Source organism: Sphaerodactylus townsendi, linkage group LG03 (assembly GCF_021028975.2).
Source record: "Sphaerodactylus townsendi isolate TG3544 linkage group LG03, MPM_Stown_v2.3, whole genome shotgun sequence".
Lineage (NCBI taxonomy): Eukaryota > Metazoa > Chordata > Lepidosauria > Squamata > Sphaerodactylidae > Sphaerodactylus > Sphaerodactylus townsendi.
In genome coordinates, this window is record NC_059427.1 from 164,670,448 (window position 1) to 164,814,626 (window position 144,179).

Genomic DNA, 144,179 nt, shown 5'->3' on the forward strand with positions numbered 1-144,179 from the left:
CAACAGCTAGTCTAGATGCCTAGCATAGTGTATCCTAATTCTAGCAACAGGCTTCTGTGTACTCAGTGAAAACATTATTTACATGCTTCTGAATATGATTGTTCAGAGCAAAACCCATTGGTTCTTGTGACATCCAGTTGCTGTCTAGCACTTGGGGGAAAAAAAGCATATATTCCAGTATGCCAAAGCAGTATTTATGCAGCACAAGTTTATTATTATTCATAAAATATGAAAATCTACACTTGGAAGCCACAGCACTTTAATAGTAAAGGAATCACCCCAATGTGACAGAAACCCCCGCAACGTGAACATATATAGAGCAATTCTAAACAGACTTAGATGCTGAACTCAAAGTATGTAAGAAGCCATAACTCTGTTTAGGATTCCGCTGCTGGTTATTCATTTGACCTTGTCCTCCTCATGTAATTTACACAGGTTTGTGCATCAAACAAGCCATCAGCAATCAGTGGCGTATCTGCCTGGGGATGGGGGGGGGCATCTCTTTCCCTGGGTGCCACTAATCTGGTCACGGGGAGGCAAAATAGGCCCCCCACATGACCAGGAAGACAGCTTCGGGTGCCCTCGGATCCGCCCATGTCATCATTGACGTGGGTGGGGCCAAGGAAGCCCGTGGACACTGCCCCCAAGTCCTGCCTCCGTGCTTATAAAAGCAAAGGAGACAATGACAGAGCCTTGCAGTTGCTTCTGCTCTCCCCAGAGGGGATGGACTGCCGGCTGCCAGCTGGGAGCTGGGAGGGGGGACGAGGCCTGGGTAGCTTGGTGGGGCTCCAGGAGGTTAAGAGCTCGTGTATCTAATCTGGAGGAACGGGTTTGATTCCCAGCTCTGCCGCCTGAGCGGTTGAGGCTGGTCTGGGTAATTCAGATCATCCTGTACACGCCCACACACTCCAGCTGGTTGACCTTTGGCTGGTCACATCTTCTCGGAGCTCCTCTCTAGCCCCACCTACCCTACAGGGGTGTTTGCCAGAGGGGGAAGGCCAGCAGGAGATTGTAAGCCCCTTTGAGTCTCCTGCAGGAGAGAAAGGGGGGATATGGTACCTCCCAGGCCTTTCAAGATATGGTACCTCTGTTTTACCTGCCATTAATTCAGGAAGAAGAAAGCAGGATTAACCAGGAAAAACAGAGGAGAGAACTGAAAAAGCTAAATAGTTGCATAATAAGAACATAAGAACATAAGAACATAAGAACATAAGAACATAAGAACATAAGAACATAAGAACATAAGAACTAGCCTGCTGGATCAGACCAGAGTCCATCTAGTCCAGCATTCTGCTACTCGCAGTGGCCCACCAGGTGCCTTTGGGAGCTCACATGCAGGATGTGAAAGCAATGGCCTTCTGCTGCTGCTGCTCCTGAGCACCTGGTCTGCTAAGGCATTAGCAATCTGAGATCAAGGAGGATCAAGATTGGTAGCCATAGATTGACTTCTCCTCCATAAATCTGTCCAAGCCCTTTTAAGAGCTATCCAGGCTAGTGGCCATCCCACCACCTCCTGTGGCAGCATATTCCAAACACCAATCACATCGTTAGTGAAGAAGTGTTTCCTATGTAGTCCCACTTCTTCCCCAGCATTTTTCAATGAATGCCCCCCTGGTTCTAGTATTGTGAGAAAGAGAGAAAATTCTCTCTGTCAACATTTTCTACCCCATGCATACAATTTTATAGACTCCCAATCCATATCCCCCCCCCTCAGACGCCTCCTCTCCAAACTAAAGAGTCCCAACGCTGCAGCCTCTCCTCATAAGGAAGGTGCTCCAATCTTCAATCATCCTCGTTGCCCAAATCTGCACTTTTCTATCTCTTCTCGATATCCTTTTTGAGATGTGGCTAATTGTATGAACTGAACACAGTACTCCAAGGGTCGCATTCACTGGTTTTGCTATATAAGGGCACATGGACAATCTTGTAGTTTTATTCTCAATTCTCTCCTAATTATCCCCAGCATAGAGTTTGCCTTTTTTTCACCGCTACATGTAATGAGTTGACATTCCCATGGAACTATCAACCAAGACGCCCAAATCCCTTTCCTGGTCTGTGACTGATAAAGCACTGACCCCTGTAAGCGTGCATGTGAAGTTTGGATTTTTTTTAAGTCTCCCACGTGCATCACTTTTACATTTCGCTACATTGAACTGCATTTGCCATTTCTTAGCCCACTCACCTAATTTATCAAGGTCCGCTTGGAGCTCTTCGCATAATCCTTTTGTGGTTCTGTACCACCCTACATAATTTGGTATCATCTGCAAACTTGGCCACCCACACTACTCCAATGCTCTACTTCCAGGTCATTTATGAATAGAAGTTAAAGAGCACTGGTCCCAAAACGGATCCCTTGGGGACACCACTCCCTTAAGATCCCTCCATTGCTTGAGAACTTCCCATTTATACCCACCCTTTGTTTCCCCTGTTCCTCAACCAGTTTTCTTTAATCCATGGGGGACTTACCTCCTGCCCTCTCACGTTCCTAAGTTTTCTCAACCGTCTCTGGTGAGGAACTTTGTCAAAAGCTCTTTAAAATCAAGTAGACAATGTCCACTGGTTCCCCTTATCCCACATGTCTGTTTTACACCCCTCAAAGAACTCTCTAGTAAGTTTGTGAAGACAGGACTTGCCTCTTCACAAAAGCCATGTTGACTTCCTTCTCCTCAGCAGGGCTTGCTTTCTACATGTTTAATAATTTTATCTTTAATGATAGATTCTACTAATTTACTCAGGAACAGGGATGTCAAACTGACTGTGTCTAGAATTCCTCGGTCCCCCCCCCTAAGACCCTTTCTTAAAGATTGGTGTGACATTGGCCATCTTCCAGTCTTCAGGGATGGAGCCTGATTTCAGGGATAAGTTGCATATTAATGTGAGAACATCAGCAATTTCATGCTTGAGCTCTTTAAGAACTCCTTGGATGAATGCAATCTGGAGCTAGGGATTTGGTAGCATTTCTAGTTTATCAATGGCTGCTAGGAACTTCTTCCCTCTTGTCACTACCACTAACTCTTCGCTTAGTTCCCTCCTGGATTCACCTCCTAAGAAGCTTGGTTCAGGTGCAGGAATTTTCCTCACCTCCTCTTGGGTGAAGACAGATGCAAAGAATTCATTCAGCTTCTCTGAATCCAAGTGTATATTTTAGAAAGATTTTGAAAAGAATCCAAATGTATTTTTGGGATAATTTTTGGAAATATTATTATACCTACAGTGTCATGGTCTGTATCCTCCTCATTAAAAGACAGCTTCTCCCTGTGTACGTTTCTGCGTGCATTTTTTCTAGTGCGCTGGCTAGAAGTTTTCCAAATGTGCTTTTGAAAAGTGCTTTTAAATTTGACACAAAGTAACCCCCCCCCCGCCCCAGTCACATAGACTTCAGAGCTAAAACAGACTTGCCAACTCGTGCTGTCAGATGAAGGTCTGTGAAGTGCATAATCCCATCGAACTGCCTGTGAGATCTGCCGCCTCCACTCTAAATCATTCCTGATCAATCTAAACAAACTCTATCCCCTTTCTTCGTTGTGTGTGGCGGCCTCTCTGCTGAGAGAGAGGCTGTCAGACCTACCCACATGTGCAAACAGCTGGGAGAAACGATTGAAGTTGCATCGTATACCCAATTCTCCTCCAACCCAGTAAATTGCTCAGTTTCAACACAAGAGATGAATGTTGATTTCCTCACGATACCAGGAGTGGTCTCTCCCCCAAGGGCCTCCCAGGCCTTTCAAGTAACAATAACAGAAAGGCTTTTATGAACTCCAACAAAACTCCAACAATTTCACAAAGGCTACATGGGCCCAATGTAGAGCAGGCAACTGATGTCCACGTCCCATGTGGTGAAACTAATCTACAGGGGCTTTCCAGAGGTTGTGAATGCAAATTTTCTACATCAACTTATGTAACGGAATGGAACACACAGGAACTGTGGTTAATACCTCTTGTGTATTTAGCTGATATGCTGGAATATTGCTCTGAGAGTAACACCTATTCCAGGTGGCCCCTTCTGAGCCGTATTCAGTATCAGGTTATTGAATTGTCTTTCCACAAAGAGACGATTCTCTATGGAGCTATTGCTGCAAAAGGCAGAGGTATTTGCAGAAGGTTTCCCCCTGCTTTCCTGGTTTCAGCCAATATTTGGGGCTCCACCATAAGGTTTTTCTTTTAAACATTGGGAATTGCTAGATTGCTATGAAGAAGAAGAAGAAGAAGAAGAAGAAGAAGAAGAAGAAGAAGAAGAAGAAGAAGAAGAAGAAGAAGAAGAAGAAGAAGAAGAAGAAGAAGAAGTAGTAGTAGTAGTTTGGATTTATATCCCCCTTATCTCTCCTGCAGGAGACTCAAAGGGGCTCACAATCTCCGTGCCCTTCCCCCCTAACAACAAACACCCTGTGAGGTAGGTGGGGCTGAGAGAGCTCCGAGAAGCTGTGACTAGCCCAAGGTCACCCAGCTGGCGTGTGTGGGAGTGCACAGGCTAATCTGAATTCCCCAGATGACATTGCAATACTCAGTTGCTAAAATTTACCAATTCCCATCTTTATAATTCATAATGAAAATATTTATTTTTTACAGTGAACTCTGGGAACAAGTATCATATTGCAACCAATCAGGTGTTTGGCCGGCCAAGTTGATTAGTAGATCCCTATAACTTCTATGCCTCCCATGGGTACATTAAGGGGAAACATTAAAGGGAAACATTAAGGGGAAACTCTCGCCATCTGAACCAGTCTGTTTTATAAGGATATCTGTTTCATATTTGTATATCCAATTGTGATTTTATTGTTTTTATTATTATTGTTCACTGCCCTGAGCCCCTCAGGGGAGGGAGGTCTAAAAGTTTAATAAACAAACAAACAAACAAACAAATAAATATGTTAGATACATTTTTCTCTGTCAACATCCCTAAGATTTACCTTAACCAACCTGGATGACTGCTGCAGAAGGAAAGGCATCTTCAGATTCACCGTGAACAGCACTGCTTTTGCAAATAGTTTGTATACAAAACCAAGTTCCCAGTGGGCCTCTTCATCTCAACCTCTGATATGTTTTCACTCTTAAGGTGACAAATCAGACGGAGAAAAGAGCAGGCGTGGTGTAGCGGTTAGGAGCAGTAGGCTATAGTCTGGAGAACTGGGTTTGATCCCCCACTCTGACACATGAGCAACGGACTCTTATCTGGTGAACTGGATTTGTTTTCCTACTCCTCCACATGGGCCAGTCACAGTTCTCTCAGAACTCTTTCACTTACCTCACAAAGTATCTGCTATGGAATGAGAAAGGGAAGGAGCTTGTGAGCTGCTTTGAGACGCCTGATGATTGAGAAAAACAGAGTATAAATCCAAACTCTTATCCTCTTCTTGCCATTGTGACTGAAGGGAATGTCCAAGTACAGAAGCAGCACTGAATACCAGTTCTGGGGCCCTTTCCCTACTCACTGTTTGCTGCGCGCTACTCTCCCCAAGTAGTGCGGGGTCCACCTGCACTCCCCACTACAGGGGCGGCTACAACGCAGCCGCCCTGACTCTGCTGCTCTTGCGTCCCCTCAGCGCGGGTCATTCTGGCGCTGCTCAAAATGATGCCTTTTGATGACCCCGCGCAGGGCACGGGGCAGTGGGGAAGCCCTGGGAACACGACCCTTGCACTAAAAAGGTCCTGGACCAGACGAAACGGATGTCATTTTAAAAGTGGGGAAACGGCCTGGGACACAGCAGCAGGGAAGGGTGTGGATTCTGTACCATGTTTCTTGGCCGTCCAGAACAACTGGTCAACCACTGTATGAAACAGGTTGATGTATTAGGTGGACTACTGCCTGATCCCTTCCAACATTCCCCACTCCTCCACATGAGAAATGGACTCTTTTGTGGTGAGCTGGATTTGTTTCCCCACTTGAGTATGCACCTTTCGAGTTTGCACAGGACATTCTGAATGGCAGCTGTTTCTGGCGGCGAAGCAAGGCAAATAAGGAAGTATTTAGAAATGAGGGCTGGCTGGGCGCATGAGTTACTTTTCTGTTATGTAAACAAACATACAATAAAAAAAGGTCAGCCAGGGAGCTGGTAACATTCACTTTTCCCTTATTATAATTGGCAGGGTTACAGATTTTTTTTCTCTCCCAAATGCATTCATATCAGACTTGGGTCTAGCTTTCCAGGCTCACATGAGCCCATAAAATATGCTGGAGAAGAGTTTTCAAAGGCTGATAAAAGTTGCCAAAATGCAGAGAACGGGAGTCTTCAAAGCACGAGTCTTTGTGCTGTGACCAGAGAATTTATGGCTGCAGACCTAAAGTTGCCTATGCTCATTATTTTCACTAGAAGAAGAAGAAGAAGAGTTTGGATTTATATCCCCCCTTTCTCTCCTGCAGGAGACTCAAAGGGGCTGACAATCTCCTTGCCCTTCCCCCCTCACAACAAACACCCTGTGAGGTAGGTGGGGCTGAGAGAGCTCCGAGAAGCTGTGACTAGCCCAAGATCACCCAGCTGGCGTGTGTGGGAGTGCACAGGCTAATCTGAATTCCCCAGATAAGCCTCCACAGCTCTGGCGGCAGAGCGGAGAATCAAACCCGGTTCCTCCAGATTAGATACACGAGCTCTTAACCTCCTACGCCACTGCTGCTCCTCCATTAGCCTTCTTGGTGTAGTGGTTAGAATGTCAAACTAGTAGCTGGAAGACCCCAGTTTGAATTCCTATGCTGCTAAGGAAGCTTGCTAGGGGACGTTGGCCAATCACACAGTCACTACATCATGGGGTCGTTGTGAAGATAACAGTGGTTGATTCCACACAGCAAATGTACCACAGGTATAAGAAACCTGTTTTCCTTTTTCCCTTTCACATGCGTCCATGCAGGCAGCGATGGAAACAATCTGAGTTGCTTTTGCGCCTTTGCACGGAGATGCTTCTCTTTTTAAAAAAATGTCCTGCAACACAGCCCTGCAAAAATGAACCCCACAGCCGTGGAAGGGAGGGAAATAAAGCATCTCCTGCCTGGCCGTTTGCACAGGAGTACCTGCAACCTGGGATTTTTTCAAAAGGATCACTGATTTAGTGACTTTCGAAAATCCTGGGTTGAGGGCAGGCTCGTTTGAGGGGCGGGACCTGCGTGAAGGCCCCCCCCCCCCCGCGGCAAATGGGTTATATAGTGTCCTATACCCATTGTATTTGCCCAGTGCAGACTCAACCAACACAGGCTAAACAGGGCCAGCTAATATAATCAACAACATTGATAGACATTTTGAAAATAATACTACATCAGGCTGCAGGTGGGACACCATGTTCAACTCGACTGTGACTCAACTACAGCCTGGGCTTTTTTGGCCCAGGCTCTGGCCTAATGGAACGCTTTGTCAAATGAGACTAGGGCCCTGCAGGATTTGTCTCAGTTCTGCTCAGCCTGTAAGACAGAGCGGTTACGTCAGGCCTATAGTTGAGGTCAACAATGGGTTTTGGATAGCTTCCCTTTAGTGGCTTCCCTTTCCCTCTTCCCTTCCTTTCTCATCCCTCCCTTCTGTTGAGGGTTTTAGGATAGGGTTGGGAATATCCAAAAGCTCCAACATGATATAATTATGTGCCACATACACAGGCTTTCGTGTGTATCATTCTATGATGTATATTATTAAATATTTTTTATTTTATGACATAAACTACTCTGAGCCTGCTGTGGCAGGGGGTGTGGAGTGACAACATATTACATATTACAAATTTCTCCTGCACAAAGAAAATTGGTAAGTTAGGAAGGACCGTTCAAGTCTAGCTTGTCCCCGTCATGTTTTTTTTTAATGCAGATAGGGGTTGGGGGGAATGGGGAGCATTCAATTAATGTGCCACTATCTTTTGGAGATCTTACTGGAGACCCCTGGCCCCTCAATGATGCGGCTGGCCTCCACTTGGGCCAGGGCCTTTACGGCTTTGGCCCCTGCCTGGTGGAACACTCTCCCTCCAACTGTCCGGGCCCTGCGGGATCTTGGTGATTTCCGCAGGGCCTGCAAGACTGAGTTGTTCCACCAGGCTTTTGGAGAAACCACCGCTGAGTGTGCCCCCCCAGTTTTGGTGTCCCCAATATTATTGGGACTTATGGGTCCTTAATGTCATCAGGACCCACTACCTCTCCCTCCTCCTTTTAGGAGGATTAGGTCTAGGTGGGGTGCCATCTTAGGATATAACAACTGCTCTTTTTATTATAATTATGGAAGTTTGATTATGATGATTTTATGTGGTTTTATGTTGTACACCGCCCAGAGCCCTTCGGGGATGGGGCGGTATATTAAATTAAATAAATAAAATAAAAAACAAAAAATAAAAAAATGAAATCTTTATGGCTGGCCTCTGCAAATTCTGTACTGCTTATTTTATTGATTTTTGCTTCACTGCTAAGAATTTCATTGTTGGGATTTTATCATTCGCTTTAATTGTTTTTTTTAATAAATGGTATTATTTCCTGCTTTCTTGTTGTTATTGCTTTGAGCAAGGTTTTTTTTAGAAAGGGGTAATACAAAGATGTGAAATGTCATCAGGAATACTGAACCAAGTTACATAAATGGGTTTTCCAATTCTCTTGTTCCGGCTGAGTTCTTTTGTCTGTGCAGGCTGTACTGACAGACCTCAGGACCATAAGTAGATGCTGCCCAATCACAGCAAGCCCATGAGAAGGATAACTGTACTGGTCTTTATTCTTTATTCACCTTTAATAGGCATAGATAGATCAAGATTTACACAGACACATTCTGCAGTCTCAAATATAGTTCAGTAGCAAGAAAACAGTCCACATAACTTAATGGTTGACTTCAAAGGATTCAGATCACTTCAGATTTTTTAAAAAAAGAAATAGCCAGAGCAAATGACAGTAAATACCCCTACACAGCAATGTAAAAATACAATCTAATATAAAATGACAGTATAAATAGATCTGTTTAGCAAGTTAAAAGCAAAATAATACAACAATAGGTATCCTACCATGCCTAAATATTAGACAGTGTGTATCAGTTAGAGTGGAGAAGATACCTACCTTTTATAAGAAGTTCTACATTTATTTTATGTATCATGTTTTGATATTTAAAAGATTTGATTCTGTGCCAGATAATAATGAACCAATTTGGTTTAGTGTGCTGGTATAATATATATTTAAAAAAACACACACAGTTAAAAGTAATAAAATAGGAATAAATTAGCACTTTAAAATGGTTGTCAGGTATAGAGCTACCATATGTGTTGTATGAGCATTGTAATCTCCAAGAAGAAAACGTATGGCAACAGTAGGGTTAGAAATTTTCTTCACCACTAATAAAGGGTGGATTAATCTGAGACGCGCATCTGCATTTATTTGGCACTCTAGGAGGACATGGGTAAGAGAGTCAATAGAGCCACAGCGACAGTGTCTTTGTTGTTTTGGAATTTGGTGATCCCTTCCGTTGGTAGAGGCTGAAGGAAAACTATTAAATTGGGCTAACATAAATGCCCAGCGGTGGGAACTGTACTGGTCTGTTATACTGCTTGCAATGGTGCCAGAGCTAGGCAAGAGAAAGACTGTTGGCAATCCCACAGCAGAGAAAGTGAAAGCCTAGTTACTGCAGTCATTTGTCATGTTATTAGCTCAGCTAATGGTTGGCACTTCACTGGCAATAGGCCCTTCCTGGCTCCTTCCTCTTTTGTGTGGCTGCCTACTAATCTTTCCAGGTTTCCCACAATGGCAGGCGACTCCCACCATCGCCCAACACTCATACACAGATTGAAGAGGGCTAAGAAATAAAAGGATTCCGCGATGGTGGGAATAGGTTACAGAATTGGGAGGGTGATATTTACCATTCTAGAAGTGATCAGGTTCGAGGAGAGAGCAAGAGAAATGGCCAGTGTTTTCCACAGAGAATGATGTCAGCCACAAGTAGTAAGTCCAAGTGCAAAGAACTATGGATTTAGGGGCTCTAGATATAGGAAAATGGACCCTCTGGCAATGATAAGATGGTTGATTCCTTGGTGCAATGCGAAGTTCCATTCTAAGTCATGGACAATGCCGTTGGAAACGATTTTATGAGATTCAGCCTGACTTGATGAATGAATGAATGAATGAATGAATGAATGAATGAATGAATGAATGAATGAATGAATGAATGAATGAATGAATGAGCTTTTATTGGCATACAGTTGTAACAAAATATAAAAGGATAAGAATAAAACACACCATAAAATATCATTTACATTTGCTTATATCCAAAAGAAAATTTGCAAGATATTCATTGTATATGTGGACAGGACTCTGGATGCTGTATGATCTACCACTTGTCCTTTTGACCCGTGCCCTTCCTGGTTGGTCAAAGCCAGCAGGGAGGAGCTTCAGAGCCACCTGTTGAAGATAGTTCCCTTGAGCAAGGAATATTCCCTGGTCGGCTTAAAGAGGCAGTGGTCCGCTCGCTCCTGAAAAGACCGCCGTTAGATCCAGGAGATCTGGCCAATTGCTGCCCAGTTTCAAATCTACCATTTCTGGGCAAGGTAATTGAGTGAGCAGTGGCAGATCAGCTCCAGTGGTTCCTGGATGATGCAAACGTATTGGATCCCTTCCAGCCCGGCTTCCATGCTGGTCATGGGACCGAGACAGTGCTGGCCGCCATTGTGGATGATCTCCAGCTATACTTGGATAGAGGTGGTTCGGCGCTGCTGGTGTTGTTAGATCTCACTGCAGCATTCGCTGTGGTAGACCATGACCTTTTGGTCCACCACCTCGCTGGAATTGGGATACGGGGCTCAGCCTTGTGTTGGCTGACCTCATTTCTCCAAGACCGGGGACTGCAGATGGCATCGGGGGATGAGATTTCTGTTGTGTGTGGGGTGCCACAAGGAGCAATACTCTCCCCGATGCTTTTTAACATCTACATACATCCCCTGGCAAGTCTGGTTCGGAGTTTTGGACTGCGGTGCCACCAATATGCAGATGACATCCAGCTCATGTTCACAATGGAGGGTCACCTGACTGCGGCCCCTGATGCTCTCCAGCGTTGTTTAGATGCTGTGGCTGGTTGGTTGAGTGTGAGTCAGCTGAAGTTAAATCCTACAAAGACAGAGGTCCTATGGCTGGGCGAGGCGTTAAAGCTAGCCTCATCCGCCAAGAGCCTTGGGGTGATTCTGGATCCATCGTTATCATTGGTAGCCCAGGTCACCCAGACAGCACAGATGGCCTTTTATCATCGGCAACAGGCACAGCAATTGGCTTGTATATCTCCTGTCCTGATCTGGCCACTGTGATCCATGCCACGGTTACCTCTAGACTGGATTACTGTAACTCGCTGTACACGTGCTTACCTCTGGCCATGATCCGGAAATTGAAACTCGTGCAGAATGCAGCAGCCAGGCTCCTTTCAGGGACAGCAATTAGGGACTGGATTACACCGGTCCTGTACCAACTGCACTGGCTGCCGATCGAGTATTGGGTCATGTTCAAAGTTTTGGTTTTGACCTTTAAAGCCATTGTGGCCTCAGACCTGCATATCTATGGGACCGTCTCTCTCCTTATTGCCCTGCTAGGCCCCTCTGTTCTTCGGAGGCAGACTTGTTGGTGATCCCTGCCCCCAAAGCAATCACTTGTTGGTGATCCCTGGCCCCTACTTGGTGGAACAGGCTCCCAGGAGAGATCAGGGCCCTGTGAGACATACAGAGTTTCCGCAGGGCCTGCAAAATGGACCTGTTCCACCAGGCGTGTGGCCAGCCAGGGTAACATCGGAGATTCACTGCAACTAATATCTGGCCTCACGTGGGCGCAGGGAAGAGAGAGATGGGGAAAAAAGAAAAATTCTGACGCTGTCAACAAAATAGGTTTATAACTTTGTGAGGGCGAAATGTTTTAGTAGTTGGCAGCTGGTTAATGTTTTAATGTATTTATTGATGTGAACCGCCCTGAGCCCCTAGGGGGAGGGTGGTATATAAATGGAAAGAATAAATAAATAAATAAATAAATAAATAAATAAATAAATAAATAAATAAATAAATAAATAAATAAATGGGATCAAGGTTATTTAACAGCTTTGAGATTACAATTGAATTGTCAGAATCAGTGGGATCAGTAATCAGTAAAGAAATATAGTTAGCATATTTTCTCCTAGCTCCTTCAGTCCTAGGACAATGAAGAAGGGAGTGGGCTATTGACTCAATCTGGCCGGATTTACAGGGACAGAGCCTTTGAGCTTTATCAAGTTTGTTAAATCTCCCAGTGAGAAAGGCTGACGGCATAACATTGAATCTGGCGAGAGCTACAGCTCGTCTTTGCGCTGGATTAGTCAGCGTGATCAAATGTTTGGCTGCTTGGCCTTGAATGGGGGGATTGCTAGATTCAAGGGGGAGCAGTTCTATTTGCCAAACTCGTCAGCTTTCCTGACTTGATGAGTTTTGGGCTGTGCTGATGAAGTTAAAACCAACTCAGAAAGCCTGGTGACCCTTAATAGTTGGAGTGGACATTTCTGGGATTAAGTTACCGCTGGGGGAAATGGTGCAGGGCAGTACAGGAGGTTCACTGTTGAGATTAGGGTGTGGACAGTTGCAAGTTCATTGTAGAACCATGTGTGCTTTTTCAAGGCTCCGTTTTCAAGGCTCCGTTGTGGTTCAGCAGATGCAAGTGGCTGTGCCCTCAGGAGAGGCATTGTCTGAAACTCTGCATTCCTAATTCGGGAGGGGGAAGAATAATGGAATGTGTCAGGCAGACCCTGCTGATATCAAACTCTTGCTTAATTCCAGCATCAAGGCTGGCATTCATCTTACCCTTGCTGTGCGAGGCCGGGCTGTACATGATATCAAGAGAGCCAGCGTGGTGTAGTGAGCAGGTGGATTCTACAGGAACCTTTACGGCTTGTGGCCCCGGCCTGGTGGAACACTCTTCCTCCGGCTGTCCGGGCCCTGCGGACCTTAACGAGTTCCGCAGGGCCTGTAAAACGGAGTTGTTCCGCCGGGCTTTTGGAGGGACCAGCCGCTGAAATGGTGCCCCCCAGCTGGCCCTTTCATCTGGGCCTACCATTCAATGTGACTCGCCGCTCTCCCCCCTTCTTTCCCGGGGAGAATTTTAAAAGTGGGGTTGATCGGACGCCTCTATTATTACCATTGTTACTGTCATCGCTGTTTTAAAGGTTTTTAATAATCTATTTATATTTATATTTTATGTTGTACACCACCCAGAGCCCCTCGGGGATGGGGCGGTATAAAAGTTTAAACAATAAATAAATAAATAAATAATCTGGAGAACTGTGTTTGATTCCCCACTCTTCCACTTGAGTGGCACAACCAGATATGTTTCTGCACTCCTATATTCCTGCTGAACTACCTTGGGCTAGTCACAGTTCTCTCAGGACTCTCTCAGCCCCACCTACCTCACAAGGTATCTGTTGTGGGGAGAGGAAGGGAAAGGAGTTTGTAAGCCCCCTTGAGTCTCCTTACAGGAGAAAAATGTGGGGTATAAATCCAAACTATCATTATTAAATTTCACAGCTGCCAGATCTTAAAGGTATTTGCATAGAATGTGTGCAGTTCCTAGAAGTGCTGTTTTCTGCAACATGTGGACTGATGTTCTGTCCAAGTTCAGGCTTTCCAGATGCTTTTCAAGGTTTCTTGGGATTCCTCCTAGAGCACCGACTACTATTGGGATTACTGTTGTTCTTTTTTGCCACAATTGTTCGCCTTCAATTTGTATAATAAAACTGCAAAGATTGTCATGCCCTTATATAAAGCAGTGGTGCGACCGCACTTGGAGTACTGTGTCCAGTTCTGGTCGCCGCATCTCAAAAAGGATATTGAGGAGATAGAAAAAGTGCAGAGAAGGGCAACAAGGATGATTGAGGGACTGGAGCACCTTCCCTATGAGGAGAGGCTGCAGCGTTTGGGACTCTTTAGTTTGGAGAGGAGGCGGCTGAGGGGGGATATGATTGAAGTCTATAAAATTATGCATGGGGTAGAAAATGTTGACAGAGAGAAATTTTTCTCTCTTTCTCACAATACTAGAACCAGGGGGCATTCATTGAAAATGCTGGGGGGAAGAATTAGGACTAATAAAAGGAAACACTTTTTCACGTAACGTGTGATTGGTGTTTGGAATATGCTGCCACAGGAGGTGGTGATGGCCACTAACCTGGATAGCTTTAAAAGGGGCTTGGACAGATTTATGGAGGAGAAGTCGATTTATGGCTACCAATCTTGATCCTCTTTGATCTGAGATTGCAAATGCCTTAACAGACCAGGTGATCGGGAGCAACAGCTGCAGAAGGCCATTGCTTTCACATCCTGCACGTGAGCTCCCAAAGGCACCTGGTGGGCCACTGTGAGTAGCAGAGAGCTGGACTAGATGGACTCTGGTCTGATCCAGCTGGCTTGTTCTTATGTTCTTATGAGGTCCTTCTATTTCGTGATCTTTTCCAGCTCTTTGTCCTCTACCTTGCTGTCAACTGGCACTGCAACATCTATGATCCAAATATGTTTTTTTCTCTACCACTGTTATGTCTGGTGTGGCGATCCACCTCCCCACTGCCTTCCGTGGGCTGTGAATCCGACTCTCCTTCCCTAGCCTGGGTGGTCTCAGTCCCAGTCCCTGCTTTTTCCAGTTGGCCCTGAGGGCCAAAAGTAGTTTAGCCCACAGGTCAGTTGCACCACGTGGGCTGTTCCCGTGCCCCCCTTCATGTCCGTGAGGTAGCTCTGACAGGTCCTTGGGGCCTCCCACCACGCTTTCTCATCCAACCTCTCTCTTGTCTCCCCTCTCCTTCCTCTGGTCGTCGCCCCATTTGTCTCTCTGTCCACTTCCCTATTTGTCTCCCTGCTTGTTTCCCTCTTCGTCTTTCTGTCCGTTTCCCTCCTGAGCATTTTCTTCCCCGTCTCCCTCTTCCTTTCCTCCTTTGGGCTGTCCTGGCAACCCCCTCGCTGCCTCCCGCTTCCCTTCCCCAGTGCTGCCACCCCCCTTCCCTTCTCCTCCTCCCCCTTGAATGCCCTCCCCCTTAAGTGTCCCTGCCCTCTCCCCCACTGCCGTGCTCGCCCACCTCCCCCCAGCTGGCCAGCCCCACCCCAATCAGCTCCGCCCTCCCATTAGATAACAGGTCTTCCTGGTGGCATTAAAATCTCACAACAAAACTATGCATGAGAAATGTGGTATGGAATTTTACAGTCACGGAACTCAGTCAAACCAGTCTTACTAGCGTATTGTTCCATCAGCAGCTATCACAGAGGAAGTTTTTCTGTGATTAAGCTGAAGTAGTCTGAGGATGGGTCCGCAAACACCCTGGAAGTTGATTTTTCTGTTGCTGACAGACCAACATTTCACAGCATACCTTTGTGTGGCACTGACAGGAACGGTGCAGTTGATTGTGGTAGAATGACATATGAGTCTTGGAATGACCATTGTTTGGCTTTGAAGATAGAGGTTTTGTTGTGCATCTGACATGAGAAACTTATTATTTTAAATGGACTCCAGAGCCAATTCAGATCCCTTTTCAAAGTCAATGGGAAACATCACGCTGTTTCAGTAGACGTTGGAGCAGGGCTGGAGGTGAAATAATAGGATCTTTCTGCAGTAATTGGTACCAAATTTTTGCAAGAGGACACATGATAAGAAAAGTTGGAATTTTGTACACATTCCTTTTTTCAGGGTATTAATAATAAATAAGCCTGCCTTGGATAGTTCAGTCTTAGTGCTTGGTTAGTGCTCGGATGAAGACCATCAATGAAGTCTAGGTTGCTACTCCGAGGGACCAGTGAAGTCTAGGTTGCTACTCCGGCAAACCACCTCTGAATGTCTCTTGCTTTGAAAACCCTATGGGGTTGCCACCAGTCTGCTGTAATTTGATGGCAAATGATAATAATAATTGAAAAGAATCATTGCGTCTTATGCATGTCTTAGGCATGTCTTATGCATGGAAGAAAAGTCAACTGAGATTGGCTGTAATGTATTTTCTGTGCTGAGTGGCCATGGTCTGGTAGTTTTTGCTCCTCACATTTCACCTGCTTTGATGGCTGACATCTTCAGAGGCATAATGCCATAAAACCGAACAACTCAAAGAGTCAACATTGGCACACTGACCTGGATTTGTATGTAGACATCATTTGTAACAAACAATTCAAAACAACATTTGTTCAAAGTTATTTTTGTTATTTCACACTTGTAAATTCACTTACACTAATGCTAACCCTATTCTAATATACTATAATGAAAAGATAAAGTGCATAATATATATAAAGTGCCAGTGTCAATAAATCATATCAATATACAATTTCATAATTTCATTCAAGATATAATGACAAAGGTCCATATGAGACTTCAAACTAATGAGTTCCAAAAATTTCTTAATATGTCCATATATTGTATGGTTTCAAAATGGAACTTCACAAATTTTCACCAACTGTATTGACAAACAATTATTCACAAGTCCATATGAGACCACACTGTTCAATTCCAACGGAAGTTTTGCATCTCCATTTTTATGTGATTTCCAAATGGAACTTCACAATAGAGCTGATATCTCCTGTACCTTGAGTCCATTCATGGATGGTACATATAAAAATGAGAATCCTGTATAGAATCGCACCACGCATCTGAATGCGTTTCCGAAGGTATCTTCCTCAGTATACCGATTCTGAATAGCTTGATTTCATCCTGGGGTTAACATTCTTATATAGTGTTGTCTTTCCCCTAGAGATCATCTTCAGAGGGGTGTCATGGTAAAACACAACTGGAAATGTGGTCGCAAGTGCAATTGCAAATGAACTCCACCCGGTCACATGCATCATGCCCCTGGTATTTCTTGCAGGTCTCCCATTTAAATCCTAGCCAGGGTCAAGGCTGTGAATGTATGACTGGCCCAAGATCACCCAGCAAGTTTCCATGGTAGATGGGGGATTGGAAGCTGCATTCCCCAGGTCCCAGCCCAACACTGCTGTGGATACAGAGGTAGACCACCTCTGTTCGTCTCTTGCCCAGAAAATCCTGCAGGGTCACCATCAGTCAGTTCTGACTTGACAACAAAAAAAAAAGTTTTTCAACCTGGATGAAGCTTGCGTAGTAGAGGTGGAGCCAGCTCCTCATTCTCTAATTGTTGCAATCTTGCCTATCAGCTGTTTTGGCAGGGACACAGCAAAGAACTGGATGCTCTTGATCAACCGACGGGAAGCATTTGGGCCTTTTGAAATGTGCTGGGTATGTGCTGTCCCAGCTGTTGGTTCTGGGGGAAAGAACTGTTAGATGTTGTTTAGAATTATGGATCTGCCCAGTAGTGTGTGTGAGTGCAGTTTATAGAAACTTCTCAAGATGCAGCTGGCCTTCACTCGAGCCAGGGCCTTCACGGCTCTGGCGCCGGCCTGGTGGAACACTCTCCCTCCAGCTGTCCGGGCCCTGCTGGACCTTGGGGATTTCCGCAGGGCCTGTAAGACTGAGTTGTTCCACCGGGCCTTTGGAGAGACCGGCCGCTGAGGGTGCCCCTGCTCCCTCCTCTTTACCCCCATGGGCCCTAATACCATCAGGACCCATTATTTCACATTAGGAGGGTTTCGTAAGGGCGCGGGCGATGTTTTAAGATATTACTGTTGTTTTAATTATTTGTATGTTTTTAACTGATGTTTTATCTGTACACTGCCCTGAACCCTTCGGGGATAGGGCGGTATACTAAATTTAATTATCATCATCATCATCATCATCATCATCATCATCATCATCATCAACAACAACAACAACAACAATAATAATAATAAAGAGATAAAATGTAAAAGGCAAAACTTACATTTATTCAAGCATCTCCAGTTCATAGCTTTGTTCCAAGAAAAAGGTAGATAGAAAGAAACCCTAGTCTAAGGAATACTTTCCCTATGAACAAGTGGGCACTCTACCGCACCATCAGGTGTGTGCAAGTGAGAGAGTGCTACAGTGGGAAGGCCCCACTGTGGCAGGCTGCCATTGACCATGCGCTCAGGTCAAAATCTAGGACAGAAGTGAAACCAGCATGGGGAAGAAAGGAAGTTAGTGGGCGGTCTCCTGGCCCAGACAAGGAGGGCAAACAAGAGAGGCAACATCACAGTTAGAGTGCGATACACAGCACCCCCCAGTGTCCAGGCATGCAGAAGTCGCTTATTCCAGCAGGAACATCACATACAGCCAGACGTGGAGTGAGGGGAAACTCCGCCCAGGGTGCACGCCTGAGGCGCCGCCCACCCCGAAACGCCCCAGGAATACCCTGACATGCCCCCTCCATGGCCTGGCCATGCCTCTGTCATGGCTCCACCGGGGCGTTGTGCCCCACCCTGTCCCGTTGACGCTACGCCTCTGCCTACAGCACCCACTTGTGTGTGCATCTTCTATTCCATCTAAGAAAATGCGCGTGGAAGTCTGCTTCAGTATGTTTATCATCTGTGGTGTTTTCCACATGGGCAGCCTTGCACAGTTTCCCTGCAGCTGCCGCTGATGATAAAGCAAAGCAGCAGTGGGGGCTTTGATGTGGCATATTTCCTCAGATTTTCCCTGGCCCAGTCCCCCAGTGCTTTTATTTTCCACATGCTTGCCCAAGAGAGATTATGTAACTAGTTCAAATCAATCTGGTCACCTGCATTTTTTGCCTTCCCCCCTGACTTGTAATAGGCTGTCCTCTATACCAGTGATGGAGAACCTATGGCACGGGTGCCAGAGGTGGCACTCAGAGCCCTCTCTGTGGGCACGCACACACAGAGTTCGTCATGCGGGGGGCGGAAAATCACCCCCCCACACACACACATCTAGGCTGGCCTGGGCCACTGAGCACAATGTGCATGCACTGCAGTGAGTAGGGAGGACTTGGCTGGTGGTCCTGGTGCCTGTGCTCTGGGTGGCTGCTCCCCAGGGAGGGGGAAGTGCAGAGGAGGCAGAGGTGCTAGAGAGGCACAGAGCGGTGCGCGCGGGACTTGCTGGAGAGTACAGCAGGCTCGCCGCTTCTCGAGCAGGTGGGGAGGAGGAAGAGGGAGCCAACCGGCTTTTTCTAAACTAAAACCTCAGCATTCAGGTTAAATTGCTGGGTTGGCACTTTGCGATAAACAAGTGAGGTTTGGGTTGCAATTTGGGCACTCGGTCTCAAAAAGGTTCGCCATCACTGCTCTATACCCTCACTGCTTGGAAGGTTAGGGCTTCCAGCCTCCAGGTGAGATGCCAGCCTCCAGGTGGGATCTCCATCACCCAGAATTACAGCTCATCACCAGACTACTGAGGTCAGTTCCCCTGGAGGAAACGGGTGTTTTGGAGTGTGAATTTTATGGCACTGTACCCCACGGAGGTCTCCGTCCTCCCCATACTCCATTGTCAGATCTCCAGGAATTTCCCAACCTGGAGATGGCAACCCACCCTCTCCCCCCACTTGTAAGGAAGATACAGACCTACAATTGACCATCTATTTCTGCCCTGGGTTTTGTCAACTTTTTGTCATGTGGTAACCAGAGCACCAGCAATTTCAAATCCAGGTCAGGAAGCAATTGATCCAATTGCACAAATTCTTAGGGGAAATGGTCTACTTTTGGCGTAAGTGGCTATGACAGCTGGATGTCTATTTACAAAAATCTTTCAAGAAGCTAACAGTGTGGTGGAGATTTCTGTTCCTCCGAAAGCCTTTCTTCTTGCAAGGTGGATAAAGATAGCCTCTTTCCCAAAATTCAGAATTTGCAAGAGACACCAGAGGGAAGCAATAGCAAGTCACCCCTGAGTCTCACTTCCCTTGCTGAGGTTGCCAGAAGTTGGCTGCAACTAGACGGCATTGTACACACACAACAGTCACCTATCCAACCTGCTTTTGAAAGCCCTGCTGCATAGAGGATTCCACAGAGTTAGGGTCAGTTTATTTATACAATCAAGCATTTATTTTATTAGGACTATATCTTTCTTCATCCTATGAACTGTGGGCGACTTACTGCCATTTCGCCATTTCCACCAAATATAACTTCTTCTCTCCCAAAGGGGTCACAGCATAAGACAATAAAGAAAATGTGGTGTGTGTGTGTGTGTGTGTCTCTGTGTATGACACAAAGACCAATAAAAGCAAAGATGCATCTAGATAAATGAAGAAGAAGAAGAGTTTGGATTTATATCCCCCCTCATCTCCTGCAGGAGACTCAAAGGGGCTTACAATCTCCTTGCCCTTCCCCCCTCACAACAAACACCCTGTGAGGTGGGTGGGGCTGAGAGAGCTCCGAGAAGCTGTGACTAGCCCAAGGTCACCCAGCTGGCGTGTGTGGGAGTGTACAGGCTAACCTGAATTCCCCAGATAAGCCTCCACAGCTCAGGCGGCAGAGCTGGGAATCAAACCCGGTTCCTCCAGATTAGATACATGAGCTCTTAACCTCCTACGCCACTGCTGCTCCTAAATATGAGTCTTTAAAGAGATTGAACCTAAATATGAGTCTTTAAAGAGATTGAACCTAAATATGAGTCTTTAAAGAGATTGTTCTGCAGTATATGTTGTATATCTTATGTAGGATCATACTTTCTCAATTAGTTCCAACATCCTGGCTAGGAAATACAGCATATCCTAATTATTAACATATTATAATATATCCTACCAGACCTTTAGAATACGTTGTACTTGAAGGCGTATTTTTACTGCTGTATGATGCCCTGTTCTCACCAGTGAATATGAAAACAAAGGATGTTCTCCAGTGGAAAGAAGGGAGGCTATAACAGCAGAACACAATCTCTTTGAAGACTGACATGTAAACAGCTGGAGTTCACAGGCTTCACAAAGGAAACTGAAAGGTCAAAATGACTCAGAAGATGCATGGTACCCCATGGAGATGAGCATGGAACTGGGCACAATTTTTCCATTACAAGGCTGAGCAAATTGCCTAGAAGAACTCTTTGCATACCTTATTATTTATAGTAGCACTGTGCAAATAGCATTTACTTGGGAGAAGATGAACAAGTGAGGAATTCTGCCTCTGCTTCCTCCAGTCCTATTCTGCCAGTCTAACTGGGGCGTCATATTGGTACAACCAGTCTTTTCTTAATCATTCAGACCTCCCAACTGAGGCATATCCCCCCCCCCCCACACACACACACACAAGTAAATAGGGTAGGATGTTTGCATTGCTTTTTTAAAAAATCCATTTCTGAGAATGGTAGTGGGGGTAATAGTTACATAGTTCTGGTATAGTGGTTAAGTGGTGTCGTGGTTAAGTGCAGATGAACTCTAATCTGGATAACCAGGTTTGATTCCCTTCTCTCCCCTATGAGCAGCAGACTCTACTTTGGGGAACCAGGTTTGTTTCCCCACTTCCACATGCAAAGCCTAATGGGTGACCTTGGGCTAGTCACAGTTCTCTCCGAACTCTTTTAGCCCCACCTGCTTCACAAGGTGTCTGTTGTGGGAAGAGGAAGAGAAGGAGTTTTCACACCACTTTGAGACTCCTTATGGACCCCTTCCGCACATGCAGAATAATGCACTTTCAATCCACTTTCAATGTACTTTGCAGCTGGATTTTACTGTGCAGAATAGCAAAATCCACTTGCAAACAATTGTGAAAGTGAATTGAAAGTGCATTATTCTGCATGTGCGGAAGGGGCCAAAGTTGAAGAAAAGTGAGGTCTAAATCCAAACTCAGATTCTTCTCCTTCTCCCATTCCTCAACATTGAGCCTGCGGAGAGACTTTGGGCCTGTCACAGTTCTCTCCGAACTCTCTCAGCCCCATCTACCAAACAAGACGTCTGTTGTGGGAATAGGAAGGGAAGGAGATGGTAAGCTTCTTTGAGACTCCTTATGGTTCAGAAAAGCAGGGTATAAATCTAAACTCTTAAACTTTTCTATTTCAGAAAAAAAAATCTTAATATCTTATATACTCGCTTATAAGTCTACTTTTTCAGCACATTTTTTGTGCTGAAAAAGCCACCCCTCGACTTATATGCGAGTGGAGTCCCACTTAATTCTTGTGTGGTGTTCCCCCTCTCCCGTCTTCACTCTCTCCTGTCTTCTTCTCTGCCTCCCCCCTTTCAGCCGCTTTCTCTGCCTCCTCTTCTTCGCTCTCCTCTGTCTTCTTCTCTGCCTTCCCCTTTTCAGCTACTTTCTCTGCCTTCTTGGCGACAGCTGGCCCCTGGCTCTTGGCGGGTGACAGCCAGTCGACCTGGGTGAGCTGGACAAGCTGCGGGATGGAGAGGTCGGTGGCAGAGACCTTGGGATTGGTGAGATGGAGGATCAGTAGCAGAGACTTCCAAATAGCGCCCGACCGTATCTATTTTTACTTTTGAAATTTACCAGTAGCTGTTGCATTTCCCACCCCAGACTTACACTCGAGTCAATAAGTTTTCCCAGTTTTTTGTGGTAAAATTGGGTGCCTCGACTTATATTTGGGTCGACTTGTACACGAGTATATACGGTAAGTCCAGAGAAAAATGATTTGAAAAACTAAACTACTAACATGCCTTTGTGCAGCAGCTAAATGTTAATGCAGCCCACAAGAAGAATAAATATGGTTGCCAACATCCTGGAGGGACCTGGAGTTAAAGAAATGCAGCTGTTGTCTAGACCATAGAGATCAATCCCACTGCATAAAGTGGTGGCTTCGGAGGGCAGACTCTATGGCGTAGGAGTGCACTTTTTTATACCTAGATAGCTATGGACTACAATTCCCATCAGCCCCTGCCAATTGGCCATGCTGGCAGCGGCTGATGGGAATTGCAGTCCATAACATCTGGAGTGCCAAAGGTTCGCCACCACTGCTCTATGGGATCACATTCCCGCTGAGTTCCCTCTATTCTGCTCTCCCATCGCACTACCCCCAATTCCCTGGGAATTTTTCAAGCTGAAGCTAGCAACCCTAATTTTGCCTTCTCCTTCTCCCATTCCTCAACATTGAGCCTGTGGAGAGACTTTGGGCCTGTCACAGTTCTCTCCGAACTCTCTCACCCCCATCTACCAAACAAGAAGTCTGTTGTGGGAATAGGAAGGGAAGGAGATGGTAAGCTGCTTTGAGACTTCGTATGGTTCATCTCTCTTAAACAAAATGAATTGCAGCCACTAATGCTGTATAGGTTTCCATCAGAGAAGCTTCTGTTGTGACTAAAAGTGGCTATAAAAATTTGACCGTTTAATTTAATATTGGACCTTTCTGCACAGATCATCAAAAACATTTCTAAAACATTTTCAACCTTCAAGGGAGGATATTTTGAAAAAAGGTTTCAAATGAAAAGAGTCACTTAAAACATTCTGAGGCTGGAAATAAAAGGCTTTCAGGATGTAAGGGGGGAAACAATGTGGAACTCCGCGGAGGAAACAGTTTATTTTTTTGCTTCAAAACGTTTTAAAAGGTTTTTGCAGAAAGGGCCATAGAGAGAAGCGGGGGCGGGGGGGGGGGCTCAGAGAAAGGTCATTTTCAAACATGTCAATCAACACTAAACACACAAGGTCAAATAGGAATGTTTTACCTCCAGAAGTTATGCAGACTTTCCTGTGTCTTAAAAGGAAGGGGGTTTCTGGAAATGGATAGACATTTTAGTCATACACAGGCAAATTCGTAGCTGCAATGGGGACATCCAGGGCAGCTTGTCCTGGGTGCCGACATTGCAGTCATGCGAGGAGAGGCGGGGCCAGGGGCCTGTTGGGGCGTGTCTGAGGTAGGGCGGGGGCAGGGACAGAAGTGGGATTCAGGGAGTTCCGAAGGTTCTGTAGAACCTGTTGTTAAAATTCAAAATATCACTTTTTAAATACTTAACATATTTTTCATAAATATTAATATTTTAATACTTAAAATAAAAAAGTGATATTAAAAATATTTTTAATACTTTTAAACGGTCACTATTTGAATCCCACCACCATTGGAACCTGTTGTTAAAATGTTTGAATCCCACCACTGGGCAGGGAGGGTACGCATGGACAGTTTATGCCCTGGGCGCAGTTTCCCCTCCCTTCGTCACTATATACAGGATATGATGGTATAATTTAAGAAGACAATCAGTTGGTGTTGAGAATATAATCGGGCAGGAAGTTAGCAGCGCAGTACAGAGGAAAAGAAGACGAGTAGAAGAGTTGGATTTATACCCCCCTTTGTTTCTTGTAAGGCTTACAATCTCCTTTCTCTTCCCCCTCACAACAAACACCCATTCCAGCCCCGGGTTTTCCATAATTGAAGAAAAAATGGCCTCTATTGGACTGTCAGTGGATTCACTTTGCCCTTTGTCCTATTCAGAAGCTTATAGGAAATTAAAAGGTCAACTATTGGATAGAGAGTTCTCTACCCTAATCACCGCAGCCAAGAAAACGTGCTCTCCCCTGTATTTTCTCCTCCCATTTGAACGGGCCACTTGGCACACTACCTGTATTGCTTAATAAACTGGTGGTTCAAAGGAGAGCCATAATGCTCGCCAGGTTTAATGTTATGCCTTCTGCCTTGTTACATGGCAGATTTAATAAGCAAGAAAGGGCTAAAAGATTGTGTCCATGTAACGATGGCTCAGTTGAATCTCTGGCCCACCAATTACTGCACTGTCTCAGATTCAAGGAAATCAGGTCCAAGTATGTGAATCTTACTCCTTTACATTTACCCCATCTCCCCGATTTAATTAGATTACACTACTTGTTGGACAATCCTGATCCTTCTCTCTGTGTGATAGTGGCAGACTTTCTCCTGGAAATTACTAAATGCCAGTAGATTTCCTTCGACCTAACATTTATTTCCTGTATTGGATATGCTTTTTAATCCGTTTTTTAATTGTTGTTGTACTGTTGTCTATGACAATAAAGGCTTGCTTCTAAAAGAGATAGGTGGGGCTGAGGGAGCTCAGAAGAACTGTGACTAGCCCAAGGTCACCCAGCTGGCGTGTGTTGGAGTGCACAGGCTAATCTAGTTCCCCAGATAAGCCTCATCCTTCCTGGAGCCAGTGCACCCCTGCATCTTCATAAGTCCCCATTCCACAGGCGCATTGGTGGAGGGACTACTTGTGTAGCTGGCGGGGCTGCAGGGCACCCGGCCCAGAAGCTTCTGCTTGTTCCCAGGCCTGCTGGGGCAGAAAGCTGTGCGACTGTGCCTGGGGGCATTCCAGGGTTGAGTCAGGGGGTGGAGCAGCAGTGGCGTAGGAGGTTCAGAGCTCGTGTATCTAATCTGGAGGAACTGGGTTTGATTCCCAGCTCTGCCGCCTGAGCTGTGGAGGCTTATCTGGGGAATTCAGATTAACCTGTACACTCCCACACACGCCGGCTGGGTGACCTTGGGCTAGTCACAGCTTCTCGGAGCTCTCTCAGCCCCACCCACCTCACAGGGTGTTTGTTATGAGGGGGGAAGGGCAAGGAGATTGTAAGCCCCTTTGAGTCTCCTGCAGGAGATGAGGGGGGATATAAATCCAAACTCTTCTTCTTCTTCTTAGTCAGTTTTTACTGCCCTAGTCCCTGCACACACAGGCATATCTCTGCCTCTCGATACGGGGGAATTTTCGAAGTGTTTTTCTTTTTTAAATTGTGGGACTTCTCGAACCCAGGAAAGTCCTTTAGAGGGGGCAGAACGGCATTGGAACCGTGCTGTCCCCACCTTCCCAACAGCTCTGGATTGGGCTGCCAATAGAAAAACCTCTAAGGATAAAAAGGCCCAAATTGGGTTGCTAACTCTAGGTCAGGAAACTTCTGAAGATTTGAAGGTGAAGTCTGAGGAGGGCAGATTTTGAGGAGGGGAGGGAATTTAGTAGGGCTTAATAGTGATGCTATAGAGTCTGCCCTCCAAAGAAGAAGAGTTTGGATTTATATCCCCCCTTTCTCTCCTGCAGGAGACTCAAAGGGGCTGACAATCTCCTTGCCCTTCCCCCCTCACAACAAACACCCTGTGAGGTAGGTGGGGCTGAGAGAGCTCCGAGAAGCTGTGACTAGCCCAAGGTCACCCAGCTGGCATGTGTGGGAGTGTACAGGCTAATCTGAATTCCCCAGATAAGCCTCCACAGCTCAGGCGGCAGAGCTGGGAATCAAACCCGGTTCCTCCAGATTAGATACACGAGCTCTTAACCTCCTACGCCACTGCTGCTCCTCTGCTCCTCAAAGCAGCCATGATCTCCAGAGGAATTGGTCTCTGCAGTTTGGAGATCAGTTGCAATTCTGGGCAATTTCCAGGCCCCACCTGGATGCGGAAAACCCCTAGGTCAGCGGTAGGGAACCTGCGGCTCTCCAGATGTTCAGGAACTACAATTCCCATCAGCCCCTACCAGCATGGCCAATTGGCCATGCTGACAGAGGCTGATGGGAATTGTAGTTCCTGAACATCTGGAGAGCCGCAGGTTCCCTACCCCTGCCCTAGGTTAAAACTTTTTAGGGTTTTCCAGGTAGCAACATTTGCAAGATCACCATTCAAAGGTGACTAAAAATATCTGGATTTCCTTTCTTGTTCATGAAGATACTTCCAAGCAGTGAATTCCTCAATATTTATGATCTGCACATCAAAGATGCCTAGCACTGGTGTGTCTGGGGCAAAGATGCAGTTTATTAATTTGATTTGATTTATGTAACACCCTTCCTCATATTGGCTCGGGGTGCCATTTGACATCGTAAACGTCGAACACAATAAATACTATAAAATCCCATAAAATGGTATTTCAGTGATAAGTAACACAATTTTTACATATTACTTTTAAAAAATACAGTCCAATCATGTGTGGCGCTATGTGTAACATAAAGAAATATCAGATCATTACGAAAAGGACTCATACTCAAACAAGGAGAATAGTTGTTGTTGGATGTTGGATGCTATGGTGTGTTTCCTTTGACACATTTGTCATAGGTTCACCATCACTGGTGTACAGAATCCCTGACAATGTTTATCCAGTTGCTGCTTGTAGACTTCCAAATCCAAATCCAAATCCAAAACCTTTATTAGGCATAAAACCGGAGTGTGCCATGAATTCCAAATACAATAAAAAGATCATTATTGCACAACTTGCAGTACACAGAGTAAAAATGTAGCAACAGCTTCAGAGATTTCAGCATTAGAGTTATTTAGAAGCTTAGCCATTTTTATCTTATCAGAAAGGAGCATAAATCCTGTTGGTAATACAGTTCTCAAATCAGTTCTGATGTTGTAGACTTCCAATGAGGGGGAGCTCACAACCTCCCTAAGCCCATTCCACAGTATTTTTTTTCTAATATCCAGCTGCTAAGTCATTCGCTGTCCGAGGGTGGATCTCTTTTGTGCAAGGCCTTTTACCAACAATACACACTACTCAATTGCTGGGGTAATAAATTGGCTATAGCCATTTTATTGAGCAGAAGCGTGAGGCTAAGCATGGGTCTGGATCTGGTCATACAGGTACGTGCTACAGCTCAGCAGGGCGGGTGCCCCGTCCTGAGCTTCATTCCACTGTGGGGCTCTGCCTGGCGGACGCTCTTGGTGTCCCAGTTCGGCAGGGGAGGTCACCTCTTGCCGCTGTTGCCGTTCCCGAGGGGAAGGCCTAGCTCCTTAGCTCCCTTCCCCTTGCAGAGACATACCCCTGCGCCAAACCGCCAAGAACTAAGCTATGACAAAATAAGCATGCATTAACATAGAAAATAGGGAGAGGCAGGTGGTCAAATCGTCAGCCGGCGAGCACATGACCCAAACAAAGGAGGTCAAACCGTTTTAAAGTCTCGGCTCGCCCCTCCTTTCTTCCAGTGACGCTAGCCCTTTCCAAGCATGGCTCCCCTTCCCCTTCCGCCCCTACCAGAGTGGCATCACCTGGCCTCGCTTTCCCCCACCCCCTGCAGCAACCACACCCCGTGGTGATTCACAGGCATCTTTGTCCTGCTGCCAACAGGGGCAGCTCCCTGTCCGGTGTCAGCTTTTCAAATACTGTCTAACTGATAACCTTTCAAATACTTACAGAGAGCAATGATGCCCCCCCCCCACTCATCTTCCTTTTCTCCTGACTGAATGAGCCCAAATTCCTCAGCTTTTCCTCATTGCTCTCCTCTGCACTCGCTCCATTCTGTCCACATCTGTTTTACATGAGACCTCCAGGATTCACACAGCACTCCAGATGTGACTTGAGTGATGCGGTGTACAGCAGGATTATTGACGTCTTGCAATCTGAATGTTACGCCTCTATTGATATACCCAATCCAATCCAATCCAAAAACCTTTATTAGGCATAAACCAGAAGTACCATACATTCCAAATACAAAAACAGGATCATTGTTACATATCATGTAGAACATGGATTAAAAATGTAGCAACTGCTTCAGAAATGTCTACATTAGGGCTGTTCAATAGCTTAGACATTTTTTGTTTGTCTGAGAGAAACATAAATTCTAGAGGTAGTAAAGCTCCCAGATCGGTTCTAATATCATTATACCTCGAACAGTAAAGCAGGATATGAGGGATTGAGTCCATAGCGTTGGGACAGTACCGACAGCAACGCTCACTTTGTGGGATGTTAAGGAAACAACCTTGAAGATAGACAGAGGGGAATGAGTTGCACCTTGCTCTTGTCATGACCCCTCTGCACTTATAATTAACAAGCTGTTCTAAGTATACAGCAGGGCTAGATTTCGGGGGTGTGATCCCAAAGTATAGAGGGGAACAGGAGCTTTGTGCAGCACTCAGGAGAGATTGGTATTCCTGGTCGTACAGTCTGATCTTTAGATGATGGTAAATTTCCGTGGCGGGAAGCATATTATTATTATTATTATTATTATTATTATTATTATTATTATTATTATTATTATTATTATTATTATTATTATTATTATTATTATTATTATTATTATTATTATCTATATTTATAAACCGCCCTCCCCCGAAGGGCTCAGGGCGGCGAACAAACAAATAGATAGAGCACAAATAAAATCAAATTTTATATGAAGAGACTCCCATGAGAAACCCAAGGAGAAGATTTTTTTTTCAATATGGAGCCACCACTTAGAAAGCTGAAGCTCCCTCATTTCTAGCAAAGATATACCCCAAGACCTCATTAATCTTTCTCCTTAGTGCACCATCCTGGCTGCTCATATTTAGCTTACAGTCCACCCATACCTCAAGGTCTTATTCGCACACATTGTTACCCAGAAGTGTATCCCCCATCCAGTATGCGTGCTTCTCTTTTTTGTTCCCCACAGGTAGAACTCAGCACTTACCTTGTTGAATTGCAACTTGTTCACATCTGCCTACTTTTCAAGTATGTTCAGATGTCATTGGATTCTATCTCTATCTTTTGAAGGGTTTGCTACTCCTCCCAGTTTGGTGCCATCTGCAAATTTAACGAGTAGTCCCTCCACTTACTCATCCAGGTTATTTATAAAAAATATTGAAAAGTACTGAGCCCAGAACTAAGCCCCATGGCACCCCACTAGACATCTCTATCTAATATTCCTCGTATTTGGTTCTCCAACTAGTTCCATATCCACAGTCCTCCAGTTTACCCATCAGAACATCATGGGGAATCTGTCAAAAGCTTTCCTGAAATCCAGGTGAACAACATCAATGATGCTCCCATGAGGTCTGGTAGGACCTGTTGGGGACAAATCCATGATGAATTTCCAAGATTACCATGTTTTCCTTCAGATGCTTGTAGATCAGTGGTTCTCAACCTTCCTAATGCAGCGACCCTTTAATACAGTTCCTCATGTTGTGGTGACCCCCAACCCTAACATTTATCCATTTTACAGGTGAACACTGATGCAGAGAGTTTTAGGCGATTCCTGTGAAAGGGTCGTCCGACCCCCAAAGGGGTCACGACCAGCAGGTTGAGAACCACTGTTGTAGATTGACCCCTTTAAAATTTGCTCCAAACAGATGTCACACCGATTGGCCTGTAGTTTCCTGCATCATCACTCCTCCCTTTTTGAAGGTTAGGATAACATTCAACTTCCTCCAGTCTTATGACACAGCTCCTGTCCTCTGAGGGGTCTGGAAGATGATGGTCAAAGCTTCTGCAAGCTCTCTTTGAGCACTCTCAGGTGCATACCATCTGGCTCAGGTATTTGTACTTACCTAGTGCAGCCAGGTGCCTTTTAACAGCCTCTCTGTCTATGTCAACCAGCAGCCCAGACACCATGTCTTGCCTATTACCATTTCTAGGTCTGTTCTCTTCTTCAGGGGAAAAACTGAAGCAAAATAGTCATCAAGCCATTCTGCTATCTCTCTGTCCTCTGCCCGGGTTTCTCCATTTTCACCCAACAGTGGGCCTATAGCCTCTTTTACCTTGCATCTACTTCCCACATAACTGAAAAAGCTTATCTTGTTGAAGCAAACCTCTCTGGTCTCCCCTGAGCTCTCGGATGGCTGACCTACAGTGTCTAGCAACCAGTGGCATACTGACAGAAAATGGTGCCTGGGGAAAGAACTGAGTTTTCTTTCCCCCACCCCCACCCCAGGTGGCCCGTGGGGCAAGGAGGCTGAGGCTGGCAAAAGCCAGGAGCCTGTGGGACTCACTTTCTCAACTTGCTTTGCCACCCAGCAGGGCCACCCAGAAGACATGCAGATGGGGCAGTGGCGGGGTTGGCCCAGCGGCATTCTCGGGGCAGCCAACTGGGCATGCTATCCACAGGGGGTGGGCCCTTCTTTCCCCAGAGAGCACCAGCTACGCAGGACCCAGGGGGAAGGAGGAGGAGTGTGAGGGCAATTTTCCGCCCCCACGTGACTAAATGGATTCCACCCAGGGACATTTGTCCCCATATGTTCCCCTGGGCACTACACCCCTGCTAGCAACTCTCAGACACTCTTCTTTAGAAGTATGTCCTTCCCTCCATTTTTTTGAATATTTCCTTTATCTTTCCTAGTTCATCACAGAGTTGTCTGTTCATCCACACTGGGTGGGAAAGAGATACCCTACCATGTTTCTGCCTTGTTGGAATAGTGATGAGTTTGCAAGAATGCAAGGAGCAGCAGTGGCGTAGGAGGTTAAGAGCTCATGTATCTAATCTGGAGGAACCGGGTTTGATTCCCAGCTCTGCCACCTGAACTATGGAGGCTTATCTGGGGAATTCAGATTAGCCTGTACACTCCCACACATGCCAGCTGGATGACCTTGGGCTAGTCACAGCTTCTCGGAGCTCTCTCAGCCCCACCCACCTCACAGGGTGTTTGTTGTGAGGGGGGAAGGGCAAGGAGATTGTAAGCCCGTTTGAGTCTCCTGCAGGAGAGAAAGGGGGGATATAAATCAAACTCTTCTCTCTTCTTCTTCTTCTTCTTCTTCTTCTTCTTCTTCTTCTTCTTCTTCTTCTTCTTCTTCTTCTTCTTCTTCTTCTTCTTCTTCTTCTTCTTCTTCTTCTTCTTCTTCTTCTTCTTCTTCTTCTTCTTCTTCTTCTTCTTCTTCTTCTGGGAGAGCCCACACAGATTCAATCCCAGGCCACCAAAATTAGCAGGCACTGAGGGAAAGACTGTTCTCTGCCTCACATTCCAATGCCTGAGACACAACCAAGTGGGCCATTGATTACAAGATAGCTTCATGTACCAAATGCGTCATACTTTGTGCAAGAAGTTGGAATGAACCAACCCAGGATAAGTAACGCCTGATCAGGCGTCACAAGCTGCAGTATGAAAACAAGAAATTTAATCTCAGAAGTTTCATGCTGGTTGAGATACTCCCCCCCCCCTTTTGCTTTGACTTTCAAGGAGCGTTGCTCATGAGGCACAAGGTATTTAGGACAAACATTTCCCAGGGTAATGATGCGTAAGGTGTGAACAAGAAGACTGGTAGATGCTAAGCCAATTAGAAAAGGTAAAAGTGGTTTAGGCCAACAGACAAACCGAGGAAAAAGCAAGCAAACAATTCTGGTTTGGCGAGAATTTCTCCGCGATAAGCCCGAGGGAATTTCCAGGACAGGGACTGCAGAATCGAGACCTCCTTAGTAGATGGACTAAAAGCAGACGGATGATGGCTGGCTTGCAAACAGTTTCCTTTCAGCCGCAGTCCCAGCATGCCATTCCAACATACTCTGGCTCCCTTCCATCAGGCCCGGAAATAAAGGTTCTTTTTTTGGTAGCATGCTTTGCATTTCCAAACACTAGACGGACATCTCTGTATTTGTCTGGGGAAGTGGCGCTGCTCTCCTCTCGCTCTCCGAAACACAGAGTGAGAGAGGACAATCCTAGGAACGCTTTCCTAAGCCCCATTTAAGAGACCTGTGTAGGATTCTGAATTGGCTTACTTAGGATTGCTCTCCAATGGATACTTGAGTGCTGTTGGTCCTGAATACTTATTGATTTTAAACAAGTGGTTTGCTAATGAGGATGATTGAGGGACTGGAGCACCTTCCTTATGAGGAGAGGCTGCAGCGTTTAGGACTCTTTGGAGAGGAGACGTCTGAGGGGGGATATGATCGAAGTCTATCAAATTATGCATGGGGTAGAAAATGTTGACAGAGAGAAATTTTTCTCTCTTTCTCACAATACTAGAACCAGGGGGCATCCATTGAAAATGCTGGGGGGAAGGGAAGAATTAGGACTAATGAAAGGAAACACTTCTTCACGCAACGTGTGATTGGTGTTTGGAATATGCTGCCACAGGAGGTGGTGATGGCCACTAACCTGGATAGCTTTAAAAGGGGCTTGGACAGATTTATGGAGAAGTCGATTTATGGCTACCAATCTTGATCCTCTTTGATCTGAGATTGCAAATGCCTTAACAGTCCAGGTGCTCAGGAGCAACAGCCGCAGAAGGCCCTTGCTTTCACATCCTGCATGTGAGCTCCCAGTGGCACCTGGTGGGCCACTGCGAGTAGCAGAGAGCTGGACTAGATGGACTCTGGTCTGATCCAGCTGGCTTGTTCTCATGTTATTATGTTCTTATGTTCCCCTCTTCTGACTGACTCAGCATCTACAGCCTCCTTATTGGTCGACCAAAAGATGATATGTTTTGTTAAAAATGTTTGGTATTTGCAAGTGTCTGTCACAACCAGTCATGAAAGGGTTAACACCTGTTTGTATGCAAACAGGATGCCGAGGTGATTTTGTAATGACTATATCTATTGATTAGCTATTGTTATGCCCTCTGCCCTATTAAAGGGTATAGTAACCTAGAAAAATCTGCAAGGTTATGCAGCTGCAAATCCAATGTGGTTGAAACTCTGGCCCGCCAACTTCTGCACTGCACCAGATTTGTTAAAATCAGATCCAAATATATCAATTTATATCCTCTTTTCCAATCTGGGCTGCCAGATCTGATTAGGTTATCTTTATTGTTGAACGACTCTGACCCTGGTTTTTGTGAAGAGATATGGAGTATGGAGATTTCTGAGAATATCTAATAGTATGTATCTGTTATGGTCCTTTTGGGACTTTTTTTGCTTTTATTACCGATGTATTCATTTTGCTTTCTGATTATGCCAATAAAGGCTAACGTATGTATACACTTCCCTTTCTCAACCACGAGGAGGAGTCTATTGGTCAATCAGATAGCCGGTAGTGTTAGTGAGCATGTTAGTGAGCACATACATCATAAGTTATACAGATAACTTGTTTTCTTTGTTCTAGCAGAATAGAACAGAATGGACTAGAGAAAGCACTAAGATATATAGTGCTTTAAAAACCTAATTGGCCCTTGAGCGCTTGGATTTTTCAAGGGCCAAGAGTTACACGTTTTTGGGACAATGAACAAAAAAATCGCCCTATGCCTGTGGCCTTGGTGGGTGGTTCCAGTGGAGGAGTAGGATCCAGGAGACGCAGTGTTTGAATCTCTGCTCCGCCATGGAGGTTCTCTAAGTGACCTTGACTGAGTCATTCCCGCTCTCAGCCTATCTTACCTCACAGGGTCATGGATGTGAGTCTAGAAGGGAGGGGGGGGGGAAACAATGTTGTCAACATCTAAATCAATAATAGGATGTACAGGTGGTCAGGGAATGCTACTGAGTTTTGGAAACGCCTTGTTTTGATGTGAAAATCCTGATTTCTGTCATGGGTTCCCTCTCTCTGCTTGGGACAAGTTGGCCTTTGTCTTTTGCCAGATAAACCATGGTAGTGAAATTCGACATTACTGTTAAAATTGATGCCAAGTTTTGCTTTAGTTGTATAAATATGACATAAAAGTCACACCGGAAATCCCAGTGAAGAAACTGAGCACAATGAAAAGGCAAAGGTCAGATTGCTGCCTCCTTGCTCAGCATTACTGGCCGGAGCACGTGCACCAGTATCAAGATGGAGGCATATCAAAAAGACATGCTCTCCCTTTTAACTAGAAGCTGTAATGTTGCTCTTTTGCCAATAGATGGTGCTGTGTTCAGAAGCAGACTGCCAACTGTGTACCTACTGTTATTCTACCTTGCTCTTAGCAATAAAGTTGCTCTTCTGTTCAGTGGTGTACCTAAGCAAACTGGCGCCCTGGCCAAAACCTGAGTTTGATGCCCCCCCATTGCTGGAGCAGCCTGGTCGTGGCACTCACGCTTCCTGGACAGCCCCAGCAGCCCAAGTTCACTGGAGGTGGAGCTCCCCATCCTCCTGCTCTGCCTCTGATGGCTCATGGGCCACCGTACAGACTGGTTGGGGCTCAGCCAGAGTAGACGGGGCTTAGAAATCAGGCACCCCCATATCACTACAAATTTCTGCACCTTGGACAACTGCCCACTTTGCCCAATGGGCAGTACGCCACTGCTTCTGTTAAGTATCCAGTTTGGCCAAGATACTAATAGGGAATAAGATGACATTCAGAAGAACACATCTGAAAGCATTTTGGAACAAGGTTCACAAAGTACAATTTTAAACAAAGTATGGTATTGTATTTTTTTGTTTGGGGGCAGAAGGGTTTGCTGTGAAGTCACAGCTGAAATGCCAAATCTATAGGTTCATAAAGAAGGAGAAGAGTTTGGATTTAAACCCACCTTTGTCTCCTGTAAGGAGTCTCAAAATGGCTTTCAGAGCGGCTTTCAAACTCCTTCCCTTCCTCTCCCCACAACAGACACCCTGTGAAGTCAGTGGGGCTGAGAGAGTTCTGAGAGCTGTGATTAGCCCAAAGTCATCCAGCAGGCTTCATGTGTAAGAGTAGGGAAACAAACCTGGTTCACCCGATTAGAGTTTGCCGCTCATGTGGGGGAGTGGGGAATCAAACTTGGTTCTTCAGATCAGAGTCCACTGCTCTTAACAACTATGGCTCCTACCTTTAATATGACACAAGCATTGAATTTAGGAATCTTCTGAAATTCTCTCAGTTTTAACTACAGATTAGGGCTCCCACTCAGGTGTTCAACTTAGGAATGCTTGGCCATTAGAACATCTCACATACCCCACATTTTCCTCGAACACACAGAAATGTCGTATATGAATGGGATGAACATGTACATTTTATGTTTTGTATTTTATAGATAGAATTTATATGTAAATGTAGCCACAGGTTTTAACAACATAGCATAAAACCAAATCAATAAAAGAGATACAGTAAAATAAAAACATACAATAAGACAAAACAAATACATACATACATAAGCCTTTATTGGCATAATCAGAAGCAGATACATAAATAGATAATAAAAGCAGAAGGTCCCGCAAGGACCATATCAAATACGTGCTACTGAGAGCTCTCAGCTATCTCCGTAATAAAATTAGTGACCTCTTCACAAAAACCAGGGTCCGGGTTATTCAACAATAGAGATAACCTAGTCAGATCAGGCAGCCCAGATTGAAAGAAAGAATATAGAGTGGTATATTTAGATGTGATTTTATCGAATTTGGTGCAGTGCAAGAGTTGGTGGGCCAGGGTTTTGACCACATTAGACTTGCAGCTGCATAGCCTTGCATAATTATCTAGGTTATTGTACCTACCCTTTAGTAGGGCAGAGGGCATAACGTTAAATTGTGCAATGGTAAGGGCTCTCCTTGCACGTGGGTTTGTTAGGGCATAGAGGTAATAGAGAAGAAAACGAAAGGTGAGGGGGAGAAAAGGAAAGCACATATACTGGATGGGCTACCTCCCGAAAAACACTCGCCCCAAACAAGGAAGTACAACAAACTAATTTATAGCGTAAAGATCGTAAATAAGATGTGCTGGAGAAGCGTTCAGCGTTCTTCTAGCAGTTTGGAAAGGGCTTGACTTCTCCAGCATGTCTTATTTACAATCTTCTTCTGGCGGTTGGTAAGCGACTGGCTCCCACATGTCTTGCCTACGTGATTTATCTACACCATCACAAACTGACTATTGAAGTATTGTTGAAGGCTTTCACGGCCGGAATCACTTGGGTGCTGTGTGGTTTCCGGGCTGTATGGCCGTGTTCTAGCAGCCGGGTTATTCAACAATAGAGATAACCGTCAGGAGAGAATGCTGCTAGAACACGGCCATACAGCCCGGAAACCACACAGCACCCAAGTGACTATTGAAGTGTTGCTTCTACTCATGAATGGTCTCCCATCTGTGGGATTTATGAATGAACTTGATTCCAACTGTATAAGAATGTGTTTACAATACTATTAATGTATTTAGACTTGTTATTCATGCTATAAATTAGTTTGTTGTACTTCCCTGTTTTGGGCGAGTGTTTTTTCTGGAGGTAGCCCATCCAGTATATGTGCTTTCCATAGAGGTAATAGGCCATACAGCTCTGCTCAAATGGGATTGAGAATTGTGTTGGAGAGCAGGTTCGTTTAGCTGCCATATGTAAATTTACAAATTCCAGATCTAAAAGCCGATCTCTAATCCTATTGTACGCTTCTGAACAGGACATTAAGTAGAGTGATTCAATAGGCAAGCCAATGGATATGATCTTTCTCTCGATTAGAGAGAACCAAGGGTTAGCCAAACTGATCCAAACAGTGAACCATGTTCTGAATGTTCCCCAGTCTAAGTTTTTTCCACCAAGATAAAACACAATAATAGTTCCATAGACAAAAAAAAGTAGTGGCAGATCTATATTTGAGGGTTGGCAAGCAAAAATGTTTTCCTTATTTAATTGATAAATGCATGAAAGCGACAACCCTATATGTAATCACTGGGTTTACATCTGTCAAAAGAAAACAGATGTGATCCTCATTGTCCTCTAAAACCTGGGGAAATAGTCTAGATGAGGGGTCTGCAACCCGCGGCTCCGGAGCTGCATGCGGCTCTTTCAGCCTTATACTGCTGCTCTGCGTGGCCTGGAGGTCGGAGGGTAGCATGGGCGTGTCCCTCCAGGAAAAGTGAGTGGAGGGACCAAACTGGAGGCGGCACCGTGCGGAGCTGCCTCTCCAGCTCAGTAGATCTTTGGGGCTGAGGAAAACAGGTCCAAATGGCTCTTTGGGTGGTAAAGGTTGCTGACCCCTGGTCTAGATCTAGTACTGACATATAATGGACAATAGAAAAAGTAATGGGCAAGAACTCACATGGGCGGAAACGAAGATCAGGAGAGATTTTACTGTATTTGCCCTGAATATAAGCCAAGGAGAGCATCATGACTGAATGTATAGTTATAGACTTTGGTTGAACTTAGCCAGAAATATTAAGCACAGTGGCGTAACTAGGGGGGATAAGGGGCTGAAGCCCCGGGTGCTACTTCGTGGGCTAGCATTGCAGGGTCACGCCCCCTTGCAACTGCACCCCAGTCCTGAACTCCGTGGGAAATTCAGCCAGGGCATAGTTGGGGGGGGGGCACAGTGCCCAGGATGAGCCCCAGGTGTCATCTTCTAAAGCTACACCCTGATTAAGCACCATTATTAAGAAAGGACTATAAAACAAAAAGAACCAATCCAACTGCATTTTTCAGTATGAACATTGACCCACTTATCCTTCCCCCTTTAAAGACACGAAGCTTCTCTGTTGTTTTTGTTGTTCCCTTGGGTATTTTTGCTCGCTGGTCCAGCATTCCTATTAGGTTGTGCTCTTGGGGGCCATGTGCCTGATTGTAAACTGTCTGCGTTTAAAAGAACAAAGGGATGCCTTTAGAGTCGAAGAGAACGCAACTCCCTTGTGCTTCCCAGGCAGAGAGAGTTTCTGCAACCTGGCTGGCTGGGATGTTATTTTTAATAGCTGTGCATCCCACCCACAGGCTTCTGTGGATCCAGGAGCTGATGAGCTCTGACGCCTTGCGAGCTTCCAAACTTATTCATGTTCAGGAATGGGAGGGTCAGGGCCATTGACACACACCAGTATCCTGCTGCCTATTATTTCCTGCCAATTCTGGCAGCTTCCCAGACCTTAACATGACAGGTGGATGGAGTTCACAAGGAAATCATGTCATGGGCCAGTTTTCCAGGAAAGCTGTTAATTCAATTCACAAAGTTAGCAATGGAGGCAGAAAGGGAACGTGGCTGAGGTTTGGACACTCATGGCTGCCTTGGGGGCGGGGGGGGGGGACAAGAAAGCACTTTCTATTATTTACTGCTTATGTAGTACCTTTACTATGCCAAATAGGCTGCCTAAGTCTTGAGAGGATGGGCAGATCTGTGGTTTTAAAATACCCTGTCTACGGGAAACATTAGGGGAAGAGCTTTAATTTGAAGGAAAAGATGGGTGGGACTGGAAGTGGAGGGACCAGTGTGGAAGTGGGCTTATATTGAGGCCGCAATGTTTTTTTTTTCCAACCAGCTGGCCTCCCAAACCACCCGCCCCATCCTCCCTTCCTTTGTTGTGGTCTAAATTAGCATGGAGGGGGATGGATTTTCAGACCATACAGAATTAAATTTTAATCTGGCAATGTGAATCAAATTGAACATAAACTGGCACCATGGGACTTTTAAGAATTGCCCCATGGGGGGTGGGGAAGTGCTTCAGGGAGCAATGCGACCTTGCACCGGCTTGTTTATCCTCTCTGGGGTGCTTATTTTGGCAGAGGAGACAGACATGACAATCACCTGCCTCTCAGCCCCACTGCTGCGAAACCTGGCCAGGGCCACAGCGGGGCTGTGCTGGCTTCCCGATTGGACACCAGTTTGGGGGAGTGGGTGGGTTGGGCATTCTCAGGGGTGGAGCTGATGTTAGTTGACTCCACCAAGCATTTAGGGCTAGGAATGTGAGGCCCTGACCCTCAGACTTATGCCACACTTTCAGTGGCGTACCTAGGCAAACTGGATCCCTGGGCAAAACCTGAGTTTGATGCCCCCCCCCGGGGAAGCCACCCTCCCCCACCGTGACCAAACAATTTTTTTCCCACCAGGTCGTTTCAAAGTCACCATCACATTATAGAACATGCCCCAACTCACAAATCTGAACACAGCAGAAATATTTTTGAAAACATTTTCAAAATGCTTTCAAAATGTTTTATTACTGCCATGAAAACATTTTATGGTGTTGTATCCAGTCCCCTCAATTGGGGGAAACAGCATCACTTTCAATGTTTTTTAAACTGGGGACCCCAGATTCTCCCTTTAAGGTGGATTTGAAAGGAGAATCTAGGCTCCCTAGTTTAAACAAGTGATGCTGGAATCCACCCCCTAACAGCATTATTTTCAATGGTGTTTAAACTAGGGAGCCCAGATTCTCCTTTTAAATCCACCTTAAAGGGAGAATCTGGGGTCCCCAGTTTAAACAACATTGAAAGTGATGCTGTTTTGGGGTGGATTATCTCCCACTCTGAAACAGCATCACTTTCAATGTTTAAACTGGGGACCTCAGATTCTCCCTTTAAATCCATGCTGAAAAGGGTGGATTTAATAATAATAATAATAACAACAACAACAACAACAACAACAACAACAACAACAACAACCTTTATTAGGCATTGAGAGAATAAAAGAAAGAAAGAAAACAAGCATTGGCAGGAAGGGGGTGGATTTAAAAGGAAAATCTGGGGAAATGCCTGCTGTCAGGGGGTGCCTGCTGTCAGGGGTGCAATTATTAAGATAGCAGCACCAAAATTTCCCAGTATCTTCATGAGACCCTACTGATGTAACCACCCAGGTTTGGTGAAGTTTGGTTCAGGGGGTCCAAAGTTATCGACCCTCAAAAGTGTAGCCCCCATGTCCTATTGGCTCCCATTGGAAACAATGGGGGATGGGGGCACTCCCTTTGGGAGTCCATAACTTTGGACTTCCTGGACCAAACCTCACCAAACCTGGTTGATATCATCAGGAGAATCTCCCAAAACATCCCTGAAATTTTGGTGCTGCTAGCCTAAAAACTGCACCCTCTGCAGGCCAAAAACGGAAAACCACTGAAAATATTTAAAATCCCACAGACGAACCTGCAGTTTTTGCGCCCCCCCCCCCCACAAGGCGGCGCCCTTTGCCCAATGGGAAGAACGCCTCTGCACACTTTGGGTGGCAAAAGTCTTGTAAGCAGGGTTTGTTTGTTTTCAGTTTTTGCACCCTGTGCTACCAGAAAGCACTCTTCGGTCAATTCCCCACTGGCAGAATCATTCTGGGATAGCCCCTGCAGTTGTCCCCACGGCTCCGGTCTCAAACTCATGTCTGTTCCAGCTCTGCCCCTTCTTCCCATTATTTTTTAAAAACCACCAGGGAGGTACACCTTTTTCTGTTGTTCTAGGACAAACACAGGATGAACCCAGTATCGTGGGGAATCCTAACCCACTGTGAGTCTCCTGTTTGTGCCGTCAGCCAATCATGGCTAAGTGTCTTGGGCACGCGCAGAACGGCGAGCAGAAATGCGCCTATTAAAAAAATTCTTCTTGAATACTAAGCCACGACCATACAACTAATAGGCGCACGTTTATGCACTGTTTCTAGCCATGTAGAGCACTGCTTTGTGATCATGTAGCTACGTAGCCATTATGTAAAAACAAAACAAAAAAGGAACGCCGGTTCACATTCCTGCCCTAAAGCAACAGCCAATCGGGAACGAGGAGCAGAAGATGCACTGAGGTGAATTCTGCCCTCTGATCACGGTTCCAACACGAGACCTTGGCTGCCGTGGGGAGTGACAGACGGGATCAACTAGGTACTGTAATTTACGATCCCAGTTTAATCCCAGAATGATTCCACCAGTGGGTGGTGGGGCAGCGCCGCATCCCACCACTGAGGTTTTTGGATGGGGGATGATTTTACTGATTTGATTGTTACTTCGTTTAAAACTGTTGTTTTAGAGATCTTTCTACTATTATAAATTTTATTTGATGTTTTCTTGATATTGTTAGCTACCGTGAGCCTGGCCCCTGAGCTGGAAAAGGCCGGGGTGTCAAGCCAAATAACATTTTGAAAAATGGAATGTGAGGCATTGTGGCTCATGGTACATGTCTCTGTCTAATCTACTAAAGAGGTTTTGCAAAGTTTTTGTAGAGCTTCAAAAATTTGGAAGCCCCGCTTGACCAGAGGGAACAGTGAGGGAAAACAGAAGTGTTTATATTCCCAGAATAACAACTTCTAACTCACTTTTTGTATATTGCTAGGGACTGTAGCTAACTTTATAGTTTAACCTCCTCTTGTAGAGTGTTAGGGAGTGTAGGTGGGATAAGTGTAGTAACGACTCCTTGGAGTCGTTAGGTAGAATCTCTAGGTTGTCTTTCTTTTGCAGCAGTTTTACTTTAGCATGGAGTAGTCTTTGCATTATTGTTAATGCTTTAGTTTAAGAACATAAGGACATAAGAACGAGCCTGCTGGATCAGACCAGATTCCATCTAGTCCAGCACTCTGCTACTCGCAGTGGCTCACCAGGTGCCTTTGGGAGCTCACATGCAGGATGTGAAAGCAATGACCTGCTGCTGCTGCTGCTGTCAAACTCAGAGTGGGTTCAAAACCAATTCAGCCATAAATTTTATTGTTCCTCCAATTATCATTGGTGAAAAAAGGGTATATGCTTTAACAATCAGGAGGCCAATTTAGGACAGCAGAAAGCCTATGCACAAATCTTCCCTCAGCTCACCGGGTGACGGAGTCATTCACATTCGCTCTTCCTCGCAGGGTCGTTGTGAGGATAAAGGAATGGAGAACTGTGTAGGCTGCCCTCTGTTCCTTGGAGGGATGTGTGTGTGTGTGTGAGAGAGAGTGAAAAGTAATAGAGAGATCACCACACACTTGCTACCATCACTCCTTGGCAGAAACTCGCAATACAAAAATCTGATTCATTGCTAATTAACCAGGTATATAAATAAATGAGCTGGAGACAGATCATAATTTTTAAGAGAGCTAAATTGCGGTAACAGATTGTGTCCTATAGTATACTTGTATCTTTTGTCCCCCAGTTGTCTCCGGTTTTACAGCTTTTGAATGGGGCATTAGTGGGCTGTATGTCTACTAATCTCCAAATAAAATTCAGGTGACTGGTATTTTTGTTGCCATATGATCCTTACGATACCATGTAGTCAGGTTGTTGCACTCAACAAAATTCCATTAAAGGGGGGGGGATCCCAGGTTTACAGTTCCCACAATGGTGAAACCCACAAAATGTTGCTGATTCAGTCAGTGACCTGTGCACTGTGTCCAACTGATGTTAACCTGCCTCCTCATTTGGAACAGGGGAGACCTTTCTTTTAATCCACCTGTTCAATTATTTATCACTGCTACGTGTCCCGTTAATTGTTGCTCTGCCCCGAGGCTTTATATTGTAAGAGGACACCCCCTAGTATTTTTAATGACCTTAAGCAAAGTGATTGACATAAGATACCCATGTCAGATGTTCTGGTGACGCAACATGTTCCCCCCGTAGCAGGAAAACTTCCTGCCGTGATTAAGTCCGAGCTATGAACAGTGCTAAAATGTGTGGTCAGCTTTCCTCTGATGCAAGCAATTTTATTATAGCGTCTGGTAACGCTGGCGTGTAGCAACACAAATACGGAGTCTAAACATCCCCTCCCGTACGTATAGCCTGCTCTATTTAAATCGCAGCTTGTACTTTAGAAGGCCAGAAACCCAACCATGGGTGGTCAGCGTGCACATGTTTCATGTCAGCTGGAACTAGAGGAATATTCGTGCAGCAACTAACTTTTGTGCGAACTTTCGAGAATGAGATATTAATTTGGAATATTTAAGAAATAGCCCCAGTAATAAATTCTGCCATTCCCTTGATCCAGTGGGAGCTACTGTTATCCATGCTACACTTTTAAAACTGAAATCCTATGCACATATATCTAGGAGCAAGCCCAAGTGAACATAATGAGGCTCACTTCTGATAAAACATGCACAGGATCAAGCAACAAATTTGGCAGTTTAAAATAAAAATTAGTCACATTTAACAATATATTATTATTATTATTATTATTATTATTATTATTATTATTATTATTATTATTATTATTATTATTATTATTATTATAGTTTGGATTTATATCCCCCCTTTCTCTCCTGCAGGAGACTCAAAGGGGCTTACAATCTCCTTGCCCTTCCCCCCTCACAACAAACACCCTGTGAGGTAGGTGGGGCTGAGAGAGCTCAGAAGAGCTGTGAATAGCCCAAGGTCACCCAGCTGGCGTGTTTGGGAGTGCGCAGGCTAATCTGAATGCCCCAGATAAGCCTCCACAGCTCAGGCGGCAGAGCGGGGAATCAAACCCGGTTCCTCCAGATTAGATACATGAGCTCTTAACCTCCTGCGCCATAATAATAATATTGTAATAATATATTAATAATATATAATAATATATTATAATAATATATAATAATATATATAATAATAATAATATTATTTGTACATAACACAGCACGAGTGTCTGGAATTCATCTCTGAATATCAAGTCCTTCCCAAGGACCTAGGATATTAGAGGTATTTGCGTAGAATTATTATTATTATTTATTAAACTTATAACAGCATAAATTATGACAGCATGAATCCAAGTCCTTAAAATGAGATGATTAAAGACTAATTTTATAGCTCCGCAAATTCTTTTGACCTACTTTTCTGTAATGCTAAGGTTCAAATTGAAGACTCGGCCTTTGACTTGGGTGGATCCTGCACAGCACAATTACAACATCTTTAGAATACTATAAGAAGCATTTTGGGGAAGAACACAGCTGTCTTCCCCAAAACAAGTTCAGACTGTTATATTCCTCTCAATTCAGGTTTTTCAAAAATTGTTAACTAGAGTGAACACAAAGCAGGCCGGAAATGTTTTATTTCTCCTGCACAAACCTTTATTTCTCCTGCACAAACCTTTATTTCTCCTGCACAAACCTTTATTTCTCCTGCACAAACCGTTTTGGCCAGTCGCACTGGCCATTTTGTGTGCTGCAGCAGATTCTCTGCGAGGATTCCCCACGGAGCTTTCCTCCGCTTGCAACTCATCCATTTGCTGTTTCACTGTAAAAAGCAGATGACTAAAGTCTGTTTAGCCCAGTGATCCTGTGCATGTGTCGCGTTTCCTTTTTTTTTTGAGTTGTTGTGAGGGGGATCTGTGCAAAGCTACAGCCGCATAGAGAAGCTGCAATATGTGCATATTTGTGCCAATGAAGCTTCGCAGACCTCCCCCTCAAAACAAAAACAATTAAAAGACAGGCGCACGGGATCGCTAGGCTGAACAAACTTTATCCATCTACTTTTGACAATGAAATACCACACTGATGAGCTGCAAGTAGAGGAAACCTCTGTGGGAAATCTTCACAGACAGAGTCTGCCGCCGCACACAAAATGGCGGGTGCCACTGTGCAGCTGACAAGAGCTTCATGTAGCAGGTGGGGGAAAAAAAAGATCCATTTTGACTGGCAACGTTTCTGCTGTGGGCACACCAAATGCCAAAACAGATCTTTTTATAATGTCCTAAAGATGTGATATTTATGCTGTGTGGACTCCACCTTGGCCTTCTTGTCAAATCTCAGCTGAGATTGGGTGAGTTGTGGTTATTGCAACTCGGAGGTGATCAAATTAACATTCTGTGCATGCTCCCTTTAAAAACGTTTGTTATCGTTACGGCCTTTGGTTCCTCCTGCATGGAACTCAAAGTGGCATACACAAGATTTCCAGTGAGATTTGCAAGTGGGCGTTGTCCCAGGACATGCTACTCTGATCTGGACCCAGCAAGCTCTCTGAAATTGCACCAAGACTTTCATACATGCGTGCAGGAATATAGCAGGAGTTTCTGATGTCCGTTCTTATACATCCTGGGAAAACTTGCCGTGGGGAGAGGTATCTCCATGCTAAGCAAGAGGGGAAGGTACACACAAAAGTGAAAATGAACCCACAGGCTAACAATGAAGACTTCAAAAAATTAGTTCTCCCACTGGAGTAGCAATTTACTTTTAAGTAACCGAAATAAATTTATAATTTTACAATTTATAATTTTGTAATTCCTTGTAACAAGCCTTTATTTTGTTTCTTTTCAGAACAGCCGTGAAGTTTAACGAGGCCAGTTGGTTAATTATCTAGAATCTGGTTAGCTGTTATATTTACATTGAGATTACTTTGCCGTGCCGTTCTACCTTTTGTTTATATATATTACTCCAATGGGAGAATGAAAACAATTTTCCAAAACATTTGGTTACTGTTTGTAAAATTATAAATTTATTTTGGTTACTTACAAGTAAATTGCTACTCCAGTGGGAGAACTAATTTTTTGAAGTCTTCATTGTTAGCCAGTGGGGAGAGGTATGGCATGCACCAAGCTACGCCTGTAAAACACATTTCTTGCCAACGGTTCCTGAGTTTTTCCTCTGGCCAGCCTTGCTTGTCTTGGTGGGCACGGTTCCAGTTTGGGGTGAGAAACTTGCCTTTGGATTTAACATGCAGATAAGACTATGCTTAGGAAGAGGAGACAATCTTTATTTTTAGGGAAGGAGCCGCAGCTCATAGGAGAACATATGCCTTGCACGGTGAACGCCAATCCTTGTTATTTCCAATTAAAAGAAGCTCAGGGGGCCAAGCTGGGAAAGGTTTTTGCAGGAGGCCTTGGAGATTGGCTGTCAGGCTGTGCTGAGCTAGTTGATCGTACTCAGTACAAACAACTCCATATCTCTGTAAAAAGCAGCCCTCAACCAGGGGCCAGGTATTTTGGGCCCTGGCCCCAACCTGGTGGAATACCATGTCTAGAGCAGAGGTCTGTAACCTGCAGCTCTGGAGATACATACAGCTGTTTTGCTGCTCTACAGTGGCTCTCTACCCAAGCAGGCAGCGCGCCAGGCAGAGCAACAAAGGAGGTATGACCTGACCTGGCGGCTGGTGGTGGATTGCCTGCAGAGGGCATGGGGCTGCAGAGGAAGAACCACCCAAGAGATGTAGCGATTGCTCAGCTGCTTGGCAGTGTCTCTTGGGGTGCTGTGGGCTGCAGCCATGTCAGCAGGTAGTCCTTCTGCTGCCTCGCTTCACTGTGGTTCCGAGTAGCGACATGGCGTCTCCCCAGCACTTTCACCATCTGAGTCAGTTCCGTTGGCCATCAACTCCTCTTTGCACTCTGCTTCTCTTTGCGCCCACAAGTCAGGCTGAAGTTCCAGGGAGGAGGAAGGCACCCGGTCCAGGTTTCCTCTACCTCTCCTGGTGTCACGCCCGTTCGACCCTCCTTTCTGAGAAGGGTCCAGTGCGATCCCAATGAACCCAGGCTTCCTGGAGAGCACGCAGCTTCACCAGAACAGTAAATGAGGCTGCCTGGGCCAAGGGAAAGATGGCCAGGGAGACAGAAGATAGGAGACCTCAGCAGCCAAAGCTGTTGTGGAGAACAAGGAGGAAAGGGAGGCATCTGCCAGGCAGTGAGACTGATTGGCACCGGAATGTTCCATGGAGTTCTACGGATTGATAATCTTGTTGAGGCAGCAACTGTATAGGGCAGTGGTGGCGAACCTATGGCACTCCAGATGCTCATGGACTACAATTCCCATCAGCCCCTGCCAGCATGGCCAATGGGCCATGGGCTGATGGGAATTGTAGCCCATGAACATCTGGAGTGCCATAGGTTCACCACCACTGGTATAGTGAAAGGACTGGATTTGAGGTGTAAAAGTGACCAGAGCTTGAGGACAGCATGAAAGCGTTTATCCTTTGGCGTGGCATTTATCTCTTTTCCTCTTGCCTTTTCAAGGCATGTAGGTAAATGAGAATGGTAATATGCACAAAAGGCCTTATTGGATCAGGTCAAGGTCCATCTACATCTAGGAATCCCACACTGGTGAGGTTAAAGGTCCTTGCAACCTTCCTGTGGTCGTTGATTCTCAGAGGTGCCTCTGAACTTGGAAGCTCTGTTTAGCTGACATAGCTAATAGCATACCTCTCCATGAGCTTGATCAGCTCCCTTTTAAAGAAATATGTGCTGATGACAATCAGTGTGTTTTGTGTCAGTGAATTCGTTTATTATGTGCTGTATTAAAAAAAGTCATTACCAACACTATTGTAACTGTACTGCTTGCCAGTCATTCTGTTATTATGACCCATTCATCAATGCAACAAAACATGGTAGTATCGTAATGAAAATGCAAAGTTAAACTACCAAAATTAATAAACAGTCCACTTCAAATTATAGCCAGGTGTGATAAAACATATCAATTAATGCTCAATAAGATCTAATGGTAAGGTTGATAGGTTAATTTAGACTTACTGTGCTGTCTTACCTTCATTGTAAGGCACAAATATGTTTTGCGGCTCCAGACAGTTTTGTTTCGGGGGGGGGGGGGGGAGAAATGGCACTTTTGATAGGAAAGGTTGCTGGTCTAGTGAGATCCAGGCCTTGTGGGATCTAATGCAGTTTTGCAGGGCCTGTAAGTTGGAGCTGATTCACCAGGCATACAGTTGAGGCAGCTCTGGTTTTCCGTCAGCTTGGTCTCCCCCCACCCCCAAATTTTCTTCCCTCCTGTTTAGTAACTATTGTTATATATTTACACTATCGGACATAGAATGAGTTTTAAATTGGTTTTATGTGTTTGTGAGTCTGGTGGGATCCACCCTGTGGCGTATTTGCCTAGGGACAGGGGGTACCCTCCATCCCCAAGGGCCACTGATCTGGTCATGTGGGGGGCGCAAAGGCCCCAGCACAGAGCCTTCAAATTGCTTCAGTCCTCCCCAGAGGATCTGCATCAGCATACAGCTGTACATTTCGTAACAACTCTGCGCTCAGTCCTCTCCAGCTGCTTTAGTTTCAGATAAGGATGGCAGGGGTGGGGTGTGTGTGTGGGGGGGAAATTAGGTTTTATAGAGCTCTAGCAGCACAGATTTGTTTATTTTAAAAGGATGCTGACATTTTAAAACTACTTCTTTTTAATATCAAAACCACCCCCAAAGTGCTAAATCAGCCTATGGTACAGTTGAATATTACTCTTTGAAAAGTACCACCAATAAACATCACAGGAAATAAGGGAGAGCTGAGCTGATATCTACAAACTGGCTAATGCAGCCGTCGCTCTCTCAAGAACTTACGTCAATCAAAGCCATATATGAGCTCGTTGTCGATTGAAAAGTAACGTGATAACCCCACTTGGTTGATTGGAATTACTCTGAAGCCAATTTCCAGCACCTCAGGTGAGGTCAGGTGAGATCTCATTCTAGACATTCTATTTCAATGTTGTCCACATTTTTCCTTATTGGCTGTGGTGGGTTTTCGGGCCGTGTGGCCAGGTCTGTTAGTTTTTGCTCCGAAAATTTCACCTGCATCTATGGAGGCGAAACTTTAGGAGCAAAAAGTACCAGACCACAGCCACACAGTCCGGAAAACCCACCCAAGCCTGTTGATTCCAGCCAGGAAAGTCTTCAACTAAACATTTTTCCTATTCTTTGAAAGACATACAAAGGGATGGGGGGAAGAAAAGGTAGAGAGCGAGGGGGTTGAGGCAAGTTCCAGGGCTGCTTTTCCTATGGATGGTAAGGAGACCATTCAAATAGTTAATACACATGCCCCAAAGGTCCACAGTCCCTATTTTCTGTTTCCTGCCCCCAGAAAGCCCCTACCATAATCTACTGTTAATATTTTTGTGTGAATTTCTAGAGCTGTCATTCAGGATTCAGCTCTCAACGGCGTCTCTAGCTGCTAAAATTTCAAGTTGTTGATTGGATACCTCTTGTCTCTAATGATACTGTTCAATCAATGCCTGTACAGGTACACCAAGCAGGGCAGCAGTGGTGTAGCACCAACAAGGCCGGGTAGGGCGTGAAAGCCCAGGCGGAGCAGCGGAGTGGGCATGGCCAGGCCATGGAGGAGGCGTGGTGGGGCATTCCGGGGGTGTTCCAGGGTGGGGGTGGACAGCACTGCAGCAGGGAGGCAGGACATGCATGCGCCATGGGCGCAGTTCCCCTTCACTTTGCCTCTGCAGGGCAGAGCCTGCCTTTTTGCACTCTGGAGTATTATTATTTTTAAAAATAATGCATCACAGTGCAATTATGTTTTCCCTGTTGTCAAAAGAACCACTGGATTTGTTTCAGTCCTCTTAGCCACTGGAGGACCATCCACTGCAATATAAATAAGATGCGCTCAGAAGAACATAACCAAGGATAGGTATTGGGGTGATGAACTGGAGGTTACGAGGGAGTCCCTGTTTTGATCTGTGAAACACTAGAGGGTCAACAGTGCATGCAGTATGGAAAACAGCTATTTTTATAAGAAAAGCCCTAATCAAGAACTATACACATTTGTGGATAACAACACCCTGCCCCTACTGCCACCCCAAAAACCCATCTTTGAGTCATTTTTCCTAGGAAAAAGTAGCTTTGGGAAAGGAACGTGATACTGGAAAGGGGCTCAACCCTTTATTTATCTGCCATTGCTCTGCTCCAAATCCTCTCCCCCAAACTGGCCCTTTCGGCACAGCCAAAATAAGGAAATAAAATTGCCTCCAAGGAGTTCCGCACAGTTTTCCCCAAAAAATGTTTTCAAAACACTTTATATTGGATCCTCTAAACTAACGATATTATTCCTAAAATGTTTTGAAAACATTTCCCTCTTGCCTGTGCGGAGAAACAGAAAACGTTTTATTTCTCCCACACAAATGTGAAGGTCCACACCGCCCTTTGACTCCGCTACTTTCATTTCTCTGGCTGTCCGCAGTTTTCTGCTGCTCCAGAGATTTTTATGGTGATCCATTGTTTTCTGAAGCTTTCAATGGATGTTTTCTCATCTGGCCTTGCACCTGCCCACCATTTCTGTCATTGCTCTACACTAATAAATTCATTATTGTCTGCTGATTACACGAGCGTGCCATTTTTCCTTTTTAGAATTTTTTGTATTGTGGATTTGATGCTTCATAGATTTTTTGCTGGCCTAATGGCCGTAATAAAACTGAACTGAACTGATGCTTCATAGATTTGATGTCACAGTCAGCAAGGCTTTAGAAATTGAGCCTTTGTAGAATCGAAGCCACACATGCGTGGTTTTTATTTTTAAAGAATCATTTTCACCTGAAACTTTTTATTTTTATGGCCTATGTGGACAAAACCTCTGAAAACCATTCTTTTTTAAAATGTCTGGAAATGGCCATTGTTTATCCTTAAGAACTATCATCATTTAGATTCCATTATATGTATATGTACAAATGTATGTAATACATACATAATATGTATGTATTATATGTATACACCGGTAAACATACAAGCCTATATTGGCTCAAATTGTCTGCTAAAATCCCATTACCTTTCTCCTGTGGGCTGACATTTTTTAATACATTGCCTAACATAATTCTTCACTATAGGCTGTTTCTGAATATTGGCTCTCCTATTTGAAAACTTGGCCTCTCCCACGATGAAACTTAGCAGGCAGATTTTTTCCCCTAGGGCAGTGGTGGCGAACCTTTGGCACTCCAGATGTTTTGAACTACAATTCCCATCAGCCCCTGCCAGCATGGCCTATTGTAGTCCATAACATCTGGAGTGCCAAAGGTTCGCCACCACGGTCCTAGGGCATGAAAACATTAACACTGGATCATCATAATTTAAATTGGAGCGATAAACAAAGGGAACCGGCTGAAAAGAAAACCATCTCTTGTGAGCTTTGAGATTAATTGGTCAAAGAGAGAGAGAGAGAGAGAGAGAGAGATCAGCTATTCCAAACTTTTAAGAAGGCCTTTAAACTCATATCATTAAAATTTCAATTCAGCGACGGATAAAAATGTCCGGCAACCAGACTGCAAATAAATAGACGTGTCCATTTAATAATCCATCCTTTCCTTCATCCCTTCTGTATGGAGTTTTTAATTTTTTTTTCTTTAAGCAAACAGACTTCTCTGATTTGCCACAAGAACGGTTTGGCTCTCTCGCCTCTTTGCCTTCTTGCTTCTCTGCCTGATTTTCCAGCACAGTGCGCTTGAAGCCAGCAAAAGAAGTCCCGAAGACAAGACAACCAATCCAAGCACGGAGATGATGGACCCGTGAGAGTTGAAGCTGTATGCCACGGCTGTGACCACCACTCCAGCAATGAGGATCACTACGCCAAAAGGGACTGTGCAGCGGTAACAGGAGAGTTCGTTTCCCCCCGTTGCGGCTGTGAGTTGGCATTCATTCACTAGAGGGACAGCGGTTACTCGGCAATCGTTGTTGTTGCTCTTCTCCACTGTAGCACATTGAGGACATTTAGAACCTCCCAAGATCTCCTTGATGGGCTGGTCAGCCATCTTGCAGCTATGAATTCACCTCTGCAAAGTCAACGCTTCAGCTAAACCAGATTTTGCTGAAAAGGCCTCAACTGTGGAAAAAAAATGCATTTAACAGATGGGAATGGAAATGTAGATCAACAAATAATCTCACAATTACAGGAGAAACAGATTCAACTGAAAAGGGCAAAACTGGCACTGGGGTACAACACTGGCCCCTTCTGAACAAATCTACAAAAATATTTCTGAAATGTTTTCAACCTTCCCCCCAGCACTTTACAACGATTTATGTCTACACTCACCCCCTCCAAGTGATTCCTGGCTGCCATTTTGTTATTTTTGCCTTTTATTTTGGGTTTGTTGTGTGGAATCGCGGCTTCAGTGCTCCACAACAGGGTGCTACACTCCCTCTTTCAAAAATCCCCCCCCCCCCCAACTGAACAAACTCTGCTCAAATGCTCAAAAATGCTCCAAAAACAGGCGAGGGGAAAGGGGTGACCTCACAAAATGGCGCTGAGGAGGAAGTGACGGGAAGACAGGGAGGCATGAGAAATGTCTTAAAGGGACCGCACAGGCAAATGAAGCCATTTTGAAACGTTTCAGCCAGAGAATTTCTTTAAAAGGGGATTCATTTAAAATGTTTTGAGGCTCCCAATAAAACATTTTGGGATAAAAACAATGCAGAACTCCACAGGGGAAATGTTGTGTTTCCTGATTGCTGAGTCTCTAGACCGCGGTCCGACTGGATTTTGTAATTAATTCGTGGAATGATTACTGAAACATTTTCAAGCATCTGCCTTCAGTTGACAGAACACTGCATATATCTGAACCTTTGAAGTATCTACAAGATCGGATTTTTATCTGGATTCCCGACTCAGCTCAGCTCAGTGTTTCCATTTGATTTATGCAAAATTGTATTTGAGCTCCTGCTTATCTCAGTATTATCAGCATTTTCATTCAATTTATGTAAAATTGTACTCAAACTCCTTTTGGATTCTCTGTGGCATTTCTTGAGCAATACTGACATCTTGTAAGGGTCATATTGTCATTGTACATAGAGTGAATATATCCATATTAGAGAAGCTATTGTATTTGATTATTGGATGATTTACTGAGTACTTGATGCCCATGAGACTTTCGGTGTAAATTCTTTTTTCTTTGTATTCTTGTGTGATATCCCCAATCCCTTCAAGGCAGGACTAGGAATGTATTCCACCAACATAGCCCCCTTCTGTTCCCTACTTCCCTAGTAAACTGCAGAGCTTGTCCATGAGGGTGGGGCATGCATTAAGTAAATCTCATTGATCCAGTCTCAGTAACGTTGGCCATGAGGCCGTGAGGAGAGACCTACTAGGAAAATAATTTACCTAAAGCAAGTGGACCCAATTATAAGGGAAATATAAAACCCAAGAAGAAGAAGGAGGAGGAGAGGAAGAGGAAGAAGAAGAGTTGGATTTATATTCCCCCCTTTCTCTCCTGTAAGGAGACTCAAAGGAGCTGACAATCTCCTTTCCCTTCCCCCCTCAGTGTGGGCTGAGAGAGCCCTGAAGAACTGTGACTAGTCCATGGTCACACAGCTGGCATGTGTGGGAGTGCACAGGCCAATCTGAATTTCCCAGATAAGCCTCCACAGTTCAAGCAGCAGAGCGGGCAATCAAACCCGGTTCCTCCAGATTAGAGTGCACCTGCTCTTAATCACTATGCCACTGCTGCTCTGTAGTAGAAGTAGAAAAAGAAAAAGAAGGAGTAGTAGAAGTAGAAGTAGTAGTAGTAGTAAGTAGTAGTAATAGTAGTAGATGAAGAAGAAGACCCAATGAATGCACAGAGGCTGACAATAGGAGTGTACACTAAGATATACTTAAGACACAAGTAAACGGGAAATTAGCTGTTTGGGGTTCATCTTGGGGATATCTGAAATGATTATACACTCCCAAATTCCAGGAATTAAAACAATTTATAACCTGGAATTTCAGGAGTGTTTTGGGTTTCTGGCACCAAGAACCCAGAGGGGGAGAGAAAAAGCTGGTCCATCAAAGAGCTGTTTGGTGGCATCTCCCTCTCTTTAAATATTAAAAGGGCCATTACTTCCTATGAGAAGTAGGCCTGGCCTTGGTACTATCCATAGGAAATAATTGTTCCATTATTTTGTATGGGCAGTAAACCTTCCCAGCCAGATCTAGCAAATCAGCTGTTAGTGGCTGTTTCCAATTCCTTTATAGTTTAAAAAGTCATAATTTTATATGTAGGCAGACCAGGAGCCTGAGATCAGAGACCTTTTCCCTTGGAAAATAATGGCTCTTTAAAATGTAAAGGGAGGGAGATGCTGCCAAACAGCTGTTTGGTGAGATCAACTTCCTCTATCTTTCCCTTCCTCCCTGTTCTTGCTGTCTCTGAGGAGAAGGATAATAAAGACAGCATTTGTTGAAATGGTCCTATATATTCCGGACCCCCCCCTCCCCGCAAAATACCTGAAAGAAACCCTAAAACCGTAAGGAAAATAACAAAAAATAGGGACAGCAAAAAGCATTCCCCGAATCCAGATTCAAAATCAATCCAAACTTTTTGGTGTGCACGCCCCTAATTTAGAGTAAACCAAAGGATGCGATCTCACTCTTTGTTCTAAGCATTGTTTTGCACAGGAATTCAGCCACCTGCATAGCACCTGAGTCTTCCCCAAAGAGAACTTCACTTTTACTCCACCAGCTCCCACTTTCAGTTTTGACAGTTTGGTGCCTCACATCATAACAAACAAACCAAAAAATTGGTGTAAGGTTTTGAAGTCTTACACTCAGTTCAAGGCCCATGTCTTCAAAGAGATTGCAGGCCGTGATGTCAGGTATCAACTTATATACGACAACAAGGATACAACCACCCTTCAGGGAGCCTTCTTGCATCTTAAGTGGTTTTTTCCAGTGGAGGGAAAGTCTCTTAAGTTGGAAGATGGCCCCATTAAGCTATAGGAAGGCTTTAAATATTTTTCAGTGGAGTGGTAGAATAGAGTGGTAGAATCCGCCCCGGTATGTATACTTCAAGGCTTCCAGCAATAACACGGTAGAAACAGCAGTATCGTTTGTGCATGTGTAGTGTACTACAGGAGCCAAATGGGTCTCATTTATGCATGGTGAGACTTCCTCTCCTCCTTAATCACTCGTGGTGGTGGTAGTGGTGGTGGTGGTGGTGGTAGTGGTGGTGGAGGAGGAGGAGGAGGACGAGGAGGACGAGGAGGAGGAGGAACGGGACATAGGGGCATTCACAGATGAAGAAGAAGAGAAGAAGAGTTTGGATTTATATCCCCCCTTTCTCTCCTGTAGGAGACTCAAAGGGTTTACAATCTCCTTGCCCTTCCCCCCTCACAACAAACACCCTGTGAGGGCTGGGTGTAGGTGGGGCTGAGAGAGCTCCGAGAAGCTGTGACTAGCCCAAGGTCACCCAGCTGGCGTGTGTGGGAGTGTACAGGCTAATCCGATTTCCCCCAGATAAGCCTCCACAGCTCAGGCGGCAGAGCAGGGAATCAAACCCGGTTCCTCCAGATTAGATACACGAACTCTTAACCTCCTACGCCACTGTCAAGATGTCAAGCTTTTAAAAGAACAGGACGTTTCTCTGGGCTGCTGTCTAGTACACCTATTTTGAGAGCTGGGCCAGGGGAAAGGAAAGAAATCTTTTTCCATGGCACCAAAATTAAAACAGCAAAACATAATTTAACTTACATCACAGTGGCATCGCCCCCGAAATGGACACCAGTGATACACAGTGCCTAGCATTAGACTGTCCAAGCACAACCTACAGACCTGGAAAGACATAGGGGAATCATAAACTGGTTGCATCGAGGGGGAAAGATTCAAATGTACTGCAATGATGCAGCTCTTATGTTTTGTATTATTATTAGATTTAATATCCCACTCTTCCTGCTGGAGCGAGCTCAGAGAGGCTAACACCACAAACAAAATTACAAATGATAAAACTCGTATATGAAGATGCTAAAACTGTTCGGGCCCTGCGGGACCTTGGGGAATTCCGCAGGGCCTGTAAAACCAAGCTGTTCCACTGGGCTTTTTGGGAGGCTGGCCGCTGAATCCGCCCCCTCTGTTGCCCTATGTACCATCTGCTTACTTGAACATCAGCCGGTCCCCTCCTGGGGTATAATACCAGACGTCGTCTATTTAGTATATTATGGATGGGTTATTACTGCTACTGTTTTTATTGTATTGTATTTATTGTTTTAATTGGGATTATCCGATTTGTGTTCTTCTTAATGACATTGTATTGGTTGTCATGTTTGTACACCGCCCTGAGCCCTTCGGGGGTAGGGCGGTTTACCAAATCGAATATATAAATACATAAAAATAAATAAAATAAAACAAAACAATTCATGGGTAGGTTAATTCACCTCTCTTATTTAAAGATGAAAAGAAAGGGGGGTGGTAAAAGGGAGGCGAAGCAGCTTTGGGGAAGGGGGAAATGCCCCCATTATACCCTGTTTCCCTGAATATAAGACATCTCCGGAAAATAAGACATAGTAGAGGTTTTGCTAAAGTGTGAAATATAAGGCATCCCCAAAAAGTAAGACATAGCAAAGTTTTTGTTTGGCAGCATGTCCGACCAACAGAACACAGAAAAATAAGACATCCCCTGAAAATAAGACATAGCGCATCTTTAGGAGCAAAAATTAATATAAGACACTGTCTTATTTTCGGGGAAACACGGTACTGTATATACTCATGTATAAGTTGAATTTTTCAGCACATTTTTAATGCTGAAAAAGCTCCCCTCGACTTATATGCAGGTCATTAAAAAATTTTTTGTTCTTTTTTCTTTGCCGGCCAGCAGGGGGTGCAGTTTTTATGCTAGCAACACCAAAATTTCAGGGTACCCTCAGAAGACACTCCTGATGATACCAGCCAAGTTTGGTCAAGTTTGGTTCTGGGGGTCCAAAGTTATGGACCCCCAAAGGAGGTGCCCCCATTCCCCATTGTTTTCAATGGGAGCTATTAGTAGATGAGGCTACCCTTTTGAGGGTCCATAACTTGGGATTCCTTCTGAACCAAACTTCACCAAACCTGGCTGGTCTCACTAAGAGAGTCTCATTAAGATACCAACCAGGTTTGGTCCAGAAGTTTGGGTCAGGGGATCCAAAGTTATTGACCCCCCTGCAGCAGCTCCCATTGCCAATGGAAGCTTACAGTAGATTTTCCATTTCTGACAATATCCCTCTTAAAATCTAAGTTATTACATTTGGACATTAGCTATGATGATGTATTGAGGAATCCAGTTTTGAAGGATTTTGACTCCTGTAGTTTTAGCTTATTGCCGGTTGAGCTTGGTTTTTGTACTTTTTAAAGTTACTTCGTTGAGGACCATATTATTCTTGTTGACCCCTCTCTTTCCAATTCTTACATAGCCAGTTTACTGTTTTTTTCTTTGAAATAAATATTCAAAAACATTTAACCTACTGATGCCCTAACTACGGGTAATTTTATTGGTATCTATTTTTATTTTTGAAATTTACCAGCAGCTGCTGCATTTCCCACCCTCGACTTATACGCGAGTCAATAAGTTTTCCCAGTTTTTTGTGGTAAAATTAAGTGCCTCGACTTATATGCGGGTCGACTTATACACAAGTATATACGGTAGTTGTGGGGGCATTGCCTCCCCCTTCCCCAAAGACTCTCTCCCAGCAGGATCCAGCCCACTGAATCCCCAGGGCAGATTATTGGGCTTCCTGCGGACTCCCCTCCCCAGGAGGAAGGGGGGTCTGAAATCTACCATCACTGTCAAAATCAGCTTTTGGGCCTTTTTGAAAAGTTACAACATAGCAACTCTGTGATCAATTTTAGAGTGCAGAATGGAGTAAAACTCTTTGGAACGGGATGAAAGGAAAGAAACAAAATGTCTTAATTGTCTAGGCATTTAACCACTGTTCCTAAAAAGACTTGGATGCAGCTTCGATACTTAGACGTGCTAACGGAAAACTGTAAAAAAAGGTTGAGAAAAGCAGAAGGAATAATTTAAAATGAAAAATATGCACAATAAATCTTTGTTACACTGTTACAAGAAATAATGTTAAAAACAACGTTAAACACTTAACATCGTAGTATTTTGGTAGGAATGTGGATCAAAAGATTGCTTCTGATCACAAAAAGTCAGCGTGAATTTCTGAAAAACAAGTCATGCCAGACTAATCATCTTCCTTTTTTTGATAGAGTTACAAGCGTGGTAGTTGAAGGGAATGCTGTGGATGTAGCATGCCTTGATTTTAGTAAAGCTTTTGACAAGGAGCCACATAATATTCTTGCAAACTAATGAAATGTGGACTAGACAACGCTAGTAATTATATGGATTTGTAATTGGTTGACTGACCAAACTCAAAGGGTGCTCATCAATGGCTCATCTTCATCCTGGAGAGAAGTGACTAGTGGAGTGCCACAGGGTTCTGTCCTGGGCCCAGTGCTATTCAATATTTTTATCAATGACTTGGATGATGCAATAGAGGACATGCTAATCAAATTTGTAGATGACACCAAATTAGGAGGGGTAGCTAATACCCCAGAGGACAGAGTTAAAATTCATGTTGGTGAGGGAGCAAACTTGTTTTCTGTTGCTCCAGAGACTAGGACCAACGGGTTCAAGGTGAAGGAAAAGAGATTCCACCTAAACATCAGGAAAAACTTCCTGACAGTAAGGGCTGTTTGACAGTGGAATGCACGACCTCGGAGTGTGGTGGAGTCTCCTTCTCTGGAGGTATTTAAAGAGAGGCTGGATGGCCATCTGTCAGGAGTGCTTTTATTGTGTGTTCCTGCATTGCAGGGGGTTGGACTGGATGGCCTTTGGGGTCTCTTCCAACTCTATGGCCGTTTCTGCACGGCCCATTTATGACGGCCTGGGGGCGCCAAAAAAGGCGCCCCCAGGCCGCCGTTCGCACAGGCGCCGCTGCTGCAACGCAGCAGCGGCGACCTGACTCTTCTTCCTTCCTCTGCGGGCTCAAGCCGTTTCTAAACAACAACCCTTTAAAGGGTTGTTGTTGGGGAGGGAGCGTCTTCCCCGCGCGCGCGGTGTGAACAGTGTCACCGGGAAGACGCTGTCTCTCGTTTCCGCCCCACTTATGGTAGTCCTCCTCGTGGCCAGCGGGGCGTCGCAATCAACACACCGTCCTCCCACCTCCAGGGGTCGGAGGGCAGCGTGGGCATGGGCTGCGACATTCCGCAGGCTTAATGCAGGAGGACACCGTGAGTGGGGCTGGAAGGCGCAGATGCGGCTCCGCGCGGAGCCGCCTGCCAGCCTCCCCTTCGCCTGCGCACACGCTTTGCGCGCTGAGCAATTTCCCGCCCCCACGCCGGCAGAACTTCTGCCGGGCGCGGGGAGCGCTTCCTACCGCAGCAGTGCAGAAACGGCCTATGCGATTTGCAGTATGATTCTAACTGACACACAGCACCTGATAGGTCTCCTTTAGAGGTCAAAATACACAGGCACACAAACAGTACTTATTGTACAACATAAAATGGTACAAAACAACAAAGGCTCATTCCGCACATGCAGAATAATGCATTTTCAAACTGCTTTCAGTGCTCTTTGAAGCTGTGTGGAATAGCAAAATCCACTTTCAAACAGTTGTAAAAGTGGTTTGAAAACGCATTATTTTGCGTGTGTGGAAGGGGCCAAAGAATCTAAGAGAAAAGTTGATTATAAATCGCCAGTCAAATATAGGTTATATAATTACTGCAAGAGAGTCATATAAATTTATTTAGAAGTTCATTTAGAATGGCGGTAATCATTAGGATTAATGATTAATTAATGATTAATTAATCACCCTTTAGGATGGTGATGACCAGATACAAAGTGTGTGCCAGTGCAAATCAAGAAGAGTGGCTTATTATATAAATGGGGTTTTGATTTCCAATTTGTTTTTTTGCATGTTTTAACAAGCACTTCAAATTTTGCTGACCAGGAACATTAAAAACCGGCAGGAGGGAGTAGATTCCTAAAGCAGGCATCATATAGTGTTTGGGAAGGAAGGAAAATATTGTTTTTCGGGTGGAAGAAAGTTCCTGTAAGCTAATGATCCACTGGGATTGCACTACTGCTATTTGCTACTATGATTAATGTACCAATAATAAAAAGAGACTTTGGTGATGTCAAACTCTGGACTTCCCAACTGAATTATCATTTTGCAGTGTGGGGGCATAGTGTAAATAGGGACATCTGCGTCTTCATAGTGCTCCCGCTCTATTTGCCTTGGATCAATTACTCCAAACATGGGGGCACAATTTGTGACCAGTTTACTACTTCCTGCAAATGTAGATTAATTGTGGTTGCAATGGCAACACCCCTGTTTCCATTCCAAGACAGACATCGACTTTAAAACATTCTTTTGAAGCGCGTTATTATGTCGCTTCCTCTGAGTAGCCTGCACTGTTTTTATCCCCCTTTGGTTCGCAAAACGTTTTATTTGCAGCGTCAAAATGTTTTAAGTGAATGCCCTTTCAAATGATTCTTTAGTTGAAATGTTCTCAAAATGGCTTCGTTTGCATGTGCAGTCCCTTGAAGACGTTTCCCACGCCTCTCTGCCTTCCCTGCACTTCCTCATTGACACCATTCTCTCTGCTCACTCCTCGCCTCTTGCCTGTTTTTCCTACAGGTTTTTCCCAGTTTTCCTACAGGATTTGTTATTTTGGGAGGGCTAATCATTGAAGGATGGACGATAGAAGGCACAGAGAGTCATAGCCCAAACCTGGGAAGCATGGAAGCAATTGTTCAGGCAACACAATAAAAAAAAAAAAAAGGGGAGAAATCACAAAATGGCAGCCAGAAATCATTTGGAGGGGGCGAGTGTGGACATACGTTGGGGTAAAGGGGGGATTGAATACGGTTTTAAAAACATTTTCAGGGATTTGTGCAGAAAGGCCCAAAAGTTTACCTCATAAACGTTGTGACATGATGTCACTTCATAGACTAATAATGACCCACTGCTTTACCTTAAACTTACAGCACAGCAGATGTCCCCGTGAGATGGAAACCCTTGGCTAGTACCAGCAGTCCCCATGAGGAATGGGATAGCTTTATGGGCTGCGGTTCAAGGTTCAACCTCAGAATTCCCAGCATCGACATAACGTCACTCGGCTGCAACAACTGAAGTTGAGGACTGGGCTCTGTGCACGCTTCGTGTAATGCAGACGCTCGTATGGAAATGCCACCGTTTAGCGGGACAAACAAAATGCGTTTAGGACGAGGATATGAAATATTTGTTATGATTTGAGTATCGAGATCGGTGCTGGGGTAAAGACGTCACTTCATCGAAGCACCCCGAATGCTAGTCAGTAAAGAAATACCCGTTACACAATCTCCCAGCATTCAACATACATTCTATTCAAAATACTATTTATATTATCAATAAAATGAATGAAAAACTGATTACATTTACACATGCACACACACACACACACAAAGAGTGGATATGAAATCCAGGAAGTTTTTTGCTCTGCAAAGCATCTGATATGGATGGGTTTTTTTTTTATGAAGCTGCCAGACTCCATATCCTTTCTGCATGCTCGAGTCTCTCTTCAGCCTTTGTTCTGGCCTGATGCATAATAAACAGCACATCATAGTCTAAATCAACAGATGTCACCAGTTTGTAGGGAATATGTGTCAAGTAAGCAAGACCAAATTTATGATTTCCAAAGGCACAGCGGCACTGCAACACAGCTGGAACTATACTGATCAAGCGTTCTTTTTGAGAAATCTCGTGCACGGTGGCTGCAAATATTCACACTGATTACAGATGTCTTGAAAATCTGTGACAAATGCTTGTAAGGAATGTCACAGGAGGTTACTTGTTTGCACACTTCCCTCTAGCTCAGGGGTGGGCCATTATTTTTTCCATGGGGCTGCATAAGACGTACCGTAGCGCCATTGTGGGAGGGCCAGGCGAAAAGGCAGGGATGCGAGGCGCTTTTGAAAGCCCCGCACATTGCAGCCAAGGCAACCAGCTTCTGCGGGGCTTTCAAAGGCGCCTTCGCTCCCCTGCGCGGCAGGGGGGTTAGTTAGGGTCGTCCGGCGGTCCGGATGTGGGTCTGGGCGCGGGTCAGATATAACGCTTCCAGGCCCACTTTAGCTGCATTTCAGCAGGTTTAGAACTGCTAACTGGCTCCTTCCAATCTTTGCTCTAACCTTGAAAAGCCTTTGGGTGATTCAAATTCCTTGAGCTGATCTTTCTCTTGGTAGATCAATTTCTGTCTCTTGTGGACACACGGAAACACAAACAAGTTCTCACCTATTACACAGGATAAGTCAACTGTGTCAATTATAGGTTTGGGGTTGGTTGTTGTTTTTTTAAAAGACCGTTCTCTTTTTAAAATGAAATCGCATTTCATATGCTTTCCAAACTATATTTTCAAATTGCATTTAGTTTCAAAATTCTGCACAGAAATCTTACCTTTATACGTAAAAATCCGATCAGAACATTATTTCGGTGATACAGCTGTGCAGCTGTATAATAACTGACCTTTTCCCGGGAATTACAGGTGCTGCCGTGAAGTTGCTAGAATATTGGGGAATTCGCTTGAAGTGATCTGGGTTTGAATCACGATTTAGGTCAGGGGTCTGCAACCTGCGGCTCTCCAGATGTTCATGGACTACAAATCCCATCATGGCAGGGGCTGATGGGATTTGTAGTCCACAAACATCTGGAGAGCTGCAGGTTGCAGATCCCTGCTTTAGGCCATACAGTTTATGAGCCAGTAAGCCTCTCACAGCACGAACTTTTCTCATAGGACTATGGGGGGGGGGGGAATAATTTCACCCATGTATACCCCCTTAGCTCTGAGAGGAGATATAATTTTAATGAATGCCCTTGCTTCTATGTTCCAAGAGCTTTTGTAAGCAGCCTCACTATGTTATTGGTTTCTATAGATAGCAACTATACTTAGAGGAAAACAATTACCATGTAATAGAACATGAGTACCCTCAGGAAGATCTTCTTTTTTAAATAGTATGCCAGTTTTTTCGCCAGTTATTCATGGAAGCACACATTGACAGAGAGAATTCAAAGCAGCAGCACAGATGAAAACACCAGATTACTATAGCGGGAAATAAAAGTGACATAATGGCTTTTTCTGCACAAACTTTTAAAAACATTTTGAGGCAGGAACTAAAACATTTCCTCCATGGAGTCCTGCATTGTTTTGACCCCCCCCAAAAAAAAACCCCCGTTTTATTTCCAGCCTCAAAACATTTTAAATGAATCCCCTTTCATTTCTAATACTTTAACAGAAAAAAAGAACAGGTGGAAAGCATTCAAAGGTGAACGAATTGCCACAGAGGCTAAAGAGTTCTTTCTCTTTTCCTTCTGTGATTCGATGCAGCTGCTTCTCCCTGCCCCGCCCCACCCCACCCCGCCCCGCCCCACTAAACAGCCTTGGTCATGAGTAACCATTTACAGCATGAGTGGCCTAGTTATACAGCACAGGTGCCACACGTTCCTGACATTCCTGGCTCAGAACTGGATGACCTGACCAGGCAGCATATACAAACACACTCCCTATCTTTCCAGAGTAGTATCTCTACCTCTTCAGCTCAGTCTGTTAGAGGCCAGTGGCGTAGCGCCAACAGGGTGGGGTGCACAATGCCCTGGGGGCGTGCCTGTGCAGGGGCATGGCAGGGGCATTCTGGGGTGGGCATGGGCGTGGGGTGCACACGTGCCCTGGACGCAGTTCCCCCTCACTTTGCCCCTGTTAGAGGCACAAATCAGTGCTGGGGGTAGGTGAGGGTACTCCTACTGTTAAGGCAGTAGGAGTGACATTTTATAGGGTTACAGAAGCAGCTAAAAAGTGGTTTTAGGTCAGATCAGTGGTAAATCTAGTCCCAACATGCTGTTTTCCATTCTGGTCTAATTAAGGTCTTGTCCCCAAGAAAACTGGTCCCGACCTTCCGTTTCCTCTTCATTTCTTGTTTTTTTTCCTTCTCTTTCTCCTTTTCCCCATTCCCCCTCTTCCATTTTGTGAGGTAGGTGGGGCTGAGAGAGTTCTGAGAGAAGTGTGACTAGGCCAAGATCACCCTGCAAGCTTCATGTGTAGGAGAAAGAAAACAAATCCAGTTCACCAGATAAAAGTCCGTCACTCATGTGGAAGAGTGGGGAATCCAACCTGGTTCTTCAGATTAGAGTTCACTTGTCTTAACCACTACATCATGCTGCCTCCCCAGATAATGGTTTGCCCACAGCCACCTAACACTATGGCCAAAATTGGAACCTGGGTCTTCCAAACTCACACTTGTGGTAACTGCACTAATCTGGCCATTTATATTTAAGTGTATTTGCTTATGAGCTGGGTGATGTGCATGTAAAGTTTCTCAATGACTGATATTGTGCAATCTCTCCTCCCACTTATTGCTGGTGGCAAGAGCTGTCAAGTCACAACCGATTTATGGTAACTCCATAGCGTTTTCAAGGCAAGAGATGAATAGAGGTGATTTGCTGTCATGCCCCCACAGAGCCTTTGGTTATTTCCCTTTTAAAATTTAGTTCAGCACAGTCAGTAGCGTTTTGCTGCCTGTTGCGTCTTCCTTTGGTACTTTTGCTAGTCCTCGCCCCTTTAAGACTTTTCCCAGTAGGCAATTTCCTCTCCTTACCCAGCATCCCCTGTTTTTAGTTAGTCAGTCAGTCTCATTGAGCGGCTAAGGGTAGTTAGTCCCTTTATCAGTCGCGGACGTCTATATCTTTATATGGTGGTCCAAAGAGAAAGTTCACGGGTCCATATGGTGATCCAAAGAGGAGTCCATAGGGCCCCTGACTCGCGAGAGAGCGCAAAGCCGGCCCCTTATCAGCATCCAGAGTGCAGATCTCAAGATCAACAGGAGCCGTGAGGAAGCAGTGAGACAGTGCCCAACTGAAAGAAACCAGCATGACACAGTCTACAGCTCCTATCATCAGCAGACAAGCAAGTAACCCCTTAGAGCCGGGGAGGAGTTAGAGGCTTGTCTTTCTCTATAAACAAGCCACACAACTGCTATGAATTGGCTTGTGTCTCGACCTTTCTGTCCAAGCCGAGAACAGGGCACCTCCAACTGAGTCACTTGGGGGGGGGGGGGGGGGGGGTAGCAGAACACAAGCCATTGCCTAACCTTGTACAGCCTTCCTCGTTGAAACACTGGACTTCTTTGGTGGTCTCCCATCCAAGTACCAACCTGCTTAACTTACAAGACCTGATTTGATTGGGGTAGTCTGGGTCATCCGGGCCAGAACTCCCAGTCATTACATTATTATTTTTTTCCATTTTCAGAAATCTGCAGGGTTAGAGTGGAGTGCATATTTCGCTTTGCTCATCATTTTGAGCACCTTCTACCTCCTAGCCGATGTCAGAATTAGCTAGAGTTGCTAATTCCCAATCCAGAGACTCTGCTACCCACTCCAAAAGCATCAAAACAAAAAACAGAGAAGGCAGCTATACTGGCTCCCAAACTCATGCCTCCTTGGGGATACTTTGCTTGCACAGGGATAAGCCCAGTTCCCTTTAGGATTTCACAGTAATAAATGACACAAGTTAATGGGCTAACATCCCAATCCAGAGTGTGCTTGAAAGCGGTTTAGGAGGAGGAGTAGCCTTTAAACTGGCAGCGAGGCTCCCAAAGCGCCACCTACCCCAGCAGAGGGGTAAATCTGCCAGCGGGCGGTCGCTCCAGCCTCCCGGTATGCCAACACAATGCAGAGTGCCACGTCAGCATCCCTGTACCCCCCACTGGCTCTGCCGGCATCGCGGGGGCATTCTAGAGGCGTGGTTAGGGGTGGAGCCAACATGACTCAACTTTCACCCTGGCACTGCCTCCCATGATGTCCTTATGGGTGGTAGAAGTCCATCCAGTCCAGTGGAGGGCTTTTCAGCAGTGGGGAGCCTTTTTTTGTTTCTTGCCTCCCTGTGCTGCTGAAAAGTTCTTTGGAGAAGCAGAGTGGAGCTGCAGCGGTGCCATTCCTGGCCACCCCTTGACTCAAGGTGCCCATCAATCAATTCAAAACCTTGTGACTGATGATGAATCAGCTTGCAATATTATTTTTATTATTATTATTATTATTATTATTATTATTATTATTATTATTATTATTATTATTATGCCACAACATAACACAGCACAAGTGTTCTGGAATTCATCCTCTGAATATCGGAAACCTTTTCCTAAGGACCTAGGATATTAGAGGTAGGTCATGCAGGAATGCGTGAAGCCCTTCCTAGGAAGTGCTGCTTTCTGCAGCATGTGGACCACGTTCTGTCCAAGCTTAGGCTTTCCAGATGTATTTTCAAGATTTCATTAATTCCTCGTAGAGCAATCACTACTAGTGGGATTACTGCTGTTCTTTTTTTGGCCACAATCGTTCAACTTCAATTCTGGTATTGTCCTTGTATTTTGTGATCTTTTTTTCCAGCTCTTTGTCCTCTCCACTCCTAAAACCCGCACAGCAACATCTATGATTCAAACATGTTTTTTCTCTACCACGTTATGTCCAGTGCCGTGCGCCAGAAAGTCTGTCCGTCTGTATTCTAAAGTCCCCAGAGCTATTTTTGCCTGTTCATTCTTTCTGTGGTCTTCTCTGGCTTGTGCTCGTACCAGGTCTTGCTACAGGGCAGGCCGTACTTTTTGCTAAGGTTCCAGTGCACCATTGCTGCTAGCCTATTTTTTTACAACAGCAGATGATGTGCTCCACGGCCACCACAATCTCTTGCAGCAGAAAACGGCAGACCTTTGGGTCATTGCAGTATTCTTCTTCTACTACATTATCATTATTATCATTATTATCATTATTATCATTATTATTCCGCCCAACCGCTGAAGGGCTCTGAGCAGCGAACAACAAGGCCAAAAAGGCAACACACAATATATATTGATAAAATATGCTGCGTTTTAATTGGGGTGGGATTATTTTATTTTATATAGAGCCAATTTAATTAATATCTAATGGATTTTAGTTTTTGGTTTATGTGCTCTATTTCTGTTTTGTTGTTCACCGCCCTGAGCCCTTCGGGGGAGGGCGGTATATAAGTTCAACCAATAAATAAATAAATAAACATATAAAACATTAAAATGGTTTAAAACACAGTAGCAGCAACACAGAGAAATTATTGGCAGTGCCTGATCCCAGCTCAGAAGCTGGGAGACTTGGCAGCTCAGGAAACTTGGAAGAAGGCCGAGAATGGTACAGATGAAATCAGAGGGGGGCGTCACGGGGGACGGCAAATTCATGGCCAGCCTCCCCAAAGGGCCGGTGGAACAATAAAAAAATAAGTAATTACAGAACTCACGGAAGTCAGATACCATCACAGTAGAGATATTTTCATTTGTTTCCACACATAAGAATTTCACCGAGTACCGCAGCGCTTCGTGTTATTGGCTGTCTGCTAAGGGAGCATTGTTCATATGGCCATCTGTGCTGATCTTAAGCGGGCCTTCAAAGCAGTTATACCACGTCTCAGGTAGCAGGATATTACCTGCAGGGCGCTCATTGAGGTGCAGTGGTTAAGAGGCCTGGCGAAGCGCTTCCGCATTAGTTTATAGTCCCTAACCAAACACGGTGGAATTATCATTCACTTTTATGCGGCTGCCTTTGTCGTAAAACCATTATTTAGCATAGCACTTTGCGCCACAGAGCATTTATATTCATTGAACAACTATCATCGATTACCAAGCAACGAACAGGGCAATAAAGGCACAAGGCACCAGGCGGAGCATTCTCCGCAACAAAGAAGTTCGAGCATAAAAGCGATGGATTTTCTGGGCTGTATGGCCGTGTTCCAGCAGCATTCTCTCCTGACGTTTCGTCTGCATCTGTGGCTGGCATCTTCAGAAGATCCTCTGAAGATGCCAGCCACAGATGCAGGCGGAACGTCAGGAGAGAATGCTGCTAGAACACGGCCATACAGCTCGGAAACCACACAGCACCCAAGTGATTCCGGCCGTGAAAGCCTTCAACAATACAAGGTCCAGCATGTTGAGTTCTGTGGTGGGGGAATCTATTAACATATTTTTGTGAGACAGTACAGAGGAGTATAATTCTGCTTAGGACTTCAGTGCAAGGTAAGAAATTCAGACTCGAACAATTAGTCACCCTCCACACATAAATCCACCTACCATGTATGTAGGAACTCCATCTTGGCTTGGCTTGAAGAGCAAAGGTGTGTGTTGACGTTCTGCTCCAAAAATCTCCACTTCCCCCCAACCAAGTCAGCTGACTTCCAAAACAACACTGTCAAAATTTCTTTTGTGTTTTTTCCCTTTAAAAGCCAGACAGTGAACTCAAAAGTGACCTAGAGAGGGGAAAAAAATGTGGATGAAATCAAACTGTATCACAGTGAAATTTTACCAGCTACAGGAACACAAAATAATGACGAGATGGCTGTTCCACATCAGCAGCCAATGGTGGAGGAACACCATTGGCAGAACACACAACCATGTTCTAGAATGCAGGATCTCCCAAATTCTGATGGTTGGGGATTTTCCTTGACAAACTAAATATTCTTCTGCTGAAATATAAATAGCCAGGTACTATACTGAAGACAGACAGGTCTTCCCTTTTTCCAATATATCCCAGATGTTCAACAGGTTACTTATTCCAGTCCAACAGAAGTTCAAGAACATCCCTAATTCATACCAACTTCTCTGCTGGTCCTATCCTTATTTCACACCACTTATTTGCTGGGGACATTCTTTCCGCCTTGCAAATCTGGCTCTGAGGTGCTTCAAACCAGAGAGAAAACGGGAAATGAAAGTCATTTGTCCACACATCTCCACAGCATTTAAAAGAAGAAGAAGAAGAGTTTGGATTTATATCCCCCCTTTCTCTCCTGTAGGACACTCAAAGGGGCTTACAATCTCCTTGCCCTTCCCCCCTCACAACCAGGGGCGTAACGAGGTAGCCCTGGGCAAACTGTAGCCCTGGGCAAAACCTGAGTTGGATGCCGCCCCCCCCCATGGGCGGCCACTCCACCACGACCAATTTTTTTTTGCACCAGGACATTGGTGCCTGCAGGGGGTGCATTTTTAGACATATCAGCACGTACCACATCAGGAGACTCAGTCTGCATGCTACTACCCAAGTTTGGTGAGGTTTGGTTCAAGGAGTCCAAAGTTATGGACTCCCAAAGGAGGTGCCCCATCCCCCATTGTTTCCAATGGGAGCTAATAGGAGATGGGGCTACAGTTTTGAGGGTCCATAACTTTGGCCCCCCTGAACCAAACTTTCGCACCAAACCTGGGTGGTATTATCAGGGCAGCCCCCTGATAGGACTCTAGGCAAAAAGCTTGAGACTCAGTCTTCAGAAATGTGCCTCTGCAACCCCCATTTATTAAAATGCAAAACACTCAATGCAGAACAAAGATTCTTGGGCAAAATTCTAGGATGTTCCTGCTGGGGGTGCATTTTTTGATGTACCGGGACCAAAATTGTGGGTATCATCTGGAAACATGTTCCCCGCCAAGTTTGGTGTAGTTATTTAGGGGGTCCAAAGTTATGGACCTCTTCAAAGGGGGTGCCCCATCCCCCATTCTTTTGTTAGTAGAGATGGGGGCTACAGTGTTGAGGGTCCATAACTTTTGGCTCCCTCAAGTGAACTCAAACTGGGTACTCAAACTTTGGCATGCAGGCAGGTGTCATCATGATAACTCCAGATGATACCCTGAAATTATGGTGCCGTATATGTCCAAAAATGCACCCCCTGTAGGAACATCCTAGAAATTTGCCCAAGAATCCTTGTTCTGCATTGAGCTTTCTGCATTGCTGTCCAAGGGGTTGGTAGGCTGGGGGGGGGGGCACATTTCTCATGAAGGAAACAGCAATTCCCAAAACCTCAGGGTCTCATCAGGAGATCGCCCTGGATGTGATACCCCCCCAGGTTTGGTGGTGGTGGTGTGCAGCAGTTTGGTTCTAGGGGGGCCAAAGTGCTGGACCCTTAAAACTGTAGCCTCCCCTATCTCCTATTAGCTCCTATTGGAAATAATGGGGGATGGGGCACCCCTTTGGGAGAGTCCATAACTTTGGACTCCCTGAACCAAGCCTCACCAAACTTGGGGGGTAGCATAAGGACTGTCCCCTGATGATACGCTGAAATTTTGGTGCTGCTAGCCTAAAAACTGCGCCCCCTGCAGGCCACAAATGGAAAACCACTAAAATACCCCAAAACGAACCCAGCATTTTGATGCCCCCCACAAGGTGATGCCCTGGGCAGCTGCCCACCTTACCCAATGGGCATTACGCCAGTGCTCACAACAAACACCCTGTGAGGTAGGTGGGGCTGAGAGAGTCCGAGAAGCTGTGACTAGCCCAAGGTCACCCAGCTGGTGTGTATGGGAGTGCACAGGCTAATCTGAATTCCCCAGATAAGCCTCCACAGCTCAGGCGGCAGAGCGGAGAATCAAACCCGGTTCCTCCAGATTAGATACACGAGCTCTTAACCTCCTACGCCACTGTTGCATCCTCTTCCTTGTGTGAAGTACACTTATGGGATAAGAACATAAGAAAGAGCCTGCTGGATCAGACCAGAGTCCATCTAGTCCAGAACTCTGCTACTCGCAGTGGCCCACCAGGTGCCTTTGGGAGCTCACGTGCAAGATCTGAAAGCAATGGCCTTCTACTGCTGCTGGAACTTGCACGTTGCCTCTAGAGAACTAAACCACAACATCACCCACTATGAACATTCTTCTAAAGTTGGGACCTTTCGGTTCTCAGTACTCACTTATTGGTGGAACATGTTTAGCAGAAGGCTGTTTCCATGTGACACACTAAGCCCCCCTCCTCACATGCAGAATGGTGCACTTTCAATCCACTTTGCAGCTGGATTTTACTGTGCAGAACAGCAAAATCCACTTGCAAACAGCTGTGAAAGTGGACTGAAAGTGCATTATTCTGCATGCGCGGAAGGGGCCGAAGAGGGACAGGATTGCTTGAACACCTGCATTGAAAGGAGTGCAAACACGGAGCAACACTTTCTAGGATACATTCAAGCAAGGAAGTGCCAAAGCAGTTGGCAACAGGAGCAACAGATGTGAAGCTGCCAGGTTAACCAGCAAAAAATCAGTTAATAAGCTTACTCGATAATATTAGGGTCATTTCAACACTGCAACGAGGGGCTTTATCAAGGAAGAGAAGAAACACATCCAACTATTCAAGTGGAGAGAGGCCTGTATTGAACTTAGGTCATGCTGATTCTGTTTTGTGCTATTTAGAAGAAGAAAAGAGTTTGGATTTCTACTCCGTTTTGCTCTCCTGTAAGGAGTCTCAAAGCAGCTTACAAACTCCTTCCCCTTCCTCTCCCCACAACAGACACCTTGTCAGGTAGGTGAGGCTGAGAGAGTTCTGTGACTGCCCGACAGTCACCCTGCAGAAATGTAGATGGGGAAACAAATCTGGTTTACCAGATAAGAGTCCGCTGCTCATGGGTAGGAGTGGGGAATCAAACCTGAATCTCCAGATTAGAGTCGGCAACTCTAAACCGATACACCACTCTGGCTCACTGTTTACTCATCATCACAGTAATAGACATCACTGAAAGCAACAGGCTCCACAGTGGCATTTTAAAATGTTTATCTGTTCTTCCTTTGCTCATTGTCTTTCACAAAACTACAAACTTGGATTGACCATGGCAGATTTCTAGCACAGTGGTTGGTCCATTTTGAAGGAATCTCATTAGAGAAGTGGTTCTCAACCTGTGGGTCGCGACCCCTTTGGGGGGCCAAATGACCCTTTCACAGGGGTCGCCTAAGACCACTGGAAAACGGTCTTTTTCTATTTTATATATACCAATTTTATGGTTGGAGGTCACCACAACACAAGGAACTGTATTAAAGGGTCGCAGCATTAGGAAGGTTGAGAACCACTGCATTAGAGCTTTTTGTCCTGACTCCGAAGTTTGCCACAGATGTGTAACCCTCAGTGCAATTAATCTTTGATTGGGGCAGGATAGCTAAGTGGTTAGATCTTCAGTGCCTACATCAAGCTTCCCTATTCAGTCAAAAAGAAACTTTGCATGTTCCATGTCATTGGACCATGTACATGGGATTCTGGAATGAGACACAGGACTCCAGAGCAAGAGGATACAACCTCCTTATCTCAGGCTCATTCCGCACATGCAGAATTTCAAACTGCTTTCAGTGCTCTTTGAAGCTGTGCGGAATGGCAAAATCCACTTGCAAACAGTTGTGAAAATGGTTTGAAAACGCATTATTTTGCGTGTGCGGAAGGGGCCTCAGATAACTAGAGCACTTGCACAGTAGAACAGACACCTTCATTCACTAGAGTTGCCTTGGTAGGAAAAAAAAAACCCTGCCAGTATTGTATGCAGTATGATGTCATTTCCAGGGGAAGCCTGCAAGTGGCATCACTTGGCTCTAGGAATCGCTAGAAACTATGTTTTGCCATAGAGTTTCCAGCTATTCCTAAAGTGACATGACTTCATTTCCACTTTTTCCTGGAAGTGGTGTCATGATGCCTACACTGCCACTGTTCCCTTATGTCCCTGCCTCCCAAGCTCCGACCAGTTGCCAGGTTGATGATCCCATATATTTATACGTAAATGTTTATGATCGTGGCATTGGTCATTAAACCTGAACAACAGATACAGCAGCATGGCAGATGCATTAAATAGACAACAACACAAATAAACTCCACATGGGTCTGTTTAAGGACAACTTGGAACCTGCAGTTGATTCAGAACGCCGTGGCCCAGCTATTATTGGACACAAAGAGGAATCTGCATATCACTGTGTTTCTGCAAACACTTTGTTGGTTACCGATCCGTTTCCAGGTTCAATTCAAGGTGCTGCTTATCACGTACAAAGTCTTTCAAGATGTTGGGCCCACAAACATGCAAGAACTGCCTCTCCTGCTATGTTCCGCTGTGACAGTCCCACTTATCTGAGCAACTTTCCTTGACGGGGCCACCCTACAAATAAGACTGGCAATTGTCCATTCATGCACATTCTCTGGCACTCTCTGGGCTTTTCTGTGCAATTCATTTGAAACATTTTGAGGCGAGAAATAAAATGTTTCCTCTATAGATTTCTGCATTGTTTTTACCCCACAGACATTTTATTTCCAGCCTCAAAAAGTTTTCAGTGAATTCCTTTTGAAAACGATTCTCCGGCTGAAATATTGTGAAGACGCCTTCCGTTGCTGTGCGATCTATTGACTAAATTTCCCACGCTTCTCTGCTTCCCTAAACTTCCTCCTCAATGCCGTTTTCTGAGCTCACCTGGTTTCCTTTTGCCCATTTATTTGCAGCGCTTCTCTGCTTGTTCTTTTATTTGGGGGTACAGCAATCTTTGAAGCATCAAGTATATGAGGAATATAGACTGCAGCATGAGGCGGTAAAGTATTGCAGCATCAATTCAATACAGAATTTTTAAAAAGAGGGGAAAATCCCATATTGGCTGCAAGGAATCATTTCAAGGGGTGAGTGCAAACAAAATGGGGTGGGGGGACTGAAAAAATTTCACAAACGTTTTAGGAGACTTGTGGGGAAACAGCCTCTCTTCACCTAACAGGCCAGCTACATTCCAAATTCCACTAGGAAGATTGAAATACTTAAATGTTGTTTCAAATTCAGTCATGGATTTTACCTTCCCTCCATCTCTAAGGCAAAAAGAAGGATTTACCCAAACCTAAAATGTATTCAGCAGATTTGTCTCTTACCCTTCTTCCAAAAAGCTCGTTTTAAGGCCCCACTGCAACCATGGCAGTGAGGATAGCTTGAGAAATGTTCAGTTGTCCTAGGACAGTGATGGTTAACCTTTTCGAGACCAAGTGTCCAAATTGCAACCCAAAACCCACTTATTTATCGCAAAGTGCCAACACGGCAATTTAACTTGAATACTGAGGTTTTAGTTTAGAAAAAATGGTTGGCTCCGAGGCACGCGTTACTCGGGAGTAAGCTTGGTGAGGCAACTGTGCAATGCTTCAAATGGATGAATCACGACCCTAAGAGGGTTTACTCAGAAGAAAGTTCCATTGCCAGCAACCGAGCTTACTCCCAGGTAAAGGATTGTGCCCAGGCCAGCCTAATGTAAGTCTCAGCGCGTGGGGTGATTTTCCATTGCCTCCACATGATCGTTAACTCTGTGCACCTCGCGCTATAGCCGCACCGCTGTCCTAGGACAGCCAGTGAAATTTATAACTGAGCAGGAATCTGAACCCAGGTCTTCCCAGTGCAGTTCCAACACTGACTAACACTGATTCGCTTTATGAGTTGCAACTCCATGATATTGCAAAAAAAACCAAACACATATTTCCCCATGACTTATGTCTGATGGGAAAGATGTTTGAGGGACAGGATCAATGGGAAGATGCTTTGACCTTCACTCACTGATGCTGACCTGCAAAAAGAAGACAAAGAGTTTGGATTTATACCCTGCTTTTCTCAACCATAAGGAGTCTCAAAGCACTCTCTGGGCCTTTCCCCACTCTCCCCTATACCCCCTATGCTGCGCGCTGCTCTCAGCGCGCGGCATCCCTGGTGCACGCCCTGGCGCCCCACGACCTCACGCTCTGCGCGGGGTCATCAAAAGGCACCCTTTGCAAGAGCGCCAGGGATGCCACGCGCTGAGGGGGCGCGACAGCACAGCGGCGGGGCAGCTGCACTGTCGCCGCCCCCTCTCGTGGGGAGAACCGGGGGACCCCGCACTACTCTCCTCAAGTGGCGCAGGGCTTAAGGTAAGTGGGGAAAGGCCCACAAACTCCTTCCCTTCCTCTCCCCTTGGGAGGTACGTGGGCCTGAGAGAGTTCTGGGAGAACTGACTAACCCAAGGTCCCCTAGCAGGCTTCATTCATGAAACCAATTCACTTCACCAGATAAGAGTCCTCCACTCATGTGGAGGAATGGGAAATCAAACCTGGTTCTCCGGATTAGAGTCCGCTGCTCTTAACCACTGTACCGTGCTGGCTCTACCTCCACCCTGTTTTTCTCTGCAGTCAAATGTGACTGCGGGAAAACTAGTTTTCCTAAAATGGTACACAGGGCCTTTGCAACGCGAAATCCATGTATTATGTAAAACACTGTTTATGCTGCTTCTCTTTGGAACTTGCCAGAGGCAGCTTACTAAACCATTAAAAGTGATGAATTAATCACATTTAAAGTGATGCATTAAAACCCAACATTAAAAGGCCAGTCGGAACATAAAACTACCCAATCCGGAAGGGAGGGAGCTCTGCAGTGGCTAGGGGTTGTGCAGGGGAGGCGGTACTACACCACCTCCCAATGGAGCTCTGGGTGGCGCAGCGAGCAGCGGGAATGCCCCCCCCCCACTGCTACACAGAAAAAGAGACTTATGCCACGCGTTTTTGTGCTGTAAGTTACAGGGCTGTGCTGGGGACGTTTGCAAGCTGAAAGTCCAGTGGAAGCCAATGACTCCAGCCCCGGGAGTGGCCTCCTCACAGTTCAGGCTAAAAACTGCCTGAGGAACTATACTTCCCAGGTGACTTTGTGAGCCCCAAGGTCTCCTGGGAACTGTAGTTCCTCAGGCCGTGTTTTGAGCCTGAACTGTAAATAGGCCACTTTTTTCAGCCTGAAAAAGTACTAGAAAAGAAAAGTAACTAAGGTAAATGTGGGAAGGGGCGGGGAGGGTGCCACGGGGGGGCTGCGCGGGGGGACTGCGGGAGGTTGCAAGGAAAAGTGGGAGGGCCCTGGGGCATTTTTCCGCCCCAGAAGTGCGCCCAGTGCATAACACACCCCCGCCCCTTGCCACTCTGCCACTGGAACCTCCTTTGTATACTAGAAATTGGTCTCAAGGCACATGAAGGGCTTAAAAAGAAGCAGGTTATTTGCCATTTTGACTGGGTCGTATTTTTCCCAGGTGCTCAGCAACACATCTCAATCTGTGAAAAGGGCCTTCTGAGCTGTCTTCAGATCGGGCGCCTGTTTTTAAACAACTTCTGTTGTTTTAATTTTTAACTTATATTATTGTTAGTAACTGCTGCTTAAGTTTTAATGGGTTTAAGTTTGTGTTGTATTGATTTGCTATCCTAGTGTACAGCTACATTGTGAGCCGCCTCGAGCCCTTCGGGGGTGAGGCGGCCTATAAATTTAACAAATAAATAAATAAGGGTGCTTTTATGGCTGTGGTTTCAAATCTCCACATCAAGTGAATGCATCACTTCATGGATCTGACCAAGAAGTCTCGGGCTGACACAAACGTGTGCCTTGCGATGTTGGTCAGGCTTTTGACGTTGCTTTGATTGGACTAACAAGGTTGCCCTGCGGAATCAGAAAGACACGCACTGCTGATCACATCCAGAGTCTCCCCCCCCCTCCCTACATAAGGAGCATTTCAATTTGAAGTGTAATTCAACACACTTCAAGATTTCAAGCAACCTCTGTAGATCAGCAGTGGGTGGGTGGGGCAGCAACTTCCAGAATCGCTTGAGTCTCACTCCTTTAAAAAAAAGGGGGGGGAGAGAAATTAAACCCTAGTAATACTAATAATCAAGAAGAACAAGAAATAATGACCAATCTGCAGTGAAAAAGCCTCGCTGGGTGTAAACTCTGTTTGCCATTACAACAATGTAGTCTTATGTAAGTTACTCAGAAATATGTCCTACTGTGTTCAGGGGGCTTGCGTTCAAGAAAGCGTGCCAAGATCGCCGCTTCCGTCATATGGTTTGAGTTTGCGTAGAAGGCAGGGGGGAACTTGCCTGCCCATTCATCTGAATTATTAGAATTGCAAAATAGAGGCTTGTTTCTTTTACAGGAAAAAAAAGGCACAATGCCAGAAATAGCCCCTCCTCGCTATCATGCCCTCTCTTGGGCTGCCCTCCTGTTTTTCTCTGGAGTCGCTTCTAATATTTGGATGTCAGGCATCAATCTGTGAAAAGAGTGGATGGAGCCAGTTTTACATTGACGGACAATGGGGTGGCTTTATGGGGGTCCCCACTCCAAATAAAATACACCATCCCAAAGTTCAGCTCCTTTGCCAACTTCTCCTCACCTTCAAAAAGGAATTGTTTTTTTAAAAAAATAAAACCTGTCAAAGCTATAGAAACTCAGGACAGAGACCCAGATATTTATGCCTAATAAAGGTTTACTGTACTGTAAAGACCCAGATGGCAGAAATGTAAAATTTGAGGTTAGTAAGATAAAACTGATACACATCAATTGCACAGAGTTCTACAAAGAGGTCAGTTCAAGAATGAAGATTACACTGACGATTTAAGTGAGGTTTTCTCATCCATTATGCTGGAGAGGAGAGGACTCTATTTCTAGTCAAGGCTTCTACGCTTTCTGAGCTCCAAGTTAAAAAATCACCATGAATAGTTAGTGACTGGATTTCCAGCTTGACCATACTACTACTGAAGACTTCTCTTTGCAAACGCCTCTTTCAACCACACTCTAGAGAACTGCACATTAACAATAAAATAATGTGAGTCGAAAAAACACATGCTTTTTTTAGGAGACCCCCCCCCCTACAGAAATAGTAGCATTTTCCATGGTGCTATTACAGCATGGTGCTATTACAGCATGGATTATAGCACACACTGAAAGGGGGAGATTTCTGGTGCTTTCCTACTGCAAAGCAAAACAGCATGATTCTCGGTTGCTCACGTTGCTCTAGAGAAACCTGGAAGAAAAAAATTCCCCCTTTTGAAAGTTTCGATGGCGATCAATACTGCTCTCCCGCCCGGGGCATATCTCCAACTCTCCACCCCCAGCTGCTAAAAGCTGGAGCAAAAAGACTTCTTTCTGTAGGAAAAAAAGTTGCAAGCGCTCCTTTGCACCCCCGAGTTCAGCCGCCGCGCGCTCCTTACCTCCGCCCGGCCGGACTGGAACTGAGCAGCTCCTAACCCAGCGCTCAAAGAAGAGGGGGAAGGCAAGGGACTGTGGATAAAGTGCTGAGCCGGAGTTGAACCAAAAAAAAAAAATAGAGGCAAGGGACCGGAGACAATGTCACAAGATTTAAAGAAAAGCTCTGGGAGGGAATCGCTCCTCAGCGGAAATGATCTGCTCCACGTTGCCTGAGCTTAATCTTGGGAAAGCAGACTTTCGCTTGCCAGGAATGTATCCAGTGCAAATCCAGAACAGTCACTCCAGTCTCGGTCAGTGTTCTGGATTGCATGGCTAGGACTTGGGACATTTGGCAAGATACCTGCCCAGATGGAGGCCTTCCAGATCTCTCTTCTGGAAATAACTTTATGGGGAAATGCATCCCCTTGTACCCCTTGAAAAACAGTTTTTCTCGACTCTGGTGAGAGATCCAGCACATACTTGGAAGGATTTAGGTCAGCCGTTCAGGGTATTGATCAATGGATCAATCAATCTAGCAATCTGTGTGTTGTGGGTTTTCCACGCTGTGTAGTTTTTGCTCTTAACATTTCACCCGCATCTATGGCAGGTGTTTTCAGAGACATGTCACGGTGAGGTGTGTTGATGCCACGGAGAGAAATGCACCTTATTGTGGCATGCCTCTGAAGATGCCAGCTATAGATAGAGGAAAACATTAAAAGGAACAATTGCTAGATGTGTTGGTGCCACAGAGAGAAACACATCTTGTCATGACATGCCTGTGAAGATGCTAGCCACAGATGTGTGCAAAACATTAGGAGCAAAAACTACCAGACCATGGCCACACAGCCCAGAAATCCACAACAGCCAGATGATTCTGGCCACGAATGCCTTTGACAATACACTATCTAGCTATCTTCATAGTAAATGTTTTAATTTTCTCCTTCTGCCTCATTAAACATCTAATCTGATGAGGAGTTCTGTAGAACTCAAAAGCTTACACATTGTTTTGTGTCACTTTTGTTAGTATAAATAAAGAGTATTACATGGACTTGGGTTTCAGCTTTGTCTTCAGGTCAATATACCCCGTATATACTCGCGTATAAGTCGACCCGCATATAAGTCGAGGCACCTAATTTTATCACAAAAAATTGGGAAAACTTATTGATTCGTGTATAAGTCGAGGGTGGGAAATGCAGCAGCTGCTGGTAAATTTCAAAAATAAAAATAGATGCCAATAAAATTACATCAATTGAGGCATCAGTAGGTTAAATGTTTTTGAATATTTATTTCAAAGAAAAACAGTAAACTGGCTCTGTAAGTGGAAAAGAGGGTCAACAAGAACAATATGGTATCAACAATAACTTTAAAAGTACAAAAACCTTAGCTCAACCAGCAACCAAGCTAAAACACAAGAGTTAAAATCCTCCAAAACTGGATTCCTCATCATCATCTGTATGTCCAAATGTAACCCAACTTAGATTTTAAGAGGGATATTATCAGAAATGGAAAATCTACTATTAGCTTCCATTGTAAACAATGGGGGATGGGGCATCCCCTTTGGGGGTCAATAACTTTGGATCCTGACCCAAACTTCACCAAACCTGGCTGGTATCATAAAAAGACTCTCCTGATGAGACCAGCCAAGTTTGGTGAAGTTTGGTTCTGAGGGTCCAAAGTTATGGACCCTCAAAAGGGTAGCCCCATCTACTAATAGCTCCCATTGAAAACAATGGGGAATGGGGAGACTTCATTTTAAATCCATAACGTTAATCCTCTCTTGAACCAAACTTTACCAAACTTGGCTGGTATCATCAATGGTATGTCTTCTGAGGGCATTCCTGAAAATTTGGTGCCACTAGCATAAAACTGCACCCCCCCCTGCTGGCCGGGCAAAAGTAAAACACACAAAAAATTTAATGACCCGCATATAAGTCGCGGGGAGCTTTTTCAGCATTAAAAATGTGCTGAAAAATTCGACTTATACATGAGTATATACGGTAGCTATTTGGAATGTCCATCTAAATATATTGTAAAATATGTATATAATAATAGCCATCACAATAATAATGGTGTGTTGAAGATCTGTTGAAGTTCTACATTTATGATATAGCATCCTATGTCATCTTTGTCAGTCTATACTGGAGAATGTCAAAGAGTTAAAAATAAGAGTAAAGAAGAAGGAAAATAAGAAGGAAAAATCCCAGATCTTTTAAACAATTCTCTAGAAAAAGATGTATGACTGTGACTTTTAGGGGCTGTTCAGGACTGCTTCATACTAGGCAGAACCCCTTTCTAATAGAAATTTTGGTGAACGTATAGATTGTCACCTGTGATTTTATCACCTGATTGCATTTCTAATCATGATGGACTATCTTGTTCATGGTGGGCCTTTTTTTGTTTTAAGTTTTTTTAAAAATTATTAACTACAAACAGTTTAACAACAGATTGGGACAGATTCTCCTGTTGGTTTGCCTGCCTGCCAGCCAAGCGGTGGTCCACCTGAATTAGTTTCGACTAGCTGGGCTGGATTTACTACTTGGCGGGGTCAGGCTTTTTGGGTAGAGGGAGGTTGGCAGAGTCATGGGGGCACCGATTCTGGGGCTGGGGATCCCTGTGTTGATGGACGGGTAAATATTATGCAGGCGGCGCCATAATGATAGAAGGCATGAGATATGGCTATGCTCGTCACTTCTCTGACCCGACTCCATCCTGAGAAATCATGGTGGCGGGGATCAGGGACACCCTCCTTCGTCTTTGGTGTTGATTAATGCCAGGTCCATCAACAATAAGACCATAGTACTCGAGACTTCTGGAGCCCAGCAGGTGGACCTGGCATGTGTCATCAAAACCTGCGCGCTAAGGTGAGACCGCCGCCTTTGGCTTAAGTCACGCCTACCTGGTTTCCTCGCTGCTCTCCACCAATCACCTAACTCAGGCCAGGGGTGGCATGGCTCTGTTCATCCACGAAGTCTATTCCTTCAGGGCAGTCCCCGTCTCCAGAGATCACCGCATGAATGTGTCGGCCTGGCATGGTTGGCCTTGGAGAGGTTGGCCATTCTTCTGGTGTACCGTCGCCTAGCAACCAGGGAAACAGCCTGCCACGCTGCTGGAGGTGGTGTCGGACTGGGGTTGCGGTTCTCAGGACTTATTGTCTTTAGGCTAATTTCAACGCCCACGCCGATGTTGCCTCATGTAATAGCGCCATGGACCTAGTGTCATCCATGGCTTAATTTAGGCCTCCTTAGTAAATTCTGGTCCCACTAATGCAGGCCGGGCAGCATGCTGGATTTTGGTCTTCGGGTCAGGGATAAACTTGGTCGTATCCTCTATTGATAGAGTGCCATGGTCCCACCATTATGCCTTTGAAGGTCCGATGGACTTGCCACACCACCCCTGTCTAGCGATGGGCTGATTTCATGACCTCGCTCGCTGAGACTCATGGATCCACTGGTTTCCTAAATGCCTCTACGGACCCTGAACCTACGGGCACACCTCAGATGAGCAGGTGGAGGACTGGAATTCCCGGCTCTCTGATGCCATCAAAGTTGTTGCTCCCGGCCCTTCTACGCCTACCGACGCTGGCTTCCATGGTATACGGTGGAGCTAAAAATCCATGAAATGGGGGCTTAGACGCCTAGAGCTGCAGTGTGAGTGAAATCTTCAGACAAGGTTGCGCCAACAGCCCATGAGATGGCGACAAAGCGAGTGCTAAGAGGGTCTTTCTCCTCCTCTCCTCAGATCTGCCAGTCTCCTACTTCAGCACAATTGTTTCAGATAATTCGTCATTGACCTCCTTATCGGAGAGTTGTTCAAATCCTCAATTGAGTATTAGCTGTGAGGCATTTATGAGCTTTTGGTGCAGACAAGGTCGCTACGCCCGCCATGACCTTCCACCCACATTGGCTACAATTAGTGAACTGGAGACTCCCTACCGCCTTCAGGTAGTCCTTTGTTTGGCCCATAGTTTTCCTGCTCTCTGAAGTCATTGTCGACAGAACCTTAGCTGCTGTTAGACCTACTACCTGTCCTCTGGATCCGCAGGTCCTGGTTTGTGAAACCAATGGGCGAAGTTACTTAATTCCCATCTGTTAAGTATAATCAATGGCTCCCTTCAGCAAGTAGTCTTCCCAGATGGGTTGAAGGAGGCAGTGGTCCACCCACTCTTAAAAAGACCATCATTAGATCCATGGATCTGGCCACCATCACTCGCCCCAAATCTTTCATGTCGGGGGAAGGTAATTGAGAGAGTGGTGTTGGAGCAGCTTCAAGGTTTCCTGGATGACGATCGCTTTCGACCCCTTCCAGTCCGCTTCCGTTGGCATGGGACAGAGACTGTTCTCGCCGCCACAGACACACTCTGTATTCAGCTTTGACCACGTTAGTGATCGGCGCTGCTGGTATTGCTAGACCTTAATGCGAGCATTTGATGTGGTTGACCATGACCTTTTTTGTCCCATCGCCTGGCCGGCCTCGGAGTACGGGCACTGTCCTTCAGTGTGGATTGTCTCGCTTCTCCGGGCCGGAATCAGCAAGTGAGGTGCGGGATCAGGCCTCCCGGAAGTGCCCGCCCAGTGTGGTGTACCCTCTCCAGGGCGCTATTATCCCCACTGTTATTTAACATCTACATGCACTCTGCTCAGCTGGTACAGAGTTTTAGCTGATCTGTCATCAATATGCAGATGACACTCAGCTCATTCTGTTGATGGAGGGGGCAGCTGTCGCCTGCAGCCTCTACAGCATTGTATGGCAGTGGTTGCTGGTTGGTTGCGACAGAGCAGGTTAAAACTGAATCCATCGAGATCCTCCTGGCTTACAAGCGGCGGGGAGGTGGGACTTTTCAGCCGCCGGTGGCGCGAGGGGGCCATATTGGCGCCGACCCTCCGGCAAGAGCCTGGGGGGTCCACCTGGATTCGCCTCTCAATGGACCCAGGTGGCCCATATAACCCGGTTGCTTTTTTCATCTTCGCTTGCGGCCCGGCGACTGGCCCCTTCCTCTCCCAAACGGATCTAGCCACAGTGATCCATGCAGTGGTCATCTCCAGATTAGACTATTGTAAGTCGCCTATAAGTGGCCTCGGCGCTTGATCCGAGACTAAACTGGTGCAGCGCGGCGGACGCTTGCTCGCGAGGCAGTGCCACCTGGGAACACATCCAGCCTGTGCTGCGCCAGCTGCATTGGCTCCCAGTAGAGTTCGATCATCTTCAAGGTGTTGGTGTTGACCTTTAAGGCCTTACGCGGCCTGGGACCATTGTATCTCGACCGCATCACCCCATATGTCCCTGTAACGCCCTTCGGGATCAACAGTTGAGGCCAACCTACTAGTGGTCCCTGGCCCTCGGTGATGCAGCTGGCTTTCCACACGGCTGTGGGCCTTCACGGCTCTGGCTCGCCTGTGGAACGCCTTCCTCCAGGTCTGTCCGGCTCCTGCGGGACCCGCAGAGTTCCTGCAGGGCCTGTAAGACGAAGCTGTTCCACCGGACCTTTGGAGGAACCGGCCGCTGATGGTGCCCCCTCCCCCCCTTTCATGGCCCTCTACCTCATGGCCCTCTACATCTGGGACCTGCCATTCCTCCCACTTGGGGAGAGGATTTTGAATATGGAGCTGCTGGACGCCATTTATATTTATTATTGTACTTTTATTGTATTTTATTGTATTTATAAGATTTAGCTTTTACTATTTTATCGCTGCTTTTAAAGATTTAGCCATTTTATGTTATATTATGTTTATTGTTGTACACCGCCCGGAGCCCCTTGGAGATAGGGCGGTATAAAAATCTAATTTAAAAAAATTACAAAGATCACAAATGCAGATAAGTACATTTCTCTATCTTACGGACTCCCAATTTCATCTGCATCAAGTATTAATTCGAAAAAATCTCTTGGTCTTTAACAATGAATTCAACATGGCAGACCATCTTGCATGATGATCTATCCATACAACTTTTACAAATATTTACGTATGTTCCAATCCCCCTATGTAACATCATGAGATTAATGCTGGTACTTAGGGTTACGAGCTCCAGGTTGGGAAATTCCCAGAGAATTGAGGGGGAAGGATGGGATTTGAGGAAGGTTGACCTTGAGCCAGTCACAGTTTTCTTAGAACTCTTACATTCTTACAATGTACCTGTTGCTATAGTTTAACAAGACCAGTATTTCTCTCATAGATCGTATAACAGATCTCTCTAGTTTCTCATAGTCTGCCTGTGCTGGATGGCGAGGCCTTACATCTGGCCTCGTCGGTGACCAGTCCTGGACTCTGTGGTTTCCCTGGAGGCCCAGATCGCCAAAACGGCCCAGACTGCATTTTACCATCTTCACCAGGCATGACAGCTGGCTCCCTCTCTCTCCCATTCTGATCTGGCCACGGTGATCCATGCAACGGTCACCTCCAGATTTGATTATTGTAACTCGCTCTTTGCTGGCCTGCCCTTGAATCTAACCAGGAAGTTGAAACTTATTCAGCATAAGGCTGCCAGGCTCCTAGTTGGAGCCTCAAGTTGGCACCACATGACACCTATCCTATTCCATCTTCACTGGCTGCCTATCGAGTACTGGGTTTTCTTCACGGTATTGGTTCTGACCTTTAAGGCCCCGAGCGGTCTTGGACCCACTGATACCTTTAGGTTGTATAACTCTTACTCAGAGGGACTGAGAATTCTATCAGCCCCTCAAGCAGCCATGGGCCAACGGCAAGGGCTGATGGGAATTGTAGTCCATAACATCTGGAGTGCCAAAGGTTCGCCATCACTGCCTTAGGGACTGCCTCTCTCCATATTGCCCAAGCAGGTCCCTCCGTTCTTTGGCAGGGAACCTCTTGGAAATCCCTGGCCCAAAAACTATTTGGCTGGCCTTTTCGGTCCTGGCCCCTACCTGTTGAAGCAGCGGATTTACTTGGAGTAGACCACCTTGCAGGACACAATGTAGACAAGAACTGACAGACACACAGTCACCCGTGCAGTTCTATTGATTGCTATCTACTGACAAAGTGCTTCACCAGACCACAGGTGTTTTCAGGCACACATCACTCTGCTGTCTGTGCTAACTGTATACAAAAGTGGTACCAATCAGGTGCCCTCACCTTATCAGGTTTTGCACTCGGTACAAGCTGTGCACTCGGTCCTAATCTGCACACGGCACCTGCTAGAAGGAGGGTGGAATATGCTCCTGACTGAGATCAGGGCCCTGCAGGACTTTAGTTTCCACAGGGACTGTAAGATGGAGCTATTCCGCCGGGCTTTCCCTGATGGCCAGCCGGGCTAACATCTACTTTCTGGTCTCCTGGGGGTGGGAGGAGGATGGACATATTAGGTTTCTGTAAGTCGCCATTTGGAGTTAGGCCATTTTAGCAATAACTCTTTCACTGTTTTAATATCTTTATTATGATTTTATTGTGACTGTTTTAAAACGTTGTTGCCGCCACGAGTCCCTCAGGAAAGGGTGGGGTAAAAATAAAATAAAATAAAAGATGACATAACTTGGAAAGATGACATGATTCAAGCAAATCAAGAATCGTGAAGCACTTCTGATACATTTAGCAGATAACAGTAACGTTTTTCTTTCTGCTTGAATGCCATAGAATGTAAGAGAGCCAGCATGGTATAGTGGTTAAAAGCAAGGGACTCTGATTGGAGAATGGGTTTGATTCTCCACTCCTCAACATCCTAATCTGGTGAGCCTGATTTGTTTCCCCTCTCCTGTACATGAAGCCTGCTGGTTGACCTTGGGCCAGTCCCAGTTCTTTCAGAGCTCTCTCAGCTCATGAGCATTCACTACACAGGAATTCTTGTTTTGTGTCTATATAGTCGAGAGCAACAACAGCGTTTCAACTTTACTGGCTTTACTGCCTGCATGGCTGGAGGTGGAGTGGGGGAGGGGGGCAGGGCCAACCTTAGTCAACCTCCAGTGCCCGAGCAGCCCTTGAGTGCCAGGAAAGCTACCAGTGGACATACGCCACAATTTTGTGGTGTATCTCTATTCTCCCTTAAGAGAGAGTTACAAGGGTTTTTTGTTTTGACTTTCTTGGGCTTCCCAGTCATCCCTGCCCACCTGCTAGTTTTGGATTAGGCTGATAGAGGGTTGGGGACATAACTAAACATTTATCATGATTAATTATAACTACATTGAAAGTAAACTTGCTTCATCCACCATATCATCCATGATGAGAAGATTAACTTTCAACTGAATATTTTCAACAAACAAACTTGTCTAGTCTCTACTAGGATGGTTCTTAGAATTTATTTTTTGGCACTTTTTGAGTAGGAAGAATTTCCTTTTAATGAAATGTTTGTAGGGGCCCAGGTTTCTTAGGTCAAAATAATATCAAGGTTGTTGCCCCCCAGCGACCTCTGCATTCCCGTGCTCGACTGGCCCACTGGTATACCAGGGAGCTGCGCAATATGAAACAGGAACTCAGACAACTAGAGCGAGTGTGGAGGAAAACTTGTGATGAGGCTGCGTGAGCATCTTATAGGACATTTATGAAGGCCTATGAGATGGCAACGAAGGAGGCGAAGAGAGTTTTCTTCTCTTCTCTTGCGTCTGCTAGCTCTCGCCTGGCGCAATTGTTTCGTATTATTCAGTCCTTTACCTCATTATCTGAGGTTCCTACAAATTCTCAATTGGCTATTGGCTGTGAGGCATTTATGAGCTTTTTTGGAGATAAAATCGCGTCGCTTCGCCAGGACCTTCCTGTCACTTTAGCTACAATTAGTGAACTGGAGGCTCCCTTGCCATCTTCCAGCCCTTGTTTGACCCAGTTTTCCCTGCTCTCTGAAGCTGGTGTTGACAGGGCCCTGGCTGCTGTTAGATCTGCTACCTCTGGATCTGTGCCCCTCTTGGCTTATTAAAGCATGCCAAAGACAATATAGTCATTAGGATAATGGGGGCGCCACCATCACTCACCGCATCTTTAGGAGGCTTCATAGTTTGGGGAACTGCTGTAGAGAGTCCGATACCTGTGGTGTTTTCCTCGTCCTCAGGGAAATCGGGTTCTTCCACATCCAAAGCTTTTGACGTGCCCTGGGTTGACTTAGGAGGTGCTGATCTCCTTGCTGGTTTAGCTCTAGACTTCTTGGGAGGGAATCCACCTGAACATTTGGGCTTCTTTGGACAGATGGCAGCCACATGACCAGGTTCGCCACAGAACAGACAAAGTTCTAAACGACAATGTGGCTCAGAGATGCTTTCAGTAGTAGATGGTGGGATGGTAGTCAAGGCAGGAGTTTTCTTCACCTGAGGGATAGGGCGCTTGGCTGGTTGAATTTTAGTTCCTGCTCCCTTGGAACAGTTGAGTCTGCCCGCAATCACACTGCTGATTTTGATCCATTCCGCGACTGCACGAGGCTCATTGTTCATAACAGCCCAGCTCCGAATTTCTGGATCAACAGCCTCATAGAAATATTCGGCTTTCATTCGATCTGGCCAATCAGGAATTTTGCTGGCCACCGCACGGAATTGACGAGTGAACTCCGCGAATGGCTTGTTGCTCTGCCACATAGTCTTTAGAGTTTTTTAGCATTATCACAGGCATCTCAATCCTCAAACCGCAGTTGTAATCCTTGTAAGAAATCGGCCACCGAGTTAAGCTCCTTGGCATCGAGTTCAAATAGTTTCACAAACCATTCTGCCGCTTCTCCATCCAAAACCGATCCGATGTCACCAACCTTCTCCCTCTTGGAACGATACATGTCATCGTATTCCTGCATATGGGTATCCAGTTGCAAAATGAAATACGGTAATTTGGCCGCTGTACCATCGAAACGAGCCGGAATACATGGAAGGGTGAAGCCTGAAGTCCGGGGGGAAGGGGCATCGCATGCTGGGCTGGAGTGGGCTGGAGGTGGTGTCTTGGTGGCAGCTAAGTGGGTTGAACGTCTGTAGGCCGCGGGCGAACCGTATCTGGTCATCCAAGGAGTTGGGTTGCAGCAACACGTTGGTGCTCCGACCACATCTCCACCGCCTGAGCATTCAGCTCGCGTTGGAGATCCGCCGCTGCAGCGCATTCGTGAGCTTTGATGGTCACCAGGTCACGCTCCTTCCAAAGCAGTTCGGACCTTTCTTTTTCCAGGGCTGCACGTTCACGCTGGATTTGAAGAAGCTCAGCATTGTGTGCTGCAGAATCTTTGGATTGTTGTAATTTCAGAGCACGTAGTTGTTGTACTTCCCAGAGCAATTCTTGTTTGGACTGCTCCGGAGCTTGCAAAACATCTCGTTCCTGTTGTTCTCGATCCTTTTGCAGTTGCTGGTATAGTGCTTCACATTCCTTGTCATACTATTCCCTGAGTTGAAACTGCTGGCGAACACGTTCGTCAATCAAGGCTTCCCGGGTATCCTGCCATTCATGCTGAGCCCGGTCAAGCGCAGCCTGTTGCCCTCGTAGGGAATGTAGACTGGGGTCGTCTTGGGGTCCTGGCCATCCCGGCATGTCCTCCTCGCATGAAGGGCCTCCATTTAGAGAGTCCATTGGCTCCACCGATTCATCCTCCCCAAAAGCTCCAAGGGGAAACAAACCTGGATGTGAAGCACCCAGATTCACCAACTGATCCCATTCCACGTCTTCATCGGGCCAAGGGTTTGGAGTCTCTCCTCGGGAGGACTCGGTGTCACCCAAGTCGTGTCGAGGAAGTGCCTTTGGGGAACTTTGGGTCGAGCACCGGTGCTCTGCAAGTGTCCGGCAGCCATAGTCTCCTCAAAATGTTGATCAAGGAATCGCTCAAGCGACTCGTGAGCAGTACCATAAATGATAGACAGACCAATCTCCTCCGTTACCATTCTCATAACAGGTTTGTAATCCATCTGGCGGTGAGTGGTGAAATGCATCACCGCCGGTTCATGATCCATGTCAGCTCCTCCACCCATGTTGCATTGTTCTTGGGTCAGGGGAAGGCAGCATGCTGACAGGGTTCTGTGGGTCGCCATCAGAGTTGCCTGTTCAACCTGCTCCTGCAACCCAAGGAAGGTAACGCTCCGGCTGAGGCAAGGTCGGGACAGTGCAACCAACAACAGAGGCTCTGGTTCTGGATCCGGCTCCAGCTCCGACTCCTCTGTATGAACCACTGCAGGGGGAGGATGGACAGGACCTTCTATGGGGGTCTCCGTCCTAACCTCATATTCAGAGTTGAAAGGACCCCTGAATCCCTGCTTGTCGGGATCCGTGGAGGTGAGACCACAGCGAGACATCAGGTAACCTTGTACTTCACGTCAAAAGTTACACTGAGAGATGAGAACTCGCATAATGTAACGAACTAGTGAAGTCCAGGCAAAAGTAACCGTTTTCAGTTCTTTATTGTACTGGCAGTCATAGTCGAATACAGGCAATGCGAGTTCTGAGAGCCTCAGAACTTTGATAATAGTTTTAACACAGTAGCAAACCTCCTTCCCGCCAAATGAAATTCAACAGTGCATAGTTTCACATAGTCAAGCCAAGATAACATGAAAGCAAAACATCCCCAGTTCAAGCAGAAAGCCAGGGCTGACAGGCGGGAGAAATTCAAGGATAGACACACATCAACATCATCCTGACACCCATCTGTTGAATATCATCAATAGCTCTTTTGAGCAAGGAGTTTTTCTGGGTGGGTTGAAGGAGGCAGTGGTCTGCCCACTCTTGAAAAGACCATCGTTAGATCCTGGGGATCTGGCCAATTACTGCCCCGTCTCAAATCTTTAGTTTCTGGGGAAGGTAATTGAGAGAGTGGTGCTGGAGCAGCTTCAGGGCTTGCTGGAGGACACATCGACTTTTTATCCCTTCCAGTCTGGCTTCTGTGCTGGGCATGGGACGGAGACGGTTCTCATCGCCATCACAGTTACATATGCAGCTTGACCAAAGTGGATCGGCACTGCTGGTGATGTTAGATCTTACCACAGCGTTTGATGTGGTCGGCTACAGTCTTTTGGCTCACCACCTGGCCGTTTCTGGGGTACAGAGCACTGTCCTTCAGTGGATTGTCTTGTTCCTCTGGGTCAGCAAGTGTGGTGTCAGCAAGTGTGGTGCGGGGACCAAGTGTAAAGGATTCAGTGGTGTTGATGAGCGGGTCAGCCGCCTGGCCTTGACTACATCTCCAGCCAACCAGGCGATGGGCCAGCTTATAGCGTGGAGACCTTATCTCGAGCAGGGAGATGAGACCCTCGTTCCCATGGGAAACCGGGAGAGGATGGGATGGACAGAGTTATAACTTACCAATGCTTCTGGCGGAGATATTATTCCTGCCGCGAGGCGTGTCACGTGAGCTTTCCTAGGATGTCTGAATAAACGGCTCCTTTACACCCAAAAAAAGCCTTTTATTTTCTGCTTCTATGGAATTCCTTACATTGTGGCAGGAATCTATGCGTTCATCTATATTCCTAGTGCAGTGTGGACCTCTGGGTGTCACCGGCATGGAGAGGTTGAATATTCACCTGTGGAAGGTTGGTAGCCCCAAAGAGGGCTCCGAGCTTTTCCCTTCTGGATTTGGAGTGAACCGGCGGAGAAGCGGGTCACCAAGCTGGTGACTCTTTTCCCCGTCCTCGTATCAACACGCGAGTCTTCCCTTACTCCGTTGGAATGGCGGGGCGAGAAGACTCGACCATAGGGACTTACATGAGTCGCAAGGTAGGTTTGAAATATCTATGGATCGGCGCCTGTGGGATCGGATATCTACCGTTTTCATTATGGATTACAAACCTCAGATGCAACCTGTCACGGAGTGAGACAGGCCTGACCACCTTTCATCGCGGCAACACAGGGAGTCCATTGAGCGCATTCCTGGACACCGTGATTTTGGTGATTCTCCCAAGAATCCACCCGTGGCATAGCGCAGGGCCCGTCCCAAGAACCACCGTTAAAGAGCTGGGAAGGACTATACCGGGAGTTGGGAGGTGGTATCCGGTATTTCAGCCTTCGATCGGAACCCCCAGATCCCGGATAGCCAGCAGCTGCACCATAGGATGCCCCTGTGGAGCCACCGGCAATGGCACGGCGTCCTCGCGTTCAGATGAAGAGGAATCCGAAAGCCTGCATTCCCATCCGGATCTATTCCTCTCCCATCGAAAAGAGCTGGGATGAGGAAGTGGAGCCGACTCGCGCAGATGCCCAAAACTATGGGCCCGTGAACGCCAGCTATGGGAAGAAGGGCAACGAACAGCTGCAGCAAGAGCGTGAAAACCTGCAAAGAGACCGGGAACAGCAAGCGCCAAAGAAATCCAACTTCGAGGTGATGGGCCGTGCAAAGGCGGCTACCGCGGCAATATGTGCAGAACCTATCAGTTCATGATAAAGTCCTGGAACACTCCAAACTGGACTTACAGCGTCCAGCGCCGAAGCTGCTTCAGACGCTAACGTCGCATGAAGTGAATCTAACTGCAGCTGTTCAATGAGATGAACTGAAAGCCCGACTGGAGCGAGAAAGCAGCTTTGCATAAGCACCAGGATGCGATGACTGCGCCAAGGAGAGAGGGAGCTGGGCCTTTGGAGAGGGAACTGGAAAGAAGCAGCAGAACAGGACACACCCCAAGGATTTGAGAGTCTACGCTGTCACTGGTACAGCCGGGCGCCGGAGGGGGCGACGCTGCTGGGTCCTGCCACCATTTCAAGGGCCGGCTCCCACCAGAACACCCGGCGGCACCGGGCGTTGGTGTACCTCCACCTCCACGATTCGCGGCCCCCCTGCGCGCTGCCTCCAGCCCAGCATCCGCCGCCTTCCAGCGAGCCAAGGGCCGTGGAGAGTGGGATATTACGAACCTCCAATACCTGCCTGTTTCGGGATGGGACCGGCTTCCAAACTTCCCTGTCTTCATCCTGCAGCTTCGATGCCCACATGGAGGACTATAGCCCGATTTATACCCGGTCTGAGCAGCGAAAAAATGCAGGACATCAGCTCCCGTCCTGGATAGAGGCATGACAGCCCGACTGGTTTGTGACTCTTTGAACCTGCAAGATGAAGATACTCGCGCCGGTGCCCAGCGTTCGCTCCAAGCCTTAAGGACTCGCTTCCAAGATCCGAGATTGCTGAAAATGAAGCTATCCGCACCATCAAATCTTATTCAGCAAGGCAACCGCTTCGTTTGCAGGAATTTTGCCCGGGTGAATTTAAATTAAACGCTGGAGCTGCCTCGAATTCTCCTGAGTGGCCTGAGCGCATGAAATGTGAATGCGCTACCGGATGCTGCAACCGGCGGCAAACTCATTAACGGTAAGTTTTTTAATTCGGATCCCCGGCACTGTGCTGATTGGATGGAGCTTGGGATCCCAGGTGAAGCGTCTCCGTTTGAGTACGCGGCACCGTGGCCGGGCATGCGCCCAAAACCCGCCACTCACGACTCAACACCGCTCACGACCACCAGAAGCCAAGCCCAGCCGCCTCTACCGAGACCACCTCCGGCGCCATGCGCCCGACTGGGATTGTGTCTTTTACTGCGCGAGGACCGGGTCATCCCCAGCCGCTTCAACTGCCCTCGAAAAAAACCGAAGCCAACCGGCTCGGCTGCGCCAAGCACCCCATCACTGCCAAGCCACCGCGCAAACTGGCCACGGCGCCCCAACAGGCTCGGGTCTAAGGCAGTTACCGGTTGGGTTTACCCAGAGGAGGGGAAGCGGCTGTTTGCCTTTCTTCAACCCCATGGATATGGGTACCTGACTCTCAGGCTAGCGGTGAGTGAAGGTGAATGGCTCCCATTACGATCAAAGTTTCTGGCCAAGCCCGTAAAGCATACTCGTGATTATAGCCTCAGCCGCCAGCAGATTCTAGATTGCTCCCATTGTTTAATCACGTGGCCCCGGTGGCAGAGGCTGGGAGGTCTAGGACTAAGTCCCCCTGGCTAAGCCTTCCATACCATTCACCCAAATGGGCGGCAGTCCTCGGGAGAAGCCGAAGGACCGGTAGTTCAAAACGCATAGCGGGTGTTCTCCCTCAGCTCCAGCTCGTAATTCATTGGGAGAGAAAATTGGATTTTATTCTGGCGCCAGTATTAAAACACTCCATAGTTCTGGGCGTACCATGGTTGTTGTTGCATGAACCAAAATTCATTTGGAAAGAAAGGATCTTAGAATTCACTGACCCTCCCTGCGGTGAACACATGAATTAGGGAAGCTTCGACTATCCGGCCTTACCCCGGCTTCATCCAGCGATGCTGCATCCTAATTGCTCCGATTCTACCGGCATTCCATGCGGCTTACCAAGATTTAGCCAGGGTATTTCAGGAGCAAGAATGCGATCAGTTATACCCCATAGAGACACTGACTGCAAAATCTCATTAATACAGCCAGAGCAGCTGCCCCAAGGTAGAGATCTACATGAGTCCCAATGAGGAACGTGCCTTCTTGGAGCAAGAACCTTCAGCGAGTTCATCACGGCGAGGCCTAACACATGCTGCTCCTGTATTGTTTGTAAAAAAAAGATGGATGTTTCTGACTCTGCACAGATTGCGAGGACTCAATGCAGTCTCCCTGTCAATAAATACCCTTTGCCGTAATCAAGGACCTTTTAGGCGCATTGGGCAGGGGCATCTTTACTAAGTTGGACTTGAGAGAAATACTACAGGGTCAGAATTGCGGAAGGCTATATGAACACTTGACTGCATTTTAACACGAGAAGTTTGGACAGTTTGAATACTTAATAATGCCATTCCAGGTTAAATTAGGGGCCCCAGAGCTTTTATGGCCCTTATCAACGAAGTTCTCCATGATTTATTGTACAAAGGGAGTAGTGAATTGTACTTAGATGGCGTTTTAATTTGTTACAAACCATGGAAGAGCATGAAGCATTGGTTAGAAGCGTTGCTCAACTAACTCCCTCTTTGCCAAACTTCGAGAAATGCTGTTTCCCACCAAACCTCTATGACTATTTGGGTTACGGATCTCGTGAGGGGGCCTAAAATGGATCCTGCTAAGATTTGATTGCGGTCCTCAATGGCTGCCCTACCAGCGAAAGGAACTCCAATCTTTCTAGGTTTTGCTAATTTCTGCTCGTGACTTTATACTGAATTACCGGCTGAACTGACTCTCCCACTCACGGACCTCTTAAGCACTAAGGGTAAAGATCCACTGACTGCCAGGCCGGGCCCCTTTCCTGGTCTAAGAATGTCGGACAGCCTTTCAGCTTTTAAAATCTGCTTTTACTACCAGACCTATCCTGGAAGCACTGTTAGATCTCCCGTTTGTAGTTCCGTGGATTACTTACTCGGACAAAGCGCTTGAGGCAGCCCTGTTGCAGAATAAAGATGATAAGAGCTGGTTCATTGGTAGCATTTATCAAAGAAATTCTCGGTGCTACAGGCTCAACTGGACTGTAGGAGGGATAAAGAGACTGCGGCCATCAAGTAGCGCTCTCCACTTGACACGCACTGGCTGGAGGGGCTAAACACTTTACTCAGAAGTTTGAGTGGATCACAAGAGGCAGCGCCTCTCACACCCCCCCCTCAAGATGTCCATGAAGCAACCGTTGGGCGATTTCTTTCTCGTTTCTCTTTCACTTGTCCATTTTCCCGGAAAAAAACCAATAAACTGGCTGATGCGGCTCTGCGCGCCTACCACCGGGGAGGGTGGGCTGCCTTCACCGGGACATTCAGCACTGTTCTCTCCCCTCCCAGGTAGGGCTGGCTGTCACCGATCTCAGGCGTCCCTCCTCCTTCTCGCATTTCCCAGCCTGGTCTCTCCTTTCCTCTGGGAACTTGAGGCCGGGGCTGCGAGCCTCCGAGGTGACTCCCAATTCGTTTGGAGATGGTGTTTGGCGGGGGGATTGGTAATGCGATGCCTCCCCTCCCGTAAAGCCAGGTTCACCGAGGCCTGTCATGATGCCCGCTCCAGCTGGACGGCTTCCTAAAACTCTGCATTTGGCCGCCGTCAATTTTGGTGGTAGCGTCGCAGGACGGTAGGGCGTGATATATTAAAGGTTGCTCTGTTTGTCGCGAGCCAAGAGCGTTCGGGAAAACCCATGGTCTGGTGAAACCTCTCGGTGGCCTCCCAGCCCTGGGAAGTCATCTCCATGGATTTTATTACGGATTTGCCAGAAAGTTATGGCAATGCCGCGGTCTTGTAGGTGGTGCTGGACTTATTTTCTAAACAAAGCCCATTTCATCCCATGTGCTTCCATCCCTCGGCTCCTAAGTTAGCGGCGTCTGTTCATTCAGCATATTTGCTTCGTCTACACTCCGTACGTTAAGGTGGTCTCCGACCCAGCGGGCCCCAATTCATTTCAAAGTTCTGGAAGCTTTTCTAGGTTTGTTGGGGGCCGCCCGGTTCCGCGTTCAAAGTAATGCGGTGAGTCAGAGAGCGAACAGAACCCTGGAGCGAAGTATTTACGTTGTTACACCAACTACCACCAAGACAATTGGTGCGAGCTAATTCCGTTTGCAGAATCGCCTATAATAATGCGGTTCATAGCAGTACAAAAAAAGACCCCTTCGAAATTGTGTCTGGTCGGTCCTTTGCCTCCGTTGCGCGCAACTACCTGCGGAGCATTGGATCCTCAGTTTCAGCAGTGGATTTCATCTCTGGCAGAAGGTGGAAAATGGTCCAGACTGCCTTACAGCAGGCTAAAGACTCCCGAAAACTTCAGCCCGGATGAAAGCACCGCTCGGATTTCCCTTTAGCGTGTGAAGATGCCACAGGGTGTATTTGTCTGCACCAAAAATCTCAGAGGCGTGCATAAGTTTTCAAAACTAGGCAAAAGATTCGTGGGACCTTTTCAGATTACTAAAGTGATTAATGATGTCACTGCCCGATTGGACTTGCCTAATTCTCTAAGTAATATCCATCCTGTCTTCCATTCCAGTTTACTCAAGGAGGCCCCCGTTTCCGATGCCTGCAGCGCGACCCGCAGGAGAGACCCCGACTATTATTGATGGCCACAAGCATTCACGAGATTGGCATCCTGGACTCTGGCTTTAATCATAGCGCTTACAATATTTAGTCTCTTGGGTGGGGTATTCCTCTGGGTATAATCAATGGGTTTATTCCGAAAATATTGGCCCCCGCCCTCATTTCTGCTTTCCATCGCACCTTTCCGCACAAACCTGGGGGGGAGAAGTCTTTTTTAAGGGAGGCAGAGTGTAAAGGATTCAGTGGTGTTGATGAGCGGGTCAGCCGCCTGGCCTTGACTACATTCCACAACCCGGGCGATGGGCCAGCTTCTGCGGCGGAGACCTTATCTCTGCGAGGGAGATGAGACCTACGTTCCCATGGGAAACCGGGAGGGGGATGGGATGGACAGAGTTATAACCTGTGCTTCTGGCGGGAGATATTATTCCTGCCACGGCGTGTACGTGAGCTTCCTAGGATGTCTGAATAAACGGTCTTTTACACCCAAAAAGCCTTTTATTTCTGCTTCTATGGAATTCCTTACACCAAGCCTCCCAGAAGTGCCCGCTTTCTGTGGTGTACCCCAGGGGGCACTGTTGTCCCTGCTGTTATTTAAGATCTATATGCGACCCCTTGCTCAGTTGGTACGGAGCTTTGGGCTGATCTGTCATCAATATGCTGATGACACTCAGCTCATTCTGTTGATGAAGGGGGGAACGGTCGCTGCCTCTGCAGCTCGACAGCATCGTTTGGAGGCAGTTGCTGGTTGGTTGCAGCAGAGCAGGTTAAAACTGAATCCTCTGGCTGGGCTGCAAAGGGGAGATTGGGGATTTCCAGCCGCTGGTGTGGGAGAGGGCCAAATCGCCACCGACCGCCTGCAGCCTGGGGGTCCACCTAGATTTATCTCTTTCAATGGAGGCCAAGGTGCATTTTTCGATCTGCGCCAGGCCCGTTGGCCGGCCCCCTACCTCTCCCAAGCAGACCTAGCCACTGTGATCCATGCAACGGTCACCTCCAGGCTACACTATTGTAACTCGCTCTACATGGGCCTGCCCTTGCATTTGATTCGGAAGCTGAAACTGGTTCAAAATGCGGTGGCTCGGCTGCTCACTGGTGGTGCCGTCAGAGATTATATTTCGCCAGTGTTGCATCGCCTGCATTGGCTCCCAGTTGAGTTCCGAATCATCTTCAAGGTGTTGGTGTTAACCTTTAAGGCCCTACGCAGCCTGGGACCCTCGTACCTTTGGGACCGTCTGACCCTGCATGTCCCAGTTTGGCCTTTGCGCTCAGTAGAGGCCAGTCCCCTGGTGGTCCCCGGCCCCTCAATGATGCGGCTGGCTTCCAAAGGCCCTGGCCCCTGCCTGGTGGAACACTCTCCCTCCAACTGTCCGGGCCCTGCGGGATCTTGGTGAGTTCCACAGGGCCTGTAAGTCCGAGCTGTTCCACTGGGCCTTTGGAGAAGCTGGCCGCTGATGGCGCCCCCTCCTTCCCTCTTTTAACGTCTGCGGCCCTTATTACATCCATGGGCCTTTCCGTCTCCCTCTCAAGAAGGGTTTTTTAGATCATCTGGACACTATATTTTATATTTTGTACGCTGTGTTTTAAATGGCCTTCATTGTTTTAATGTTTAGAGCTCATATATGTATTTATATTTAAATTATGAGAATGCTCTAGTTGTTTGGTTATATTACGTTGTTTCTGTTGTACACTGCTCAGAGCCTATCAGGAGTGGGTGGTATGAAAGTTTAATAAATAATAATAAATAATAAGAAGAGAAGAGTTTGGATTTATATCCCCCCTTTCTCTCCTGCAGGAGACTCAAAGGGGCTTACAATCTCCTTGCCCTTCCCCCCTTTTCACAACAAACACCCTGTGAGGTAGGTGGGACTGAGAGAGCTCCGAGAAGCTGTGACTAGCCCAAGGTCACCCAGCTGGCGTGTGTGGGAGTGCACAGGCTAATCTGAATTCCCCAGAGAAGCCTCCACAGCTCAGGCGGCAGAGCTGGGAATCAAACCCGGTTCCTCCAGATTAAATACACGAGCTCTTAACCTCCTACGCCACTGCTGTGTCTGGGATGTCCAGGGGTGGCAAGGGGAAGTCACCGGACCTTCACCCAGTACCAAGGAATGGTAAACCCCCTCCCCTTGGTCTGCCTGCCATCTGTCACTGACAGGCTCAGTCCTGACAGCTGCTTTGAGACTCCGTGCAGGAGAGAAAGGCAGGGTATAAATCCAAAATCTTCTTCTTCATAGGTCATCATTTGCAGGGAGATAAGAATTTGATATGCTATCCTTGGAATTTAATTGGAAGGAGAGTCCTGAAGCACATTTTCTTGAGAGTCTGATTAACGAGAGTCCTGAATGTCACATGTTCACTTGATCAAAACAAATATTCTAATTCCAAGTAATGATGGCCAGACCTCAGTTTGACCTAGCCTTCCTGTTCTTAGAAGAAGAAGAAGAAGAAGAAGAAGAAGAAGAAGAAGAGTTTGGATTTATATCCCCCCTTTCTCTCCTGCAGGAGACTCAAAGGGGCTTACAATCTCCTTGCCCTTCCCCCCCTCACAACAAACACCCTGTGAGGTAGGTGGGGCTGAGAGAGCTCCGAGAAGCTGTGACTAGCCCAGGGTCACCCAGCTGGCGTGTGTGGGAGTGTACAGGCTAATCTGAATTCCCCAGATAAGCCTCCACAGCTCAGGCGGCAGAGCGGGGAATCAAACCCGGTTCCTCCAGATTAGATACACAAGCTCTTAACCTCCTACGCCACTGCTGCTTAGGGCTTATTCTCCATAACAAGTAATAAAGCATGATCGTGGAGTAAAGCCTGAACAGTTAATTTTTTTCCATAAAGACTGATTAAACATCCTCTTCAAAAAAAACCAAAAAACAAAACAGGCTGCCTTGAAAATGTAGTGTTAGCTGCATTTATTTAAATCTATTATGCCTGAGTAATACAAAAACATTTGGGGGCTCCAAAGGGCCTCTTCTTTTTGGCATTCTCACAAAGGACTCAAAACACATCGTAATTATGAAAAGTTACACCCTCTCCTTGGAACTGTTGGTCCTGCTGGAAAATAAGGAGGATAAGTTTATTACATCCAGATTCTGGCTGTGTTGAAGCTGGCAAGCCGAATCTTTTGGAATTAAAGAGCTATGGCTTGCTTTTACACAGATCGTTTAATTCTGCCTCCTACCCCTGCTGGGAGTTTTCCTGCTCTGAATAGTCTATGCTAGTCACACAGAGAAAGCAAGACCCATCTCTTTAAAGTGTGTTTCAGTGAGAGGTGATAGGGGAAAAAAAGATAACACCCCAAATTAGAGTTACTTTTGCTTTTTTTTTTTTTTGAGGAGCAAGGAAGGAAAGAGGTGGTCCCTGATTGGATGGGCTGACGGGGCTGATGTCCTGTAAACGCTCTTCCGCCAGCTGTCCAGGCCCTGTGGGATCTTAACGAGTTCCGCAGGGCCTGTAAGACTGAGCTGTTCCGCCGGGCCTTTGGGGAGACTAGCTGCTGATGGGGCCCCCTCCTCCTTATAACATCAAGCGGATCCTACCGCCCCTTCCCTTTGGGTTTTTAAGAGAATTGATAGTAGGTGCCATCTTTTATGTTGATCTTAATAATGCTGCATTTTAATGGGGTAGGGTTTATATTTATTAGAGCCGTATTAATTGATATTTAATGGATTTTAATCTGATATATGTGCTCTATTTTATATGTTGTTCACCGCCCTGAGTCCTCCGAGGGAGGGCAGTATATAAACCTTATTATTATCATCATCATCATCATCATCATCATCATCATCATCATCATCATCATCATCATCATCATCATCATCATCATCATCATCAATAATAATAAATAATAAATCAGTAAACCAGGGAACACATTTTTAAAGGTTATGTTAGCTTTCAGTGTTGTTCTGTTTCTTTTTCATTCTCCTGTTTATGCAATCCTTCCATTGTCCTCATTTCTCCCCTGCAAGTAACTGCGTCCACTTTCCCTTATTATTTTGTCTTCCGCAAATAAAATTAGAATGTACTGTTTAAGAGAGCCTGTGCTGTCCAGAATGCTCAGGTGTAAAAAGGACTGGATTATGTGTAGGCCGACTCCTAATAAGCAGGGATGCATGTTTAATTGAATGAGGTGTGTGTATGAGATAGAGGCAGAAGTGGGCCTGTTAAGATGCTGCCTCAAGTAACAGGTGGTGGCAGCTACTTAGTCTGTGGCCCCTTCTGCACGTGCAGAATAATGCACTTTCAATCCACTTTCACAATGGTTTGCAAGTGGATTTTGCTATCCTGCACAGTAAAATCCAGCTGCAAAGTACATTGGAAGTGGATTGAAAGTGCATTATTCTGCATGTGCGGAAGGGGCCTTTGTGTGGCTTTGTGGGCTATTGTTTAAAGGCCAAACTATAGCCAAATAGGCTCCAGGGATTGTGGGGAAGTAGGGTCTTCAACCCTTGTCCCCCCCCTTTCGAGGAGAGGCCTGTGACAACATCATTTATCACTGTCTGTAGCATTATGTTTTTAAAATAAATTTAATTATTAATTTACCATCAAGCTTAAAGTCATCACAAACAAGCAAGAACAAAACCCAAGGAAAAGGGGGGAGAAAAAATAATAATAATAGAAAACCATCAATAAGAAAGGAAAGAGAGAACAGAAAGACAAAAAAACATTTCCTACATACATTTCTTAAAATGAAATTGGCTTCCTACTAAAGTTCTAATTTACTTAAATAATTATTATACTTTGGTTACATTTCATTACAGATTCTAAAAAACATTCATCTTAAATACGTTGGTTGTTACTTAAATTGGTTGTTATTTACTCTAAAACTGGACATATTTACTCTAAAACTGGACATAACTTTTTTTTTAAACACTGAAATTCTGTACAACTTGGATGGTTACTATGTCAGACTACACTGAAATCCACAAACACCAGGACAACTTCAACAAGAAGGAAGAATATCTGAGAACTAACAAACCTTGGCTACCAGTACTTAAAAATATGAGAATCAAAGGTCAAGCACGTGCTAGGTTCATGGACAACGGACTCCACCCAGGCACAAAATTTGCATTCACCAATACTGTTGCTGCTGCAGAGAATGCAAATGGACTGAAAACCCCACCTGCAATACAATGCAGTTAACCACACCTCTGCATAGCAAGTTCCACCCAAACACTTACTGATTGGTTCCCCACCCTGGGACATGGACAATATACCCCACTAAACTTTCTCTTCTTATGAGACACAGTGTGAAACAGACTTTTCTCTGTGATACAACTCTGAAGATGCCAGCCACAGATGCAGGTGAAATGTTAGGAACAAGATCCACTAGACCACGGCCACACAGCTGGGAAAACACACCACAACCAGTTGAATCCGGCCGTGAAAGCCTTCGACAGTATAGGGTCCCTTTCTCCACAAACTTTTTCAGGCAGGAAACAAAATGTTTCCACATTGTTTTTACCCCCAAATGTTTTATTTCCAGCCTCAACACATTTTACATGAATCCCCTTTTAAAACGATTCTCCGGTTGAAACATTTTGAAAACGTCTGCAATTGCTGGACGATCTATTGACTACGTTTTCCCATGCTGGTCTGCTTCCCTGGACTTTCTCCTCAGTGTTATTTTCTGAGCTCACTTTGTTTCCCCTCACCTGTTTATTTGCAGCATTTAGCTGCTTTTTCTATAGGGGGGGGGCAATCTTCGAAGCATCAAGTATATGAGAAGTAGAGAATTGCAGCAGGAGGCTGTGAAGCGTTGAAGTGTCGATTCATCACAGAACTAAAAAAAAAGGAAGGGGGAAATCATGTAATGGCAGCCATGAATCATTTTGAAGGGTGAGTGCGAACATACATCATTGTAAAAGGGGGGGGGATTGAAAATGTTTTATACATGTTTTGGGTGATTTGTGCAGAAAGGGCCTAGATAAGAAACCTAGGCCCCTTCCACACACGCAAAATGCATTTTCAAACCACTTTCACAACTGTTTGCAAGTGGATTTTGCTATTCCACACAGCTTCAAAGAGCACTGAAAGCAGTTTGAAAGTGCATTATTCTGCATGTGCGGCATGACCTGGGGTTAAGAGACTTAGATAAGAAACTTAGATAAGAAACGCAGTGGCGTAGGAGGTTAAGAGCTCATGTATCTAATCTGGAGGAACCGGGTTTGATTCCCAGCTCTGCCGCCTGAGCTGTGGAGGCTTCTCTGGGGAATTCAGATTAGCCTGCACACTCCCACACATGCCAGCTGGGTGACCTTGGGCTAGTCACAGCTTCTCAGAGCTCTCTCAGCCCCACCTACCTCACAGGGTGTTTGTTGTGAGGGGGGAAGGGCAAGGAGATTGGAAGCCCCTTTGAGTTTCCTCACAGGAGAGAAAGGGTGGATATAAATCCAAACTCCTCCTCCTCCTCCTCCTCCTCCTCCTCTTCTCCTTCTCCTTCTCCTTCTTCTTCTTCCTGCTACTTTACCAAGACATTGCACTGTAGTTGGGCGCACCTCAGTGCTGGAGTCCAGCTCCACCCTGCAAAGCTACCTATGAGAGACATTTTCTGCCGTAGGTGTACTTTATGCATGGTTGGTTATGCTGTTACCACATACTCTAACTGCCCTCATCTCCATGAGTTAGAACAGCAAAATATTCCAGGGTTTCTTTATCTCTCTCTTCTGGATATGTTTGAGAAGCATTGAGTGTTGCTTCCTCAGTACTGATACTTTGGCTTCGTTCCAAGTCCCTTCACTTTGATATAATGGTAATAAAAATATAAACAATAACTTTCCATATAATGAGTCAATCAGGAGGAAGTGCGCTTGGGCTGATCTAATCATGAGGAAGAGAACTTGAGGTGTTTCCTAGGAGATCTCATGTGAAGGATATCTGGCTGGCAAAGGCCCTAGCTTTATTTCACCATATTAATATTGATAATAATTATGAAAATAATGATAACAACATCTCTCTCCTTCAGGTAGGGAGCATGCCTGATAACCGGATCAGCGTTTTTGGTGTGACTTGTAAGACTGCGTTAAGCTGAACAGGGCCCTTTCTGCACAAAGCTTTTAAAACATTTTCAGGCAGGAAATAAAACATTTCCTCCACGGAGTTCCGCATTGTTTATTCCCCCTTTGATTCTTTTAAAATAATAATAATATATTTTTATTAACTATTTAAATCATTACAATAAGCTCATTAAATTCTATACAATCAAATCAGCATATCATAATGTACAATATGTAAAGTTAATACTTATATGATCTATACATATGAATATATAAATTATAAATGCATTAGCTTGAACAAATTTGAAACAAAGAGGATCAAAAGAAGGAGCTATCTTGCTATTTAAAAAACAAACAGAAAAAACCAAAAAACACCAAGTCTTATACAATATTCCCCCTTTGATTCTGAAAATGTTTTATTTCCAGTCTGGAAATGTCTTACCTGAATTCTCTTTTAAAACTATTGTTTGGTTTGAAATGTTTTCAATACGTCTTCCGTTGCTGTGCGGGCATATTTAAAATGTTTTATCTTTCCTGCTGCCGTTTTCCATGCCTTTGTGCAGACATCAAACTTTCTCCTCAGTGTCATTTTATCACATCCCTGAGCCCCCTCCATTACCCCTCATCTCTTTATTTTCATCATCTCTGTGTTTTCTTCTTCTTTGGGGTTAAATCTTTGAAACCATCGAATACATGTAGCTATTGAGAATTGCAGCTAGGAAGCACTGAAACAATGAAGAATCAATTCTACAAATAACAAAAAGGGGGTGGCACATTGTGGCAGCCATGAATCATTTTTAGGTGGTAAATGTGGACAATGCTATTGGTTCTGGTAGCAGATAGACAGACTCAGGCTATGTAGCGGTAGCTGTCCTGTGGACTTGTAACCTCTATCTGTGGGTTCTGTGGGGCAGAACTTGGAATGAGTTTGCATCAACAAATTTTAAAAACAAAATGGTTTACTTTCTTAACGTATAACATCAAACATCAACATTTAACATCACACTTCAAGGTCCTGTTCAGGTTGCATTTTCAAGTCCTTATATTTACAGTCTACTGATACTGCCAAGTCCAATTCTTCTTTGCAAGTGGGTTGGCTCCAGGGGCGAATCTAGGCAAACTGGAGCCCGGGGACAAAATCTGAGTTTGGTGCCCCCCCACCCCCACCCCAGATATGGACGACCACCAACTCTCTTTCCTAATTGTGTCCTCACACCAACCCTGTGAGGTAGGTTGTTAGCCTCAGAAAGAGCTCCAAGCCAGTGCAAGGGGGATTAACTTTTAAGCATGTAAATCTCTCACAAGTCACCCCCCATCTGAAGGTTTACCAAGCAAACATCAGCATCATCTCTCACAAATCACCTCCTACCCCCAGCAAAACAGGCATGGCTCTCTCCCCACCACTTTCCTAATTGTGTCCTCACACCAACCCTGTGAGGTAGGCTGCTAGCCTGAGAAACAGCTCCAAGCCAGTGCAAGGGGAATTAACTTTTAAGCAGGTAAATCTCTCACAAGTCACCCCCCCCCTGAAGGTTTACCAAACAAACGTCAGCATCATCTTCAGTTCTGCTGCTGCCTCTGGGCTCCCTGCTCAGCTTGCCTTTTCCTGTGCCTGCCGGCGCCCGGCTGGGGAGAAGGCTTCTGAGTCATGCCACACTTCATTTAAGGCGAATAAGGCATGCTGGGTTAGAGGGAGGGGAGGCGGAGCTCCCCAGTCCTGCTCCTGGGAGCCCAGTGGGACTTCTCCCCCGCCCCCTGGACACTCCAGGCCACCGTACAGAGTGGGCGGGGCTACGACAGCCACTGGAAGCAGTCGGCTGCTTCAGTGCCTGCTTTCTAGGGCTCAATCCCTCCCTGTGTAGGAGGATGTTTTGGCGCCCCCCCCACGTGACCTCAATCGATGCGCCCGGGGACAAGGGGTACCCCATGTCCCTAGGCAGGAACGCCAGTGGTTGGCTCCTGAAGACTCCAAGGGCTTGATGAGCAGGATTTATTTATTTATTTATTTATACTTTGGGCTTCTAGACCGCCCCATCCCCGAGGGATTCAACATGATGAAGGTTTCCAGGAGAACTCTCACCCATTACAACCACAAAAACAATAACACTCCAACAATAAACTCCAACATGAAACAATAAACTCCAACATTTACAACACAGCAAAATTAAACAACTACCTTCCCAGTAGTTCCCAACAACATTGCAGTTACCTTAACAAGGTGTTAAGGGCTTATAGAAATCAAGGTCCGAGTCTGATAGCCTTGTCTCCTTCAAACTATATGAGCTCTGCAGCTTTGAGTCTCCACCCCTTTCTGGGTCAACCCATTCTGAGCATGGAGGTTACAGACTCTGTTCCAATGGACTAAGGTATAATTAATACATAAGCACTGTATAAGCACTACTTGCATACATCTCCTTGCATAAGCACTGGAGTTATGGGAAGGGGATGTCGGGTTGTCAACTTTTCCTTGTTTCCCTTGATTGCCAACCCAGATCCTTGAGGTGTATCTCAGTGGAAGTTACCAGCACGACGAGTTGTTCTGCATGTCTGCCCTCCCACTGCATTTTCAGTTTTGGAGTCTGTTTATTTTTTTCTGCTCATGGACTAAAGAGCACCTCTTATCTGGCTGTTTGCTTGTGAGCGGCTGCAACCATGGATTTTTGAAAAGACTTGCTAGTTGCATTATTCTCAAAAACCCAATTTGGAGGAAATAGCATGGAGCAGACTTGTTTTAGAGGTGTGACCTGTGCAAAGTTCCTCCCGAAATTGGGTTTTGTACTGTCTTACACCCATGTTTATTGGGTCTTTGCATTACAATACAACAACCTTTATTAGGCATATTAAAATAGGCTCCAGAGATTTACAGACATTTCTGAAGTACAAATCAAATGTACATTCAAAACACAGACAGATAAACTGTATCTAGCATTGGACGTTACTTAGAAAATTCTGTCACTTGTAAAAGAAATTTTGCTACTTTTTCCAAGAGCATGGCCTCTGTGTTATTTAACAAAAGCTCCACAACAGAGTTGTCAGAGTCTCTTTCAGATTTGTCTAAGACCTGCCCAGGAGAGAAATTCCTAATACCCACATATCTCGGACAGTCAAGAATAATGTGAGCAAGAATCTCCACTTGGTTTTTACAGTGTGGACAGACCCGATCCTGGAGAGGGATAGATAGGTAGCGACCCTTTGTAATGGCTGATGGGAAAGTATTGCATCTGGCCATTGTAATAATCCATCTCTGTTGGGGTTCAGTTAATAGTTCAAGATATTTGGCTATGTGCCCCTGTTCTGGTACTATTCCGACAGAAAGGGGTGAGCATGATTTATTTGCTTGGCCCAACAAGATATGGTATTCCTGTTCTAGAAGTCTGCTTTTTAAGGTTTGCAGAATCTCTCTGGGTGACAACATACAGAGATCTTCAAGTATTAAACCTAGAGAGTGGATTTGGGGTCTTTGCATTCACAGTGGCAGTGAGAGGGAAACAGAGAATCTCCTACCAAGTTCAGTGAAATGTTTTCAGAGCATTTCTCTGGGATGGAGGAGTTATTTACCAAACCAAATCAAGACCAAAACAGATTTGTTTACATAATTCATTACAGGAGAGTCTACTAATCCAATTTTTCCGCTTCTTCCCCCTAATTCGTTTTACATGACCTATCTCCTCTCCTCCCAGCCTCCAGCTATACTGACAAAAGCACCAGGAGTATGAAAGGGAGACTGCAGTCTTCAAAATATTTCTATTGGCTTTAAAGCGCCCAGAAAATCAATGTATAAGGTTACATGCAAATGGAATGTTTGAGTGATGGAACTGCTCTGGGCATTCACTTGCTGCTTCCGGCGGGATGGGTTTCCGGTCGCGTTGGTGAAGGTCATATGTAGAGCTCCTCCATGATTACTTGGTCTATCTTTCCCTTTGTTTTCTGTTTGTTATACCTTCGATATGCCTGTGCTGTAATGGCTTTACGCTGCTTAAATTGTTTAGTTTCGGAAGATAAGGCAAGAACTGCTTGCAACTCTGTGCTCTCTTGTGCTCTCTTGGGCTGTCAGTGAGCTGACAGTTCCTACTTGAGTTGATAATTTTGGAACTGCTCCTTTTTTCAAGTGCTATTTCACCTTATTTATTCTTGGAAAAGATAAAGTTCTTAATTTGCTGAGAGTTTTGGAGTGGCCAGTTGGTTACTCTCACCTTAATTGGATGGGGAGTAGCCCTCAACACAGCAGCAACAGCCTTAACTACTCAACTCTTGGGAACTACTCAACTCTTGGGAACCACTAAAGACTTTTAATTTAAACTTTTAAGTTTTAAAGGCGTAAAACAATTTCTAAAGGAGTATTATTTTTTCTAACCACCTAGCTGTATTAATTTAAGCTTGGACATCTGTGCTAAGTTACAGCCTATAAAGGTTTATCCCAAGAGCTTTTCTGCAAGTTCCACTACTATAATTAATTAAAACAATGAGGGCGAAGAAACGACACCGGTCATCCGCAAACAACAACAATATCTCCAAACAGAAACCATGTAAACAATCTACATTACCCTCCTAAGGAGGAGTCCGGCCGTTCCCTCCTTTTGGCAAGGCTTTTTAATAAATTGGGTTATGGGACGCCTATTATTATTGTATTGACCGCTGTTTTAATGGTTTTAATGGATTTTAGTACATGTAATACTTGTTTATTTTGTTATAAACTGGATATATGTTGATATTGTTGTGCACTGCCCAGAGCCCCCTGGGGATGGGGCGGTCTACAAATCTAAACACTAGATAGATAGATAGATAGATAGATAGATAGATAGATAGATAGATAGATAGATAGATAGATAGATAGATAGATAGATAGATAGATAGATAGATAGATAGATAGATAGATAGATAGATAGATAGATAGATAGATAGATAGATAGATAGATAATAGATCAATTTTATTCCAGTAATGACCTGCTGGATAGTTATATTGGAAGTATGCCGCTCTCAAACAGATTTGAGGTGCTGGGCATTTACAATGACAATGAACCAAGAGCAGCCTACTCAGATGTAACAAGACAAAATTATGAGGTTGCTGACACTACATTGCTTCATCAGGCCCTACACTCTCCATCTAAATATACTGGAAAACTAAGTGATGAGACAGGAAGCACAACTAGTGAGAAAACCCTGAACACAACTGGTTCTATTATGTGCTCTAGCAGTGTGTTAGAACTTCTGTCTAAGGAAGCAATGTTGGTTTCTAAGACCTTTGGATTTTTGGTTGACCAAAATTTCTTCATTGGACCATAAGCTGGAAACCCTAAACAAATTGCACTTGACTCTGCCAACATATGGTTCGGATAATAACAAGCGAAACCCGAGTTTTACGTTGGATTCCTTAGAACCCAATACAATGTCTCTTGTACTACACAAATGCCAAGTGGTTGCATATATTGGCAAATCCAAATGTAACTTTAGTAAATGTTCCAATTTCTGGAACGTTAAGAAGTCAGTAAGTAATCTGCTCGGTTGTTCTCTAACGGAAACCCAAATCACACCTTATGAATACCTTCCCAATGATGATCAATACACCAGAATAGTGCTGTCCTTCCAGTCTCCTAGATCACCTGGCCGTTTGATGAGAGATAATGACTACTACTCTAGACAGTACAATATATGGTTCTCCAGAGTCTTCAAAGACATTACACCCATGAACTTAGGAATTTGCCGGCAAGCAAAGTTCAAACCAGCGGAGATGGAGCAGACCCTTCCTTCATTATACAACTGGGACATTCTAGACACTAACGTCAAGATGTTCCTAAGTGAATGGAGCCTTTTGGAAGAGGCTTTGAAAGTAATAGTAGCTAAAGCACATGGCATCTCAGAGGAGCTTATACTGGCCAAAGCCAACTGCACCCGTGTAAAACAAGATGCAGTCCCAGCCAACCAAAGTGATCCCTTGATAATGGTGGATGAATCTCCAACTCTCTTGCCCTCTGCACTTGAGGAAACCTTTTCTGCCCCAACATACAGCCAAGAAGTTCAACAAAACTTACCTTCATCAACTCAGACTAAAGGAGAGACCCCATCACCTGAGTGTTGCCCTAATTCAAATGAGTCACACAGACCTACCCCAAATACTAGCCAACTTCCTATTACTGCTTTTCCATGTACCTCAATGGGTGACAGAGATCACACTCGCCACGGCAGGAGGGAACCCGAGAATTTGACAGGTGGAGTCATCAAGGAAGTCAGGTCACCCACAAACTACGTGGTGCAGGACTCTCAGAGAACAGTGGATGTCGACGTGGATTTCAGATCATCACGAGTACTTCAAATCGATCCATATTCAGATGGCTCTGGAAAGACTTGGGCAGAAGAACTGGCAGAGTTGGCAACGCCTTTGTACCTAACCACCAAAGTGAACCTTACCTGGATTCTTTGGAGTCTCTGCCTTCAAATCGACCTACTGGAGATCTGGAGAGTGAAATGTCAGAGGAACCAAAGAATCTTCTCTCTGAAGTCCAAGAGACCATTACCACAGGACCAGAAGCAACAACTTCTAAATTGTCCTTGATTAAAGATTTATATTCACAGAGATCAAGAGTTAGTTCAGTCAAGGTCTCATGAAGCCAGCAGATTTAGGCCAGATGGCTCTTCGGTTATCTAATGTTTTCTTGATAAGTACCCAGAACTGGAGATCCAGCAGATGCAGCAGATCCTCATGGCCTGCCTTGCCTGCTTGGCCTCAATGGTGTCTTGCTCAAGGATGCGGCGCCTGATATCCGACAGAACGCCGACCCTCCTGTGCCTCCTCCTTTTCCAACAGCGCCCTGCGCTTGGGGGACATGTCAATGCAGGGCTGTGTGGCATGTTGGTCTGAAAAATGAGTAGAGGGAAGCAGAAGTTTAAGTTCAGACAATCTTCACACAGCACTAGCTCCCAATAACCCATGGGACAACCTCTGTGTGGAACCAGCCCCACGGCACAGGAGGGGAAGGAGGGAACGGTAGGGTGACAGACAGTAGAAGTAGCCAATCATCAACCCATTATAACCACTGAACCCAGAGTTCAGATGCACACTGAGGTTTTTTGGGCACATCTGGATTGCTTAAGGAAAGAGACAGCTGTGGAATATCATGGGTTCCAGATCCAGACATTCAGAAAGAGCTTGTATGTTGCTCACAGACCACAACAAGAAATAACAGTGCAAGGAAACAACAGTGCAAAAAACATTGAAAGCTTCATCGAACTGCACCGGGACTTGAAAGCTGCATCGAACAGAATTGGGGGGGGGGGGGACTCACCCATGCAGAGGCATCTCTAGGCAAGAGCGCTAGGAGCCTGTGGAGCCAAAACCTGGAGTTTGAGGGCAGACCAGTCCCTCCCTTTCACCATGACCAAACAATGATTTTTTACACCAGGTCGTTTCAAAGTCACCATCACATTATAGAGCATGCCCCAACTCACAAATCTGAACACAGCAACGGGCCATACCACACAGCAGAAATAATTTTTTTTGAAAACATTTTCAAAATGCTTTCAAAATGTTTTATTACTGCTATGAAACTTGTTTTATGAGTGTTGTATCCAGTCCCCCCAATGGGGGGGAAACAGCATCACTTTCAATGTTATTTAAACTGGGGACCCCAGATTCTCCCTTTAAGGTGGATTTAAAAGGAGAATCTGAGCTCCCTAGTTTAAACAAGTGATGCTGGTATCCACCCCGAAACAGCATCATTTTCAATGATGTTTAAACTAGGGAGCACAGATTCTCCTTTTAAATCCACTTTAAAGGGAGAATCTGGGGTCCCCAGTTTAAACAACATTGACAGTGAAGCTATTTTGGAGTGGATTCTCCCCCACCCTGAAACAGCATCACTTTCAATGTTTAAACTGGGGATCTGTGCACCACTTCCGCGCTAAGCAGGCCACCGAGCAGCAGGAGCCATGTTGCCATCCACAGACACAGAAATAAGGAATCCCTACTTACACAGCAGCATCACCTCATCTATCTGCCTGGACGAGGTCACCTATATCAGCAGAAATTCATGACGTTCAGCATTTCATGGCAAGGGTAGTGTTCTGGGGCGGCCAATGGATTATAACATCAGTTGTTTGAGCTAGTTATGCATTGATACATTTATTTTAGTGAGGAATGGGGTGGAACAATTCAATACCCACCCTTGCCCTAGAACAGTGGTGGCGAACCTTTGGCACTTCAGATGGTATGGACTACAATTCCCATCAGCCCCTGTCAGCATAGACAATTGGCCATGCTGGCAGGGGCTGATGGGAATTGTAGTCCGTAACATCTGGAGTGCCAAAGGTTCGCCACCACGGCCCTAGAAAGTAATATATAGTAAAGATCACCAGAGTGATGATCAGAATAAATGAATTACAAAAGAAATAGGAAACATTCTTCCCTATGGATTATAGGGGAGGTGAGAGATACCCCAGCATGACAACATCCAAACAGATTTTTTTCCTTAAACCTATACTTGAAAGCTTGCATCTTTTTGAATTTTCCACAGAAACAGGATGTCAAATGGCACCATGTTAATGCTCCAGTGACCTCTGGTGGAAAATGCGATATTGTATGGCATCTTCTCTTAGGATCACCATCAGTACATATTTATGCGACAAAAATTGGTCCCTTGGCTATGTGTTAGGAAGAGCAGATATCTTCAGGAGCACCTTAACCACATGAATTTCTACAGTGGCAAAGCTTCTCATAACTACGCATGTCTCCTTCCTCTTTCAGTTTCCGAAGTGGTATCTGTGGGTGCTTTGGGTTGCATGAGGCTTTTAAAGCAATAACACTGCAGATATAGAACATTCTCCCCCATGAGTCTCTTATTTATGTCCATATCAATGGACATCTTATTCTCCAAGAAAGTTCAGTGTGACTAGCGACAAGCCAACTAAAATCAGTATAATGAAAAAAAATCACAATCAAAAGAAGGTATAGTACAATCTGTTCTTCAATTTCATTGCCCTAGAGCAGACTTTTTCAATCAAATACTGCTCAAATTAATACAGCTTTGCATGTTCTACAAATTGACAGAATGGAGTGGTGGTGGGGGTTTTCTGGCTAGAATATGACCTTGAAGCCATAATAGAAAAGGACTGAGACCTTCACTGAAGCTGAATGCACTGGGTAGACTAAAGAAACACCAAGGAGAGTTTTATGGACTGACCTAAGTTGTCAAACAGGCAAATATATACAGCAACTCTTTCATGCATGTGTTTCCAAGGCCTTAAAGGTCTTTGCCATTTCAGGAGAGTATCAGCAGGGATGTTGTTGCAAAAGAAGCACAGAAACACCATTTTTGGTTTTTTAAAAAAAGCTGGCCACAGCTTGTTTATTGAATGTATTTATTTATTAAATTTGGTATTCTGCCCACCCCAGAAGGGCTCTGGGCGGCACACAATATACCTAACAAAACTTTACAATTTAAAACCAATGATAAATAACATTAAACCATAAATAGCTTGTTAATGTACAGAAATCAGATGGCACAGATCACATTCCATTTCAAATCACAAGGGCTGGTCCAGATGACATAACCATATCCGGTTGAAATACAGGGGATGACAGCCATTTCAGCGGCTATCCGCCCCCCCCCCCCAAGGCCCAGTGGAATAATGCTGTTTTACAGGCCCTATGGAACTGCTCAAGGTCCCGCAGGGCCCTAACTTACGGTGGCAAAGAGTTCCACCAGGCAGGAGCCAAGGCAGTGGCGTAGGAGGTTAAGAGCTCATGTATCTAATCTGGAGGAACCGGGTTTGATTCCCAGCTCTGCTGCCTGAGCTGTGGAGGCTTATCTGGGGAATTCAGATTAGCCTGTGCACTCCCACACACACCAGCTGGGTGACCTTGGGCTAGTCACAGCTTCTCGGAGCTCTCTCAGCCCCACCTACCTCACAGGGTGTTTGTTGGGGAGGGGGGAAGGGCAAGGAGATTGTAAGCCCCTTTGAGTCTCCTGCAGGAGAGAAAGGGGGGATATAAATCCAAACTCCTCCTCCTCCTCCTCCTCCTCCTCCTCCTCCTCCTCTTCTTCTTCTTCTTCTTCTTCTTCTTCTTCTTCTTCTTCTTCTTCTTCTTCTTCTTCTTCTTCTTCTTCTTCTTCTTCTTCTTCTTCTTCTTCTTCTTAAGGCTCTGGCCCAGGTGGAGGCTAGCCACATCATAAAGGGGCCAGGGACCACCAATAAATTGGCCTCTGCAGAGCGCAGAGGCTGAGTGGGGACATATGGGGAAAGACGGTCCCTAAGGTATGAGGGCCCCAGGCCATGGAATGCTTTAAAGGTTAACACCAACACCTTGAAGGTGATCCACTGTTCTGTTGGGAGCCAGTGAAGATGGTGCAGCACAGGAGAGATACAGAGCTACCTGCGATAAGTTGTGCTGCTGCATACTGGACCAACTTTATCCTCCAGATCAGCCACAAGAGAAGGCCCACGTAAAGCGAGTTGCAATAATCTGGTCTGGAGGTGACTGTAGCATGGATCACAGTGGTCAAGTCAGTCAAGGAGAGGTAAGGAACCAGCCTAGCACAGATGAAAAAAGATCACCTGGGTTGTATGGGCCACCTGGGTCTCCATTGATAGAGACAAATCCAGGTGGACCACCAGGCTATGAACAGAGGAGGCCAACCAGCAAAGTGACCCCCCTCAAGCAGCAGCGGCTGAAGCCCCTCCCCCATCGTGACCCACCCAAAGGACCTCCGTCTTAGATGGATTCAGGCACAAAGAGCTACAGTGCAGCATAGGGACTGATCCTGACATCAGGCAGCCTGCCTCAACCCCTTCACCCCATCTTGTCTGCTGAGGGGAGGGGGGAACCATGGAGTAGCAAGTGCTGGGAGCCCTTTTTGGTACTGGCCTCTGAGGGGGCATCCCCTTATTTCCTGGGAGTGTAGGCCAACCAACAACTCCCGCCTGAACATTGGGCATCAAGACCCACTGCACCCCCAAGGTTCCTTATGGGACCCCCTAACTGTGAGGAGGCAGGTACACAGACACAGCTTTCTCCCAAAGGAATCTGCCCCAATGCCCAACTCACCTCCCGCCAGAGCTCGTAAGCTCTTGAGCAGTCCTGACCAAAAAATAGCAGTTGCCGGGAGTCTCTGGCATAGTGTGGTGATGTTGTCCATTACACCGCAAGTGAGAAGCCCCTCTTTTGGGGCAGGCGGGTCATTCCCTCCTAAGTAGACAATAACTGTGTGAGGATGGCCCCATTCAAAGATTTAGTTTTACCTTCAAGTTTTACTGGTTAACAGTATTTCCCTTTCCCTTTTCTATATTTTAATTGCAAGTTAATATTTTTATTGTTTTTATTGTTTCATTTGAATGCCTTCCATTTTGTTATTCTAGAACTGGGGTTGTTTTATTATTGGTCTATGTTTATTATTGGTCTATGTTTATTATTGGTCTATGATTGAAAATAAATTAATCATCATGGAGTCCAATCCCATGCAACATTATCCTGAAAGCATGCAGCAAAATCATCACAGCTGATCGCCGGGGCACCCCAGATGCAGAAGAAGAAGAAGAACAAGAGTTTGGATTTATATCCCCCCTTTCTCTCCTGCAGGAGACTCAAAGGGGCTGACAATCTCCTTGCCCTTCCCCCCTCACAACAAACACCCTGTGAGGTGGGTGGGGCTGAGAGAGCTCCGAGAAGCTGTGACTAGCCCAAGGTCACCCAGCTGGCGTGTGTGGGAGTGTACAGGCTAATCTGAATTCCCCAGAGAAGCCTCCACAGCTCAGGCGGCAGAGCTGGGAATCAAACCCGGTTCCTCCAGATTAGATACACGAGCTCTTAACCTCCTACGCCACTGCTGCTCCCTCTGTCCTCTGATTGGAAGACAGCAATCTGTTAACCATCCTAGATAACTCTGCTGGACAGCTAGTTGTGTAAGTGATGGGGGTGGAGAAATACACCTTCACCACCGCCACTTGGTAGGCCTGATAGTTGGCTCCCAACAGAGTCTGCTCAGATCCTCAACGCCGCGCTCAAGCCGGCCCTCTGGTCCCCAGATTAAACTTTTTGTTTTTCATTTCCCACCAGTTCAAAGTGCTGCATATTGTTTTTCACTTCCTTTGACACTGTGCAAATACCACCTCAGCATAATTAAGCATGCTGCTCATAGTTCTTACTCTAGTGCAGCCATTCTCAACCAGGGTTCCGTGGTACCGCGGCAACACTACGTCCCCCCCCTCATTTTTGTGGTGTCTCCCACCGGCGCCAGCAAGGAGATGGAGCTGGCCCATGGGACAGGGCCTGCCACAAGGTCAGCAGCCACCCCCACCCCCAGTGCTTCCCTTCACCCTGGGAGGGGGAGGTGGGGTGTGTGGCAAGCAGGGGCAATGGGAGGGGAAGGTGGAGGGTGGCGGCAGGGGTACCGTGAGATATGAAGAGTGAGGTCAAGGGTACCCTGACCTCGAAAAGGTTGGGAAACACTGATCTAGTGTGATAAGCACTGGGGAGTGGGGCTCTGTCCTCAAGGCTATCAAAACAGCCCTTTGAACACTGGCATGGCCGAAGGGGGCTCTTTTGCATGCTGAGCAGGCCACTCCGTTCAAATCCCATGTAAAATTCAGTGTGCTCTGGATCCAAGCCCTGCGTTTTATATCCTCCCCATGCTGGAAGTGATTTTTTCAGTGTCAGGTAGATCCCTTGAAAGGTTTTTTTGAGAGAAGAGCCGTGCAAAATTCTGACGTAGTTGTTTACAGAGGCTCATCACAGTTAAGGACGTAATTCCCCTTGTTCTCGTCTAGAGAGACAGAGAGTCATGTTGCTGTCTGCTATGGGAACTTCTTGCAGTAAGTTGCTTGCAAGGATGCCATGATCTCTGTCTTTGTTTCTCTCTCACTCATTCTGCTCTGACATTTCCGGTGGCTCATTGCTGCCTATCCAAGCAATCCAAAAGAGGTATATTGACATATTGAAATATGTCTATGAGGATTCACTTTTCTGTCACGTCTGTGCAGCGTGATCCACCAAGTGGCAAGCAGCCCATTCATTGTGTATGATGGCCTGCTCCATGCCTGCATCGCTATTGCAGTGGCAGCAGTGGTATAGGAGGTTAAGAGCTTGTGTATCTAATCTGGAGGAACCGGGTTTGATTCCCCACTCTGCTGCCTGAGCTGTGGAGGCTTATCTGGGGAATTCAGATTAGCCTGTGCACTCCCACACATGCCAGCTGGGTGACCTTGGGCTAGTCACAGCTTCTTGGAGCTCTCTCAGCCCCACCTACCTCACAGGATGTTTGTTGTGAGGGGGGAAGGGCAAGGAGATTGTAAGCCCCTTTGAGTCTCCTGCAGGAGAGAAAGGGGGGATGTAAATCCAAACTCTTCTTCTTCTTCTTTTCTTCTGTAACTTTGTCTGATGTTTGATTTTAAGACTTTCTCTGGCCCATTCCATGCGGGCCAATAAACATGGGTGTAGGATGGGTGTAGATCGGTAAAAAACTTATTTTTGGGAGGGGGACTTCACAGAGATCCCACCCCTAAAACGAGTCTGCCCCGAGTTATTTCCCCCAAACCATTTTTTTAGAACTGCGCTACTAGCAAATCTTTTCAAAAATCCAGGGTTGCAGCCACTCGCAAGCGATTGGCCAGGCAGGAGGCGCTTTGTTCCCTTCCCTTTTAATTTTTATTTTAAATTTCATGGCTTACATCTGCGTAGCTACGCAGATGCAAATAGTCATATTGTGAGTCATCAGCATGGCTGTGCGAGTTCATTAGTGCATGCCTGCATAGCCACGCATTGGTGGGAAATAATTTTTTTAAATGACGCGACTCCATGTGAAGGAGCAACGGAAATCCAGATTGTTTCCATGGGCTCCAATCGCTGCCTGCACAGATGCATGAGAACAGGAAAACAGGTTCCTTTTCCCCGACTGAAGCCCATTACACATTTGCTGCGCGAAAGGGGTCTCTGGCTCTCTGTTTGGACACATTAACTGGGTTTAAGGATCCAGGAGCAGACTGTAAGACCAATGGCTCCAGTTTATATCCCGTCTAAAAGAAGAAGAAGAAGAAGAAGAAGAAGAAGAAGAAGAAGAAGAAGAGGAGGAGGAGGAGGAGGAGGAGGAGGAGGAGGAGGAGGAGAAGGAGGAGGAGGAGTTTGGATGTATATCCCCCCTTTCTCTCCTGAAGGAGACTCAAAGGGGCTGACAATCTCCTTGCCCTTCCCCCCTCATAACAAACACCCTGTGAGGTGGGCGGGGCTGAGAGAGCTCCGAGAAGCTGTGACTAGCCCAAGGTCACCCAGCTGGCGTGTGTGGGAGTGTACAGGCTAATCTAAATTCCCCAGATAAGCCTCCACAGCTCAGGCGACAGAGCTGGGAATCAAACCTGGTTCCTCCAGATTAGATACACGAGCTCTTAACCTCCTACGCCACTGCTGTAGTGTAGAGTTTTATTTTCCCTTTAACCTCAGGGGAAAAACAGTGTTAAGGGGGAAATGACATCCATGAAGATGATAATCTTAGGGACAACATGCAAAAGTAAAAGATAAATCCTTAGTAATCGGTTCACAATCTTCCCTATTGAAAGGGTATATTGACACATTGAAATATGTCTATGAGGATTAGCTTTTCTGTCACGTCTGTGCAGCATGATACACCAAGTGGCAAGCAGCCCATTCGTTGTGTATGATGGCCTGCTCCGTGCCTGCATCGCTATTGCAGTCCCGGGCAAGCAGCCAAATTAGGAAGTTTATTGAGCTCCTGGCAGGTTCAGAGTTTGGCTTGATGGGTTGCCAACTGTGCAGGTCTGCTCTGTGCTTTGCACATCATTTCCCACTATCTTTGATATTTGCATTGTTTATTAATCAGCTCAATGAAGCATTCAGCCCATGGCTTCCTGGTGAGATTTGTTCCTTTCTCATGATCGTTCCCTGAGCTGCAAAGCTGAACAGATATTTCTTTACCAGCCCTGCAAGCAGCCCCTTCGTATCTGCCTCGCAGTTATTTTTGAGCCCTTGCGTACGACTGCTTTCCACTGTAAGCTCAGTCTGACAATCCCATGCTCCAGTTTGTTTGCAGCTCTCTAGAAAAGTGGTTCGTGGAAAGAACTTGGACCGTGTTCAGTTCTGTAGGGGCCTTTTAGGCTGGACAGTATTGGAGGGCTATCCACTGTGCATCTTCCCACACTCTCTTGTTCTATCAGCTCTGAAAATGGCCAGTGATCTGCTTGAGATTGGAAAGGTTGGCCAGATGTTTCCTGAGCACATGTCAGCATTGCATTTCCCTTTGCACATCATCTTACAAGAAGCAGCGCTATGACGAGTGCCAGTTGGACATTGTTTCTATAAGCTGACGGCAGGTTTGGTGGGAATCTTTTCCACCTCACTGCATATGCACGGGAAGATTGGCTAACGAGCTAATAATTTGGCATAATTGATTTCGAATACCTTCAATGGCATATAAATAGTTTAAGATTAACATTGCAAGGTAATAACAGCCTTTACAACTTCTGACTAGTTAAAATAACCCCATTTAAAAATTTAGCCACCGCTTCCAACAGCTCGTGGTTGTGGCATAAAACGAGAAGCGTATCTTGAAAATCGGAGACTGCCATATTGGTAAACAATGAAGGCTGCTGGCAGAATCGATCCTTTTGTTGCTTTTTAACAGCACCATTCAAAGGGGGGGGGGGCTGAATCTGAAACGTCACACCGGCATTTGGTTTCCTTTTTCCGGATATTATACAAGGGTTGGAGGAAACCCAGAAAAAAAAAGGGGGGGGGGGGAGATGATTTAGCAAAAAATTAAGTTGCGACATTTCTGCTAAATCATCCTATTGGTAGAGAAAAGGACAGTCGGCCAACGGAAACGTGAGGTAATTGCTGAGATGAATAATTTCACGCAAGTTCAGTTCATTGAGCACATCGCAGTACATAATGAGGAAAGGCAACGGGAGCATAAAAGACCTCTGCTTATTTCTCGGATCATGGTGGGGTGGGAACCAGAGCATTCTGCAGCTCTTTCCTAACACTTTGATCCTCTTTCCTGGCCTACTGCCCTCTAGTACCAAGAAGTTTCCTCTAGCTTTTCCTCACTGCTGTTGTTTTAATTAATTTAACAGGTGATTTGTGTGTGTGTGTGTGTGGGGGGGGTACCTGCCTTCGATCCTGACTGTATCCAGAGAACAATGAATGATGTAAAAACTTTGTAAATGGGTAGAAATATTTGCTGAGCTGGATTTACATCCAGTTACATAGTATAACTTTCAAGAATTATCCTCTATCAAAATCTGGATCATTATTCATAGCTGAAAGAAAGAAAGAAAGAAAGAAAGAAAGAAAGAAAGAAAGAAAGAAAGAAAGAAAGAAAGAAAGAAAGAAAGAAAGAAAGAAAGAAAGAAAGAAAGAAAGAAAGAAAGAAAGAAAGAAAGAAAGAAAGAAAGAAAGAAAGAGATTTATTGTTGCAGTCAGTTGACCCATAAAACACACATACAACAGAAAACAGTATCTGGTCAACAATAGCAAACAGATCCATAGATTAAAAGAACAAAAAGGATAAGGTTACTTAGACTTAGGAGCAAAATATTTCAACAGAGAACAGCTGCTTGAGATCTCTGGATTTTAATTCTGAAAACCTCTGCCAGAAATTTTGCAACCATTAATGTGATCAGAAAGAAAGAAAGAAAGAAAGAAAGAAAGAAAGAAAGAAAGAAAGAAAGAAAGAAAGAAAGAAAGAAAGAAAGAAAGAAAGAAAGAAAGAAAGAAAGAAAGAAGGCACAAATAATGCATTCATCACCGTCAGGGAAATTAAATTTAGAATGATGCTTCCTGTCCCTTGGGTATTCAGAGACAGTAACCAGCCATAGAGGAGCCGCGTGGCGTAGTGGTTAAGTGCTTGCACTGCCACTCACACGGTCAGGAGTTTGAGTCCCCTGTGGGTCAGATATCCTGGCAGCTGGCTCATGGTCAACTCAGCCATCCATCCATTCCTTGGTCAGTAAATGAGTACCTAGCTCATAGCTAGGGGGTAAAAGAATAGGCGGGGAAAGCAATGGCAAACTACCCCACAAAAATGGCTTGCCTATGAAATCACTGCTTGCAGTGGTAACCCAGGGTCGACACTACTGAAGGGGAAACTTTACTTTACCTAACCAGCCATACCTCTGAGTTTTGTTGGCAGAATTAATGGTTCGGAAACATCTGTAGGCTACTGTATGCTGATTATGGATGGCAGAAGGCAGAACTGATGTCGCAGAGGCTTCAGCGCTGCACTGATTTCTGCTACAAGGGTTTTGGCCAGGTGCTGATGGCAATCTCTGCAAAATGCAACAATATGGAAAGGCTTTTTGAGCAACCTGAATGTCATCTGCTCAATCTGCAACTGTTTGGCAGTTGCTCTGAGAACACTTTGCAGTGGGTGGGGGAGGAAATAGTAAAGGTTATGGCTCCCCAAGGCACAATTGAAACCAGGGCTTGTTCTTAGACTTCTTGTTTTCCATGGCTGCAAAATAAAGGATGGGAACATCTAAAGAGAACTTGTGTCAACAGAAATGGCAGCACAAAATAGTTATTGTGCACATTAGAGCTAAAGGTAATAACTGCACTGCCAAACTACACAAATGTTGTACAAATGTAACTATCGTGGCTGTCCTAAAATAATCCTTAGAACTGTAGTTTGAGGAAGAAGAAGAGAAGAGTTTTGGATTTATATCCCCCCTTTCTCTCCTGCAGGAGACTCAAAGGGGCTTACAATCTCCTTGCCCTTCCCCCCTCACAACAAACACCCTGTGAGGTAGGTGGGGCTGAGAGAGCTCCGAGAAGCTGTGACTAGCCCAAGGTCACCCAGCTGGCATGTGTGGGAGTGTACAGGCTAATCTGAATTCCCCAGATAAGCCTCCACAGCTCAGGCGGCAGAGCTGGGAATCAAACCCGGTTCCTCCAGATTAGATACACGAGCTCTTAACCCCCTACGCCACTGCTGTATTGTGTATTAGAGGTCCTGTATTAGAGGTGTTGTGTATTAGGGGTCCTGAGTCTGCTTACAAAATTGTAGGCCCTGGTGAGAGGGCTTGAACCAAAGGAAGAGAAAGAATGAAGGTGTGGAGAGCCTGACCACTGATGAGGTACTGTGGTGCTTCAAGGTGCGGGAGAGCTGCGGGCTCAGCTTGGATGCAGCAGCAGGGGAAGTATGGTCTCAATGGTGAGTCTGGGGGTGGTGGATGGGCTGGAGGTCTAGGCTGGGGAGGGGAGGGCTTGTGGCTCCAGGCTTAGGGGGATGGAAAGGTGACTGGCTGGTCTTCCCAACCTCCCAGTGGGGGCCTGGAAGCCTTCTGGAATTACTGCAGATCTTCAGAGTAGGATGATGTCTTGCCACCTTCCCCTTGCCACCCCTTGCCACCCTCCCCCACCCCTTGACACCCAGTTTTGCAGTTGCAAAGAACAGAGTCAGGTCCTCTTCTTTGGTCGAATCCCCACTTGAAATTTGCACGCAGATCCAAACCTGTTCATTGTGAAACCGTGTCCTCTCCTTCGGAGTTTCTCCCTCCCCAACACAGCGAGCACACAGCAGACACACCCGGTTGCAGAACTCTTAGCAATCCCCACTACCAGGCGAGCTCGCTTTGCCGGTCTCCCCTGATTGGCTGGCGTGCCTTGATGGGGCGGGACCTTCTCCCACTGTGGAAATGTACATTGTAGGGGCATGATCAAAAAAACCAGCGTGTAAAAGTTTAATGTTTAACTGTTTAACTGTGCAAACAATTAATCATTACCTGTGTAAACCATTAACGATTCAAAGTTACACGTTTGACTGTTTAATGTTTGCGTCCTCTTCTGCTGGCTGATCGCAAAAGCAGAAATGAAACCAAGGAAAGGCTGCGCACGCATTCTCCGCTCTGCCGCCTGAGCTGTGGAGGCTTATCTGGGGAATTCAGATTAGCCTGTACACTCCCACACATGCCAGCTGGGTGACCTTGGGCTAGTCACAGCTTCTTGGAGCTCTCTCAGCCCCACCTACCTCACAGGGTGTTTGTTGTGAGGGGGGAAGGGCAAGGAGATTGTAAGCCCCTTTGAGTCTCCTACAGGAGAGAAAGGGGGGATATAAATCCAAACCCTCCTCCTCCTCCTCCTCCTCCTCCTCCTCCTCCTCCTCCTCCTCCTCTTCTTCTTCTTCTTCTTCTTCTTCTTCTTCTTCTTCTTCACTCCTCTTCACTTCCCTCTTGTATTTTAGGTAGTATGCTTTAGCCACTATCTGATTTAGATGACTGACAGTATATACCAGGTCAATAGTTGCAAACTGAGAACAGCCAAAAGCATTCAACTATTGCTGTGAAAGTAAAGCGTGAAAGTGTGGCTGGCAGGTCCACCCCACCTTTGCTTTTGAAACCTGTCATGCTTTCACGTAGGGGTCTTCAAACACTTTTTCTGGCATCTGTGAAGTGTTTTTAGAAAGTGGATGGGGCCAGGGAGGCCTTTGCCCAGCCTTCTGACTGACTATGGGAGATTTGATTGGCTGGGCAGATTTTTCAAATGTGGCTTTGGCAGCAACTGCCACCACAGCACAAAGTTATGCGCTGAAATTAACCGTGGCAGTCATTTTGTGGCTGGCTCTGCCTCCTGCAGTATCTGTGTTGCGGCCGCCATTTTGTTGCTCTGGCTGCTATGATGTGTCAGAATTCCAAACGAGCTTGCAGGCTCAAAAGGGTTGGGGACCTTTGCTTTGACAATAGAATGCTCTACTTCCTGTGTGTCAACTGTTCAGGAAGACAAAGGGCTGTCCTTTAATAGAGGTATAATTTAATATGTGGCAAAGGGCTGCGGAAGCATTTCATGGAATGGAGCTAAAATGACATAACCCAGTAATTGATGCAAGTTAAACTGATTAAAGGAACCAATATAGGAGCAGCAGTGGCGTAGGAGGTTAAGAGCTTGGTATCTAATCTGGAGGAACCGGGTTTGATTCCCAGCTCTGCTGCCTGAGCTGTGGAGGCTTATCTGGGGAATTCAGATTAGCCTGGGCCAGGGGTAGGGAACCTGCGGCTCTCCAGATGTTCAGGAACTACAATTCCCATCAGCCCCTACCAGCATGGCCAATTGGCCATGCTGACAGAGGCTGATGGGAATTGTAGTTCCTGAACATCTGGAGAGCCGCAGGTTCCCTACCCCTGGCCTGGGCACTCCCACACACGCCAGCTGGGTGACCTTGGGCTAGTCACAGCTTCTGGGAGCTCTCTCAGCCCCACCCACCTCACAGTGTGTTTGTTGTGAGGGGGGAAGGGCAAGGGGATTGTAAGCCCCTTTGACTCTCCTACAGGGAGAGAATGGGGGGATATAAATCTAAACTCTTCTTCTTCTTCTTCTTCAATATAAAAGTTGGCTATCTTAACTCTGCCACAGCAAGCATACTTCCAGACACCAGGGACAGGCAGCATCTAAAAGACCGCTGAGATAATGTCTATTTACATTACAAAAAAACCACTTAGTGATTCTATATATTATCAGACAAAGAGGGCTCTAGTCCAATTTCAATGACTTAAAAAATCTTTATTAATTTCCTCAAGTATAATTCAAGAACAAAAAAAATATAGAAAGTGAAAAAAAGAAAATACAGCTACCCATAAACTATATATATATTAACTCTAACACATTGGATCTTAAAATTACAACACTAATATCCTTCAGAGAGAACATTACACGGGTTTAAAATGTGTTACTTTCTAACCTTTAGTTTCAAAATAATGGGAACCTAGTAAGTAGTTATTTATATCTTAATCAGTAACAAATTAATATTTTTACTATTGTTATTACTCTTGCAAAATCGATTCAGCCTCATATAAGAAATACAGGGCACTTTCGCACAAGCAAAATAATGCACTTTCTATCCACTTTCACAATTGTTTGAAAGTGGAATTTGCTAATTCATACAGTAAAATCCAGCTACGAAGTGCATTGAAAGTGGATTGAAAGTGCATTATTCTTCATGTGCAGAAGTGCCCACAGTTCCCATTTCTTGTTTTGACTGTCTGTTTACAAGATTTGGTAACCTGGCCATTGTAGCATATTCTCTAACTTTGTCTTCCCAGAGTTTTCCACATTTCCTGCTGCCTTCAACTTTTCCTAGTGTTATTGTCTTTTCCAGAGAGTCCAACCTGCCGTCAAAATTACATGACGATTATAGCCTGGGCAAATTCAAACTGTATCATTTGAAGCATAAGAATGTATTTATTGGCATTCGTCTAAGATGACAACAGCTACAGATTTACAGAGTTTAGTCATCTTTTCTTTGGAGTAAAAAGAAGTCTGAATGAAGCTTGAGGAATAAATCATTATAGTCAGTTTAAACGGATTTCAGAGCATGAAGTAAATTCACTACCTTTTTAATATACCTGTATATTTTTCCTTTGATTTGTGTTTCTGGGCACAGAGGGAGAAGATGTTTTTAACTAGAAGGGAAAAAAACCTAATATTCTATTGCCATCTAGAGTTCAGTCTGAAAAGCAGCAAAAGGAAGGGAGCAACGGAGTTTTTATGCAGTGCTGTGGCTAGAATTTCTAACAGACATGGAGGAAAACTTTCTGTCTTTTTAACAGAAGCATAAAGGGATGTTATTTACAGGGGATACTCTTGGCCTCCATGCCAGGAAAAGGTTCAACTATTTCCACACATTAAGCCTGTTAAAAAGACAGGATATTTTTTCCCTCCAGGCCTGTTGATTGTCCTAGCTCTAATTTTGTTTTCTGTCTTTCTTTATGTCCCACTTTCCCCCCTAATGGTGACCCAAAGGAGCTTACCAGATTGTTATCTCCCCCGCCCCCGCCCCCTACCCCCACCCCTGCCCCATCCCCATTCCATTTATTCTCACAGCAACAGCCCCCTGAGGTAGATGAACATAAGCATCATCAAAATATATAACATTAGAAGAGATTAACTTTGGTGCAAGCCATTTTCCTTGTTTCCAGCTCATTAATAAAACTTCATGGATTTCTGCACATTTTTTTCCCATTTGGTTCCAAAAAATTTTCCAAGCACCTTTTGCCTCATTGTTTCTGAAAACACTTTTGTTGTGTTGTTTCCCACTGAAATGTTTCCGAGTTAGCTTCCCTCACAATTCAAACATACTTGAAATGATTTTTCTTTCCCACCAAAACAGCAGGCCATTATCCAAAACACCTTTGGGACGGGGTAAGTGAAGTGGGTGGAAATTTTTATTAAAGGTTGAGATAGGGGTTCTGAAATGGCTTTCTGAAATGAAAAAAGCAGTCTTTAACTGGCATTTGGAGCATTTGTCATTTCTACAAAATATAATTCTTGGGCGAGGGAGTTCCAAATACTGGGGGCCATGGAGGAAAAGGATCCACTGCATCCTGCCCTCCTGTTGAGCTTCTCAAAAGGATCTCTCTGTCCAATTGAGATGACTTTTGGTCTGATGTAAGTTAAGGCATTTTTTAAGCTTCTTATTCCATGTGGCCGTTTTCCCACTTACCAGTAGCTGCGCGCTACTGTAGGCAAGTAGCGCAGGGTCCCCCGGCACTCCCCACTACAGGGGTGGTGACAACGCAGCTGCCCTGACGCTGCCACTGTCGCGCCCCCTCAGTGCGCGTCATTCCTGGCGCTCTTCCAAACGGCGCCTTTTGATGACACGTGGGGTCGTGGGGAAGCCCGGGCGCGCGCCAGAAATGCCGCGGGCTGGGAGCAGCGCGCGGCATAGGGGGGTTGTGGCAAGTGGGGAAACGCCCAGTGTCATAAACTCTGAGGTGAGTATCGTGTGAAGGCAAAGATAATTCACATTATCCATAAGTCTACAGGCTTTTTCTCCTGCAAGGAAAGGCAGTTCCAACTTTCTTAAGGCTTGCCTCACACTTCTGTTAAGTCTGCCGGTTTTATTGATCCGTTTTTCCCCCTCCTCTCCTGGCGATAAATATGGTGTAAATAAATCCAGCTAATGAGGATGGGATTCAGAAGACTGGGGGTGAATATATGATGTGGCCTGGGGTTCATGTGGAGGTGGATGGATTATTCATTGGATATTGACTTCCAACTCTCATCCTGTACACCTTATGTTGTCTGCTGGTGGAGGGGGGAGAAAAAGCATCTGTGGTTTCCCACTGCTCCTCTGGCTCTTTCCCGTGGTGATGCTTTCATCTCTTCCCTTTTCGCCAGTTCTGATGCACCTGGAGACTTGCTTTCCACAACCATTGGAGGAAAAGGAGAGGGCTGTGTGAAGAAGACTGAAGATGCCATTTTCTACACTTTAGTTGAAGATTTAAAGAGGCCACACCAAAGACTAATAATTATAATGGATAGGGTATTGGGAGTGGGGGTGTTCTAGTCCCCACCAAGATTAGCGAAAACGCACTTCAGCGTGCAGGCGTGTTGCTGCCGCTTCTTTGAACCTTGCTGCTCCTTTGAACTTGTACAATTTGGCGGCAGGTTGCTGTTTCTTGAACCGGTGCCTTTTCCATGTTTTCCGTTGGACTGTGAATGAAATATTTATAGAAGTACGGTCAGGAGAACCTGATGGACTCGTGGAATCATTCCTGATTGTGTTATTTTGTGAATATTGCATATATGTACTTTAGTCATTGTTGGTATTAACACTTCCTTGTGCAATTCCTGTTGTGTGGCAAGTTTTTTGGGGTTTGGCCAACCTTGTTCCTTGTTCCTTGTTTAGTCTTGCCCTCATTCTTCCTTTCCTAGTCCCCACCATGACAGAAAGATCTCAGGATGCCTAATCAACCAACCCCCGCTGGGCAAGGAAAGACTCAACTCACAGTATGAAGCAGGAAACAGCCAATCCCACTTCTTGGCAACATCATTAGAGCCAGTGAAGAAAGGACTTTTTTCCACTGGAGTTTTGAAGGGATTGGTTTAACCATTTTTTCTCCATCTGGTTAGGAAAAAGGGGGACATTGGTTCAGTTGCTTTCCAGCCTCATTCAACCACCTTTTCTGAAATATAGATAGAAATGCTAACAGAGGGACGGGTCAATCCCGTCCCCCTTCTCCAAGCAGGGATCAGAGATACAGGGACAATACAATATTCGACAATACAGGGATCAGAGAGTTAGAGGTTTTTAAATGCTTGAAAGAAGAAGAGTTTGAATTTATAACCCACCTTTCTCTCTTGTAAGGAGACACAAGGGGCTCACAAACTCCTTTCCCTTCCCCTCTCCACAACAGATGCCTTGTGAGGTAGGTGGGGCTGAGAGAGTTCTCAGAGAACTGTGAGTAGCCCAAGGTCACCCAGCAGGCTTCGTGTGGAGGAGCGAGTAAACAAATCTGGTTCTCCAGATTAGTCTGCCACTTATGTGGAGGAGAGGGGAATCAATTCCGGTTCTCCAGATTAGAGTCCCTCTGCTCTTAGCTACTACAGCACGCTGGATCTCCAGGAACTTTAGGGGGGAAAAAATCTCCTGGAGGCTTCAAATAAAGATTCTTTGGCTCAGGCTGACTTTGTCAGTGGGTAAAGAAAGGGAATGTATAAATTGGTTGTGTTACCGCACTGGATGCCTTGAGCAGCAGTGGCATAGGAGGTTAAGAGCTCATGTATCTAATCTGGAGGAACCGGGTTTGATTCTCCGCTCTGCCTCCTGAACTGTGGAGGCTTATCTGGGGAATTCAGATTAGCCTGTACACTCCCACACACGCCAGCTGGGTGACCTTGGGCTAGTCACAGCTTCTCGGAGCTCTCTCAGCCCCACCTACCTCACAGGGTGTTTGTTGTGAGGGGGGAAGGGCAAGGAGATTGTAAGCCTCTTTGAGTCTCCTGCAGGAGAGAAAGGGGGGATATAAATCCAAACTCCTCCTCCTCCTCCTCCTCCTCCTCTTCTTCTTCTTCTTCTTCTTCTTCTTCTTCTTCTTCTTCTTCTTCTTCTTCTTCTTCTTCTTCTTCTTCTTCTTCTTCTTCTTCTTCTTCTTCTTCTTCCCCCCCTGAATGCATAAATCCCTTGAAAAATTTCTAAAATGTTTTCAATTCCTCCCCCCACCCGCCCCAGCTTACAATGATGTATGTCTGCACTCACCCCCTCAAAACAATTCCTGGTTGCCATTATGTGATTTTTTGCGTCGCGTGTGTGTTTGTGTGTGTGTGTGTGGGGGGGGAGTTCTGTGTTGAATCATTGCTTCAGTGCTTCACAGCCTCCTGATTGATTCTCTACTCCTTGTATACTTGATGCTTTGAAGACTGTCCCCCCCCCCCCAAAAAAAAAAAGAACAAGCAGGGAAATGCTGCAAATAAACAAACGAGGAGGAACTGGGTGAGCTTAGAAAATGACTCTGAAAAAGAAGTTCCAGGAAGTACAGAAGCATAGAAAACATAGTCAATAGATCACACAGCAACTGACGATGTTTTGAAAACATTTCAACCAGAGTCATTTAAAAATAGGATCCATTTAAAACATTTGAGGCTGGAAATAAAATGTTTTGCAAACCAAAGAGGGTAGAAACAGTGTGGAACTCCATGGAGGAAACATTTTATTTCCTGTCTCTAAATGTTTTTAAAGGTGTGTAGAGAAAGGGCTTAAAACTCCTGGGAGCCAGAAGGAAGAACTCTTTTTTTTTTGGGGGGGGGGGTGTCTCTGACGGGAGACTAACTCTCAGCAGCAGTGGCGTAATGGCTAAGAGCAGGTGCATGCTGATCTGGAGGAACCAGGTTAGATTCCCAGCTCTGCCGCTTGAGTTGTGGAGGCTTATCTGGGGAATTCAGATTAGCCTTCGCACTCCCACCCATGCCAGCTGGGTGACCTTGGGCTAGTCACAGCTTCTCGGAGCTCTCTCAGCCCCACCCACCTCACAGGGTGTTTGTTGTGAGGGGGGGAGGGCAAGGAGATTGTCAGCCCCTATGAGTCTCCTACAGGAGAGGAAGTGGGGATATAAATCCAAACTCTTCTTACTCTTCTTCTTCTTCATCTGAGATTTGAAGGAAGACAGCCATATTGACCGTGTGCTGTCCCAGGGAGCTGCAGAAAACCTCCAGGTAATGGAAAACTCTGTAGAGATCTAAAACATCTCAAGCTCAAGAGACTTCTATATTCAAACATCTGATAGGGCATGTGTAGAAAGACAGAGGAATTGTTTTTCTCTCATTTCCTTTGATTCCCTTGCTCAGTCTGGCGCTGTGCTAAAAGTAGGCTTGTAAACATTTTTTTAAAATAAATACTTTTGGATGCTGGAAGCAGTTATCTTTACCACGTAGACCTCCACCCTTTTGGACACACTGTTGTAAAAAGGGGGTGCCAGGAGGGGGAAGGCATGCAGTTGGCAAGCAGCTATTCCTCCAGGGGCACACCAGGCAGTAAAGCGCCCCCCTGGTGCCCAGAAGTGGGGAAGTGGGAAACACTGAGGCAAGGATTCAAAGTTTGAAGGAAACCTGGGGGGCTGGTCCTCCTAGTGGGCAATTCCAACAATGGTCAGGTGGTGGCAGCAGTTACCCGTGCAAGAAAGAGACAAGTCCCTAGCCCCCTCAATAAATTGGTTTTAGTGCCATCGGGGTGGCACACCAAGCATTTATGTGTGTATTAACATGTTGGAAGTCTCTCTGAATCTGTGAGGGGAAGGATGACATAGAAATAAAATAATAATCTTGAATTACTATCCCATGAAAAATGTGAGTAGAAGAGGAAGAAGAAGAGTTTGGATGTATATCCCCCCTTTCTCTCCTGCAGGAGACTCAAAGGGGCTGACAATCTCCTTGCCCTTCCCCCCTCACAACAAACACCCTGTGAGGTAGGTGGGGCTGAGAGAGCTCCAAGAAGCTGTGACTAGCCCAAGGTCACCCAGCTGGCATGTGTGGGAGTGTACAGGCTAATCTGAATTCCCCAGATAAGCCTCCACAGCTCAGGTGGCAGAGCTGGGAATCAAACCCGGTTCCTCCAGATTAGATACACGAGCTCTTAACCTCCTACCCCACTACAATATAGTATTTATTGTATTGTCGAAGACTTTCACGCCGGAATCACTGGGGTGTTGTGTGGTTTCTGGGCTATATGGCCATGTTCTAGTAGCATTCTCTCCTGACGTTTCGCCTGCACCTGTGGCTGGCATCTTCAGAGGATCCGAAGTATGTATTGTTTTATCTCCATGTTACCCTACCCTTTCTGCTAGGGCCGTGGTGGCGAACCTTTGGCATTCCAGATGTTATGGACTACAATTCTCATCAGCCTCTGCCAGCATGGCCAATTGTAGGGGCTGATGGGAATTGTAGTCCATAACATCTGGAGTGCCAAAGGTTCACCACCACTGTGCTAGGGTAACTAGCTTTATGCAACTAGCTAGCTTTTATGCAATTCACTACTATCTGAGTCTTTATTGGTATCTGCTAAGCTCTGCTAATAACGTTTATCCATCAACACAAGTCCTGCTGTGAAGCTGCCTGTGTCACATCTGTTGCTTCCACACTGTGTGTATCAGAAAGCATTTACTGTGATGCATCACTGTCAGACACATGCACTTTGTAAGACTACATGACAGCAAAAAAACCCCCCAAGTCTGCTGGCATTTCATGCTCTATGTTACAGAAATGTCTGAAATGCTGGTGATGATGAAAGGTAGTGGCGACAGAAACGGAGACTTTTTTTTATAGTTGGCACAAGTCTGCAGTGCTTTTCTTTAAAAATGAAATCCCGTGCTTCCCGGCAAAGACAATTTAATTTGATTTTACATAGGAAAGTTGATCTAATGCATGTAGTACATTGGCCAGGTTGTGTCCCGTATAGGGAAAGACATGGATAAACGGCAATCACTTCACTTTATGTTTGTATGAAAATGTTTGGATAATACACTCAAAGCAAATGGTAGATATTCGTTGATTGGTTTGAGTGAACTGGTCAGATTACACCATAAGTTCGATGTGTGACCTCAGGTGTCTGTCCCAGTATTTCGAAATTCCATTATTGCATCTTAAGATGCTCTACTCATTTTCCACACACTGCATCAAATGTGTTTGTGTCACATTCACCCCCCATCCCTTGCCCTGAAAACACATGAAGCACAATGGAAGTAGCAGGGTATGTTCAGTAATAATTCTCAGGCTATGAGCCATACAAACCGTGCATTAAGTCATTAAATGCCGGCCGTAAATGCGTCGTGGAGTAAATTAAATGCGTAAATTAAATTAAATTAAATTAAATCGTCGCCGCCGTCTTCTTCTTCTTCTTCGTCGCCGGCCGCCGTCACAAGTTGTCGTCACTGCCGCTGCTGCTCGCCGTTCTGCCGCCGCCAGCCGCCTGGTCTTCTTCTTCTTCTTCTTCTTCTTCTTCTTCTTCTTCTGAACAGCAGTGGCATAGTGATCAAGAGCAGGTGTACTCTAATCTGGAGGAACCGGGTATGATTCCCCACTCTGCTGCTTGAGCTGTGGAGGCTTATCTGGGGAATTCAGATTAGCCTGTGCACTCCCACACACACCAGCTGGGTGACCTTGGGTGAGTCACAGCTTCTCGGAGCTCTCTCAGCCCCACCTGCCTCACAGGGTGTTTGCTGTGAGGGGGGAAGGGCAAGGAGGTTGTAAGCCCCTTTGAGTCTCTTATAGGAGAGAAAGGGGGGATATAAATCCAACTCTTCGTTTTCTCCTTCTTCTCCTTCCTACTTTTACAAGCGATGTCACTCATTTCTAAATTCACAAATTGCATGAGAAGCAATAGAGGCAAGGAGGGAATTTGGGGGGAAATGCTTTAAGTGAGCAAACCCACAAGGTAATTATCCTTATACATACATTAATAAATCCATTATAGTACAGTTGCATTCCACTGAACTTGGCTACCATTAGATATGGAGCACTTTTTTTTTTGCTTGCTATGCTTTTAAAAAAAATCAGAGGTAGTTAATTTATTTTGAAAACAGCAGTAAAACATAAGGTGTTGCTGGCCCAAACTAGGCGTATTGCATTCCAGCTGTGTTGTTTTACATGGCAACTCAGTGGCATTTAATGACTTCTACTCCAGTATTCTATTATTTCCCAAACTTAAAAGCAGAGCTGTTATCCAAGAGTACATTCATTTCTGCGTTCCTGGAGGACAACTGCACTTCTATGTCCCGAGTTGAGTCAAGAGAGCCAGGTTTGTGCCATAGCAGTGGGTACAACTCACATTGCAACCCTAAGAAGAGTTTATATCAGGGGTGTCAAACATGCAGCCAGGGGGCTGGATCTGGCACCTTGAGGGGGATTATCAGGCACGTGAGCCAGCTGAGGTAAACCCCCAGAGGTGGGATCCAGCAGGTTCTCACAGGTTCCCGAGAGTAGGTTACTAATTATTTGCGTGTGCCGAGAGGGGGTTACTAATTGGTGATTTTGCCATGTGATTTTTGCCTTAGTTACGCCCCTCCTCTCAGCGGTAGCGCGCAGAACTTGAAGCAGTCTAGCAGGAGGTGCACCGGCGTGTGTGGCAGCCTGCGCCTGCGTGCATTCGGCCTCCCGCTCATGACCGCAGCGCAGGCAGCTGCTGCCCTTATGCCACAGCCCTGCCCAGGAATGCCCCGCCCCCAGAATTCCCGGCCACGCCCCCGTTGTGCCCCGCCCAGGCCCATTGGTGCTACGCCACAGTTTGAATCCCACCACCACAGTTTGAATCCCACTAAAATTTTTGGATCCCACCACTGTAACCCCCCCCCCCCATTTCTCATGATCTGGCCTGGTGAGTCCAGTGGACAAGGGGGAGGGGCAAGATAAAAAATGAGGGGGTTGCCTTAGCTGGCTTGCGGGCCTGAGAGGCCCTCTCAAAGTAGCCACTCCAACCCACTGTGGGCTCACCAGTTCAGGCACCCCTCAGTGACATTCTGGGGCCAGCCGAGGCAGACCCCCCAAGCACAGCCTGACCAAGTCACATTTATGTCGTATCCGGCCCATGTAGCACATGAGTTCGACCCCAGGGAATTATACCTTTCTAAGCCCATTGACTTCAGTGGAGCTTAAGGGACAGTGTTTAGGACTGCACTGTCAATGAATGGCCATTCTCAGCAGAGCCTGAGGCAATATTTGAGCAAAGGTGCATGTCATTTTCGCGACTTCTCGCGTGGTTTGACAGGACTATAGAGAAAGCAAACTTGTGCTGTTAGACTAGCCATTAATTCTGGTGCAGCTGTAACCTCAGCTTGTGGGTTCTGTGGGGCAGAACTTGAAAATGAGTTTGCAACAACAATTTTTTTAAAAAAACAAAATGGTTTACTTTCTTAACATATAACATATAACATCAACATTTAACATCACACTTCAAGGTCCTGTTCAGTTTGCATTTTCAAGTCCTTATATTTACAGTCTACTGATACTGCCAAGTCCAATTCTTCTTTGCAAGTGGGTTGGCTCCTGAAGACTCCAAGGGCTTGATGAACAGGATTCAACATGATGAAAGTTTCCAGGAGAACTCTCACCCATTACAAACATAAAAAACCCTGAGACAATAAACTCAAACATTTACAACATAGCAAAAATAAACAACTACCTTCCCAGTAGTTCCCAACAATATTGCAGTTACCTTAACAAGGTGTTAAGGGCTTATACAACCAAGGTCCGAGTCTCGTAGCCTTGTCTCCTCCAACTACATGAGCTCTGCAGCCTCTTGCTGCTTTGAGTCTCCACCCCTTTCTGGGTCAACCCATTCTGAGCATGGGGGTTACACAGCCTTAGGCATGTTAGGGTTAATTCAATGGACCAAATAGCAGGGCCTAACTATACATTATATTCCCTGGGTTTTCCCAGAGTTTTCATTTTGTATATGTGCAAGCAGTTTCTCATTGAGTACTCAATTCCCAGGGCGCTCAGGACGTAATTCAGATCATGATCATGGTACTTGAGGAGAAGAGGGCTTTCCCCTCCTGTTCTTTCCAGCCTCAAATGACTGGTAGGGGGTCACCGCTTTGTATTAGGATACCACATGTACTGATGGGATACACAGAGGTTTCCCACAGAGCAAATAATATTTCCCTGGGGCCATTTCAGCTGGGAAAATGGGGTGGTGGAATAGGCAGAAGCACTCACTTCCCATGCTCTGCAGTTAGGGGTCATACGTCCCTGGGTGGCCACCATTTGGTCGCATGGGGAGCAGAAAATTGCCTCCCACGCTAACCTGGGCTGTGCCTGCCACCTGCCAGGTGGCTTGGCTTTCCTTGCACAGTGGCAAGGCAGCAGGCTTGCTGCGGGTGGGCCGGGCTCTCACTGCTGGCACTCGCAACCTAAGAACATAAGAACATAAGAACAAGCCAGCTGGATCAGACCAGAATCCATCTAGTCCAGCTCTCTGCTACTCGCAGTGGCCCACCAGGTGCCATTGGGAGCTCACATGCAGGATGTGAAAGCAATGGCCTTCTATGGCTGTTGCTCCCGAGCACCTGGACTGTTAAGGCATTTGCAGTCTCAGATCAAAGAGGATCAAGATTGGTAGCCATAGATCAACTTCTCCATAAATCTGTCCAAGCCCCTTTTAAAGCTATCCAGGTTAGTGGCCATCACCACCTCCTGTGGCAGCATATTCCATACACCAATCACACGTTGCGTGAAGAAGTGTTTCCTTTTATTAGTCCTAATTCTTCCCCCCAGCATTTTCAATGTCTGCCCCCTGGTTCTAGTATTGTGAGAAAGAGAGAAAAATGTCTCTCTGTCAACATTTTCTACCCCATGTATAATTTTATAGACTTCAATCATATCCCCCCTCAGACGTCTCCTCTCCAAATTAAAGAGTCCCAAACGCTGCAGCCTCTCCTCATAAGGAAGGTGCTCCAGTCTCTCAATCATCCTCGTTACCCTTCTCTGCACTTTTTCTATCTCTTCGATATCCTTTTTGAGATGTGGCGACCAGAACTGGACCTGACGAGAATTACTCAAGTCGCGGTCGCATCCACCTGTTTCTTTATACCAAAGGGGGCATGACAATCTTTGCAGTTTTATTCTCAATTCCTTTCCTAATTATCCCCAGCATACAGTTTGCCTATTCCTCTTTGTCTCTTGCTATGTGTGTGGGGCGGGGGTGTGTGTGTGTGATTTTCCACCTAAATCCTTCCGCAGACTCCCGTTCAGTACTGCTGACTGCAATGCGCAAGGCTTTTGAGGGGACATTTTACTGCGAGTTCCTCACATTCCAACTGCCTCCCTGGTGACTGAGGAGTGAGCTGGACCAGTGGGCCAGCACAGTTTGCCATCTGCTGCCTCGCCAGCTCAGCTCGAGCCTGTCCACACCCTTGTCTGCCCTCTCCCAGACCCAGGCCAGCGTGGCCGTACTTGGTTGCTGTTCACTGCATTACCAGCCCTGCCCAAGCCTTCCCACCCCTTTGCCCCCATCTCCCAGACCTTAAAGAGTAACTCGAGCCAGCGGAACAGTGCCGGGTTGCCACCCACTGCTCCCCATTCCATCTACTCCCTGCCCCAAGCCTTCCCATTCAAATCTTCCCCCACCCCATGCCTCCCCATTCCACCCTCCCCCTCCAACAGCAATCTGGACCCAGTGAGGCAGTAGTGGCTTGCTGCCTGCTGCCCTCCCAATCCAGCCCAAGCCTCCCCACTCCTGTGCCTGCCCTCTCCCACCCCCAAATACCCTCCTAGTCCCCCGCAGTGGCGTAGTGGTTAAGAGTAGGTGTACTCTAATCTTGAGGAACTGGGTTTGATTCCCCGCTCTGCCACCTAAGCTGTGGAGGCTTATCTGGGGAATTCAGATTAGCCTGTACACTCCCACACACGCCAGCTGGGTGACCTTGGGCTAGTCACAGCTTCTCAGAGCTCTCTCAGCCCCACCTACCTCACAGGGTGTTTGTTGTGAGGGGGGAAGAGCAAGGAGATTATAAGCCCCTTTGAGTCTCCTTACAGGAGAGAAAGGGGGGATATAAATCCAAACTCTTCTTCTTCTCTTCTTCTGTCCACCCCAAACAGCAATCCAATGGCTGTGTCCTGGCATCATCAGCAGGTAGGAAGTGAGCCAATAGGGTTGGGAGGGGGGCAGTGGTGGGATCCAAAAATTTTAGTAACAGGTTCCCTCGCCAGCCCCCCCTCAGCAAAGGGGGCAGAGGCGTACCTAGGCAAACCTGAGCCCTGGGCAAAACCTGAGTTGGATGCCCCCCCATGGGCAGCCACCCCACCACAACCCCCAATTTTTTTTTTGCACCAGGTCATTTCTAAATCATCATCACATTATAGAAAATGCCCCAACTCACAAATCTGAACACAGCAATGGTGAAACACACAAGTTCTTTGATAGAGACTGGTGAGATAAAAGATACGAAAGGCTAAGAATCAATGAATTGCAGTACCTGAAAGGGATTAACCAGGGAGTTACATTATTTGTCACAATTGCTATATGGAACCTTCACGTTAAAAGGCAGTATGCCTCTCGGGGAGGCGAGGGTGTGGAGATGGAAAAGCGGACCCAATTAGTAACCCCCTCTCGGCACACACAAATAATTAGTCACCCACTCTCAGGAACTGGTGAGAACCTGTGGGATCCCACCTCTGGAGGGGGCAGGTTAAGAAGCAGTAAAGTCTATTGTGGGGGAACATGCTTGCTTACCCCATCTTTCTAGAGCCCATTGCATTTCCCCCCACAACGGACTTTACTGCTAGTATGTACAGAACAGGGGTCTGCAACCTGCGGCTCTCCAGATGTTCATGAACTACAATTCCCATCAGCCCCTGCCAGCATGGCCAATATAGAACATCTGGAGAGCCACAGGTTGCAGACCCCTGGTACAGAATATACAGGGGTATCTTTTTTTAACCTTTGCACCCCTTTAAAAAAATTAGGTCTGGCCCTGCCATAGCAGAAATATTATTTTTCCAATTTTTCACTTCTCTCTCACACCTTTAATCGAAATGGTTTTCAGGACCCATGCTGACAGTTCTTGCAGTGTGTGCCCCACAATGTTTCATTTAGCCTCTAGCGAGTGTCAGACGGGTCCTGTACTGCAATGCCTCCTTCCCGAAAGGTTAATGGTAGATTTAAAAATAGTTCCTTCGTCTGCAACGCAGAAGGCAGGAATCAAGGAGACTCCAGCAGCTGCGGCATTGTTTGATTGCAAAACTGCAGAGGAATATACTGGGGGGCGGGTGGGGGGAGTTTAATTGTGTCAAGCTCACTTATGAGTGATGGCGGCACATTGTGTCACCTTGAATTTCATTGCTTCTTGCCATCAGAAGGGGAGAAAATGATGCCTGGGTATTCTTCTGCCTCATTCACCTCCTTTCACTGCTCTCTCCTCTTCAGTTTACTTGCTGCCATATTAGTTTTAGGGACAAAAACAGGGCCATGATTGAGTTGAGCTGAAATCTGAACTAAATATCTCGACAGTGCCCTTCTGTTCTCTGTGTAGGAAAAACAAGTCAGTCTCCATACGAGAGAATCAATGGACACAAAATTTATATCAGACATGGCAGCATTCATCATTAATCACTGGGGGAATATTTCCATTTCCCCAGAAAACTCTGGCCGATTACCCACTATGGGCTGTTTCCTGCCCTTGCCCCACTCTGGCGTGAAAAGTTGCACCAGAACTGTTCTCACTTTCTCAGTAGAAAGCAAGAAACATGCGTGGGGGCAAGAGGAAGTGAATCAGGACAAGAAATCTCACCCTGATACATTTCATCTCTTGGTGCACTGCAGAGGTGGGATCCAGCAGGTTCTCGCAGGTTCCCGAGAGTAGGTTACTAATTATTTGTGTGTGCCGAGAGGGGGTTACTAATTGGTGATTTTGCCACGTGATTTTTGCCTTAGTTACGCCCCTCCTCTCAGCAGTAGCACGCAGAACTTGAAGCAGTCTAGCAGGAGGTGCACCGGCGTGCATGGCAGCCTGCGCCTGCGTGCATTTGTTTCCCGCCCAAGGACCGGCGCAGCAGCTGTATCCTTGCCACAGCCCTGCCCAGGAATGCCCCGCCCCAGAATGCCTGGCCACATCTCCGTTGTGCCCCGCCCAGCCCCATTGGTGCTACGCCACAGTTTGAATCCCACCACCATGGGAACCTGTTACTAAAATTTTTGGATCCCACCACTGGTGCACTGCAAAGAGGAAGCCTATCCGGACAAGATTTTGAGCCCCAACGTGCTTCCAGTCCCACCGTGCATCAGAGTGCCAGTGGGTAGTCAGCCTCTGTTACTGATCTCAAAATCACCACTCTTCAGCCACAATAAAAGAAAATAAAACTTCAAAGAGCTACTGGTACCACGGGCCCCAAATTCCTCCTCCCATACAAGTGTTCAGCTTTGCAAAATTAGATTGTATTATCCCCAATTACTGCTTTTCTGAGCGGTCTCTGTGATAGTTACTTAATTTTTCTAATTTTCCTACACTTCCTGTAATACTTTGCCCTTTGACATTGCTCTTACATTTTCCCTTCATAACCTTGTCTGCGTATGTGTGCATGTGTGGTTTCATTTCATCATTCCCCCAAGCACTCAGAGTGGCATGTGTCATACTCCTGTTCTCCATTTTATTCACACAACAATGGTGGGAGATAGGCTAGACCTAGACTGAACCAGGATGGCAGGTCTAAGGTCATCCAGTGAACTTTGTAACAGTCTTCTCCTCCAGTTTTCTAATTTCTACACAGTGCCCCCACCCCCATATTTGTCAGTGCTCCCACAGTCAGCACTTACCCCATTTCAAAGGCGTTTTGGATCCCATCATTTCTGTCGATGATTGACAGCCCGTCATTTTTTAAAAAACTTTTTATGGATAAATCAACATAAATCAGACATACATTATTTGAGTACTTTTAAAATATTACAAATGTCTTTCAATTAAATCATATCTACTTCCCTATCTTATTTCTAATTCCTTTAGTATGATTTAACGTTTTAGTATGATTGCACTGTGAGGGAAGCCGTCCTGGAAATGTTTCAGCGAGAAACATCACTGTAAAAGTGTGTTCAGAAACAATGGAGAACAAGGTGGCTGGAAACATTTCTACAACCAAATATGTGTGTGTGTGTGTGCCGGGGTGGGGGGTGGGGGTAGCATGGAACACCATGGAGGAAATGTTTCATTTGTGCATTAGGAATGACATAATTCACTTATGCAGAAAAGAAGTCTGAAAGAACTTATCTGCTTACATGCATGCTACATAAATCTAGGCTTGTCTTTGTAAAGTGCCACAAGACTCCTGTTTATTTTTTTCTGGTGGACATAAACACGGCTACACCATGGAAGTGATATCTCTGGGCAGTGTGGTTTTTATGTTGTGATACTCTTTAATCTGACTTTACCTTTAGTAGGCCTTTATATTATTACGCATTTCCCCTCTCCATGAGTAATTAAAGGTGCTAATTTAGCTTCATAGCTTCTCTTTGGAAGAGAGAAAGCATTGCAAGGATATGGTGTTGTAGTGGGGTACCCACAAATATAAGAACATAAGAAAGAGCCTGCTGGATCAGACCAGAGTCCATCTAGTCCAGCACTCTGCTACTCGCAGTGGCCCACCAGGTGTCAGGACAATGCCTGTCAGTACCTTGATGTCTTGCTGTGTGTGATTTGCAAATGATTCCCTGTTTCCCTCTTCCTTTCCTAGCAATCTCCTGGTACCAGCCCATCTTCAAAAAGGTGTGAAAGGTTCCCAGGTTCTTTGAAGCTTTGTAGTGTCTTTGTAGTAGAAACTGTAGTGGACATTTGGTGTGGGGCGAAACGGGGTGGGTGGGATTAAAGGATATAGGTCCTGGATCTGAGCTCTGTAGCTCAGATCCTGCTTTCCTTTGTTACTCTTCGTATCACCTGGAATAAACTGCTTTTGGACTTTCCTACGGTCTCTGTTATTTCCACGTTTGAGAGTCTGACACCAGGTGCCTTTGGGAGCTCACATGCAGGATGTGAAAGCAATGGCCTTCTGGGTCCCACATAGAATTAGATCTAGGATCACCTCTCCCCTGGTTGGTTCCACAACCATCTGCTCTAATCCACAGTCATTTAGCATATCCAGGAATGCTCTCTCCTTACTATGACCTGAACATGCATTTTTCCAGTTTATGTGGGGATAGTTGAAATCACTCATTACCATTACATTTTTGCTTTTGTTGGCCTCTCTAATTTCGTTTTCCATCTCAGAATCCTCTTGTGCGCTTTGGTCAGGGGGACGATAATATATTCCTAATATTAGACTATCCTTCACACCTGGTATTGATATCCACAGTGCTTCTGTAGGGGAATTAGCTCCCCTTACATTGTCTATTTAACATGATATGCTCTCTTTGGTGTAGAGGGCAACACCACCCCCGATATGCCATGTCCTATCCTTCCTGTAGAGCCTGTAACCTGGGATAACAGCATCCTACTGGTTCTCCTCATTCCACCATGTCTCTGTGATGCCCGCTATATCAATGTCCTCCTTCAAAACTCTGTATCCCAGCTCCCCCATTTTAGATCAAAGGCTTCTACTATTAGCATAGAGACACCTGCATACCCTGTCTCTGACCCTCACCTGGGATTTATGTGCTTTGCCCTCTAGCCCTTTGTAGACACTATCACTTATCACATGCACATTGCTATGTTCCACGCTTGTATGTGGTTGATTTAGAAAGACCTCCCTCTCTGTCTGCATCCCCATAGATACTGTATTCTGAACCGAAGTCACCTCAGCTCCTGTTGGCTTTCCCCCAGGGATCAGTTTAAAAGCTGTTCTGCCACCATTTTAAGATTTGTGTGTGAATGCCTAGAAGTGATACCATGTTGCTGGCAGATAAGATGAAACTCTTGGATTCAGGCAAAGCTCTGTGGTGTTATGGAGTTTTGCCCAAAACCTACAGTATTGCCTTGATGTCATGCCAGTGACATCACTCCTAGTACTGGTCAGAAATGATGTCATACTTCCAGCAAAACACCATTTGCCCCATTCCTGTGCCACCTCCCTCCTTCTGATGGCTGATAACCCTATTTTATCTGTCCCCCCCTCCCCGCAGACCATCTTCTGCTTTCCTTCCTTGCACCTCCCTGGAAATCTCTAACTATCCTTTATCTCAGATAAAGATGTTAGTATGTTCAATTTCTGTTCAGCCATTGAGAAAATTGTATGCTTCCACATTAGAATATAGCCCCAAATGAATAGGAGAATTATCATTAATTTTTGCACACTGACGTTGTTAAAACCATTATTTTGTGCATTATTGAACAGGGTACTTCGGTGCGCAAGCATTTATAGTGCATTGAATAATTATCACTAAAACTTGCGTTTGGCAAACTGGTATGCACTAGGACCGAGGTGGAGCAGTCTGCAACAAAGAAGGTGTCAGCTCCCCAGATCAGACAACAAACAACTCCATAGATTCAAGGATTTTATTGATAGACTTCAGAGAACAAAGGAAGACAATTATGGCAAAAAGGTGCCAAGCAGTTGATAATATAGTTGGTACATCCCACCCACCCCCCCCCATGGGAACAGAGAAACACAGAAAGGCTTGGACTGGAGGCCCATCCCAGCAGTAGACTCTCAAGGCCAAACCAAAGATAGCTAAGTGTAAGGGTCTGTTACTCCAGTGATCAACAAGACTCAGGAAGATTTCAAGAGCTTTATTGGAACTGTTCAGGTTCAGGTAGCCGAAACTGAGGGGTTTGACTTCCTGACCCCTGGTATATGCTTTACAGTTTAGTTCAACCCCTGGCATCCCCCCACCCTCGCATTCCCATAATATCAGCATGTGGAAAGACAGTGGGAACAACAGTAATGTTTGGGCAGGCAGTTCACTCCTTCCAGAAGGCAGATAAGAGTGAGTGGCTAAGCTCTCTTGGGCCCTTTCCCCACTTACCTTAAGCCCCGCGCTACTCTCCTAAAGTAGCGTAGGGTCCAGCTGCACTCCCCACTTCAGGGGCGATGAGAACGCAGCCGCCCCAATGCTGCCTCTTCATTGCCCTTCCCTCGGCTGTAATTCCTCCTGGCGGCTTTTCTAAGTAATGGCTTTTTGATGATTCCCTACGGAAAGTAGCGGGGTCGTGAAAGCTCAGGAGTGCTGGCGCCAGGAATTGCGCGTGCTGGGAATTGCGCACAGCAACCCTCCGACAAGGGTAAGTGGGGAAAGGGCCTTGAACTACTAGTTACTTTGAAAGCAGGGAGAGGCCTCCATAGCATTGAGCAATGATAATGGCTGGGCCATTGCAGCTGAGGTGTGGATGTGCAAACCGCCAGGCCTGGAATGGCGCAGGCCTGACACGAAGCACCTGCTAAAGCAAAAGTAACTTTCCACACGAAGCCCTGCTCTGAAAAGCAGACTTGACAGAAGGTCTGGCAGGTTGAGTTCTGTGATGGAGGAATATGCAACCCTACTAACATTTTTGTCTGAGACAGAGGGTGTTTCCGCACTACAAAAGGGAGTGAAGGTGCGGCTTCGGTTCCTTCAATAGAGAGGCCGTTTACAATGTTCCGCGACAGCAACTTCCTTAGCCCCTGGAACCGAAAGCTTAAGTGGGCGAAGATTTGCCTGTTTCGGCTTCCTCTGCCATCGTGATTTGGCTTTGTGCTGCTTACGGAGGGAAATGGGAACGCTTCTTTGGTTTTACAGTTTCCGTGACGTCATGCAGACTTCGCGAAAGCATTTAGGCGTGACACGCTTGAACTACTTCCGAGAGCGAAGTCAGAGCTCTCTGGCTTTACGGCGCCCAAAATTTTTTCCAGTCAGTGATTTCTCCGCCTCGTCACTTCTGAAACGATCCACCGATATCGGTAGCCCGGAAACGTGGAGGAAATCTGTATAAAAAAAAAGCCGCCATACTCTACCCGTCCACTTTACTCTCCCGTTCTGCGATGCATCACCCGGTGAACGGCTGACCCTGATTGGCTTGAATGGATGCGGTGTCGCTTTCGATCAAGGCCCGTGCGACTTCGAAGCTTCTCGACGATATCAACCTTGTTCCACCAGCGAAGTCAAAAGAGAAAGTTCATAACTGCGACAGGGGATAAGTCATGATTCGAAAGCGAAAGCGAGGAACAGAGACAGAGACAGCGCCGAGCTTCCGGTTATTGTAGATGCGGATACACCTGAGTTGAACTCTGAGTAAGAAACCCCGGTACAACACAGTAAGTGCGGAAGGTCCCAGAGTGTAGGTAAGCTATGACTGAGTTGGGTGCTGTGTGGTTTCCGGGCTGTATGGCCGTGTTATAGCAGCATTCTCTCCTGACGTTTCGCCTGCATCTGTGGCTGGCATCTTCAGAGGATCCTCTGGATCCTCTGAAGATGCCAGCCACAGATTCAGGTGAAACGTCAGGAGAGAATGCTGCTGGAACACGGCCATACAGCCCGGAAACCACACAGCACCCAAGTGATTCCGGCCGTGAAAGCCTTCGACAATACATTATGACTGAGTTGTGTGGTGCTGGCAGCTGGACCAAATTACATGGTGTGGGACTTGCATTTTACTCTGTATTTCCTCTTTCCGCCCTCCTGAGAAGCCCCCTTTCCTGTTTTCTTCTATCCTTCCTATCCATTAATCAACCAACCAAGTATTTGTCCCCACCTCTTTGGCTATATTTATTATTTACTTCATTTATAACCTACCTTTCTCCCCAATATAATAGAAGAAGAAGAGAAGAAGAGTTTGGATTTATATCCCCCCTTTCTCTCCTGCAGGAGACTCAAAGGGGCTTACAATCTCATTGCCCTTTCCCCCCTCTCAACAAACACCCTGTGAGGTGGGTGGGGCTGAGAGAGCTCGGAAGAGCTGTGACTAGCCCACCCAGCTGGCGTGTGTGGGAGTGTACAGGCTAATCTGAATTCCCCAGATAAGCCTCCACAGCTCAGGCGGCAGAGCTGGGAATCAAACCCGGTTCCTCCAGATTAGATACACGAGCTCTTAACCTCCTACGCCACTGCTGCTCCTCAGTTTAGACCCAGTGTATTTCCACATGTGTTATTTGCCCCGGGTTCAATGCTGTTGAGAGGCAGAATTAATTTCTGCATTGTGGTGCATTTGTGTACCTCATTGGGTTTCCCCAGCTTTTCTCTATTTTCCCCCAAACCTCCTTTGATGCAAAGTTCTGGAAAAGATTGCAGCAAAACCTCAATGGTTGCCATGTGGGTATGATATTTCAAAATTTGACAGTCGCTTCCACACATTTTCTCTGCACCCATTGGCTATTTCTTTCCCCTGCAACACGGGTTTTTTTTGTTTTAAATTGCTATAATGCTAGTTCAGTAGTCAGTTGCCAATTTGTGTCTCAAGTTATCTGAGTTTCCAACTTTCATTAAGAAGACTCTAGCCCCGTGGTGGCGAACCTTTGACACTCCAGATGGACTACAATTCCCATCAGCCCCAATTGACCATGCTGGAAGGGGCTGATGGGAATTGTAGTCCATAACATCTGGAGTGCCAAAGGTTCGCCACCACAGGACTAGGGCAAGGAAACTACAGAGAAACTTGCCATGTGGAAACCTCATTTTTCTTCTGCAGCTGCAGCAACAACAAAGAAACTACAAAAGCATGTCCCATGTGGAAAACACCCCGTTCCTGGTAAAGAGACAATAACTTCACGACACAGTTTTAAAACATTGTATGTCGCTTTACATAAAAGGAAAAAAAGTGGTCTAATCTGATCAGATCGACGGACACATTTTCAATTATCTGACGTTGCCAGAAAAAATAGTTAGATCTGCCTTATTTGGTTTGGCTATGAAAGTTGGGGGAAATTCCATTTGAATTCGTTATTCTTCTGAGTTTAACAAACAGGGCATGTCTGGATCAGATTTTGATTAGTTAATTTCCAAGTGAACATTCCTGACCTTTTCCAAGTTTGACTGCATGCCTACAGTGTTTCCATGAAGTATACGATATTGGTTAATTTAGTCCCAATAACTTCAAATAAGTTTAAAATCCATGAATGGAAGCTGACGTGGAACACTAGAACATAAGAACATAAGAAAGAGCCTGCTGGATCAGACCAGAATTCATCTAATCCAGCACTCTGCTACTCGCAGTGGCCCACCAGGTGCCTTTGGGAGCTCACGTGCAGGGGGTGAAAGCAATGGCCTTCTGCTGCTGCTGCTCCCGAGCACCTGATCTGCTAAGGCATTTGCAATATCAGATCAAGGAGGATCAAGATTGGTAACCATAGATCAACTTCTCTATAAATCTGTCCAAGCCCCATTTAAAGCTATCCAGGTTAGTGGCAGCATATTCCTCCTGTGGCAGCATATTCCAAACACCAATCACACGTTGTGTGAAGAAGTGTTTCCTTTTATTAGTCCTAGTTGTTCCCCCCAGCATTTTCAATGTATGCCCCCTGGTATTAGTATTGTGAGAAAGAGAGAAAAATTTCTCTCTGTCAACATTTTCTAGTGGCAGACTTCCCCATGACCCCTGGTCAGATAGAAGAAGAAGAAGAGTTTGGATTTATATCCCCCCTTTCTCTCCTGCAGGAGACTCAAAGGGGCTTACAATCTCCTTGACCTTCCCCCCTCACAACAAACACCCTGTGAGGTGGGTGGGGCTGAGAGAGCTCTGAAAAGCTGTGACTAGCCCAAGGTCACTCAGCTGGCGTGTGTGGGAGTGTACAGGCTAATCTGAATTCCTCAGCTAAGCCTCCACAACTCAAGCGGCAGAACTGGGAATCAAACACGGTTCCTCCAGATCAGAGTGCACCTGCTCTTAGCCACTGCTCTTAGCCACTATGCCACTGCTT

At 45.9% G+C, this 144,179-nt stretch overlaps 1 protein-coding gene across 3 annotated transcripts; it reads right to left on the bottom strand.

Moving 5' to 3' along the window:
• Positions 1-46,908: 46,908 nt before the first annotated feature.
• Positions 46,909-77,074, bottom strand: TMEM100 (transmembrane protein 100). Of its 3 annotated transcripts, XR_007244100.1 has the most exons (5): positions 76,914-77,074; positions 67,256-67,431; positions 54,859-54,939; positions 50,470-51,240; positions 46,909-50,349 (listed from the first exon to the last, which is right to left on the bottom strand). XR_007244100.1 is itself a non-coding variant. In XM_048491921.1 (4 exons), the coding sequence occupies exon 4, from the start codon at positions 51,167-51,169 to the stop codon at positions 50,765-50,767; it is 405 nt and encodes a 134-aa protein (XP_048347878.1). In that variant the 5' UTR covers positions 51,170-51,240; positions 54,859-54,939; positions 67,256-67,431; positions 76,914-77,074; the 3' UTR covers positions 46,909-50,764. The 3 variants fall into 3 exon arrangements, 2 of the variants coding, with proteins under 2 accessions (XP_048347878.1, XP_048347877.1); XM_048491921.1 differs by having other exon boundaries at positions 46,909-51,240; XM_048491920.1 differs by lacking the exon at positions 54,859-54,939 and having other exon boundaries at positions 46,909-51,240; positions 76,914-77,072.
• Positions 77,075-144,179: the final 67,105 nt, after the last annotated feature.

Bases quoted from the DNA above. Each gene is read 5' to 3' on its own strand.
- TMEM100 (XM_048491921.1), bottom strand. From the start codon at position 51,169: ATGGCTGACCAGCCCATCAAGGAGATCTTGGGAGGTTCTAAATGTCCT.